This window comes from Lytechinus pictus, chromosome 2, assembly GCF_037042905.1.
Source record: "Lytechinus pictus isolate F3 Inbred chromosome 2, Lp3.0, whole genome shotgun sequence".
NCBI classification, from domain to species: Eukaryota; Metazoa; Echinodermata; class Echinoidea; order Temnopleuroida; family Toxopneustidae; genus Lytechinus; species Lytechinus pictus.
The window spans coordinates 63717258-63861436 of NC_087246.1; the positions used below are offsets into that span (position 1 = coordinate 63717258).

Genomic DNA, 144179 nt, shown 5'->3' on the forward strand with positions numbered 1-144179 from the left:
CCACATTGAATAAACCAATTTTGTCTACTATTTACTCATTTGATTCTGATCTTTCTTCATTTCATCCGGTTTTTTTTTTCTCGATTTGGCATTTTCTAACGGTGGTCCTTAAATTTGCCGCTGTTACTCATGTTAGTTGTGACATTCTTTTTAGATAAACGTTTAACAATACACCGGACTCAGATCTTGTATAGAAAGGGTATAAGCTCGCTTAATATAGGGGCGCCAAATTTTGCGGTTCTGGGAGGTGTAATGCGATGAGGCAAAGCGACTGAGCTGTACATAATTTTGATAAAATTATACTTATCCTCAAATAGGGGGGGGGGCATTTGGGTAAATAATGAGGATGTAGTTTGCTCAGCAAGATTCCCCTTGATTACTGCGACGATTTGCCATTACCATGGCGACGCAGTACCAGTCACAGTCAGAAAAAAACGAGTCTTATTGCACAATGTCATCTAACCTCATAATCGGAAAATAATCTCAAAAGCAGCAATGGTTTTAAGTTTTGTTCCGAAATATGCAAAAAGACCAGGCATATCAAATTTTGATTGTTCATTTTGATAACAGGAAAGATCCCGATAGGTATGCATACTTCCAGCACATAATTATGGTTATATAGCTATTTGACAAAAACATGTCGTTATACCAACACAAGCAACTATCGTACATTTTTGGTAAGTTGATCGCAAATTTTCTTATTTAACAGAGCGCAATATATGACAGACTCATGTCTTTTTATGTTTGCATCTAGTAAGAATACCAACATAACAATTATGGATGATTGCGAGCATTTATTTTGGGTCAGCTCGGTCCAGATTTTAAAAAATGTGCTCAGAAAGAGTGCTTTAGACATTTTGTGTTAATATATATAAATTGTTTTAAGTTAATTCAGGGGTGCTGAATCCAAAAGTGCTGTTTGCCAAACTTGATTCCGTCGTTTTCATCTTCAAATCGGCAAAAAACAAAATTTGCCGGGGTTTTTCTCGCCTGCATAGCAGAAGCAAGACATGGACGTTGCCGTTCCAACGGCGGTGATGACCGTGGCGGCGGAGATATGACGAAATTTCAATTTTGATGTTGATTCCCCAATATGGTCTAAGTTCATTGACCCTGAATTACCTTTGACCTGGGTCATGTGACCTGAAACTCAGGCAGGATATTCAGTAATACTTGATTAAACTTATGTCCACGTTTCATGAACTAGGTCCATATATACTTTATAAGTTATGCTGTTATTTAAATTTTATGTTGACGCCTCCGCCGCCGTCGGAAAAGCGGCGCCTATATAGTCTCACTCTGCTATGCATGCATGAGGCAAACAATCATCACAGAATATGTATATGTTCCGTAATGCATTGAGGTAAAATAAAATACACGTTAACTAATCATTATAGTGAAAAAGAAAAATGAAAAAACGTGTTCTAAAAATGATGAAAGACTTGTGAGGCACGCCTAAAAAGGCCTACAGTCCTGCAGGCAGCAGGCAAGGTAGCCTGAATAAGAAAAAAATAGCTATAAATAAAAGAGAAGAACACAGGGTTGGAGCAAGAGGCTGAAAAAAAGGGGTCAAGTAAAGAGAAGAGAGAAGAGTCAGGAGAAAAGGTACATGTAAAAGGAAATAAAAGGGAAAATGAAAGAAAGGAGAGAAGTGAAGAATAAAATGAGCTCCGCGCAAAAGTGGAAAAGAAGAGCAAGAGAGCCTGGATAAAAATATGCAAGTATATAATAAAAGGAGACATTCCTTAAGGCCAGACAAACCCAGCACAAAAACAACTAAATACACAAATGGATACCCTAATGTAATGTACTTTATGCTATTATTCAATGTGAGCTTGCAGAAAAGACTTGTCATATTTATCAAAATTTATTTAATGAAGGTGAGTTCTTTAAGTAGGATGGCTTATTATTCCAAAGCTTTGAACCATTCACTGTGATCAGCTTAAAGAAAGTATGTTTGATTTCAGGAATGGGGTGCGGAAATGTTTGTTATGTCTTGTGTAGTAAGAATGAAAGGAGTCTGCTGTAGAAAACATGTTGTCAAATATATGTGGTAGACTTTGTTTGTGGTATTTATACATGAATAAAGCCCCCGGATAGTCGTAAAACATTGAGCTGCTTATGTAGAGGGGTTATGTGAGTATGGAAATATGCACGCGTGAGAGTGCGAACGACCTTTTTTTGGAGGATCAGTGTTCGGTTCAAAGCTGTGGAAGATGCTCTGCGCGTGTTTCCATAATTTAAGTATGGCAAAAACAAAGTATTATACGGTACATGAAGTGTTTTTAAAGGTAATATATGCGACAGTTTATAGATTATACCACAATTTCCTGACAAGACTTTATTAAGACTGTCTATGTGATTTTTCCAATTTAAGCTCTGGTCAATAATCACACCAAGAAATGTAATACAATTAACTCAATAGTATTCGAATTAAGAGTTATATCATTATTTTTCATAAATCCTTGATAAAGGCCGAAATTCGTGAATTTTGTTTTTGAATATTAATAGAGTTTATTAGTTTGAAACCATTGTAATAAATTGGCAAGATTAATGTTAATATCCTCTGTGAGTTTTGCAGAATCTTTGTTACTAAATATTAAGTTTGTGTCATCAGCATATAAAACAGTGTCACAACATATAGAAGAAAAACAAACAATGGGCAAAGGATTGACCCTTGCGGAATTCCGCACTTAACAGATAACAGAGGGGAGGAATAAATATCAACACAAGTGACTTGTTTAAAATAACTTTCTATAAGCAGGGCGGTACCTCGAATACCATAGTAATACAATTTTTTAATCATGATATCGAAATCTAGGGTGTCGATGTCGAATACCTTAAAGAGATCAATAAAAATGCTTGTACACAGTTCTTTTTTATTCAAGGCATCCGACACCCTATTTATGAAATATAAAAGTGGCATGTTCAATGGAATGATTTTTAAGAAAACAAAATTTGCTCGGATGTAATAACTGATTTTTTTTTCAATAAAGATTATCTCATTTAGACCCATGATATTGGTGTCTCTAATTATGTTTTAAGGCTCATAAAAATAGATTTTACAAGAGTTAGTGCCATGGTTAGATGGTGGTACAAATTCCCTAAAAACAATCTTTAAAAATGGGGTACGCTTTTAAACCTAAAAAGTACCATAATTTCAAAACACGTAATTATAGTGCTTAGGACTATCCTATATGGTTTCATGATTAGAAGACAGCAGTCATTTTTACCCAATTTTAGAAGTTGCTTAGGTTTTTTTTTTACAACGAAAAGGAAAATTGACCATCCTTATTACTTGTCCTGATATTTCATTTGAGCCTTCAAAACACAATAGTATAGATTTGTTCACATAACTATGACTATTTTTAAGTGATTGGAGTCTTTTTAGACGCATTTTTGAAAGTCATCTTTGAATTTTTAGGCAAATTGGACAGATTCATACCAATGTAACTAATCCAAAATTATTATTCAACCCTTGAAACAATAGTGTAGACATACAATCATATCTACCAGTTGGATTCTAAATTGACTATCTCCATTTTTTAAGTAACAGCAGCCATTTTAGACTCATTTATAGGAAGCCATCTTGGATTTTTAGACATTCAAGATCATTGATTGTCCTTGTAACTTATCGTAATGTATTACTTGACCAAACAAAGGGTTAGACAACACAATCATATAACCAGGCGGATATTAAACAAACTATGTCAATTTTTAGGTATAACATCCATTTTATATAGACTCTCAATTTTGGAAGCCATCTTGGATTTTGGACATACTGGACCACTGACTGTCCTTGTAACTTGTCCTAATTTATTACTTGACCCTTTAAACCATGGGTTAAACACACAAATCATATACCCCAGGCAAATATTAAACAAACTATGTTAGTTTTTACGTAACAACGGCCATTTTAGACTCCATTTTTGAAGGCCATCTTGGATTTTTGAACATACAGGAACCACTGACTGTCCTTGTAACTTATCCCACTGTAATAGTTTACCCTTTAAACCATGGGTTATACACCACAATCAGTCATTAAACAAACTCTGTCGGTTTGCAAAAACAAGACATTAATTTAAACTCCATTTTTGCAAACCATCTTGGATTTTTGGACATAAAGGACAACAGACTGTCTTTGTTACTTATTGAAACATATTACTTGGCCCGTTAAAACCATGGGTTAGACACCAAAATCATATTCTCCAAGGCAGATATTAATTGATGGTTTTTAGATAACAGCCATGCATATTAGACTCCAATTTTGAAAGCCATCTTGGATTTTTTGACATAGTGGACCGCTGATTGTCCTTGTACATGTTGTAACTTGTCCCAATTTACTACTTGACCCTTAAAACCATCAATGGATAAAACCAAAATTAAAGACACTAAAATAGGTATTGTGAATTTTTAGGCTACGGCACCCATTTTTTTACGCCATCTTGGATTTTCAGGTACACTGGAGTGCTTATGTTCACTCTTTCCTGCGTCAGTAGACCGTTAACCCCCTATATACCATTGAATGCACCGAAAAAAGATATCTAGGGTGGATAAAGAGTCGGTTATGTTATTTTTCAGTACATGACGATTCTTAAGCGCCATGTTGAAAATAACCACTTTCCCGGATGCGATTTTGGTCGATTTTTAGCATGTTATTCTTGAGATCAAATAGTACCAAAAAAAGTTGACAAACATTTTTGTTGCAAGTTGTGGGGGTCACAATAAAGCAAAAAAGGTGTAGAATGGCGGCCATATTGTTTTGGTCAATTTAAGGATTTTAACCTCTAATTCACGGTTGGCAAACAGCATTTAGACTCAGCGCCCTCAAAATGATAAAACACTTCTTAATTCAACACACGATATGCCTTAGGCAGTCTACTTTTCTGAAATCGGAACCTGACTATACGGACAGGAGAGAGTTTTCGCTCCGTTCACGAACAGAGAAAATGTATAGGCCAAATGTCCTTCATGACAACACAACCAAGCAGTCTTTGGCGAAAATTGGTGAATTCAAACAGCAGTTTCGTCTTTGACTCTGCATGGACGAACGACACATTTGCAATTTTCCGCCAGCTCCGAAACTTAGGACGAAACCGCTTTTCTGGTTCGACAAAGACCTCACAGCTATTTTTGTCATTTGACGGGCATTTTCAATACATTTACTGTGTTCTTGAACCCTCCCTCCCTCGTGTTGAAAGGGAGTGCGGTGGTACAAATTTATTGAATTTTTGAAATGCAGAACGGAAGCCTTGCGTGGGTTTTATCGCCGAGAGCCAATAAAAAATGTGTCAAAATATGACACCCAACCCTATTAATCCACAGAAAACAATTTGATGTTCTTCAATAGCTCAGAAAGTTGATGGTAGGTTTTTTGACATACAACATTTTTTTTTAACCGAGCAACATTATCATGAATGGAGATAGGCCTTTTTTTATTCGGGCAACAAAATGCATAACGCAAAATTGTCTTTGGTGTAACCAGATGACCAGCAACTCAATACCGAAGAGACTTTCCAACGCTGTAATGACGTCCTGATCTATAGGTTCTTGCTCATCTCGAATATTCCCGATTGTCTTTTCTATGTAATAATACATTTTTCTTGTATGTCGTACGAATATTACTAATTTATGCAGACTACATAAAATTCTCTTTAAAAAATTCAATTTGATATGCCTTTTCTCCGTTTCGAATGTACCTCAATAGCTTTGAGAAAGACCGTCACACCAAGCTCACGAATAGAAATGGACATTTGGAATTCTCTCAGATTGAATGTATTCGGCGTATTTAAAATCAATTGAGGATAATGGATTCCCCCACCCCCTACCCCCCCCCCCAAAAAAAAAAATCACTCTATCCTCAATCCATTTTTATTGTGACTTATTAAAGTTATAAAAAAGACAAACCATCATGATATAGCAAAATTTAATATGATTCTAAATACCAATTGCTCATTTTGTGGAAGAGAAGTTGAGGATATTATGCATTTCTATTATACATGTAACGTGACCAGATTGATTTGGAATCGTCTGTTTGGCTAAATGTAGTAACTCGCTGTAGATTTGAGTTCTCTGTAGTACATGTTTTGTTTTGTTTTTAATGAAAAGAGAAACGATTTAAACTGTGTAATTATTTGTACTAAGCAACAGTTATATATATTTCTAATACAGAAATCTATTCCTTCTTTCAAGGTAATTAAGCAACAGATTAGGAAAAAATTACATAAATGAAAGGCAAGCCAGCATACTTGCCAATAAAACTGATAAATTTGATTAAAAAATTGCTCAATTTTGAGAGATAATAGATCGTTTAGTAGGCTTCTATTTCTTTTCCCAAACCCTTCGTATTTAGTATGCTTCATTTATTGTTTATTTTATCTATAATCTACGTTTTAATATACATATTATACTACAAGATTTTAATACCGCTGTGCACGATTTCTTTGTATGCCTTTCGTTGATGTTAATTGATTATTCATGTTATTTGTATTGATATGTTGTAACTACGTTGTATGCAACTATTTGTAAAAATATGTATATGGACTTGATTTTGTTGACAATTTAATGACTATTCGGGTTCAATAACAAGATCTTTGAAAAAATATATATATACATGTATTTGCCCCCACCCCAAATAATCTGATGTCAATTTTTTGCGATAATCAACTGATACCTACACCAACCTGCATTTTTTTCATTTAATGTCAGATATTAAAGCTCTCTGGGATGATGTTTTGTTTAAAAAGAGCATGGCTGATTTCATATTATAAAGGGTCGGCATATCTGGTTCTACAAAAAATTATTTATACCTCAGTCACATTCCCCTACGGCAGTTGAACGGCGAGTCGAAAACAGCCGTTTTGTTCATTTTCATTCAAACAATATGTAGCTGGTATGTTTAAACGGACGTTTTTTTACTCGCTTTACGGCCGCCGTAGAGCAAATGTGACTGAGGTATTAGTAAATGGCTGCATGTTAATAAAAAGGACTATTCACCATGTTCACCGGTAAATTAAATCGATCGTAATAATACTCCTTTATGTCAAAACAGGGGAGCGTTTCGTGAAAGGACTTGTCGGGCGTTTTATCTGACGAGTCCCATTTCATCCGACAGTTATCATAGGAACTGTACTTCTCAACCCAATAAAAATCAAGGAAAATTTCACGATACACATGTACCACCGTATGCCTTTGGACATACATCGCAGGCATGGTCTCCATTTACCCACGCGGCCTGTCCGCTTGTTCCTCTCAGGCAAGGTGAATAGCGAAACTCTATTATTGTTAACCTTTTGTAAATGGTCAATGCCTTCCATTTCGTTTAGAAAATATTGAATATGTAGTCCAAGAGGATATATTCTGTCAGAAAGAAAGTCTTTATACTTTCAACAAAATTAATTAATCCTTTTTACCCACTTGGCAACTTTTTTCTTAATTCAAGAGTACAGTATATCATAATATTGGAATCGTATTTGGGGGATAATGGATCTAGAAACTCTGGCAAGGTGTACTTATAGACCTTCAAACAATTATGACACTAACTGTAGACACGCGGTCATCACGGAGATTCTAAGGTGGAACTCATCATGAATATCTCCGAAATATTCGTACTTAGTACTATAGTAGTTAATTATTCTATTGTCCTATGTGGAAGATTCTCAGGTTATGGTGCATGTTACACCTTGGTAGCAGACGAGGCCGAACCCGACCACGTTAGTTTTTCTCTCTCCGCTTCTTTCGATCCTTCACTCGTCCTACCCATTCCCGTCGATTTTGTACCTGAGTTACTCGTACTTCCTCCTACCGCCTTGGTATCAAGGAATCTCTTTCTCCAGAGTTCCCTGACACGGCGATTGGCGGCGAAGAAGACAAAAACGAAAATTCCCTGCAGAGCGCTGGTTATGATGAAGATTGTCCAAACAGCAGCGACCTTTGCAAAGGCACCTATGAAACCAAATGACCATCCAAAGCCTAGCAGGCAAGATATCTGAAAGTTTAAAGAAAAATGACATCAGACTGAAAATTGATAGGGAGCTTAGATCTGGAGTTGAAGAAATAGAAAAGTGTAATGTAACCACGAAAATCTTAATTTTGTGTGTGAGAGTGGGTGCGTGAATCGGTGCATGTGTATATGGGTGTGGGTGTTTACAGGAATGTATGGTCATTCAAGAAAGTCATATAATCCTGTCTCTTCCATTGAAATGACATGGGTTTGTTACAGGAATTCTAAGCATCGTTACTTGCCTATTATCAAATATCGGCGAACTTTGATATATATTTTTTTATATCTACACTTTATTGCTTGAAATGAAATCTGAAATAGAAATGCTCCGAAAATTATGTTTGCCCATCAATTGATCGTGGGCCCGGCAGCCACTGTGCAGTGCCAAACATAAGCGTAGTAATCAATTAATCTTAGCGAAGATTTAAATCATCGCTGCTTGCTCTGTTTGGTGTGATTTTTTTAATAACTTCAGAATACATATACCAAAAATTATAATTCATTTTGGCAAGTTTAATGTTTGCAGCACACTCTCTGACCGCTGTTTCTCCCGGTGTAACGTTTTAAACGATTTTTTTTAAACGTTTGATAATTTGAAATGAATAATGTTATGAACAAACCTTGAAGTGGACTAAGAGTTCTTGGAAGAGTTGCATTCTTCGCTCTCGAGTACTTCTGTGGAGAACACTAGAATCACGTTTGCTCTTGTGAACACCGTAAGCAGTTAACAAGAAGAGAACGACGTTGAGAAGAAAGCTAACGGCAACCGGTACCAAGAAGGTCAACACGATACCCTTCGCTTGGTAGATCCAGCAAGATGATCCGATCTTGCCGTACCGGAACATCGATGAGTTCTGACTCTGGATGATCAGACATGGAACGATGATGATGAGGGGAAGACTCCAACCAATGGTAAGGTAGACAGTCATCCGTCTTGTCTCTCTGTGTCTCTTTGGTAAGAAGGACGAAGATGCAAAGTGACGAACAAGATCCCACGCCAAGATGTTCGTCCAAGTGAAAACCGCAAGAAGACAGTAATGTGTTACAATCGCTGCTCCTGAGCACACGGCGACTGAGAAGGCTATCATATTGGGAGCGACAAACTGAAGCATCACCTTGTGGTGAAAGACAAAATGGAATCAAAAGGTCACTTTTACAACTGACAAACTGTCACATTAAACAAAAGTGACAGTGAAATAGCTTTGTTGGTTTAAACAAAGATACTTTTTTTCCGTGAGTAGTTATTGATACCCACAATGTACAGAATTTTCTCGACCTGAGTTGTGTCCACATTTAATCTTATTTTGAAATGCAACTGGAAAACATGTATTTCAAATAATACCTTGAATATTATATATTTGTAAATTTCCCTTTGGTTCATATCACTTCTAGAGAAAATAAAATCAGTCAATTGTATGCATATTGTATGATATTCCGCAACAATTAAATCTTATCCTAAGATAAAAAGGAATATTCAGCTAATACTACATGATACAAATACAGGGAGGCACGTTCAGGTATCAAACACTAACCTGACCAACAAGAAGGGCCGAAACAAAGTTCATGATGGCAACACCTTGGAGGTTCCTCAGTTCCTTAAAGATTCCGTAGGTGATTAACGTTGCCAGGAGACAGATGGAGGACAGTGTGAATAATATGAGATTCAAAATATACTGGCCCTTGGTATACGTGAACATGCTGATGGGTTCTGGAGGGTCGGGTCCAGTCCAGCATAGGCGGACAGAGCCATTCCTGTAACGGACATAGCTCTCTGGTGGAAAGAAGGAATCCTGGTAGATCTGAAGAGTAACAAGAATATTGAGTGAGACAGGAACACATTGCTGCAAAATATCAATGAATTTCATTGGTTATATTATTTGGTGCAATGGAATAAGGTCGGTTTTCAGACTATTCGATTTTCCAACCATTACTTTAAATAAAAAAATATCGAATTCGTGATAGAGTAATTCCCATTTAACTCTTAAATGAAATGAGTGTAAACGTAAATTAGAGAAAATAACATACCACGTATGTAACATTGTCTTTCTCAGTTTCAGTGAGAAGAGAAGTTTGAACAATGATGTACGCGCAAGTGTCGACGTCAATAATCTGCCCGTAAAGTGTGAATAATTGTTCTTTCGAGAACTTCCACTCTTTTGAAAGACGCCTGTAAAAAGTGTCATTTTCCCATCTCAATGGCATCACAAACGTGGTCTCGTTATACAAAATATAAATTGTTCCATTGATAATCACAGGTTCAAAGAGGTTAATGTCGTCAGAAATCCAGGTTAAATTGGTATCATTGCGAGTAAATACATCCCGTTCAACGTCACACGTTTCAACAATTATGATGAGATTGTCCTGACAGCATTTATTCCACTTCTCATCAAGTTTGCTCTCTGTGAAGTTTTCCAGTTGGGTCTTCTGTGCCAGGTTCTTTGCCGAAAACTCCATGTAGCTTATTTTACCTAAGCCAGAATCTGATATTTCAAAGTTGTAGATAGTTTCATTGGGATTGTTTCTGTATGCCTGGATCTTTACAAGCTCGAAACCATCAAAGCACTGCAGGGACCCGTTAGTGATGATGCCGAGGTTTATTTGTCTGTTGATGCAATCAGGCCAAGACGTGACTTCCGGAACACATTCAGTACCAGACAACCGAAGACCATTCATGCATTGAAGTTGTGGGTAGAAGTACGATATTTCAAATGCAGGAGCGGTATAATCATATGATGTAACAATAAGTTGGCCTGAAGTAATATGTTCACAATTGCTAATAAGGCTGGAACGGTTTTTAACAGTCATTCCGTTACATTCTGCACATTCGACATTTTTGTAAATACTACCATTTATCATCACTCTTGCTGTTTCGTTCCCGCAGGCCACCCCTGTCCCTGTTTCTGATTCACAGTGAGATGTGATATCTGGTACACACCAACGAACAGATGGAGGGGAACTTCCATTGACTAAAAATGGTCTCTGTCCACAAAGATGGAACTCTTCTCTGTTGTCCAAACAAGGTGTAAACATGATGTAAGGGGTGAGTTCCGATGGGTCCGCACCGTGACAGAGGGCGCAATGCTTGTTGCGGTAGAAGATATCTTGATAGTCAAAGAAGACCGTGTCATTCGCCATCGGGTTCTCACATCTCTCTACCAAGTCTTGATCTATTCCAGCAGAAGATGGACACTTGTCTACCACAAGGAAATTGTTGAGGCAAGCCGACTTTCTTTCAATACCAAGCGCGAAAGCGGTACAACTCCAGTATTGCAGCTCTGGCTTCACCATGCCTTCTGTTGCCATGACAGATGCATTTTCATTCGTATAGCCATAACAGCAATCATCAAAATGTTCGCATTCGGTATCACAGTAGCAGTAAAATCCAGGAGAAAAACTTGAGTTTGTGTCACATTGTTCGATCAGTACTGAATACGAAAAGCAATTATCTGCATAGTGAAATAAAAATACAAACAAGATTATGAATGCATCTGTTATTGTTTCTGCAAAACCGATGCACATATATATAAAAATGTTCAGCTTCTAAACGATGCTGTTAATAACTATGACGTTGTAAAACAGGTTTGGTATTTCCAGTCTGAGAAAGTTATCTGTAAGTGAATTTAACGCCGACCAATGTTTCATCTTGTAACGATTGCACTATTTGCAATTTCATATTTATATCTTTCATCTTACATCAAAGAAATAAAAATTAAATGAAAAGCATTATTGATATCTTCCTGTGCAAGAGCTTTAAAAAGGTTATCCAGCTTTAGTTCGTCTAAACAACACCGCCATATACTATACTGCGTTCATTAGAGAGATATGTATCTGGAACTGTTTAGATACATGAAATCACACCCTTTGCATATCCTGCAATCTCTAACGCATTGGGCTTTATTTCAGCACCGGTGCGTGAGTGAGGGTGGGTGTGTGTGAAGGGGTTGTGTGTGTGTGTGTGTGTGTGTGTGTGTGTGTGTGTGTGTGTGTGTGTGTACGCGCATGAATGGGGGGGGGGGCTCTCTCTCAACACTTCAATGGCGCCCGTTGAGTCGATGACAAATCTACGGAGCCTTTAAAGTGCCATGGACGACTTGGCGAGATACTTTATCTTGCCATGTCGACATAATAACCTTATTATGTCGACGTGGTGAGATACGGTATCTCGCCAAGTCGACTTATAAAAAGCTATATGTCGACATGGCGAGATACGTTATCTCGCCAATTCGACTTTTTAAAAGGTATATGTCGACATGGCAAGATACGGTATCTCGCCAAGTTGACCTATAAAACATAGCGAGATATTTTATCTTGCCAAGTCGACTTATAAACATTTATGTCGACATGGCAAGATATGAAGTGTCGAAGGCCCGGTGAGAGTACAAATATCTCGCCAAGTTGACATATAACTTTTTATAAGTCAACTTGGCAAGATAACGTATCTCGCCATGTCGACATATCAAGGTCATTATGTCGACATGGCAAGATAAAGTATCTCGCCAAGTCGTCAAGTCGATGGCACTTTAAAGGCTCCGTACAAATCGATTAAGATGGGACGGTAAATCAATTTCCTTTAAAGTTAATTTCTTAATGTTTTATCTAGGTTTGAATGAATGCAATGAAATAATTATGTAGATAGCTAGGGCCTAGTCTGCTGGGCAAACCCTTCACTCGAGTTAAGGGTCTGAATGTGCAGCCTACTCATGCCTTGAGTACTGAAGGCTATTGGAACAGCAAGTTCTGTATGTGCTACTCTTTGCGTGGAGGCACACTTGTTGATCAAAGTTCCATTCAGGGTCAGCATCACTTACCGTCTGGACAAATTGTGATTTCCGAAGTGAATCCATCATTTGAATCTGGAAAAGTAGAACAGAAAAAATGAGCTGAATGTTCTTATCATCCTATATTATCCTTCTCCACCATGTAAAGGTTACATTTTCCAAGTAATTCTTGACAGATCAACATGTGCGCAGTCAAAATTTTGCTTAAAACATTTGAGTTTTTAGATTAAGACTCTAGATTCTACGAGCAACATAATATGAGTCAAACAGACACAGCGTATAACCAAGAAACAACATTAGTGGTCAAAGTAATTTTTTTTCTACTTCTACTTATCTTTGCCAGACGTATTGTCAGAAATTTAGTACATTAATCCCCCTTTTTGGTTTGTCTGTATTTTTAGGGGTTTATATGGTAATTTCTTTTCCTTGTAACTTCTATTATCAACTAGGCCCACTGGATTTTAAGGCCCTTAAAACATTCAGATTTCTAGTTATAGAATCAAGATTTAAATTAGATCTAAATTTAGTTGTTGTTTTTCTAACCTCATGAAAAATAACGATAAACATAATCATCTGCGTAAATAATAATGAAGAATTGATCCAATTATATCTAATAAAATGAACACTCTGTTCTCGTGATAATGAAAAAGTCCTAAAAAAATTCGTTAATTTTTCTATTCCGGTCCGAATTTTCAAGGAAACTCTAATTTCGACCTCTTCAAAGTTTGTGCAGAGGGAACAGATGTGCGAATCAAATGATCCATTGCCATTCTCAATCATTTGGACTACAATAATCATTTAGAATTTCACTAGTTGGTCTGAACTTTTGCCAGACTCCAAAAAAGTATTCTAAAAACATTGGGTAAAAGTGCTCCATGAGGGTAATTATGTGTCCAACCAACATTTGGCATTTCTTTTATTTACCCAGTGTGATGAAAATTTTGCCCATTCTAAAGTAATTATTGCTTTTTTTTTAAAGATCAAGTCCACCCCAGAAAAATGTTGATTTAAATCAATTGAGAAAGATCCAACTAGCATAACCCTGAAAATTTCATCAAAATTGGATGTAAAATAAGAAAGTTATGGCATTTTAAAGTTTCGCTTATTTTTCACAAAATAGATAGATGCACAAGTCAGCAACATGCAAATGAGAGAGTCGATGATGTCCATCACTCACTATTTCTTTTGTTTTTTATTGTTTGAATTATACAATTTTTCAAATTTTACAGATTTCACCAATTTGACATCAAGGACCAACTGAACCATAAAATATTAAAACTGGTAATTCCACATGTACAGAGAGAAACAAAACTTTCTTTCACAGGAAAATGAGGAGAAAATTTGGAATAATTCATATTTCATATAATAAAATACAAAAGAAATAGTGAGTGGATGACATCATTAGTTCCCTCATTTGCATAGAGACCAGGATGTGCATATAATAGTTTTCTAAAATTAAGCGAAATTTAAAAATGTTATAACTTTCTTATTTTACATCCGATTTTGATGAAATATTCAGCGTTGTGCTTGTTGGATTTTTCTCTTTCTATTCAAATCAACTTTTCGTTGGGGTGGACTTGTCCTTTAAGGCTTGGGTTTCTGAAGCAAGGTGCATGATAAAGGCCTAAATCTATAACACACATGGCTGGTTCAGGTGATTGTCGTCAGAAGAAAAATTGTCAAGCAAGGTGACTGCTCCCGAATCTCCGTCACTTTGGAGCAATAACCTAACCCGGGGCAAATATACGCATGCAGCACCCCTGAGAATCTTGGGAATGCTTCAGCACACCAATGCCAGCACTCCTCTCCCCAGGGGTGTGTATATATATTATACATGGACTCGTACTAGTTAGGTTATTATCAGCATGGACCTAGTATAGGTCCATGTTATCAGCACTTGGTCAAATGTGCGGGTAATATCGAATTACTATTGAAATACATTGGATTGTTTTGTTTTCTTTATTAAAAATGAGATCAGATCAAAAGAAATTAAATCGACTAAAATAAGGTAATGAGGTTGTCTGATGGATTGATATATTACTTATGACAACACTCTAGTGTCCTTGACCTGATATACGTATAAGAGTAACTTTTGGAATGCCATTTTCAAAACAATTGTGAGCTGCGATACACTGTCCTAAAAAAAAACACCACATGATCGAGATTCCAAGGTAATGTGATTTTATTTGTTCTTGTCTTTCATTTCATTTCAGGCCTACCCTGCAGTATAAAATAAATAAAACAAAATAAATAAATAAATAGTTTCCACAGGAAAATATGAAAGCTAGATTTTCTTTCGCTTTATATTGATACTTTATGACAACAAGCAGGATCTAAGGCTTTGGTTTCTGATGCAGGATGCATGAAATATGTCTAATTCTATAGCACACATGGTTGGTGAACATTAGTTTAGACTTTAAACTTTACATGCTTTAGGTAACTTCGAGACCTACAGTATATATAGTGAACACAGTAACATCGGTCAACAAGCCATCTTATATATTACGTAATAAATTATTCTGTCAACATGAAACAAGCTATAGAGATGCATTCTACGTGAAGTAAAAGAAAGTGAGAGAATGGCAGAGGATTCAAAAGAGTGTAGCCTTGCATGGTGTAGCCTTTAAAATAAAGTAAAGTAAAATACCCATGCACAGTTCAAAGAAAGAATTTCTTTTAATGGTCGCGGTTGCAAAGCGTGGAAACAATCTGTTGAATAGAGTAGGGGTGCATGAGGACTATATTCAGGCCCATCGGGGGGGGGGGGGGGTGCTGGCGCACCCCTTCAAATTTGCAAATATAATGGTGCACCCTGTAGATGCCTTTAATTGCGCGCCCCGTAAGTTGAGCGATGACCCTTTTTGCAATTTTTTTTTTTGGGGGGGGGATGATTGTCCTTTATTTTGCTGATGACCGGTTCTTTGTGTGTGTGCTTTGCCTGTCAAATTTTTCTGACAAATCTCCAAGTCCGACTCTGGATCCGCGCCTATAATAACCTTCGGTCAATTGCTTTCTAAAATGCATCATAACGGATCCCCTACAAATAAAAGGTAATTACTTTGAAGAATGATCTGAAATATTTAAGGCCTAAAGAAAAACGAGTTTGACGGTAAATTGTTTAAGTGAGAGTGAAGTCTTTCAAGGGGCAACTTAGATAATTAGCTTTATCTGCGTGATGAAGGATTTAACTTTACATCTAATATTATTATTTTGAATGACACAAATGTCTCTATACTTTCACTCTCTCATTATCTTTCTCTGCATTCCAATTTGTTCGCATATTCTGTCGATATCCCCCCCCCCCCCCCCGCTTTTCTAAAGGAAAGGAATCGAGAACTTGAAGACCCATAATTATTGCACTCACACTATTCTGGTGCATAAATAGAAACATGGTTAACTCACCGGCGACACTCGTGTCATCTGCTGCACTGCTCTCGTATGAATACTGGTTTCCACCTTCAAGGGCACAGTATGAATAAGAGAAACAATAGAATGGTAATGACCTCATCAAGAATAGAAACAGTATGACGCGAAAGGTAGCCATCATTCAGTCATGAAGAAAAACTTGTGTGTTAAGCAGTTAAGAGGCGCAACGTATAATATAGCGAGCTCTTGTAACACTGCTTTGCGAGCGGTGACCGTGAGCTGTGCGTTTTTAACTCATTCTCGATGTTAAAGGCCCTAGTATGATGCTGACAGCTGCTAATAAAAAGTCAAACGATAATAGTAATAACGATAATAATATAGTTAGCCACAGGACCTGAATCCAATGTAAACAAATAAGTTATAACACTTGTGACAGGAAAATACAATAATTATAGAGTGACTAAATTTACAACACCATAATGCTGTCGCGACAGCAACAACGAGGATTTTTACCAGGATAGGCACTATAGCTAGGCCCTACTGGTTTAGAATTAGAAGGAGAAGGTTACGCAAACAGACCGAAAGGCACGAAAATCAAGACGTTAGGGTAGTCAGCAAACTTATACTCAAATTTGACACGTAAACACTACCATGTCAAGAGTGCCGAGGAGACTCCAAATGCCTGTGTCAAATATCAAAGGTCAATTCCACCCCAGAAAAAATGTTGATTTGAATAAATAGAGACAAATCAAACTAGCATAACGGTGAAAATTTCATCAAAATCGGAAGTAAAATAAGAAAGTTATGACATTTTTGAATTTCGCTTATTTTTTCACAAAACAGTGATACGTGCAACTCAGTGACATGTAAATGAGACAGACCATGATGTCACTCACTCACTTTAGTTTTTTAGTGTTTGAATTCTACAATATTTTGGCAGATTTGACAATAAGGACCAACTTGACTGAACCATCAGTAAATAATGCTAATTCCACATGTTCAGGGAGGAATTAATCGTTGTTTCACTTGACAATGAGGAGAAAATTAGAATATTTCATATTTCATATAATGAAATACAAAAGAAATAGAGTGGATAATGTCATCAGTTTCCTCATTTGCATACCAACCAACCGACCAGGATGTGCATATAACTGTTTTGTGAAATTAAGCGAAATTTCAAAATGTCATAACTTTCTTATTTTACATCCGATTTTTATGAAATTTTCAGTGTTATGCTTGTTAGATTTTTCTCTTTTTATGTCAATCAACTTTTTGTTGAGGTGGACTTGTCCTTTAACATGTTTAATTTGTAAGAAACAGTCACAGTATCCAGTGAATCTATAGTCTCCAACTTTAAACTCTGTATTATGCACAAAGTGAAAGCTAAGGGTTTGTACGGGTAGACTAAACATAGGGCTTATTTCTCTCATTGAATTGAATTGAATTTATTTTCATACTTCACACATTATATAACAAAATACAATTACATAATACAAGAAATAAATGTGATTACATATAGAATACAGAATAGTATGACAATGGCAGTAAATAAAAGTGAAATATGAAGGAACCTGCATAAAAATGCAGAACTTGTAATGTCTGCAGGTTCCTAAAGGACAAGTCCACTCCAACAAAAAGCTGATTTGAATAGAAAGAGAAAAATAAACCAAGCATAACACTGAAAATTTCATTAAAATCGGATGTAAAATAAGAAAATTATAACATTTTAAAGTTTCGCCTAATTTCTCAAAACAGTTATATGCACATCCTGTTCGGTATGCAAATGAGGGGACTCATGACATCACCCACTCACTATTTCTTTTGTATTTTATTATATGAAATATGAAATATTTTGATTTTCTCGTCATTGTCATGTGAAACAAAGTTTCATTCCTCCCTGAACACGTGGAATTCCATTATTTTAACATTTTGCGGTTCAAGCAAGGGGGTCCTTATTGTCAAATTCATGAAATTTGGAATATTGTATAATTCAAACAATAAAAAACAAAAGAAATAGTGAGTGAGTGACATCATCAACTCTCTCATTTGCATATCACTGAGTTGAGCATAGAACTGTTTTGTGAAAAATAAGCGAAACTTTAAAATGTCATAACTTTCTTATTTTACATCCAATTTTGATGAAGTTTTCAGCGTTATTCATGTTTGATTTTTCTCAATAAATCAGCTTTTTTTTCTGGGGTGGACTTGACCTTTAAAATAATCATTAAATTAGCAATAAAGGAGACCGGACACTTACGAAAAAATTCAGACTACAAAGGAAAAGCCAAATAAGCGTATAATCGCGGGGTAAAATGAGAGGGAAAGTGGACAAATAATGAAAGAGGAGGGGGGGGGTTGAGCGAAGAATAAGAAAAATTCAAAACTAACATAGTATAACTATAAAAAGGTACAAGGCACATACATTATATTTGTTCAGCCAGTGCGTCTTAACCGAGTCCATAGCTGGACAAAAGAAAGGATTTTAAAGGAGAATGAAACTCTTGGAGCAAGTTAGCTTTTGTGAAAGCAGAAAAATCAAAGAATAAGATCAACAAAACTTTGAGTAAAATAGGACTAGCAATAAAAGAGTTATGAGCATTTGAATGTCGAGATCACTAATGCTATGGAGATCCTCCCATTGGCAATGCGACCAAGATCTGTGATGTCACACACGTACAACTCTCCCATTCGGACACTGAAAATATACCCCAAAACATCTCATTTTGCTCATTCTAATCATATGACAAACGATTCATCAATGATATAATGTTGTGAAACCTCTGTACTTGTCATCTCATAAAGAAAACACCTAACCTTGTGATAGACTCTATAAAAAATGAGAATATAAGTGAAATAAGTACTAAAGTAATGAGGGAGTTGTACGTGTGTGATATCACAGATCTTGGTCGCATTGCCGATGTGAGGATCTACATGGCACTAGTGATCTCAATATTCAAATGCTCATAACTTTCTTATTATTCATTCAATCTTCCTCAAACTTTCAACAATATGTTTCTTTGATTTTTCTCTTTTATATGGATTCAGCTAGTTTCAAGGGTTTCATTTTCCTTTAATGTACATTTAACAGCTTGTTATTTCGTTTGGAAGATGATTCCAAAAACAAATACAATTGTTCTTTGAGCAAATAACGTACGCGTGGAAGGTGGAATGAGTCCCTTAAGCTGTTAGGACAAGAATGGATGAGGTTGTTTCTTTGAAACAGTGATGAAAAAAATTCCGGTAGATCATCTTTTTTGAGAGTCGAAACATAGCCCCCTAAAATGTACCCAAACGAAATTTGTATAGGTCATGAATTTTCAGGATTTTTTCTTTAATTAGAAATAATGTATTTGCATAAATTTCTGATTGGTTGATTGTTATGATAATTTGTAATTGTAGTGGTTAATCTTCATTATGCATGGCTCATTGTCGCCCAAGGTCATTGCCATCCATGCCAATGATATAGATTTCACTAAATTACCAGCATTTCTCATTTACTGGGTCAATGACAAACATGAAAAATAACAAACGGGAATAGCAAATACAGTGTTCAACTCACTAAAAGTCTCTGGGAGGGTGAGGTCCGAGAGGAGAGGGGTTCAAATAAAAGGTGTTATCGTTTCGGGCACCAGTGCGCTGTCGACGTCTACTCAGTAGTAGAAAGAAGGTTGCTTTTTTTGCAATTTGCGGGCAACCGCCTCTTTTCTCGCTTTTCAAAATTTTCTCATGCCTGTTTATCTTGTCATCATGACAATTAATTTGGTGGCTATTTCATGAAGTTTATGCCATTTAGGGATGTATATTTAATTTGATTTACATTTGTTAAGAAAATTATTCATGAATTCATCATCATCATCATCATCATATTAGCCATGTTCAGCCCACTGCAAGGCGAAGGCCTCCTCAAGTTGAATTCATGAATTATCGAATGTTTTATTTGTATTTTTGGGTTGTGTATATTGTGCATTTATACGTTCTGAGATAAGAAGGGCACTTTGGTAGTTATCAAATCATATTTGCAACATACAAAATTTCATAATCATGACAAACGAATTGATCAATGTCAAATCAGAAAGCGACAACGTCATGTAAGAGTGGAACTTTTGGATGATAATGTAATATAATTTAACTGTAGAACAATCATAATTATTATTATACTGACGATTATCCTCTACGTTTAGTCACATAATCGTTGCATGAAATCTGAATTTACCGAAATTCTTTGAACGGATAACCAAAGCTTAAAAAAAATTCTTTTGTAATAATTTGTTGTTAGTAGCTTTAACTTTCATGGTAATACGATCTTCAACTTTCAGGTCAACATGAACTTCATTATCTGGAGCGTCTAGGATCTTACTTCACATCAATTCGAAATGTAGCTGTGGATCCGAATGGAGGCTTACTTGAAATATTCAAGCTCAACGCTGATAAATGGAGTTCTGAAAATAAAGCAAGGTGCGAATCTAATTGGTGGGTCGGGCAGCTCTCTGAATTTTTCGATGAAAGTCCTTTGGCGAAATGCAAGTACAACATGATCAGCGCTGTACATTCGATGTACCATACTGGTGACCTTGAGAAGACCTTCATCCGGCTAATGTCAATGCTAAAAGAGAATGGAATCCTGCTAATTGTCTTGTCAGGTAGATTTTTTTTTTTTCATTTCGTTTATGTTTTTTTCAACATTTTTCATAACAAAAATCTCGACAAGAAAATACATATCTAGAATTTGACATAAAGATAATGAACAAATAATTTTGTATATATCTCATCAAATATATCATACATAAACAATTTAAGCGGTAATTTGTGTTATACAATGAATAAGATGGTAGCAAGGGTCGTCACAAAAGCAAAGCTTGAAAGTGTGACAGCCCTGCAAAATAGCCAAAATAATTGTCTATTGTCATAAAACGTGCATGAAGGGACTGGGAACGAGGGGGGGGGGGTTTCAAGGGAGATGCTTGGTCCTCAGAATAAAATGTTAGAAACTAATAAGTTTTCATGCTGTTTTCTTTTTAAAAGCATACATCTTCTAGACAAAAGTCAATGTCTCATTGAATTGATAATAATAATAATAATATCTTTCAATTTGCAAGGTATTGGTTTAAGTGCGATTCTTTTATGGCTCGTTTGAATGAATAAAATGACCTTGACTGCTTGAGTGAATCTGGCAATGCGTTCCAAATATCAGGTCCATGATGTCTTAGTGTTTTCTATGCAAATAATGTCCTGTGGTTATTTAAGTAAATATAATTGCATGTTCTAGTTGGATATGAATGTAAATTACTATTATATGAAAATAAATCTGTGAATACTGGGGGAAGCATGTCATAATTATATTTATACATAAAAAGTGCCATTTGTAGAGTATTGGTATAATTTATCTTAAACATTTTCAGACGATAAAAAAGAGGGTCTGTATGTGAAAGATATGCAGAATTGGAACAAATGTAGATGAATAATGAATAAAACGACATTATATAGATCTGTATCCAAAGTTTCGTATAGTTTCAAGCTTACATATTTAAGCGCATCAGTGACTAGAAAATACAGTTTGACAAAATGTTAGGATGGAGTTCGGAAGCTAACTCAATGACGAGATAAGAAGATGGGTTAAATGAAAAGAAGGCGGGTTGTTGGATCTCGGCAGGTCGACTTTTTTTAAACGAGAAGACAAGATGACGAGTTGTTCGGAAACTCGAAACTTTGAGTTGTACATGTTGTATGAAGAATGCCAGAAACAAGGTTGTGTGGAACTCGGAAAGTAGACTTGTGTTGGACAAGAAGATTAGTTAATGTATTGAAACTCTGCAAGTCGACTTGCCGAGTTCCGCCTTTTCACCTTCTCGTTTATTCGGCAATGCAATCTCCTTATTCTTATCTTATCAATCTGGTTGGCACTTGTAGACGCATCCGTATTTGATCTGATTTGATCCATGATTTTTCTTTATGTCTCTATATCCCAAGTTGATTTGACAAAACTCAGAATATTGTCTTTTTATCTTCGTTACTCATTTTTTCGTCTTCTCGGTTTTTCTAAAGAATTCAGCTTTAACATTGTTCCGATAAGTAGCAAGAAAGGGAAAAGTGATTTCTTTTTAGTCCAGTTTAAGCGCGTAGTCCAAAATTAGAGTTAACGAGGAGTTTTCGCAACCACTACGTAGACGCTTTCTGAAACGTCGAGAATCTATTGTTAAACGCCCTTCAGGACAAAGCAGTCTTTGTCGAAAATCGGTCAATAGAAACTGTATTTTTCGACCGTGGCTCTGGACAAATATTTTTCGTCCGCTCCGAATCTTAGGACGATCTGCTGTCCCGGTTCACCAGTTTTCGACAAACACCTCCCAGCTGTTAATTGTGATATGACGGGCATTTTTAATGCATTTACTATGTTCTAAAATCCGTTACCGTTGCCACTGCAAAAATTCACTGAGTGGTCTTGGAATACCTTTTATTCGAATTGAAACAAATGGATCCCCTCCCATCCGGTATCCTTTATTCGCCCCTGAAACCGACTTTATCATTATCAAAGTGACAAGGCCATTTCATGAAAGCTGTCAGCATTTGCAAGTTGCCATCTTCTGAAAGTTACCATAACAACGGTCATACTCCCTTTACTTCTAAACTAAAGTTATAAAATTCCAAGGAAAGTTTTCATATCTGACATTTTGTCACAAGACTAGTTAATGAATCCCTTTACTTCTAAATATATGATGTATTTGGCCAATATATGATGTATTTGGCCGTTATAATTTGTAAATCGGTATACATCGCGCAGAACAAAAGAAGAACACTCTGTTTTTGTTCATTATTTTGAAAGAATAGCCTGTGCGTTCCTATGCATGATTCTGCTTTTGTAGAAATAGGGGAGGGGGGAACAATCGGGTTAACAAATGCAATTGCTGCCCTTCAACTTTATTTAGAAATTGTGTGTAAATTCTTGTCATTCAATTACACCCTTATGTTATTTTATTTTAATTATGCATCTAGGAAAGAATATGATACACCAAACTCATCGTAAAAAACAACGGTTGCCTGCTAGTTATCGATATTCTGACAAACCAAAATCTCTACAAATTTCTGAGTTGGCCAAGAAAAATGGATTTGAGATCACTACAGTGGAGCTGGATATCAAATGGGACGTCACCGATTTATTCGATGAGAAGTCAGAGCTCGGGGACAAACTGTCTGACTTTCTGACGATGGTAGCATACTTTCGGAAAACGGCATCGCCTGAAACCAAAGAGGATTTGTTGTCCTTTTGGCGGTCTTTATGCTCAGAGGACGAGGACGGGCGCATGCGTACACAGGCAGGAGAGATGATTTTTGTCGTTACAAAGTAGAATATATAGGGGATAACATTGGCCCGTATTCTGAAGTCGGGTCTAACTTAAACTCAGGTTTAAAGTTGTAGTTTAAGTATGGGAAGCCAAAAGTATCAAAAATTTTATCAAGTTGTATGTTTCTTATGTTTACTGTGCTCTTTCCTGATTCATCGATGGTGAAGACGATAATCTTTTTATACTTCCCAGACAATTATGAATGATTTGAGAGCCAAATTAGCTGAAGTATGTTATCTCTACTGTTAGTGATTTATGTAGCAATTGGCTGTCCATACTTAAACCACAACTTTAAACCTGAGTTTAAGTTAAACCCGACTTCAGAATACGGGCCATTGACTTTAATATGGTTCAAATAAGCTATACAGTAATCAAATATGGGATACGTTAATTTGGCGTTGAGGTTATATACGTGAAAAATCATTTATCTATGGGAATAAATTAGGTTGAAACAATTTTTGGCATTTATTGGGGGTTATTCGTTTTTAGTTTAATCAATATGGTATACACAGTTAATGACTTATCCTGTTTATGCATTAGTTAAATTGTTGAATTTGGTTTGCATAAGTTGGATATTTACTTTAGTGGAAGTAGTCGTATTTCTGATAGCAGATGGAGGAGGAAGAAAAGGTAGACGTGGAGAAGAAAAGGTAGACATGGAGAAGAAAAGGTAGACGTGGAGAAGAAATATGTCTGTTATAGAAATATTTGAAGAACTTAAGGAATAATAGATGTAGTAGTAGTAGTAGTATTATGCCCGTTCACTCAATAGCTGAGTAACGCCAGTGATGATTAATAAAAGTATTCAAGTCAAGTAAAATAATTATGCAGGACTTATTAATGTAATATTTCCCGTTAGTTTCCTATTTTACCTACGATTTTGATTGAATCAAATCTGATCACGAAATTTGCACTGACAGGGTTATCGTAATCCTCAATATTCATTCACCTCAACATTTGGTTGGGAATGACTTTAAATACCCCCCCCAAAAAAAAAAAAAAAAAAAAAAAAAAAAAAAAACTAATAACCTGGCTACCACTGTTATACAATGTTACTCACATAATGTACTGTCTTAAATACAGAATGCTTAGTATCATTTTGAATAAAATCTTGATTGAATTTTTAACTCTCAATGAATCCGAATTCAAATCTATTTCTAGAAACAAGAACAAAAATATCTTTATTTATAGTGAATTATGCGTGGAAAATATCCTTATTTGTAGAATTTGATCTTTATAATGCACATTCTCATGATCCAATGCAAGACAGACGATGTAACACAATTACATAACTAGCAACATAATTTTTTATTAACTATAGTTCTCTGCATAAAAACGCACTTCCTGATATTCCTTGATATTCCTGATTATACACCTCGTTACTTAATTATATAAAAAAAACGTATCTTTATATAATATACATTTGAGTCAATTGGTAAAAGATTGTACATATTTACAGGTAGCAAAATGGAATGAAAGCTTAAGCTAATTAATCATATGTTATATTTTAAAAAAAAATCAATTCTGCAGTAAAAAAAAATACCCCCCAAAAGTATTATTATTATTATCATCAATATTATTATTCGAAGTAGTAGTTGTAGTATCATATCAATACAATTATTATGATAATAATTATCATCATCATCATCATCATAAAAGAAAAAAGATTAAAAAAGTTATCAATATACAATGAATTAAAATCATTTCATAATATATCGTAGCTGCGTTGTCTTTTGATGACTAACATGACCAATGTGTAAGGAAAGTAAAACGTAGCATTTCATAGAAGTGTGGATATAAATTCTAGTTTCGTCTGAAGTTATCCCATAAAATGTTAGAATATCGTTAATATGTTAATATGTTAATAAAATCTAAATATCAACCGCCCACAGGTTCAGTAGTGATATCTTAGAATACATACACAAACTTAATTACCAGTGAATGCGCACTTACATATATTTCTATACAAATCCCACTCCTATCTTTCTACATGTATGAATCTAAAAAGAACGTTTGAAAGGACTCTTTTCAAACGTTCATTTTATATTCATACATGTAGAAGGAAAGGAGTGGGATTAAAGAGTAAAAATAAAGATAATAAAACATAGAAATTAAATGATCAAAAATGTTTGGCGATACAACCTTTTCAGAAAATGGTAAAAAGAATGTCTATATTTATAAACAAAATCCTATAACAGATGAGATGTAATATACGCCAACACCACAACCGCAACACTTAATTCGGATTCTAAGAAAGAAGGAAGCTTTAAAAATCAATCTAAAACGGTTTTTGTTGGGCTACTATTGGTTTTATGAAGGTCAAATATGTCAAAAAAAATGCGGAAAGTTGGAAAATGAAAACAAACATTGAAATCGCAGTTAAAAGAAAAATAATTCCAAGTAAAAGCAAAACCGTGTATCGGGTAACATAAAAGATAATCTCTGAATTGTTACATTTTCAAAACTTTTTTATCCAACATTTCAACATTATTCTTCAGCGCTTCGATGGTGTATATAATAATGGGATACAGATTCAAACAATGTAAATAAAAAATACTACATGTACCTCATGAAATGCAGTATGTCAACGTTAGCATACGGATATAAAAAGACTATGAAAATAAAAGCAAAAATATACACAAATCATACCACATATAAAACAAAACATTCAGGTATAACAAAACTCAGAAATTTTGAAAACCTTCAGTAGTTAAATGACAAAGAGAGAGAAAATAAGATGTTCATTGAAGTTGATAACCTGGTTAGTACTGTTATACAAACAACGCAACTCATGTACTGTCTTGAAATATAGCATTTGTTTAGTAATCATTTTGAATAAAAATCTTGATTGAATTTTTAACTATCAATAAATCTGAATTAAAATATATTTCTAGAAACAAGAAAATTCATTTGTCTTTATGAATTATGCGTGCCGAAAAGGATCTTTTTATTTACAGTGCTCGATCTTTGTCATGCCGATTCTCATGATCCCACACAAAACACAACCATATAACTTGCAAAATAAACCTTTATTGACTTTGTTTCCCTGCATAAAAACACATTTCCCTGACATTTCTGATTACACCACGTTGTTTGATTATATAAAAAAAACGCATCTCATCATAGGAGTAAATGTAAACATTATATACTCACAACGATGAATCAATGCAGATGGTTAATGATAATGATTCAGTGTCATAATTTTCAACATTAACAATCCTAGAGTCATACCATCACAAGATGTGAAATATTTCACTCAATACAATTAAAGTAAACATTTAATTTTTCCAATTAACATGTTCATATACAAATCAATAGTACAAAACATAATGAATTATACAGTATAGGCGTAATACCAAGAATGCAGGGGCTTTTGTAGAAATTAATAATAACTAAACAGAAAGAGGTGAATTAAAGAAAAGTGAGAAGAAAGCAAGTGGAAGAGCGGGTATGAATTAATTTATAATGTATGAACATGATGAAGTTATTTATATCATAAATCGATTCCTCACTATTTCAACAAAGAGTACATGGGTCAACTTATTCTAAAAGGTAAACAATACTCTATTTGGTTACACTTCGTAATTCCGAAGGTTCTTTATTCCGAAGGTTCGTAATTCCGAAACACGTAAATTGCCTATACCTCGATGTTCGTTAATCCGAAAACGTAAAAGGGTTCGTTAATCCGAACATTTGTGGCGTTATTCCGAAGGTTCGCTATTCCGAAGGTTCGATAATCCGAAAACGAAATAAGGTTCGATGTTCCGAAGGTTCGTTAATCCGAAAACGATATAAGGTTCGTTGTTCCGAAGGTTTGTTAGTCCGAAAACGAAATAAGGTTAGTTAATCATTTAGTTTTTGGACTAACGAACCTTCGGAATTACGAACCTCATTTCTTTTTCGGATTAACGAACCTCACTTCGTTTTCGGACTAACGAACCTTCGGAATTACGAACCTTCGGAACAACGAACCTTCGGAACAACGAACCTTCGGAATATCCGAACCTTCGGAATAACAAAGCTTCGGAATTACGAATGTATGCGACTCTATTTCACCTACTAGTTCACATAATTTCACATCAATTGAATAATGTACACTATTCCTGGGTTCACAATTACTTAAGAAGGAATATTTAAAGAACTATAACATTTTTTTTATCCATGCTGATGTGCTTTAGTGTTGGTGTGAAAATCTATTGATTTGGGGGCTTTATAATCTTTTATAATTTTTTGGTATATTTATTCTCGTTTCTTCATTTCTGTAATTCTACTACTTCAATCAATAAAATCAATGAACCATAAAATAAATGCCGCAAAACCAAAGGAAAGAAAAGAAACCAGTCAATATAACCGTAAGAAGATAACTAAAGAAATATTTCCATTTTAGAAACGTTTTATATGAAGCGGGGGAAATGGAATACACTAGGAAACTGAAAATCTCAGTGTTTTCTGTACATAGACTATGGTCATGCAAAGTGCTGTCTCCAATGATTTAGTCATTCTTTAAAAAAAAGTGGAAATAAGCAGTTTACTTTATTCCATCATCAATTATTGTGACACATGTAGATGAGGCCCAAACCATCATGTTTATCGAAAAATTCCATGGACAAACTCATCGACGGTAGGTTTTGTGAAAACTGACATCTTCTGGGATGTGCACATGACAAGACACGTTGGACTGAGAGAAGCTAATAAGACAGTGCCACCATCATCCATCATCAACTGTAGGTCACAAATCACAATCTCTTCTTTCGACAGATCACCCCCTACATACTTCCTTATCGTGATGAATTTATCATCTTGGGTATAGGCTACGAACAGGTTGCCTTCTTTGTCAACGGCATGACCAATGTTTCTACCGTGGATAGCAACCATCTCATGGAGGCTGGTTTCAGAGACAACGATCCTTTGACACTGTGCAAGCTCACAGTGGACACTCCTCACTGATTCTCTATTGGCAATCAAGATATCAAGGTAGGGCACATCAGAGCCACCGCTATTCCCATGGATCTGCATTCGAAGAGGCTTGTCACCAGCGCGAGATGGCAATTTAATGGTGTGATCAGGTACTCCTTCCATGGAGAAGCTCTTGACCCTATCCTCATACAACAGAGCAAATATACTGTCATCAGCAGCAATCAAGTATGGTTTATCTTCTCCAAGATCGTCTTCAAAGAGATCAATAGCTCCTTCAAAAAGAATCATAGATTCCTTTCGCGAGACATAAACACGACTGACATCACCATCTTCATCAAGAACTAGGAAATCATTGTCCATAATGCTGGACAGCTGGCTCATATCAGTGACAGCAGCTAATGGTCTGATATTTGGTATGCGCTGGTAAGATTTATCAAATATTTGAATGTCCTTCTGTGTGCTGAATCCTACAGCTAAATTCCCATTGGACAATTCAATGATGCTTGAAGGTTTGCAATTGGAGTCAACTCCGGAGTTGCGGTCGCAAAGAAATCTGACTTGTCCTATCATCCAGTTACCTGTATTTGACACGATTCTTCCAACCATGCCCTTCTGCAATTCCTGCTGGAATTTAATGCTTGAAATCAAATCTGATACGTGTTGCAGTGAATCAGAAAGGGTAGTTGGCACCGCATTTTGTTTCTGTGACTGATATCCACTGCTTATTTCATCATGCATTTCCATAAGAGCATTGACACCGCCTTCCAGGATGTCTTCAGTGAGGCTGTTCAGTTCTGTTACGGTCTTAGTCTCTTCTTCAGCATCACACTGCTTTTGTAGCGCTGTTTTGATAGAGCGTTTCATATCCCACAATTGTTGCTTTAGGCTGGTCTTTCTGTCATCTAGAAGTTTACTCTCCTCGGCAAAGGTGTGGTCAATAGCTGCCTCGACTGCTGAGAACCTGGTGGTCACTTTTTGCTGTTTCAGTTCGAGTAATTCTTTACGTTTGCCTTGCTCCTTTTCTTCATTTTTACCCCACTCGAGTAAATCTCGAAGATTATCTTCCATTTTGAGTACCTCATCTATTGGGAATGTTTGGTGCTTTGATTGTTCACGGTGGTACTTCATACCGCATGACCCGCAAACTACACTTTTGCACGATTTGCAAAAGAACTCCGCTCTCAGTCGTATATCATGTTCGGATTGGCATGCAATATTCCGCTTGTCTGCAAAACCAGTTTTCTTTACAAAATCCACCAGCATTTGAGCGAGGCTGTTCTTGGTAAGACCCATGGCCCCGTTGCTTGGCAAAGCCGTCTTCTTCCTGCAGAGAGGACATGCAATCGATCTGTTACCCTCCGTTAGTCTTTGTACACACTCAAAACAAAATGTATGGGCACATGATAAACCCCGCGGATCTTCAAACAACTCGTGGCAGATACTACATTCGACTTCTCTCTCAAATGGCGATGTAGTGGTAGCTGCAGCCATCCCGATAGTAAGTCTACTTTGACAAGCCTAGAATAAGTATAACCATGTGGGTAGAAACTAGAATATCATCCAATCTGTGCACCCGATAGTAATTTGGTAATTCCCCCCCCCCCCCCCCCGGTAATTCCCAACATGGCATGTGGGGATTCCCCAACATGTCCCTCTCACAGTGTATGATGGCGCTCTTCATTCTCTCCAGATAGTGTTCCTGGACCCAGGAACACTATCTCCAGATAATCGTGCCAGTCCCTTTCGTATCTTCGAAACAAAATTTTGACGACGATAAGATCAGAACTTGATAGGGTCCTCGATCCACGTTTCCATCACCAAGGAACACATTTCAAATATCAAATTACAATATTAACAGAGTAAATAACACGGGCGATACAGTTGTTCGAAGAAAAAGCAAGCCAACCAAAATCCCAAAATGGTTCACGTCTTCATGAACATAATCGGGGTCAGGTCAGTTCACAATTATTGCTTAAAGAAATGTGTGAGAAATATTGATATCCTGAGCTTTAACAGCATTGATTTTTTTTTAAAACTTCTTATACCCTTTCATTGAAGCATGGGGGCAAATAAATCCATCCATAGACATCAACAAATGAGATGCTTGGTTAATTTAAGACCAGGGGAGCGTTTCATGAAAGGACTTGTCGGACGTTTTATCCGACAAGTCCCATTCTATCCGACAGTTACTATAGTAATAGTGCCTCTCAGCCAATCAGAATCAAGGAAAGATGTCAGATCTGACAACTTGTCGGACAAAAATGTTGATGAAACGGTCCCCAGGTCGCTTTTATTTCACGCCAGCAAATTTGTAGTGAGCCAAAATCGGAGGGGGCCAGAAATTATGTGGCAAAATCGGGTTTATTAAAAAAATCTAATTTCGTAAAAGATTTTGACATAATATTAAGAAAATAACATCATAGTACCATTCCCTCTTTTCTTTTCATCCTTTTCTCTTTTTTTTCTTGATCGTGAATAGTTTTGTGGGGGAGGGGGTTGGGCAAGCGTCCCATGCCCCAATTTGTACACCATGCACTGTACGCCAGTGTGTTCGAAGCATTATTCAGGTTATTGATTTAAGATCAGTCGTTTAAATAATCACAATGTACCTTTTTCTCTCGTGATGCGGTGAATGCGCATCAAGGCCACTATTATTAAAATGTTTTAGTGGCAAAATAAGTTTAAAGATAAATTCCAGTTTTGGTAACGATCTAAAAATGACTTTTTACAGAATCTAATATAATGACCACCTAAATGTCTGTTTGTATGAATAAAAAATATGTGCCAAAGGATTCTGGAAGAAATTGTGTAATTGCTGAGAAATAAGCAAAATATGCGCGGATTCGGTCACTTCCGTCGGGTCTTTATTTTAGCAATAATAATACAGTGTCCCACGTGTGCCTATCTGTGTTGGTGATCTTCAGTGTGAACATTTTTCAGCGTAGATTTCAAGATTTCACAAAGTTCAGTTTATGTAACTGTACCAGATCTAGATCTTCAATGATATACTGACAATTAAGCCTTGTTTTACAGACTTTCTCATGAAATCAGTGTTTACTGCAAATACTGGAATTTCTCTTTAAAGGGTATATTGCCAATTCGTCTACTGCTAACTCGTCCACGGTCGTCCACTCACCACATTGTGTACTTTCATTAAGTCCAATGCCATTCCGTCCATCAACATTTCGTCTAACAACCATTTGGTCCAATCATCACTTCGTCTAATCACCATTTCGTCTATGACCATTTCGTCTCATAACCAGTTGGTCTAATTCCATTAATTTTCATTCATTTTGCACAATTAACACTTAGTCCAAATTATACCAAATGGTATATGGACTAAATGGCTATTGGACCAACTGGTTATTAGACGAAAATGGTGAGTGGACGAATTGGCAATTAGACCAGATGGTAGACCAAAATACGTACGAGTTGGCCATTAGACGAATTGGCATTAGACGAATTGGAAATAAACCTTGAGATAATTAAGCTGGGGAACATGGCAATTGAGTTTTTTTTGTGGGGAACAAATTTAAGCATTTTAATGGATGGATTCATACTATAAACGTACACAATAGCGGCCTGCCTTTGAACCCCTCCCTCCGGAGATAATATTTGTGGATGGGCAGTGGCGTACCCAGGATTTTCCAAAGGGGGGGGGGGCAAATTCGTTCGCCAAAAAATTTGACAAGCAAAAAAAAAAAAAGGTCTTCAACCGCAAATAAAGGATTTCGTACCAGAAAAAAAATTGACACGCAAAAAAAAAAAAAAATCTAAATAGGGGGCCACTAGATCAGCCTCTGCATTGGTGCAAGATACTGTGTGTATAAGTGGGGTGCGTGTGTACAGGTGTACAGTGGCGTAACTACGGGGGGGGCACGTGCCCCCCCCCCCCCATCGGCTGACAAAAAAAAAAAAAAAACGGGGAAAAGGAGAAAAAGAGGGAGAAAGGAAGAGAAACGAAGTGGGAAAGAAGACATTATTGTTCATTATAATGTTATATTATATCATAATTATGTTATGTTATATTACATAAGAAACATTTTTTTTCATAACTTTATGAAACGTAATTTGCTCAGGGCCTATGTCCTCATTGTTCCTGGTGCTCGCATTGTCTGTTTACCGAGATATATAATCCTGTTATACTAAAACCTCCCGTTTTCAAGTCAATATACACCAAACTGCCAAATATATTTCCTCGCACTTCGAGTTATTGTTTTATGTAAAAAGTATGCTTCTTTTTCATGACTACTTAAAGTGATTGCCCCATTTTAAGGTCTTGATATAAAACATTTCCTGTCCGTGCTTACGTTCGCAGTAGTGGATTGGTGAAATATGTCTGCTCTCCATGGATTCCTAGAATCAGTCCTTAAATGTCCCTCTTTCTAATCTTTAAGGTCTTGATATAAAACATTTCCTGTCCGTGCTTACGTTCGCAGTAGTGGATTGGTGAAATATGTCTGCTCTCCATGGATTCCTAGAATCAGTCCTTAAATGTCCCTCTTTCTAATCTGAATATCAAAAATTTTCAGCTCGCGCTTCGCGCTCGCATCATTTGGTTAGTGAACTACGTATGGTCTTCGTGAATTTCTACAAACAAGCCTTAAAATGCCCCTCTTCAGGTCTGAATTTCCTAAATTTTCAGCTCGCGCTTCGCGCTCGCAAGATTTGATTAGTGAGATGGGTATGTTAATCATGATTACAAGTGCTTTATGTGCATGTTTAGATGTAATTCTAACAAAATCAGCAAGCGCTTATTGGCACTCGCATTAGATGACTATGGTGAGATGTGTATACTCTTAATGCATTCCTAAAATATAGTCCTTAAAATCTTCCTGTTTTGGGGTCAATATTTACAAAAATTTCAGCTCGCGCTTCGCGCTCGCATTATTTAGCGAGACAGGTACATATCATGATTACAAGAGATTGATTATAATGTCCCTTTTTAGGTCTAAATATCAAAATTTTTAAGCTCGCGCTTCGCGCTCGCATTATTTGACCAGTGAGAGACATATCCGTTTAATGGCACTGTCCTTAAAATGTCTCTATTAGGTAAACCTGGCAGCTGGGCGCGCGTCGCGCGCTCACTTAGTGACTAAAAACTTTTGCTGGTGCCCCCCCCCCCCCCCAATGCCGTGACCCACGGTACGCCACTGCAGGTGTAGGCCCTATGTAATGGAGCCATATCCCATTTTTTACTCAATAGTTCTTCCGCCACGACTGAAAGTTTTAAGTTGAGGGGACGAGTTATAAGTAGAGGGAACAAGTTAATGAATGAGTAATATAAAAAAAAGAAATGTCATGTTACCTTTAAGGGCTGAGGGGGCTACCGCGGGGAGGGGCGGGTGGCTAGGGCTCCGAAGTCAGGGGCGTCGCTATAGGCCTCTTCCATGGGGGTGTGCATGGAGGCCTTGATTACCGACAAATAGTGGTAGCGATTACCGAGCGACGTCCGGCGACCATGAATCTTGGAAGTGTTTTTCATTCTCCTTAGCAGTGGTGTACCGTGGGTCACGGCTTTTTTTTTTGGGGGGGGGGGGCACCAGCAAAAAATTTGAGTCACTTCGTGAGGACGCGAAGCGCGCTAAATTGCCAAGTATGCTGACCTTAAATATAGACATCTTAAGCACTATGCCATTAAACGGATATATGTATCTCATCCATCAAATAATGCGAGCGCAAAGCGCGAGCTAATTTTTTTTATTTTTATATTCAGACCTATATCATGATAGTACCTGTCTCGGTATTATGCGAGCATGCCAAGCGCTTGCGGATTTTGTTAGAATTATATCTAAACACTAGTTGTAGTCATATAGTCATATATATATATCATATTAACACACGCATCTCACTAATCAAAATATTGTGAGCGCGATGTGCGAGCTCAAAATTTAGGAAATTCAGACCTGAAGAGGGGCATTCTAAAGCTTGTTTGTAGGAATTCACTAAAACTATACGTAATTCATTAATGATGCGAGCGCGAAGCACGAGCTGATTTTTTTTTAAATATTTACATCAGAAGAGGAGACATATCTCACCAATCCACTAATGCGAACGTAAGCACGGACAGGAAATGTTTTATATGCAGACCTCAAAATGGGGCAATCACTTTAGGTAGTCATGAAAAAGAAGCATATGTCACTATATAAAACAATAGTAACTCGAAGTGCGAGGAAATATATTTGGTGTATATTGACTTGAAAACAGGATGAGCAAATTATATTTCATAAAGTTATGAAAAAAAAATTGTTATGTAATATAACATAATTTTTCTCCCTTTTCTCCGTTTTTTTTTTGGCCCCCCATACCCCCCCCCCCCCCCGTAGTTACGCCACTGCTCCCTAGTGACAATTTCTTTCGTCATACCCAGGATCCGTTCTAGCTTTCATCAATGAGGGATGGGGAATATTTTCATCCAAATTTTCCAGTCGCGGCCCCCCAAATCTGATTTTCTTTTCTTTGTTCTAAGGGGTTTTCCTAACTGAATTTTAATTTTTAGAAGCAACATAAGGTATTTCATGTGGCCTGAATATAAATTATCATGCGAGCGCGAGCTCAAATTTTTGGTTATGTTATATATTTAGCCCTGAAAATTAAAGCAGCTTTTGTAATCATTATGGGGGTTATCTAATTAAACGATCCATGCGAGCGCAAAGCGCGAGGTGAAAATTTTAATATACTGGCCAGCAAAAAGACCTGTTAAAGACTGTTTGAAGTGATTAATGAAAAAATACATTTCTCTCCCATCCAAAAATGCGGGCTCGAAGCGCTAGCTAAATCATTTTATATTTCGACCTGAAAACTCGATTGTAACAATGAATAGGATGTATATAGGGCCTATCAACCAAACAATAACTGATGCGAGCGCGAAGCGCGAGATTATTATTTTTTATTTCTGATATTTAGTAACTTAAAGCACTTTTTGTATGAACAATATGCATAATTATGTAACTAATCAATTCCTGCTAGCGCAAGCTGAAATTTTTAATTAACTGTTCTGAAAAAGGACATTGATTATTGATTATCGGTTTGCAGTGAATCATTAATAAAATACATTTCTCACTAATCAAATATAGTGAGTGCAAAGCACGAGCTGAAAAAAAATATTCCGACCTGAAAACTGGACATTCTAAGCGCCCTTTTCAAGAATAATATGCGTATATAATAGTTCATGCGAGCGCGAGCTTTCTGAAAAAGGACATGTCAATCAATTGTTTGCAGTGACTCATGAATAGAATACATTTCTCATTAATCACATAGAGCGAGTGCAAAGCGCGAGCTGAAATTTTTGCGTTATTGGACCTGAAAACTGGACTGGTACAAGACATATTTAATAACGAACACAGTAAACAAGCGCGAAGCGCGAGCTGCAGTTTTCTTCAAATTTAGAACTAAAAAACAAAACAGTCGAAGCAATGTAACCATGAAGAATGTAGGCATAGAACTAAGCAACAGTTGCGAGCGCGAACTGATTATTTTTTTTATTTTACAACCTGAAAATTTGAAATTCTTAATTCTTTTTGCAATCATGAACATGATGAGTATTTAATAAAATTTTATCTTAAATCAGACATTCCATGCAGTTTTTGCAATCATGAAAAGGGAAGATATTACTGAATGATGCGAGCGCGAAGCGCGAGCTGAAAAATGTGGATATTTTGACTTGAAAATTAAAAATTTTCACATGTTTTTACGTTAAAACAAACTAAGTTTCTGCATCTGTCATTGAACAAGCTGTGTTTCTTAATATACATAATGCAAGCGCGATGCGCGAGCTGAAATTTTTGATTTACTGACCCAAAAGGAAACATATTTTTAAGCACTACTGTCCAACATGAAGGAAAATAGTTCACTGTCGGTACGCTGTCGATCGGTAGCCTCATTGTCGGTAGCCTACAGAGAGCTCCCCACGATCGCATTGTGAAACAAAAATCACATTTTAACGATGATAGTATGCAATTTGACATTATTATACCGACAAAGATAATGGAACTTGCCAAAGATATTTGATAATATGTTTACTCTTAACTCAACAGTATATGATTATAACACGCGTCAATGTAAATTATTTTATCAACCCAAGGTTTCCTCTTCCATGGTCTTAAATTCATTCCGTGTGCAGGTGTGCAATATATCAAATTGTGGAATAGCCTTGACCACATTACTCAACAAAGTTCAACACTTTCCAAATTCAAACTCTCTTTAAAAAGACTGTACTTTTCTAAAATGCATTCATGCTGAGTTACAATGTATTATCTATACGATGTTAAATTCTCATTTTCTTTTCTTTAATTGTGAATGGTATTTATCATGACTCTTTCCTTTCTACCTCTTCCATCTTCACTGTCTCCCCTCTCTTTCTGTTTCTCTCTCTCTAATTAATGTGTATACATATGTGTTTATTATTGCATATGTATTTTTAATGTATAATTTGTATTATAATTATAATGTATAATTTATAATGTTAACCTCAAATGTTTAGTGTATGTTGGGACCCTGCTTACAAGCACTGTGCTTATTACGGGTATCCCTCCATTTTTAAACAATATGTATTTGTATTTCATGTCAGATTTTTATGTACACTTCTTTTTAAAGATGGTAAATAAATTAAATTGAATTGAATTGAATTGTGAACTCAAAGACCGCACAAGAGTATTCGTAATAGGTCCATGATATAAACAATATATTTAGTTTGAGTTGAACAGTTCCATAGAATACGTTTCAACAATCCAAGTATATGTCCTGTTTGCTTTGTTTACGGTTGTATGATTAGTCCAAAAAAATTATTAGATAAAATGAACACCTATAGATAATCTTTGTATTTCTTTCTTTCTTTTTCTCTGTCTCTTCTTTCCCTAATTGTTGTTTCCTCTTTCACCCTTCTTTCTTTTTTTCTTCTCGCCCCTTTAAAAAAAATTTCCCCCCGACGGCAGCGCTGATTTACCGACGATATCCAAATTAGTGTGTGTGTGGGGGGGTTTCGCACCCCCCCCCTTACGATCCTGCATGTCCGCTCTGTGTATCCCTGTGCATCTCGCTCTTCTTTTTCTTCTTCTTCTTTCCTTGGTTGGCAACCAGTCAGGATTGACTATTTTTGCCACAGCTTTTGTTCATTTTCAGTAGCTTATTATAATTTTTTTTTCCTTCTCTCTTTTAATATTTTTTTTTCTTTTTCCTTCATTTTCTTTTCTGTTATTTTCTTCGTTTTTTTCTTCTTTTTCCTTTTCATGTTATTTTTTTTTCTTTTCTTTTTTGTCTTCTCTTTTCTTTTTTTCTTTTCTTTTTTTTCCTATTTGTTTCTTTTTCTTTTCTTCTTATTTTTCTTCTTTTGTCTCTTTTTTGTATTCTTTTTCTTTTTTTCTTTTCTTTTCTTTTCTCTTTTTTCTTTTTATTTCTTTTTCTTTTTTTCTTTTCTTTTCTTTTCTTTTTATTTCTTTTTCTTTCCCTTCCTTTTCTTTCTGTATTTATTTTTCTTTTGTATGCGTTCTTATTCTTGCAGCACGTTTTATATTCTTCTGCTACAGTAAGCTGCAACAGAGAAAACAAAAGAAAACTGGATTTGTGGCCTGATAAAACTTCAGGTTTCGGGAAACCGAAACTAAAGTATGAGATGAAAGTGCAAAAAACAAACAAAAACAAAACAAAGACAAAACCAAAAATTTGAAAAAAGAACTAAACAAACCAACAAATAAACAACGAAACTTCTCTCTTCATCCTTATCTCCTTTCTGTCCCCCTGACAAAACGCCAAATTAAAAAAAAAAACTCGGATAATTAGCAAAAGGAAAGAAAGGAGATTTTTTTTTTTTTTTTTTTTTTTTTTCCCCTCCTTCAGATTTATATAGTCGTTTCGTTCTGAGCACGAAACGGACTAGTGCAGATTGGGATTCTACCTTAGTACTCTTTAAGAGATCCATTATTTTTTTGGGGGTTGATAGATTTGTTTCTGTAAGTAGCATGGCTCTCTCTATTATATATTTGGAACATTCGATTAAGAAATGCTCAACTGTTTCAAATTTTTTAGGCTGACATGTATCACAAAGTCCCGTGGGGTGTATATTAAGTCTTTTTAAATCGTAGTTCAATCCTATTACGCCAAAACGGAGTCTGTGGATAATGGTTTCGTGGAATCTAATTAGGGAACAAAAAAATGGAGAATTAACAGTGGGATGGTATAATTTGAGTAGGCGGTGGGATTCATTCCATCTTTTTTGCCATTCTAGATTGTATCTTTTGAAAATGAGATGTTTTATTTCTGTTAAAGATAATTTGTTGTTGATTTCGATTTTTTTCTTCAATGCATTTTTTGCTTTCATGTCCGCCATCTCGTTCCCACTAATACCGCAGTGGCTGCATGGGGATCCATTCAAAGTTTATATCTATGCCTAAATATGTTAGATTTGTTAGTAGGGTAAGAATTTCTGAGACAAAAGGTACTTCTTTTTGTTCTGATATTGCTACGAGGGAGCTTAATGAGTCACTAAATATTACTACTCCTACGTATATATCAAGATTTTCTAACCAGTGGAGGGCTAAGATAATTGCTGCTAATTCAGCTCTATATGATGAAGTATAATCAGTGAGGCGTTTAGACTGGGAGTAATGGAAAGCTGGAGCGTAAAAGGAGGCAGCACAGGCTCCAGTGACGGGTTCTTTGGATCCATCTGTGTAAATATGGAGTTGATTTGACCATTTTGAGTTAATAAGATTGAGGCTTTTTTGTTTTTGGTATAATGGATGGTCATGTTTATTTAATTCCTTGTTCAGTTCTACTGAAACCTTCGGGCGTTGAAAAAGCCATGGAGGAAAAGCGTATATATATGATTCTACAGAATAGTTTATTTTTTCTGCTCTGATTCCAAAAGGTTTATTATTTTTTTGAGTTTTGGATAAATCGAATTGCCAGCATGGTTTTATATTAAGCAAAATTGGATGGTCTTCATGTGTTTCAATCTTTGTCCTGAACTTATCTGTGAGTGCTCTTCTTCTCAGGTCGAGGGGCATTTCCCCGAGTTCAGCCTGTAGGGCTTCTAGTGAAGTAAGAGGGAGCCCTCCAACACAAATCCTTAATGCTTGATATTGAATTGCATCTAATTTTGCTTTCATTGTTTGGGATGCACTATTATAAGCCTCGCACCCATAATCCATTAGCGATCTTATTATTGCCCTATAAACAATGAGGAGGGATTTGGAGGAGCTTCCAAATAATGTTCCAGTAAGGCTTCTGAGAATGTTCAGTTTCCTTTTACACCTTGTCACTATATCCTCGATATGGGCATGCCATGTAAGTCGGTGATCAAAAGTGACACCTAAAAACTTTTTAACAGTTGAAAGTTAGACGATTCTCTCCTAGTTTTATCTCAGGGCAATTATTTTGGGGAGCTTTTGTAAATAAAACCAGAGCGGTTTTATGAGAGGAGAGACGGAAACCCCATTTATTAAACCATTCGTGTAATTTATTAAGATATTCTTGAATTTTGTTTGAGGTTACATCTAATTGATTCCCGGACATCCAGACTGCTATATCATCTGCATATATAGATGTGGTGACTGGATTGATGATAGGGATGTCCCTCATCATGATATTATATAATATGGGACTAAGAGTACTTCCTTGTGGGAGTCCGTTTTGCATTACATATATTTTTGATTCACTCTTTCCAATTGTAACTTGAAATGTTCTATTTGAAAGGTAGTTGTAGAGAAAAGTTAGCATTTTACCCTTTATACCACACTGCAATAATTTGTAAATTAGACCTTTTATCCACAATCTATCGTACGCCTTTTCGACGTCTAAAAATAGAGCCAAAGTATGTTCTCCATTGTTAATAGTTTTTTTAATAGTGTTTTCCAAATCAACAATACTATCAGTGGTGTTGTGGTTTTTTCGGAAGCCGCTGATTATGGGAGGCAAAATATGATGTTTTTCAATGTACCATTCAAGTCTTCCTTTAACCATGCGTTCAAATATTTTGGAGAAGCACGAAGAAAGAGCTATAGGTCTATATGAAGAGACAAGTTTAGGATCTTTCTTTTCCTTAAGAATCGGAACGAGAGTAGAATGTTTCATTTCATGTGGTATATCTCCCGAGTCCCAAATTTTGTTCATTATTTTCAACATTACTTTTTTAGATTTAAGAGGAAGATTTTGATAAACGATATAAGGGATGTTGTCTTTACCTGGGGCTGAATTTTTGCAGGTTTTGAGAACCTTTTCTAGTTCCAAAATTGTGAAAGATTCATTTATTACATGATCTAAACCTTCAGATTGTGCCTGAAAAATCTCAAATTCAAGGTTGGGTAATTGTTTTTTTTTGTTGGAAAGGTAGATGATCCTATTTCCTGAAAATGATTACCTAATAATTCTGATTTGTCTGGATCTTTTGTTATTACCTTGTTATTTTCAATAAGTGCCGACATTCTGTTAGATTTCTTGCTAGTTATGCCGTTCATCCGTTTGATTGTTGCCCATATTTTGCCTTCGGGAACGAAACGGTTGAGTTTTTTGCAGAATAAATCCCAATATTCCTTTTTCGTTTTACGTAGAATTTTTTGTGCTTCTGCCTTTTTTTCCTTGAAAGGGGCAAGATTTTGTACAGATATATGTCTTGTTAGTTTATTTTTAGCTCTATTCCTCGCTTTTATGCTTTTGGTACATTCGGGAGTCCACCAAGGAATAGGGTTATGCTGTGTTTTTGTGTTAGAAGGAACTGTCTTAAGAATAACATCTATAAGACTTTTTATGAAAAAAGTATAAAATTCTTGAGGACTTTCAAAATTTATGAATTCATCCATCAATTCTTCACACTTCTTTGCGAAATCAGCCCATTTTGTATTTTTGAAAGACCAAAATTTCCTATGAGTAAAATTATCTTTTCGAGGTGCGGTGTCTTTAGAGATATCCATAAAAAGCTCTATCGATATAGGGAAATGATCACTGCCAAAAGAATTGTTGAGGACCTCCCAGGAGCATCGGTTCGATAAAGCTGGGGAAGTTAAACTAAGATCCAAATTGGACATTTTTCCAGAGAGAGGATCAAGCCTTGTTCCTGAAAGATCGTTTAATATAACTAAATGGTGTTTATTAATGAAATCTTCTATGATAAGTCCGTTATGATCATTTTTCACACTGCCCCAAAGGCTGTTATGGGAATTAAAATCTCCTAGTATGAGAAACCTATATCAGTACCACAGGCTACAGTTAGTAATTTATTTAAAATATTTTCATTTAATTTTTGACATGGATTGTAAAAATCGACTATGCCAATATGGGACTCGCCAAAATACACTTTAATATGTTGGATTTCATGCATGTTCCTTATCAAAATGAGGGGTTAAGTAGTCGACCGTGTTGTGGATGTAAAATGCACACCCTCCTCTATTTTGATTCATACGGTTCCTGGGTATACATGTATAATTGGGAATGTTAAAAATATGATCTTCCCCGAACCAACTTTCTTGTATGCAAATAATGTGATAGAATAAATTGTGAGGATTGCTTAGGTATCTAATAAGTTCACTGCCATGGCAGTGTAGGCCCTGTGTGTTCCACTGCAATATTGCTAGGGACGCCATGATAAGAAAAGAACTAGCTACCTCCTTCTGCCTGTGGGGTAGGGGTAGATCCACTTCTTAGCAATCGTCCAGTTACCGATTCCACCAGAGCTGAAACTTCATTCTTTGTTTTTCCTTCCACAAAAATGAATATAAGATAGGTAATAAAATTTATAATCTGTTCATTGTCTGCTGTTGTTAAAAAATTACCTTCCGTTTTAGGCTCGTATCTATGTTCTTCTTTTGTATGTTCATAATTAAGATCCATTGGTACTTCTGTTTGTGGTGCAGCCTTTTGGGGGAGGGGTTCTTTTGGACGGACCATCGGAGGGGCGGATTTAGTTTGAGCTACAAGGGGATCAATTTGGTGCTTGTTAGTAGAGTCTACATTATGAGGCGTGGTCAAGTTATTTTCTGCTGTTTTTTCTTCATTAGCGAGCATTTTTGCGGCGTTAGCATATATAAGTTATGTTCTTAGTTACTTTTATGTGTTGTATTTTCTGTGCCCTTTTAGCCACAGCGCAGCCATTTTATGCTGCAGAATGTCTGCCCCCGCAATTGATACATTTCCTATCTTCTTTCTTTTGACATTCCTCAAAAGTATGTGCTTCTCCGCACCTTACACAACGTATCTTTGCTCTGCATTGAGCTATGCCGTGGCCAAACCGTTGACATTTGAAGCATCTTGAAGCACGGGGTACAAAGATCTTAACTGGAAAATTTGAAAACATAAGTTTACTTGTTGGGGTAGATTTGTTTTATTGAATGTTAGGATCACACTTTTGAGGGGTACCTCTTCGATGGGGCCATTTTCATTTTGTTTTGTTTTCTTAGTAATTCTCATTTGCAAAAGAAACTCCTTGGGTCTTTAGCTCTTGCTTGATTTCCTCTTCTGAGATAGCTGTAGAGACCCCATGAATAACGCCCTTCACTCCGGCTCGCTTTTCTTCTATTTTTACTGGGATGTTGCCAATTTGGGTTATTTGTTGAAGAGCGGTCATTTGCTTTTGGTTTTTGCACTTGACAATAATGCAATGAGGGAGAGAGATAATATTGTCAATTGGATTGGGACAGGTGCATTTAATTGCTCTTGCTATTTCTATGGGATTAACGTTGTTGAAATTCTTGTTTTTTTCTATTGGGCTAATATACAGAGTAAAATTGACCCTTCTGTTTGTGGATGGGGTACTGTGTATCGTAAAAGTTGTGTTGCTTGTACTATCTGACGAAGATTTCGCCCTGGGCGTGATATTTTCCACGTCCAAGCTTCCTTCACGTCTTCGTTTGCCGCGAAATTTGATTTTAGGTGATCGTGCGTACGTGACAGTCCGGAATTCATCGTCAGTGGTATCTTGCAATGGCGGTTCCGTTTTCGCGTGACCCTCTGCCATGATTGGTCCGCCGCTACAGGGCGGGGTATTCAAAAGAATACGTGTTAGCCTATGCGTTAGTGTGTGCGGAATGGGAATTAGTTGAGGGCCAACAAATCCTGCTTACCTTTGCTTTCTCTTTGCAGAAGAAATCCAAATATTGGTCCGAAAAGATCCGTAAAAGATGCGGTTCGATGAAAAAATAGCAATTCTGATAAATGAACACCAAAAATTGGAAGGAAATGAAGAGCTCCGCGAGAACCCTTCCTCTTCCGCACGCGTCTACCTCTACCTACGTCTACCTCTAGCTCTCTCGTCAAGTCTATTAAGCTTCTCTCAGACCTTCAGTTAAATTATGTTGCATGTTCATTATGTTTAAATAATGTTCAATGGTGTATTTCTTTTTATATGAAAAATTAAAATGTTCTGTTGCTTTTACTATAAATATGATATATATATTTTTTTTTTTTTTTTGGAGAGAAATAAAACATTGTCATTACTTTAAAAAAATTTAGCATTGCAAGCTAAGTGACATTCTTTTTTTTTTTTCTATTCGAATTTTCGGGGACACCGTTGTGTTTTGTGGCTCGACGCGACCGGCCGTAAACGTCACTGAATAAAGTCAACAATTACAAAGAATAATGAGCTCTTTTACAGAAAAGGCGCTTTCTGATAAGTTAGCTACGCTGACAAATACACAGCAGAGCATCCAGACCATGTCCTTATGGCTGATTCATCATCGGAAGCATGCTAAGAAAATAGTAACTGTCTGGTACACACTGCTCGTGAAAGGTAGGACGAACACACTGACACTGACAGGGGCAGGCTCCCCAGGCTTTTGGTCGGGCAGGTCACGGCCCGGCGCCACGGGTTGGTTGCAAGATCTGCCGACCGACGCGACCCTCAGCGGCGGCGCACGGCGGGACTAGCCTGGGCTGGAGGCTTCTGGGGAGTAAAAGTCATCTACTATACGTAGGCTTACTCCTGCATGAAGCCTGGGCCTGGGGATCATTCCTCTCTGTAGAGGCTAGGATTTCCCACTCTAGGCGACACCCCAATACTTACCCGTGCTAATAAACTGGGACTCCACTCACGCGCATTTGGGCCGCCCTAGCTTAGAACTAAGCTTTGTATTAAGTTTGTTTTACTAAAAAATAAATCTTGTATTGATTCAATAAATGTTACTTAATAAATTAGTACTGTTAAATCGGTACTCACCGGTTCTTTTCTTGAATTTTCTGGCAATTTCCCACGCTTCTGGCTTCAATTCTGCGGCTGTTCCTGTCGCGGTAGACAGCTACATATGCAACTTTATTTATAAATAGAGCGCCCCTTACGATAGTTGTTAAGAACGCGGCCAAATTGTTAGGTTTTTTGCACTGTGTCCAAGGCGTTTTTATTTTGTTTGATTTTTTATTTTTAATAAATATTTTGTTAAATAGCGATTTTTACGTCAAATATTAAATTCATATAACAAAATATTTTTAATTGTAGAAATATATATAATATCATGCAATTATTCATTCTATATATATTTTATAATAAAATTTATAATTGTTGCGGTCTTTAAAAAAGGATAGTCGATTGATCAGGTGATGACCACACGTATCACGTGATCTGAAAATCAGCTTCATACCGCTTTGATCGCACTCGACGGTGACCGGACTGACTGCCAAAAAAAGATCGAAAAATGACTCAAATGTAAGTTTCCCTTTATTTTATTAAATTCAAATTAGGAATAGGAATATATTTAATGGGCAATCTTTTAATAAATGATAAACAAACGAGGACAAAACTCATATTTTGGGAGTAATATCATACTTGGGTGCAGGAAACAGTACGTTTAGAAGTTCTAACCTGTTTTTAACGCATTGTCGCCTATGAGGTCCATACATGTTAATGTTTGGACCTCATTGGTACTAGGAGTGGGATTTCCCACGGTTACAGTAGATCTAAATCACAGAATACAGATTGTATAATTTGTTTTGAGCCCAAACTTAATAAGTTAAGTTAACGTAAATGGGCCAAAACAATATTTCCCACCCGAATTTGATATTTTGGATTAATTTTTTTCTCAATAAATAGTATGAAATTTAAAGAACTCTAACTAGAGCACGAGAGTTCACTTACCCAGTCTGTTATGGTCGCCATCTTGAAGTCTATGTTATCGTACCTCGAGCGAAGTTCGTGCAGGCTCCACTCCACTTCACTACCGCTACACTACGCTTCACCTACCCGAACTTCGAGACCATGAACTCGATCGGATATTCCGAGTGACAAAAGGTGGGATTTTATGGGAAGAAAATACAAAATTCATGCAACATCACGATCTTTAAAATTAAACAAGTGCAACTAATATTCTTACTTTACACAAAGTTTCACTTCTTTTCCATGCTTCTATCAGTCTCAAAATTGATGATTTAGAGCCAACATGAAGTTCCTCACACGTATAAATATTAATGCGCTGCCGACTTCAAAACATCGCATGCGGGAGGTACCGGGTCTGGTCCGAGCTCGGACCCTCGCGCGCATGCGATGTTCTGAAATCGGCAGTGAATTATTACGTGTGAGGAACTTCATGTTGGCTCTAAATCATCAATTTTGAGACTGATAGAAGCATGGAAAAGAAGTGAAACTTTGTGTAAAGTAAGAATATTAGTTTTACTTGTTTTTAAAGATCGTGATGTTGCATGAATTTTGTATTTTCTCCCCATAAAATCCCACCTTTTGTCACTCGAAATATCTGATCGAGTTCATGGTCTCGAAGTTCGGGTAGGTGGAGCGTAGTGTAGAGGTAGTGAAGTGGAGTGGAGCCTGCACGAACTTCGCTCAAGGTAATGTTATCGATACCTAGATTATAGATACCACACGCGTGTATAGCCGCCAACTTAGATTTTAAAAATACTTGCATTGCCATTGGCCGAAAATATTATAAATCGTCAAATACTTGCATCGGTCGATAAATATCATAAACCAATGTTTATGATATTTATCGACCGATGCGGTAATTCGACAGCTAGCTGAGCTAGAGCGGGCGGCCGGTCGGCACAAAGCAATTCCGAAACCAACTGTGTTTTTTGCAAGAGCCGCGTCACACGCGGATAAATATGTCATAACACGTCTGCTACGTTATCGACTGGTGAGAAGATTTCGATCAAATTTCATATTATTCGCCTTGAAATTATTCCTTTAGGGTCTATGGTATCATTCTGAGGGAATTTACATATTTGGAATAATAGTACGGCCATAAATATACTTTTAATCATTTCCTCTTTACAAGTTCTCCAGCTCGCAGATACAACTACAGTTTATTCCATTATGACTTGTTTTGCCACGGACACAGTCCCGAACGAAAACAAGGCATTAAAATTGTCTAAAATCGCTATAAAAAAGAACAATTTTTAACAATGTGGGGATATATTATTGACTATATGTCTTTGAATAATTATTACTTCCTTTCAGTATCGTTCACACAAAAGTAAATATGAAGGCGTACGTGCATAGTACACAAAACGGCACTGCCTTGTTTACTACACCGGGACCGAATACCTCCCAATGACGTCACGGTCAAAGAACACCCGTCTCGGTAGGCATAGCAGGAGCGAACTCAGGGAAAATGGGTAGGGATAAATCGTTCAAATTCACTATTTTGAAAAAAGAAAATGGGGGGTCGAATCACCTCTTAGTGTTTGGGGGGTTGTAAGGTTGCTATTAATGTTAATATCTCAATATTTGGAATCGTCTTCTTAATTCAACTTTAATAATCTTTATTAGCATTATTGTCAAAGACATTGCTCAAAACTTACTAGAAAATTTCTCAAATAGTGAAAAATAAGGCTTAAATGCTCCGTAAATGTGTCTGGAGATGCATATAGCATTTTGGCCCATCCCCATACATGCCATAGGCTATACTATGTGGGCTAGTGGCTGAAAATAGGCATTTTTAAGTCTTTATCATAATGCTGACCTAGATTGTTTGAGCCTCTGTGAGCTGCCATGGAAACATGTCACATTGATAGATAATCAACTTGGCTACCAGAAAATATGAAGATGTTACTACATTTAACTACATTGTGCACTCAAAATATAGAATGAAAATTTGAGGCTAATTCACCCATTGACTTTTTTTACACATGTCTACTGCACAAATCTGGTGCCATTGCCCACCCTATTTTAGAGGGTGAAATCGGAAAGGGGAAAAAATAAATATGCACTTTCCTGGTGAGTTACCTCGTTTAAATATGGATGAAGGACTATCGTGAGACACAGAATCCTGACATCGAGGCACAAACTGGACCCTAAAAAAAAGGAAAAGTTAGACCTCTGTCGCGTTCGGTATCGATCGGCCATTTTGTTTTCAATTTTGACAGACATGACAGAAGGAGAACGAACGAGACAGAACTTTTTGAAAATTCATTAATCACTTTTTAACCCGAAATACCCATTTCCATTCAGTTGCAATTTATTTTTAATTGGTAACTGGGGGAATGCCTTCTGGGGGTCACTTTAGTATTCACCAGAGAGCTCAAAAATTTTATTTTTTGCATATTTTGTGTAGGCCTTCTAACCTCTATTGATGGAAAGTAAAATTGCAAGAAAAAGTCATTCAATAATCTCTATTTGTAATGTAGAAAAAATAATTAAAAGAAATCAATTTACGTAAGAGCCAAGTTATATGATGAATAGTTGTAATGAAAAGTGACAATGTAAAAAAAATCAAGCATTTGTCCACAAGAACAAGAGAAAATAAGCCAAACATTGCCACCCATGGAAGCATTACATGCGTTGCACTCAGAAAATCAGAGGCACCACGCATCCAACACTTCCATGGGATTGTGTGACATTCCGATGCCTAATCACTTTTTTAATGGATTTACACTATTGTATTAAACTTGCCGAACGATATGAAGTCACTTTTCTGCTGTTTTATCCCACTGTTGATTACTCCAAATCCTTTTTCTTGATGTTTACGAGTGCCGCCTTAACTTAAAGCAAGTAAGCAAGTATATCAGAAGTGATATAGAAATTATTCGTCTGAAAAGCTGAAGAGGGCGCGCGATTTATATTCATATCAACGACACTACATGGGAAAGACTTGGCACTCTAACTATTTTATACGCAAATCGATGCAAAGTGTTACGCGAGTCGGCGAAGTGTTCAGTCTTTTCATTGTATGAACTTTGGTATACCATTTGTTGACAAATGAACAATTCGTACTGCTGGTTTTGTTCAAGAGACAAAGAATTTTTCTATCAATCATGGGCTCAACCGACAGTTATCAAAACCACCTTTGTGCCCATCGTCTATTGTCCTTCATAACTAGAAATTCATGAGTATTCAGACTAGATCTGAATGCTGCTTCCATTTTATCTTACTTGCTATGAAATTCATCAGTGTATTGTGTGTTCTTCTTTGAGCAGCAAAGCCTTCTCGAAAACTGGGATTCATCTATCTTGCCAATGATGTAGTCCAAAATGGCAAGAAAAAGGGGCCGGACTTCAACAAGGAGTTTGCAGGCGTGATGCCTACAGCTTTTGGACATGTGTATGAGTGAGTAGTTATTCCTCTTCATCTGTGTGATTCCTGACCTTAAATTTCAATATACATGTATTTCAGTCAAGGCCCACATTTTTATGGGGCACTTTTTTATTGCAGCACAAATGGGGAAAAAAGGTTAAATGCCATATGTTTAAACCATGAACTGTTTTGTAATACTGTTTACAAGGTATACATCATTCATAGTTATGTTAAAGGACAAGTCCACCCCAACAAAAAGTTTATTTGAATAAAAAGAGAAAAATCCAACAAGCATAACAATGAAAATTTCATCAAAATCGGATGTAAAATAAGAAAGTTATGACATTTTAAAGTTTTGCTTAATTTCACAAAACAGTTATATGCACATCCTGTTGGGTATGCAAATGAGGAGACTGATGACGTCATCCACTCACTATTTCTTTTGTATTCTATTATATGAAATAGGGAATATCCTATTTTTCTCCTCCTTGTCAAGTGGAACAAGGATTAATTCCTCCCTGAACATGTGGAATGGGCATTGTTTAATACTATATGATTCAGTCAAGTTGGTCCTTATTGTCAAATCTATAAAAAATGAAATATTGTATAATTCAAACAATAAAAAACAAAATAGTGAGTGAGGGACATCAATAGACTGTCTCATTTGAGTTGTGCATATCACTGTTTTGTGAAAAATAAGCAAAACTTTAGAATGTCATAACTTTCTTATTTGACATCCGATTTTGATGAAATTTTCAGCATTTAGCTAGTTTGATTTTTGTCTATTTATTCAAATCAACATTTTTGTGGGGTGGACTTGACCTTTAAATTTCTTTATCCTTTTTTTCACTCAACGTCATGTAGTACCACTTCAGATGAAAAGACTTATGCAGCTTTACAAAAAGTACTCAAGGTCTGGCAAGACAGAAATGTCTTTGAAAAGGATGTCCTTAAGAAAATAGAACAAGAAAATAATGGTATGTATGGCAGGTCTCCACACCTGAGGGAAAGTTGCAGGCATTATAAATCAATTGTTTATTCCCTGTCAAAAGGGGCGTGTGGGAATCAGCATACAGGTGGCCTGTCATTTGGTTGGTCAGCCTATTGGCACGTATTCAAATCAAAGTACTTTCTCAGTTTTTACCCAATGCTTACAGGACTTGGCTCACACATTGGTCTTGGAGTGAAGAGTTGCAAAACTTACATGTAGGTTTTTTTTTTAATGTGCTGGTACTGTGTTGCCATGGTTATTGTATATTTAAGGGTGTTTTTTCAATTATGAAATAATTTCTCCTTCTCTGAAAACCTGTAAATATGTTTCAAACTTGATCTGGAATGGGAATTCTATTTTGTCATAGAATATTTACACATCAAAACATAAATTCTGTCTTTCCAAAGGTAAATCCTATGAATTCTAACATGAAAATTAAAGAACCAAAATGGAATATCACTGTCCCTACATATTATGTCAAATAAATCAGAAAATGTTGCAAAATCATACCTTCATGGTCACTTTTTTGGATAATGCTTAAACTCATTCTTAGAATGTCGGGCCTACCAAAACTAGCATTTATGTCTCATTAATTTAGATTCTTTAAAATAATTTGCTGATTATTACTCTGTATGATTGTAGAAGGTGAAGAGCTGCCGGAGCCGGATGTAGCAGAGGTTGGTGCTGATACTCCTCCGCAACAAGACGTCGAACAGGAAAGTAAAAGAGAGCAAGAAGACGAGGAGTCTGCTCCTGCTAAGAAACCAAAACTAGAAGACCTTCAACGTATTCTGCATGAAGAAGAAGAGGAATTGCAACAGATAGAAGACATGCCTGATGTAAGTCTTGTAAAAAAGAGACTTTGAATTGTATTACACATTGCATGTGCTGCAGATGATGGTGTTGATGATGATGACTATGTTAATAATACTAATGATAATAGTAATAATAATAATAATTACGGTATTAATAATGATAAAAAAAGTAATTGGAAACATGGCCCTCCTCCCCTCCCCTACTTTGATGTTGGTGATATCCTAAGTACTGCTTTATCAATTTCCTTTATATATTCCAGTAAAGAATTATCCAACATGCTTAAATTAGCTCTTTTGAAATATCATGTTACTATTTCCTATTTATTGCTAATTGTGAGATTTGACATTAAATGTGATGTGAACTTGAATTAATTATTTAATTAACATGTTTCATTATAGCCTGATGAAATGGCCCAAGTCTTGAGAGATCTAGAACACTCTGCTTCCAGTGATGCATCTGTTAGAGAAAAAATAGCCAACCTTCCACCGGAAGTACAAGATGTTAGCATGCTGGAGAAGATAAAAGGTAAAATAAAAACATATTGACCGCAAATAGAGTGATAGAAAGTATCCCAAATTACCCTTGTTCAGACGCAGTGACCTGGACCACCTCATGTATGTTAATAAACTTCAATCTTTTCTGTCAACTCCTCTTGATAGAAAAGATCATTATCCATATCCTTAAAAGGACAAGTCCACCCCAACTTTAACTTGATTTGAATAAAAGGAGAAAAATTCAACAAGCATAACACTTAAAATTTCATCAAAATCGGATATGAAATAAGAAAGTTAGGACATTTTAAAATTTCGCTCAATTTATCAAAATAGTTATACATGTTTGCACATCCTGGTCGGTATGCAAATGAGCAGACTGATGATGTCACCCAGTAACTATTTCTTTTGTATTTTATTGTAAGAAATATGAAAATTTCTCATTTTCTCCTCATTGTCATGTGAAAAAAAAATTCCTCCCCGAACTTGTGGAATTACCATTATTTTTAACAGTTTATGGTTAAGTTAAGTTTGGCGGTCTACTGCGTTCATGAGTTAATTTTTTTAATTATTAAAAGGTAAAGTATATGCTCACATCATTTTTTGTTGGTTCTTATTTTTTTTCCAAGCAAATATACTTTATTGGTTTGATGCCAGCATATTTACAATACATAACCTAGGATACTTTCTGTGTAAACAGAAAGGTACAAGGTATACAGATCATTAAAGAGATAAATGTGGAAATACAAGAGAAATACATAATTTAACGAAAGAACAAAACAGAAAAAGAGTAAAACTGATAAGGGGAGTACATGTACATGCAATTGAAGAGAGACTTTAAGTAAATAGTAATTAATAGGTTATAAAGCCTGGGAAGGGTAAACAGTCACAAGAGGCCAGGTATGTAAAGTTATATTTTAAATAATGGTATAATGAAATCATGTATAACGTAGATAATTTAGGAATAGATGGTGTTAAGAGAATGATAAGTATGGGCTTAATATGTGCCAGGTACCTCAAAATTAACAATTATAGAATTATACTATATATACATAATAGTTGAGATCATTAAACAGAGTAGTATTTCAATGCTAATGGATATTAATTTATAATGTCTGAATACTGTTAAAATGTATATGCATGCTTGTCATGTGAAACAGAATAGCATGGTTTAATTGTAGTATATATATATAACTTATAAAATTTTCCAAAAGCAAAATAAGATTATAAATTACATTTGAGTAGTTAATGAACTCTTTATTATGACATACCATACCCCTTATGGATTATCAGTATTATGGGCAGAGCAGCGCAGGTTTTACCCACGATGGTTCCGCTCTTCCGTTAAATATCGTGTAAGATGTTAGAATGGCTATCTTGGATATGGGTGTAAAATAATTGCGAGGTTTCACTGAACGGCAGACCGACTTAAATAGTGCAGTTATCTGGTATTTGTTGTCCTTAGTTATAAGTCCCCTTGATCCAACCTCAAAGCATATGAGACGGCAAGAAAAACTGTTTTCCTGAATATCTGAAATCAGAGGTGTGTGTTTGTTCCATTCCCGTCTCCTAGCGTTTTCGATATTGGGCTCGAAAGATACAATTAATTCCCCAATTACCATTGATTCCTGTTAGAATCTACAATTACAATATCTGGCCATTCTGTTGTTGTAATTACATCATTAGGTACAGTTCCCCCATTTATTGTGTGACCTGGGATATCAGCATATATCAATAGATCTGCTTTATTAATTTGCTTTAGTGATTGCACAACTGATGAATTAATAATACTATCATGTCTGTAGTAAAACGTTCATGACCCAAGGAGAGTAGTACAGATATTCAGTATGTGAGCAAGAGTTTCATGGTTTCCGCAAAGTTTACATCGGGTATTCATTTTCTTATTCCAAACGTTTGAGATTATCAGCTGTAGGGAGGGCATTTATTGCAGTATGTCTTATAAAGCTTAATACCTTCATTGGTAGATCAAATATGATCGATATCCATGAAAGATCACCCTGTTCCGATTCAATTAACTTCAAAAAGTCACCTTGAAATACTAATGGTTCTACCTTTTGTCGCCGAAATTGAGTTTGTTCTTCAAGCAATGGTTGTTTAATATTCACCTTCATTTTGGACCCACTTTCATCTCGTTGTGTTGAGTTACTTTTAGTAGTATTCTTCGCAATCAGCGGCGTTACAAACATACATTTTCAGGCTCCATTGCGATTCTCGGGACACCTTTGCATCCAGAGCACCTTGTACCTTCGGGTCAGCTCTCGTACGACGCATGAGCCAACACATGGGACTCTTTGTAGACCCTGGAAGGAAGATATAGCCGTAGTCTATCGACTCTGTCGTAGCTATACAAAATTGCTGAAGTTGCTCCTAGGGAAGGTATGTTAAGCCATGATTTTAGCTGTCTTGTAACGACACTGTCCAGATCATCCAGTTGAGTTTTGGTCAGATCATGAGCCGTAAGGACGTATCGCTTTAATGGAAGAGAATATCTGGAGAATACTGCTAACTTATACTCGTTACGAACATGGCTAGTGTTGATGTTGCTAAGTATTGACTTACGTTTCTCTTCAATGAAACGGTAGGCATCTGCAGACTTCATATTGAAAGTTACCAGTGATCTGAGGAATTTCTCAGTTTTCTCATTCACAGTTTGCAGCCAATTACTTTTAACTGCGAAGTTGATTTCTGTAGGTTTACCGCTACAGACAGAGAAACTGCAACACTTTGAAGGCTTTAAAGTCAGGTTCATACTATCTTTCATTGAAGTAATTCATTGATGATTCATTGATAGCTGCATTTGTTGGATGTTATAAGGATGAAGTCAATAAAAACATAAGAAATAGTGAGTGAGGGACATCATCGACTCTCCCATTTGCATATCACTGAGTTGTGCATATAATTGTTTCGTGAAAAATAAGCGAAACTTAAAAATTTCATAACTTTCTTATTTTACTCTGATTTTGATGAAATTTTCAGTGGGGCAGTTCCAAGCAAAAGTGGACATTTTCCAAAAATTTATATTGGCTCTATTTAAATCTGGATCAAATTTTTCTATCAAAACTCATATGGAATTTCATAAAGACAAAAGGGGAACATAAATAGCCACAATTTTTTTTTCTTACGCATCTCCTTATAGGAGAATCCAAACCATACAAGAAATTCTACACATGGGACTACATGTATTGTTTTTTACTTAATTTCAATTTAACAGAAAACTATTGCTTGTTTTGTAAAATTTTCTTTTGGATAATCTGAAGGTCATCATTTTACATCATATCAAACAAAAATTTTAAAATATAAGTTCATTTTACGTTGCCCATGAGTGGATATTTCTGATGTCACTCCGTAACCGGGTATTGGTTTACATTTTAAGTCGTAATTAATGAAATAATACACAAATTTTTTAATGTAATGCAGCATATTAAAGCTAGAACAACATAGAATCCAATCAATAAATCAAAATTATGATAGCAATTGAAAATTCACATAGTTTGAGCAATATGTTTTCTCCTCAAATATGCATGTCCATTTTGTGTCACTTCGTAACCATGTTTATGAATATTCATATCTCATTAATAATAATAAAATAACTATTCAAATATGGGTGATATCTTTGTTTGAATGCAAAAAAAATTGTTTCTGAATGTCACTCCGTAACCGTGGAACTGCCCAGTGTCATTCTTGTATGATTTTTCTCTATCGATTCATATCAACAATTTTCTGGTATGTACTTGACCTTTAAATTGTGTGGCCGGGGTATTGCAAATTGACTGTGAATGGTGCCAAACTACTTGGTGCATTGGTTCTGCAAACCGCTCAGTCAAAAAAAGCAGCTACTTTGTAATACAAAGTCCGTAATACTGCTTTTAGTAACTTGCTGGTCCGGACCAGGCCCAGGCTATTTTGGTGCTGCTTTTATCAGCACCAGGCCCGCTCCAGACTGGGTGATCGTAGAAGTAGCGCGGTTCTGCTATAGTTACTGGACGCAAATTTAATTGTGTGGTGCAGACTACTTTAGCGCGAGCCTGGTGCGGACCAGAAAAATCGAGTTACATTAGATCCCATCATAATAGAATCTACAGGGAAGGAAGTATAAAGAAATAAATATTGGAAAATTTTCATCATTCATTGGACAGGCAATCCAGATATTTTCTCAATGAATTAAGTGCTGTTAAAAAGCAGATTATTATTTATATGGACCAAGCTCCTTCAGCACATTATGTGGCATTGTTGCTTAATTTATAAATACTCTGTATTAGTTAAATTATTTTAATTGCTGTTTGTCCAGCTTTTTTTATTTGAGTATTCAGAATTATAATGATAGTTTTTACTATCAATATGAATTAATTTGATCCTTTTTCTCTTGGACATTACAGACAAAGATGATGCAGAGAGGCTATCGTCAGTGGTCAATGAAGCTGTATCGATGTTATCAGATTATAACAGCAGGCTATCCTCTGAGATGACCCAACGTGAAGAACTGATGAAAATGCTTACATCGTATAAGATAGGGCAGCAACATCATCTCAGGACATCTCTCAAGAAACTAGAGGTAAATGAATATTATGTTCATTTGTGGTCTAAGGTGCTAGACTAGACAGCTGGGTGTTAAGGCGTGCACCTGTAGGCCAAGTTACATGTGGAAGTTACAAATTGATGCAGAGGTTCAAGCCCTGGTCACATCTTTTGGATGGTGACGTGAATTGTCGAATCGAGACATAAATAATCATGTCTTATTAATTCAAGTCTGTAAAAAACTTGATTGCACAAACACACACAAGAGTCAGGGGTTCAAAATCTAGACATGGCACTTAATGTCATTGAGCAAGGCATCACTCTTCAACATCTTTTAAATGGCAATGTAAAACTTTTGTCACAGACTTTTGTGACTGAAGCCCGAGTTCCTATTTTTCATCATATATTTGGCTATTGTAAACATTTTTTTCTGTACAAAAAAGGGCCCACTTAAGTTAATTTTCTACGTTTAAAAAGCATAGATCCTAAATAACAGCTCTGCATACTGTACTTTCCTGTACATTCGTAATGAAATAGACAATAAGATGTGTAATAAGTCTGGCTTGGATGGTACCAGAGCATGGGTACAGGTTAAAATAACAAGTTTCTACACATACATGAGGCAAGCTACAACTTAGTTCTTTAATGTCCTGATTTCTTTTTAGGAAACTCTTTATGAAAATGATTTTTACAAATTCTTGAAAATCAAGTCAGGATTCAAAGTTGTATGTTATTGATCTCTTCATTGCTTATGTGCTATTAGATATTAGGGGGCACACAGAAATGCTACAGTTACTCCAACACAACTGATTCCTTACCAATGTATGTCATTGGTAATAACGTAATAGATTTGTCGTACTGAGTTGGTTTTGCCGGTGTGGCTGTTGCATAACTCAACAACGCATGCTATCCAACTCTGCTTACACTATACAGAGCTGCCAACTTAAGAAAAAGTAATATTTTTATGATTTTCATGTCAAATTACGCCATTACGCTTTTGAGGTAGAATGTCGGTAGGTCAGTATTTACATATCTAATACACACATAGTAATACATTGTGAAGTGGGAAATTTACTTGCCCGACTAGGCAAGCTAGTGCTTCACAAGAGCTATGTAGCACCCTTTGATAAATATTCCCGACAACCATCCTGTAGGGTTGGCAAACTTAGCATATTTATATAATACCGCATGGCAAAAATCAAAGTTCTCTTTTTATCTCAGAATTATGACTTTTGAGCTTCTGGATTACTATTTTTACTTTGAAAGATTGGCAGCTCTGCACTATATTGCTTGGCAGTATTAAGTTACAGTGCGCCATCTTGTGTCCAACAGCCTGTACTGAATAGGCTGATGATGCCATGGGCTACAATCACAATGTATTCCTTTCAATATTGTAACAAATTTTTGTTGAATAAGATTGAAGCTTGTATAAGGATAATCCTGGAAAGAATCACAGATATTGCATAAGATAACTTTCAGACTAAGATTTTTTAACAAATATATATATATATATATTTGTGTGTGTGTGTGTGTGTAGAATGTTGGGGGGGGGGGGAGTTGTGTGTGTACACAAGAGGAGAATTCAGTCATAGGCCTAAGAGCACATGACATTATCCTGCATATATAAATAAATCATTGTTATATTATATGACTGCAGTGTTTCAATATTAACAGAATTTCTATGCAAATGTATAGATTCTAGGATACATGCTGTTTTTAAATCATAAAAGAATACAGAAAAAAGTAAACGGACATAAAATCCTCAACTTTTTAACATAAAGATTGATATTTACTGTAATCAGTTGTAATAATATTATCACTGTCTTTTTTATGATTTCCTGCAGGAATATAAAGATCGTCTAACGCGAGTAACGACTGTGAGAAAGGAACTGAAATCGCACATCCAGAATCTTCCAGATCTATCTCTGTTACCAGACGTAACTGGAGGACTGGCCCCACTACCTTCAGCTGGGGATCTTTTCTCAATCGATTTGTGAACACACTGTCCTGCATGAGAACAATTTATATGTGAACACTCTCAGGTTGAGATTTCTACTCTGTTGACGTAAGCTGTAGATCCCTGCTAAATTAATATGTGAACGCAAAAACTTGCTGAAGAACAGTCATCATCTTTGTGTGGACACAGTACCTTCAGCTCTAGATCGCTTAATTATTGTGTGAACATAATTATTTGTGAACGTGTCACATTCATATGGACGTACGTTCAGTTGGAAGTCCTTCAGTTTGATGTCTTTTCTTGAATGATACCTGATTACACTACTTTCAGTGGGAGATTTATTCCCAGTTGATGTGTAAATTGCATCATGTTCTTTAAGACATCATATTTGACAATGAAAAGTGTGGTCTTTACGATGGGATCACACTCACTATAATGGCTTCACGTTGGTATACCCTTTATTGTTGCAATACTTTATTTCTTAAAAGTTAGTGACATGCAAATTACCATCATGCTGAATCGAACAGAAGACAAAATTCACTTTTTCACACTGCAATATTAGTGCTTCAAAGTGCAAGAAAGTAAACTGTATCTGTGGCAACTTGCCAAATATTGAACATCAATTCACACCCAAATGGAATGTGATCCTTAGACAAACTAGGCAATGTGAAATCTAAGATTCTGTTGGTTGTGTTGTGAATTTTCATTTTGCAGTTTATAAAAAACATACAAAAAAATTTGCAAATTAGAGGCAAAAGGTCAAAGTTTACAAGGTCATGGATTGATTAGTGATCCCAGAAAATATCTTTTTACAGTTAATGATTTAAAACTGAAGCAATTTGAGGCAATTGAAAAAGTGAAGATGTATATCTGGAAAGATGGAGGAATGAGATTAAATGATTTAGTATTTTGTTTCCATGCAACAATTGAACATACAGCATATAACATGTCATAGTATCATAACAGTCATTGCAAGAGAAGGGAATGGTTGAAAGCATGATGGCTTGACAAAGGACAACCCTCAAGAAAAGACTAAAAGATCATGAGATAGTGGATTGAAATGTGGGAGGACAGGGGTGAAAAGTCACTCTTCATAAAAATCTTGACATAGAAATATATGTTTCTGTTATAATCTGACAAAGAAAGAAGTAGTATAAATCACCCTAAACTTAAATATATTTATCGTATGAAAATGGTTTTCATGAATTCACATCCTTTATGTACTAGGATCACTGATAAATTAATATTTTGCAGAACTTCAGACATAACAAGGTACCATTTTTAGTTAATGATAATAATAGACAGTTCTTGTATAGTGCATAACACATTATGAATAACGTCTCTATGCGATTCCAAAGGATTTGGATATTATTACCCCAGCTGTAGCTCAAGCAGCCTTCCGGCACTCAGTGCATTTCAAGGAATAAATTCCTGCCAGGTACCCATTCACCTCATCTGGGTTGAGTGCAGCACAATGTGGATAAACTTCTTGCTGAAGGAAACTATGCCATGGCTGTGATTTGAACCCATGACCCTCTGTTTCAAAGTCCAGAGACTAATCCACTGGGCCACAATGCTCCACAACATGTTTATCAACATGCAGAAGTGTTGTGCATCAGGGGCTGACCCTAATACTAATACTAATATCTTTAACCTTGTCACCAAAGTGGTGGGGAATATTCTTGTTGCTTATTTGTCACAACTTTTGTATTTTTCTTTGTAATATTAATGCCATATAAAATAAATAAAGAGTTAAGACACTGGACTGTCCTTTAGAGTATGTAACTCTATTTGCCATTCATTTTTAACTGTGAATTTGATATGTAAGTATTTAAAGGAGGCAGTATTAACCCGTTTGGGACTGAGCCTGCATATATTCAGATTAAGGTCTATGGAACATGCTTATTACAGTATAACCAAGTCAGTCAGCAACAGGTTAAATGCCAAGTCGAACCCCAATTGGTTGATTTCTATAAAAAAGAGAAATCTTCTTAACCAAGTTAAATTGAAGTATCGCAGTAATCAAAACCTATCAAACTGGATGGGAAATTTTTTTTTTAAATCATGGCAGTTTTAATTTTTGATTTATTTTAAAGGAATACAAGGATTAATTCCATGTACACAATCTGCAAATAAGGACAGGGATACAATAGTGTGTCAGACAATCGCTGTTTGTTTGGAAATATTGATTATTTCATTTCTTTTATTTATGTAAAGCCTGGTCTGGTTCTACAAGTTAAGTCTTCACTATGATTATTTGTGATTGAAAAGAGAGCTTCTTGACAATGTTTGAATTAAAGATCATATGAATGTTTAAATTTATGAATATCAAAATACATGTATTTGATATTTCATGTCATAGAATGCAAAATAAATAATGTTTTGTTTTTATTCCAGTAGCTTCCTCTCTTGCATACATTTTGTATATCTCTGTTTCAAAAGAAGCGTAAATTTAAATTGTTACAAACTTTTTCACTTACCTGGTACACTTGATTTTGGTAATTTCTTTGTTATGATTTTTTTTATATATTTCTCTATTTATTCAAACTGAGTATCAACCAAAGAAAAAAAAAGATAAAATAGCAACTAGATGGTGATTGTGATTATGATAATGGTTGAAATGGATGATGGTAGCCAACATGATTGTGGTGGTATGGTAGTGGTGCTACTGGTTAGGGGGCACTACAGAGGAGGAGCATCCCACACCAAGTATGCGAATACAGATTTTAATTGACACTTAAAAAAATTTGCCACGTCTAGAGTGAAGACTAGATTCCAAATTCTCTGTCTGTGGTAGAGCAGCAACAGATCATGAGTGAATCTAGTCTCCTACTTCAGACCTTGCATTGTACACTATGTGAAAATATAAGGTCTGTGTGTCAGACTAACGCACTCCCCTATATGATTTTCCAAGTATTGGACAAAGAAAAGAAAAAAAGAGATGAGAAAGAAGAGTATTAAATGAAATAGGTTTTGAGGAGCGTATCTCTATATCATGCTCCAAACCTCTCCTATTTAAAAGGTAGTAATGAGCGAGGATGTACAGTGGGGCACCCCTTACATTTTTACAATAGTGGGGAAAAAAGAAGAGGAAAATGAAGTGGAAGAAAAAAAAAGATCTTGGAGAAGAATACCTCTGTAATCTAATTGTGGAAAAAAAATTAGTTGGTCTTACCCCTCCCCTTCCCCCCCCCCCAATCAAAATACCAAGGTGCTGCCTCTGCATGTCATCATAAAAGAAATGGAAGTTTTGTGTATATATTTAATGTTCTTGTATACTATCTGATGATGCAGTGTTTGCATACTTTTGATCCAATATGCATTGTAGGTCACGTATTCATGATTATCATTAGTAAATGTAATGAAAGGGTGGAAGCGCCAACGTGATATGTAATCATTAAATCACCGTTTCAACCGACCTATATTTCTTGTAATTGTAGATGGCGCTTTGGGGTTGACAGGAATGTGAACGGCTTTTTAAAGCCCCCCCCCCCACAAAAGACAGAGGGGGGAATAAGAAAAAAAATAAGGGAAAAGAAACTAACCAATGGGCAGGACAAGAGTAAGAAATAAAGAAAATAGATACAAACAAAATGGAAGAATTGGAAACTAAAATAATATGGAAGATAATGCTACACCCTATGTCTTACAGCGACAAATCCGGGATTCACCGGTAGGGGGGACACTTTTTTTTCACAAATATCGGACAATAAAAAAAGGGTTTGCACTCCAATCACACCTTTCCCCTTGACGCCTATGGGTAGCATGATTTTAGACACGCCGTCTTTAAAAAAGTACATCACATTATTCCCCATGGAGAGGGGGTCAGGTCCCCGCCCCTGGATTCGCTACCTGCCTGCTATTCAGTGTTGATTATTAACAGCTCCCGTTTGCAAAGCAGGTCATGGAACTCGAATGACCCAGCATGTTCCTTGCTTTATATTTATCTATATATTTTTTTTTTCAAATGAATATTATGAATACACAGTTCTTATTTTGAGTGAACCCGCGCTGTTTGATATCCTGAATCATGGTAAACATATACATTTTACTAATCGATCCATGTTTGTGTTCCAATATTTACTAAAGGGAACATGAAAATAATGAGTATATTATTGTTGGCTTATCACGTAAACTGAAGAGTTTGTATGGTGATTTAGTAGTTGATCCTCTTTCCTCCATTTCTCTTTTCTCGTTCTTACCCCCCCCCCCCCCCCCTCCCTCCAAGTCGGTAAAGCAACATTTTGCTCTTACGCCATTATTCCTCCGCTAATATCTCTTGATAATGAAAGGTGGGAGTTAGGTCTACGAGAAGGTGTTCGGTTTAGAATTACGTGAAAATTTAGGAATGAGGTTTAGGTGAGGTTTGAAGCTTGGGTTTATGTCTCTTTTGACGTTTGCATTTTCAGTAGGAGCAATTATCGCAGGAACAAACGTCATGGAACCCCCTTATACTCCTTTGATTCTAGGCTTATGTGAGAAATAGGGAGAGGGAGGGGGCCGGATGTTTCACTGTTTCCACTACTGAGTAGTCCTGTTTCACAGAAAAATAAATCATCCACGAACCCTACTGTGTAACGAAATTATAGGTTTGTCGTAGCTGCATGGCTATTGACTTAAATTGATTATATTTGCATGAAGGGCAGAAGTAAACAAAAACGAACCCTGACCGAACTTAATCACAATGCTTATCTCCATTAACATACAAGATGCAATAAAAATATAAAACTGCATTGAATAGGATACAGTAAGATGTAGTATTCACAATTGTATTTATATAATCGGGATATAGCCCTGTGAGTGGTGATAGGTTTGCCGCGTAATATTCAAAGTTACTCATAAAGTTGGCGAATATTTTTTTTTTTCAAATACTTTTCATCAATTACTATTACATCACCTAAATATTACTCAATTTACAGCTGTAAAGTTGTGAATACAGTAATTTACTAGTGTGTTCATCGGTTTTCATCTCGTAAAGCAAGAATTTCATTCACTGTTTTATAAATGATGGACATAAAATTACTACCTTTCAAAACAAACACGACTAGACGAAAATGTCTATTGATAAAAGATACATATTCTGGTCTTTTATGTCACCTTTTCGCCCCACCCTGCTAGAATAGAGAATAGTCGCATGTTTTGGTAGAATATTATATAATATCGCTTGCCCCTCATTTTTACACGTCTGACATCCTTTTAATATTTATGATTCGACTTTTGAGAGTAGAATAATTTGTTTTTATGTTTGTTTTATGCGGTTTATAGTTAGCCTTCATTTTTACGAGAATGGTTCTAAATTGAAATCCTAGAATAAAAGGACAAACATGTGCATTAACCCCCTCCCGAATTCATTTTTAAGAAATCGAATAATCAAGGGAAAGGTGTAATACATCAGTTTTTTGTCTCACCTGCATGGCAAAGTGAGACTATAGGGCCGCTTTTCTGGTGAATTATCGGATGGTCTAATACCACATGGTCTACTTATCAGTTCGTCCAACTTCACATAGTCTAAACTCATTTCGTCTACAACCAGTTCGTCTAATATCCAATTCGTCTAATTCCCACTTGGTCTAATATCCAATTCGTCTAATTTCCATTTGGGCTAATAACCAGTTGGGCTAATTTCCACTTGGTCTAATATCCAATTCGTCTAATTCCCACTTGGTCTAATATCCAATTGGTCTAATGAGCAGTTGGGCTAAAATCATTTAGTCTAATTTCCAGTTGGTCTAACACCACTTGGTCTAATTTCCACTTTGGCTAATTTCCACTTGGTCTAATTATCACTTTGTCTAATTGACACATGGTCTAATGACCGTTTGGTCTAATTTCCACTTGGTCTAATTTCCATTTAGTCTAATTTCCACTTGGTCTAATATCCAATTGGTCTAATGACCACTTGGTCTAATAGCCAAATGGTCTAATGACCACTTGGTCTAATGACCAGTTGGGCTAAACGTCACTTGGTCTAATTTTCATTTGGTCTAATTCACACTTGGTCTAATGTCCATTTATTCTAATATAGCATCATTCATTATTATTTATTTTATCTAGAATTAGCAAATATGGTACGTAATGGATAAATATGCATCAGTTAATACATATTGCCAGGATACGGAGGGGTAGAGCTGGTGGGCGCAAAACCTCACCGTGAAGGACTATCGATGACAAGATATAGTCGCTCATCAAATTAATTATTCTAATAAAATAATTCTCATAATTAGGCCTGTATATCGATTATGAGATGATGATAAAAATTATATCATACTCATAATCATTACATCACCGCATGCTACAGAGTCGGGGACCTTGTAGCTTATAATGGTCGAATGGCGGGGTTTCATCGGAATAAAATTATGATGAAGGATCGAACGAAAATATAATGTAATTGTGTGGATACGTATCTGGTAAACATGTTTATGCCTCTTTTAAATCATTGTTATGCACCATTACGGACGAAACTTGAATTGATGGCCTATAGTTATGCAGTTTGGGGGATTCCAAAACTTACAAAGCCATTAGATCATGCAATTTTGTTATGAATATTTGTTTAGTTATTTCAATAGTTAGTTTGGAGGCAAATAACAGACCAGTTAGATATAGTTTGATAACACTATAGGGCACTTACTATACAGGTTTATTGGGTTAGCTGCGACAACATCACTGCGACCATCTTGGTAGCAGCCACATCATTCTGACGTGTAATAACATATAGTATACATGTAGTCTACGCTTGCAGACCTTTATCAGTTATCACCACAGTAGTCATTCATGTTATATATCTTGTCATTCTGTTTTTGGTTCTACTTCTTCGCCTCTTCTTTAAAATGGATTGGCAAGGTTCCCACCCCATCAGGGAAATCAAGGAAATCATGGATTTTTTAAAACGTTTTTCCAGTCAGGGATTGCCTCAAATCCGGGGGAAATGCCTCAAATGAGGGCAAAATCAGGGAATTTTGATCGGCCCAAAGGTCGAAAGCATGATAGTCAGTGAGACTCTGTTTTATTTTGTTGTATATTAAAACAACATTCATTGAATGACATGTTATGGTGGTTTTTTTTTAGTGTAGCCTCTGCTACTACAATACAAGTATAGGCCTATACTGGTACATTATACATGCATAACTAAAATAATGATAATACATGTAATTCACTGCAACAAGTTAGAAAACATGAGAAACTGGGAATGGGTTTAAATAATTATCAAGGAATATTTTAACTTCATCAGAGAAAAATAAGGGATTTTTTTTTCTTGAAAAGTTGGGAACCATGATTGGGTTAAGCCAGCGTTAACTATCTACAGTAGATCGTATACATAGAGGTGGATAACTACAAATCATATTTTTTCACCCTCTATATAAGCGTTATTTTACAGAAAAATAGCAAATTTGATTGTTTTACACCAAAACCTTCAAAAATCCCCTGAAACAGACAAAAAATCCCCAAAGTTTGTTTAATCCCCATATATTTTTTTTCGTCCCCACAGGCTTTTGAAAATCCCCATATTTTCAAAATTCAGTTGGTGACGAAATATACGTCACTCTAACTGTACTCCAATATCGAGGGGCGCGCGTGTGAAGATTCGAAGCCAGCGCGCGGAAAGTAACTTTAAAAATTTCACCAGAAAATTGGAAACAAGTCACCATGCAGACTTTACAAATTAGACCAAATGGCATGTAGACGAAATAAATGTTAGACTATCTGGAAATTAGACCAAGTGGAAATTAGCCGAAGTGGAAATTAGACCAAGTGGAAATTAGCCGAAATGGAAATTAGACCAACTGCACATTAGACCAACTGCACATTAGACCAAATGAATAATGGACCAAGTGAGGATTAGACCAACTGGTATTTGACCAACTAGTATTAGACCAAGTGACAATAAAATACATTAGACAAAATGGCAATTAGACCAAACGAAAATTAGACCAAGTGACGATTAGCCCAACTGGGCATTAGACCAAGTGGCTATTAGACCAAGTGGCCATTAGACCAAGCGGATATTAGACCAAGTGGTCATTAACTAATTGGCTATTAGACCAAGTGGTCATTAGACCAAAAGAGAATTGGACTAAGTGGGTTTAGCTCGAATGCTGTTAGACCAAGTGATAATAGACCATCCGTCAGTAAACCGCTTTTCTGACGGCGCTGGCGGCGGTTAAGTTAACTTAAAAAAAATTAACCGAATGTTAAGTTTTTGAAATGACAGCATAACTTAGAAAGTATACGGACCTAGTTCATAAAACTTGGACATAAGATTAATCCAGTATTACTAAATATGCAGCCAGAGTTTCAGGTCACATGTTATAAGTCAAAGGTCATTTAAGGTCAACGAACTTTGGCCATCTGGGGGTACTTGCTGAATTACCATCATAACTCTGAAATTGTATTGGTCTAGTTCATAAAACTTGGACATAAGAGTAATCAAGTATCCCTGAACATCCTTTGCGAGTTTCAGGTCACATGACCAAGGTCAAAGGTCATTAAGGTCAATGAACTTTGGCCATGTTGGAGGTAATTATTAAATTGCTGTCATAACTTTCATAAGTTTATGGATATAGTTTATGAATTGTGGACATAGGGGGAATCAAGTATCACTGACAAGTCTTTAATAGGTCACATGATCAAGTTCAAATGTCATTTAAGGTCAATGAACGTAGTATTGAATCATTATGTGACATTTTTGTGAATAATTATTTTAAAGTAGTTTTCAAAGTCAGCACTGCTGCTATATTGAATCGCGTAATGCATGCAGGTGAGACTGCCAAATGTGCCCCACTTGTTTATTCTGGCGAGATATGTTTTTTTTTAAGTTTATTACCACGAGATAAGTCATTTTGACAATATGAATTGATGCTATTTCGACAGCGTTTTATCTGGTATTGAAGACAATTAATGAGAATAAAATTCTGAGAATTATATTTAATTATGGATTTGCAGATTTGAAATAAAAATCCAACTCCAAAAGCCTATTTTAATACATCAAAAGCTTGATTGAAATTAATCTCACCGTACGGATTGATCTCAATCCAGTGCTTCCTCAACCTAAAACTGAAATTCCCTTTTTTGAGCTTCAAAATATCCTTAGATTTCCTTGAATTGAACTTTTGACGGGTGATGAGACATAGCGTGTGAGGCAAAATTTTAAATGGCTGCGAGCGAGCGAGCGAAGCGAGCAAGCAAAAATTATTACCTTTTCGTTACAAAATTAATTTTGTTATAGATTTTAATATAATATTTCAGTCAGGATCGTTCCCGCCACTTGACCCCCAGAAATTTTGAAAACTGAATAAATATATGTACATTTATAGTAAATGCTGTCATAAGCATCCTATTCAAGCTGTAAAAAATGCCCAGGCAAAACTGCATTTTCTCACCCATTCACATAAGGTTACATAATCATAATTTCTTTTTTCTCCCCTTAATCTTGGTGGTGATTTTTTTTGTCCATATGCCTCCAAGCCCCCCCCCCCCAACTGTACTCGAGTGTTGTGACATGATTTTTTATTTCTTTATTCGGACCTGAAAAGTTACTTTTAACATAATAATAAATAATAAGTTTTTTTTTTAATAATCGATATGTCAATGTGAAGCGCGAGATGAAATTTGCTCCACTGCCGACCTGAAAAGGGAAAATGCAGAAAATACATCATTATTATAATTTTGTTATAGATTTTAATATAATATTTCAGTCAGGATCGTTCCCCCCACTTGCCCCCCCCCCCCCCCCATCATAGAGGAAGCATAATCATGATGAGTATTATACGCATACAATTTTGCTAGTCTGAAATCTAGTATTTTATATGAAAATTGCAATTATTTAAAGATTGTCTTATTATCCCTTATTACATTTTTTTTATTTTCCTTGAATTTTACTCAGATTTCCTTGGATTTCCTTAAATATTCCTAAATATTCCTTGACTAATTTCATGTTTCCTTGTAATTCCTTGAATTTTGAAAATTCCTTCTGACTTAAAAAATTTCGTTAAAATTCCCCAAAACATGGAAAATTCCTTGCAAATGGAAGCACTGCCCACATCTCTATGTAACCGAAGATTTTCACATTTTCAACTGACCTCAATTAAGTTAAGTGTCTCCTTTAGGATTTTTTATGTATTCTAAATGCAAACTTTTATTATTTTTCTATACAAAGGCTCTCCCGGTTGACTCTGTTAATTCTGATCATTTATAGCATGTACAAGTCTATGACTTCACATCTCAATTTGCATATTCTTTACAGGAAAATATTTAAAAAATACAAGACCATTCAGCTTCAATTATATATTAATCAAAGGGGAAGAGAGTAGGGTCTATCATTTTCGCATCATATCCAATTCCCTCGTCGTAGTTAGAATTTCACACTCAATTTCGAAGTTTAATATAAATATATTTTATCATAAAATTAATATCCTATATAGCTAGCAGATTGTAAAGATGTAATGCCATATGTATATTTCCTGTGGGCCAAGACACATACAAATTTCCGAAGAAACCAGAGAGAGCGAAACGATCGAGGTTCTCATGGGACACTTACATTTTCTTAATAAAAATGAAATATTTGTGCTCACTTTTAGTGAATTTTGTGAAAAATTTCAGTACAAAAATATGGAAGAGATATTTTGATTCAAAACACTGCTAGTGTTTAATAATTGAATCCTTGGATAAATTATTTAGCAAATAAGTCACCCTGATACTTCCACGATACGATTAACACCACTGAATGTACTGTACAAGTTCAGCGACCGATCGAAGGACGTGCAATATCACGCGGCTCATTCGTGCAGAGGAATGACTTAAAAGGAATTTAATTTACCATCGCCAACTTGTGAAAGTTTTCTGTATTAAATAAATATGTAGTTCACCTTTTTAGTTAACCTGGCTCCCAATCTTCGGGTTGTGTAGGTTCGCGAGTTTCGTATCTCAGCTTGACCCTATCAATTCTTCTTAAGATCCCGTTTGAAATGATCTAGCCACCGCTATGAAAATAATATCTTGATAACAATTTCATCAAGGTCTTGTGGTCGTGGATAAGTTGATAAGTCACGAGACTGATCCGCGAGGTCTGAGGTTCGAATCCCGAGGAAAAACTATGTGGCAAGATCGACAACTCTCGACTCGAATAGAAATACCCAAACAGCTGGTAGGATGCTTATTTAGTGTAATTGTTGTGGGTGTCTGATATTAAATGGGGAATGGTTGGAATACTCCCCAGGAAGTGGAGGATGCACAAAAGAATTCCGTGTTCAAATAATTTCAGTGTTTATCTTTAACGTTGAAGTTAGGTTAACGAATATCATTTGGTATTATGACTATAGGCCTTTAGACCCTACAATATATTTTGGTTGTAGATCGTGGTGCAAAATGATTACTGTATTTACAACTCTGCCTGGTCATGGGCTTCAGATCGAATAAGCCACCTTTTATTTTACTTATTAAGTTTTATTAGTTATCCTGTTACTTATCTTAAAGTCCAACTGTCTCATACGTGAACCTTATGCCACTGGTGTATTTAATCAGTGATGTGGCCTAGATCTTGCTTCTCATGAAAATATAGTCCAAAGTTCATCCAATACGCCCATCGGTGACCAACTCATTTGTTTGCAAACATTATTACTTCACACCAAACCAGCAATGATTGTGGACTAGAAGTAGACATATCGGGAACTTAAGGAAAGTTAGTAGCCTATATTGTGTAGGATCATGCAGGAAATATTTTCGTAAGTATAGTTCCCTTTACCTGTTTCAACCATCTACATCATTTATCATCTCATCTGCTTAGCTTTTCATTTTAATTACTATAGATTATTCCTTTACCTTGTACTCAACGGAGACTCGGGAAATAGTTCTATCATCAATCCGAAAAATTGCCATAATTATCATGATTATGCGTACGGGTTCTTCGACATGGTTCTTTTTATGTGCTGCATTGACGAATATATTCTGAAAATGTTGTTTGCCATCATGATATAGAATTAAAATTATTAAAATCACCCATACTTCCTCCCAGATGATCGACTCTCTCATTTACGAATTTTGCTCGCTACGCTTTGCAGAATAATCGAACTATGTGAAACTACTGTGAAATAGTATTAGCAATGTTTTATAATGAACGGTGTTATTTTGTAACGAAATGACCTTTTTACCACCCAAAATATTCCCCTTCCCAATTCTTGTTGAACGCTGTAAACTTTATTTAGGGCCATTATGGAAACTTTGACAACTTAAACAGGTACAAGTATGTAAACTGGTCAAAGATGAATAGGTATAGAATCTACACTCAAAATCTAATTAAAGAAACAAGGCTGTCAGCTGTGTACGTAAAAATACCTTTTCATTCATTCCTATATAAATATTTTTTTCGAGTTGCATTTGACCAGCACATATAGTAAGATATGTGGCAATATATTCATTCACAAATCACATGATGGAATTATACTTGTATCATTTGCAAGTAAAGTAAGAGATGTCATTTTTTTTCTTGTTTGCGCTTGCTCATAATATGGTGTGTGATGTTTTGAAAAGCAAACGAATACGGAAAAAACAACGGTTAAATAAGATTTTGGGGTCCTTTATCGTTCATTAATCGCAAGGTGTAGAATGTTTTTAGAAATCAAGTATATTAGTCGGCGAGTGGGAACTGAATATACATTCTTGGTCCGATTCTTCGTTTCTAAACATGTTAAAAGTCTTATTTTGTATTAAAGGGGCACTCCAGTCTGAAAATGTTTATTCATAAAGTAAAATTCACAAAGCAAAGTGCTGAAGATTTCATCAAAATCGGATAACAAATAACAAAGTTATTGAATTTTAAAGTTTAGCAATATTTTGTGAAAATAGTTATATGCACGTCATCATGAATATTCATTGGATCGGCTGATGATGTCACATGCCTATTTTCCTTTTTCTTATTTTATTACATGAAATCATAATTATTTCATTTTTTCACACATGTGTGAATAATATGTCCACTTTAAATAAGTTGCAGCAATGAATATCTAATGCACTTAATCAGTTGTCAATCAATTTTTTTCAGTTCTTGGTAGAAAAACTTTGAATAAAGCTAATTTCATATAATAAAATACAAAATGGGATATGACATCATTAATTTACTCATTGAATATTCATGAGGACATGCCTAGAACTGTTTCAAAGGAATAATGCAAATCTTTAAAATGCCATAACTTTGCTATTCCTTGTCCGATTTGAATAAAGTTTTCAGTGTTCTGTTTGTCTGATTTTTCTTTATTTGTTTAAATCATATTATTTTTGCAACCCGGAGTATCCCTTTAACGATGAAAAAAAGTTACCATTGTATGCATGCCTTGCATGCTCTCTCGAAATACCTCAATAAAAAAACACATAAGGGAGTTCTGAAATTTTGGACCAGTCAGAAATCAAAGCAAAACCATTTGTACAATAAATTATGAGATGAGTGTAATGCGGATAAATAATTATCGTTAAGCTATCATAATTGAAATATTTTTTAAATAAAATCTGTCCCCAACACTTATTTGTTTTAATTTATTTATTCATTTATCTATTTTTTTTGTGGGGGGGGGGGCTAATTATTTCCCATGTCCCCTGCATTAATTATCTGCATTATTTCTTTTGTATTGGGTCCAAAAGTGAATAGAAATTAAGACAATATGATAATGCAATTAAACTACCATTTTGTATAAACGTATGATTAGTTCGTATACTGCATGGAAAAGAGAATAGCAAGCAAAACAAAATTGAAAACAAGCGGTGGAGCAATGGGATGTCAAGTGTTTAAAATGTTCAGGAGGCGGTGTGTGTGTGTGTGTGTATTTGAGTTTTGCCAGACGTGTATCAATCAGATATGATTATTTACGTCTGGGACCGACATTTAACATCACCATCCGAAAGACGTGACCTGGGCCCTGTTGCAAAAAAATTTATGTCATTATGACATAAATTTCGATCATGACATAAAATCATGCATAGCTTATGCCGTTGACATAAATTCCGTTGCATAAAAATATTTATGTATTGTTTTAGCTTATGACGCGATATAATCATCATTACATAAACTGAATAGTCATGAACGAGCCTGTTGACATAAACTTGGCATAAGTTGTCATTTTTCAGCCGCAACAAGTTCTTGCGAAAAAGGGTCATCGGCTTCCCATTTTGACGGGATAGAGGCATATTTTGGTATGTATCCCATTTTCATTGTTATATATCATAGATAATAGATCTATCTCACGTTCTGACTAAAAATTAAAGTTTCTAAGTATAAAGAGATATTTTAAATTAATTATTATCGCCGTCAATTTTATGCAATGATTGCTTGTAAACTCTCCGGCTGCTTTTAGCCGTACAACGCCGGCAGTGCTAGCCGGAGGTTCCGGCGTCTGACACAGACAAATAATGCATAGAATCAACACCGTCAGAAAACAGTTTAAATAATCTTCACGACATTGGACATTGTTTTTAAGGTTCCTGTGTCGGATGAACATGAATAATGCGTGGAATGAACCCGACAGAAAATAGTTTTAATTCATCTTCACGACATATTGGACATTGATTTTTAAGCCTAAGGTTTTTTTAGTTTACTGTTTAGACTTGTCTTAGTCTTAGAGCACCCCCGCCCTTTCTGGAAAATTCTAAATCTAGTCAGTATATTGGTAGTCTTTCTACTTTTTCTAGAGTCTAAATTCTAACGTTAACAAGTTAGATCTAGTCTAGGCCTAACGTTAGATTCGACTAGACTAGTCTAGACCCTCTAGTTAGGGCCTAGGGCTAGAGTCTATCCAGCTCTGTCAGTCACTCACTGACCGTCGCGTCAGAGCCAGGCCCTAGTCGAAATTCTAGCCCTCAGTAAAGTCTAAGACAAACTAAGTATTTATTAAGAATAAGTTAGGGCCTAGCCCAGGCCAGACCTATATAAGTTATAAGTGATTATAACAGAGCCTATGTTAGTAGATAAAAAAAAATTAGGCTAGAGAGTAGAGCCTACCTCAAGCGAGGGTTCGTACATGTATATATACATGTACCGCTACCGTCCGCTCCACTATCAGATACAAATGAGATAGGTGGAGCGGAGGGTAGCGGTAGTGAAGTGTATTGGAGCCTATAGTATACGAGCCCTTGCCTGAGGTAGGCAGGGCCAGGCCCAAAGCCTATATTAGCTTGGCCCCTTTTAAGTTCTAGTCTAGATCTGCAGTAGTCAGTAGATCTATTCTGATCTAGTTTTCTATCTAGGGTCTTAGTTAGACTTAGACTAGTCACTAGACCTCCCAGGTCTAGATCTAGATCTAAGAAATTTAAATTTGTCTTGGTCGGCTGAGCTGGCTCTACCAATACCATTGTATTACTGCTTTACTAGATCTACATGTAGGCCTACCCCGGTTTGGGCCTTGGTTCTGGCCAGGGAATGAGGTGGTGCAGCCCTGCCCCTGGACCGGGTCTGGCTTGGGTTCCTTCCATTCTTGCTTTTATTATAGATCAAAATCGAGACCTAATTCGGGACCCAATCTAGTTTAGCAATACAATAGATCTGAAATAGATGTAGCTCAGGCAGAACGAGCGATCGCTTGTAATTTATTTGTATATTCTAGGGCCCAAAATTGAAACTGTCTTTGCATCATTAGTAAGCTAATCATTTGTAGGGCCTATCTATCATAGATTTTCTAACACTATGGATCTACTAGAACTACAAATGTTACTCTAGATCCATTCTATGTCTAATCTTTAGCCTGGCTTCTTAACTCTGACATTGCAATTCAAATTGAGTCTAGTACTGTAGGTTCTAACTTAGACCTTTGGAAGGCGGGGCCTCTGCTGCCTACGCTACGGTGGTGGAGCCCCCTGGGTTTATGATAGAGCTATGGAATAGGGTAGTCTAGCTCTAATATTGTTTTCTAATGACAGGGGTAGAGGCCTAGATCTAGTCAAGATTCATCAGTTGGAAGATGTGCACTACAATAACATGTAGAGTTCAGGGGCCGCAGAACGGTTTTCAAAGTGGGGGGGGGGGGGGCTGACCATGCTAAAAATCACAATCATATGGTCATTTTTACGTTTTTGTACACGATGTTGGAAAAAAGTGAAGCCCCCCCCAGCCCCCCCGCTTCCGCGGCCCCTGGAGTTGGGGGGGGGGTCCCTCTCTGTTAAACAAAAAAAACCTGAAATGATTGGTATGTATTGTGATAAAATAATCTAGAAAACCCTGGGACACCCTCTGTGTTAACAAAGACTGGAGACTACTGAACAGGATGGGAAAGAAAGGGGGGGGGGGGGAGAAGAATTACGCACTGAACTAATTAAGTTAAATACTGAACTGAAAAGACATGTAATTTCACAAAAAACTTGTCTGATGAGACTGATGACTACATTGTATGTTGATATCTAATTTAGATATTAATGTACATCTTCGATTTATATTTTAGACTCTTCCAATTTTTAACAAAAGCAATGAGTTGAACATGCAGTCAAAAAAAATAGATCTACATGTATTTATCCTCTGTGTTTTCTGATTTGAATATATTCTCTGCGAGCTGGCTGCTGGCCTGTAGACAAGCTACCTGTTTGATAAGTTTAATACACTTCTGAGGATATAGTGCACATTTTAGTTCTTTGCTTTGTTTAACAGGTTAAAAACCTTATCAAATGCCTTTTCTATTAATTTTAAACCAATGCACAAGTAATATGCTTGGAGAAAAGGCATTTCCATTACCGGTAACTACAAGATTTTGTTTCTCATCTGTGGATAAAAATAACCATGATAATTGAAATTCTCTTGGTGACTGATATCAAGAATTTTTTATACTATATTCTATTTCTTTTACCTATTTACTCTAAAGGATTTTTCAGATAAATTATTAAAGGGGTGCTTTTTTTAGAAAAAAAAAAAAAAACTTTGGCAATTTGAATTTTTAAAAATCACAAATTTTTGTATAAATAATAGAATTATAAGGCCTACAATTTTCTTACCTATCAAAACCTATCTTCATTAGAAGTATTCATATATTGCGTGTGTAAATAATTTTTCGAACATATTTTTCTAACAGAAAAAAGGAATTTGAAGCCTTAATGAAACACTTGTACTCTCCTTGCAATATTGCATCCTAAGTGATAAAAGGTGCAAAAATTGACCTTGTCATTATTGTTTGCACCCAGAAATGTTCGTTTGCACAATAAAAGGGGCAACATTTTACCTTTTAAGGTGCATAATAGTATTACTTAAACATTAAAATTGTTCAAATCTTTTAACCTTTATTACATGGTTCAAATCTGCTACACCCATAAAGGTGCACAAATTAGCATAATTGCTCTCATTGGCACTCCTTATTGTACCAACCCCTAAGGTTCAAATTTGAACCTTCTTAGTGTTTTCATCAAACCATTTCAAGGTTGAATGACTAGACCTTATTTGCCTTTGATTAGTATTCTCAATGCACTCATGGATAGAATTCATTTTTACACAGTTCTGAAAATAGCCAGTGAAACTGTCCCAACACCCCTGTCAAATATATTTGACAAAATCTGTAATGATTAAAATATTTTTTTTTCAAGAAGGAACTTCAGTTGTTTATTCAAAATGTAAATATGAATTCATTCTCATCTGTTACTATTAAAAATTTTGTATTCACTTTCCTAACAGTTGAACCACACAAACGGTGAGAAGAGGTAGAAATAAAGAGGGGGATTGCAACTGGAAGGAGATGGAAGTCCAGACACTCTGCCACTGTGTGCCATTGAACAAGAAATCTCTTTTAGTATGAAGGTGAGTTTTTATATAAAGTTGTGTTTACTGAATATTCTACTTGTAAATACAAGTATACTGTACGGTAATATTTATTCTAATTTATTTTATTGTTTTTAAGAGCAGTTGTAAATGTGATGTACTGTTATATATCATTCATTTTCAAATATGAATCTCTTTTACAATTCATCTCATACAATTCATCTCAACAAAGAGACTAACAATGTGAGCTTACAAGCATAAACACAATATAAGTGCATTTAAGAATAAAATAGTGGTCGGAGTAGAAGGGAGAGGTCGCAAGTTGATAACATAAACATGACCTTGACCTCAATTTTGTGTTGTTGTATTTTTTCGCCACATATGAACATTTTCTCCAATGACTTGATTGAAATGAAATATATTCTTACAACCATATAAGGGTATAAAAATAATATTCGGAGACTATTAACCCATTTTTTATTTTACATTATATACATTTTTTTATTTAAGCCTGTGATTGCAATCTCAAAAGGCTCTTTCATAATCTTGAAGAGATACATCATACATGCACATGTATGTGAACACTCTACTATTATAAAGTTGAGTTGCTAAAGTTGTTTTCACTGATTATTCTTATAATTTCAGATTGTTCAAGAGTCAAGACTGTTGAAGACGTGACGTCATGGACCTGGTTGTACATGGCAAGGGAACTATCTGGCTGTACCCTGAAGTATTCTCTTTAAGATTTGAAAATTAACAAAAGTACTCATTTTCATTTTTTTCAGAGATAATAATCGTTATATTGACATTGTGGATATCTTTTTATGATTGTTATCATAAAATTATTATAATGTTAATGATGATAGGTCATAATAATACAAATGAATTATAAGTAGAAAAGAAGACAACCAAAAAGGAGGAGGAAAAGAAGAAGATGAAGAAGAAAAAGAAGAGGAGGGGTGGAAGAAGAATAAATAACATCACTGTGAGTTCCTCTTCATGATATTACATAAATATTTGTTTCTTTTAAGTGAAAATATTTATTAAGCATAAAAATAGGATTTAGTTATTCTTGTTTTTTAAGATGTATTATTATGTATCATGTTTGTAGTTGTACACTTGATTGAGGTACATGTATTGTATTCATTTAGGATATAAATAATATGTTTTATTTGAATCCATGTACCTCTTTAAAGGACAAGTCCACCCAAAAAAAGTTGATTTGAATAAAAAGAGAAAAATCCAACAAGCATAACACTGAAAATTTCATCAAAATCGGATGTAAAATAAGAAAGTAATGACATTTTAAAGTTTTGCTTAATTTCACAAAACAGTTATATGCACATTCTGGTGGGTATGCAAATGAGGTGACTGATGACGTCATCCACTCACTATTTCTTTGGTATTTTATAATATGAAATATGGAATATTCAATTTTTCTCCTCATTGTCAAGTGAAAGAACGATTAATTCCTCCCTGAACATGTGGAATGAGCATTGTTTAATACTATATGATCAGTCAAGTTGTTCCTTATTGTCAAATCTATAAAAAAAAAATATATATTATAATTCAAACAATGAAAAACAAAAGAAATAGTGAGTGAGGGACATCATCGACTGTCTCGTTTGAGTTGTGCATACAATGTTTTGTGAAAAATAAGCAAAACTTTAAAATGTCATAACTTTCTTATTTTACATCCGATTTTGATGAAATTTTCAGCGTTTTGCTAGTTTGATTTTTCTCTTTTTATTCAAATCAACATTTTCTGGGGTGGATTTGACCTTTAAATCATATTTATACAGTCATGATTAAAGGACATGGGACAGGTAACAAGATTACATTGTTTTACAAATTTTAGTGTGAATTTATTTTAAAAGTAATAAATTTACATAAAATGTCATTCTTTTTGCTTCATCTCTTTGTTCGTTTTTTTTATTGAATCGGGAGGGGGTGGGGTGTGGTTAAAATATGATTTTCCCATCAGAACACACTTGTTTCCCTACTAAAAATAGTAATTAATATTTGTAGAAAATTGTATGATTGTTTTTTTTATGAACTCTGAATATTGTCCCATAATTAGGAAAATAATTGATTGAGATGAAGATTTGAAGTAGGAAGGGCGAGAAATCAAAAGGAAATTTCATATAAAAGTGAGAAAGATCCCGAGATGCAAAGTTTACACTGTATAGGGAATAATGAGAGAGAGAGAGGGGGGGGGCGAGGTGAAGTAGAATGGGAAAAGGAAAAGAAAAAGTACGATAAATGTGAAGGAGTCATTAACAGAGATAGATGTATTGAGAATTGGAGAGATAAGTTCCGAGAATGATAGTGGACCAATCTCGGAGGGAGGATGATGAAAGGGGAAAAGAGGATAAAGCATTTTTTTTTTTGGGGGGGGGTTACATTTGATGAGAGAGAGATAGAAAGAAAATGGCCAGGTGCTCAAAGATGAAAAAATATAAATGATGGGTGACAGAGGTATTGACATATTATATAATGTTACCATGGCAACACGATTTCCGACACATGCAAAAAAATGTCCTGTATTTGTCTTTACCTCGAGACCAATGTGTGAGCCAAATTTCATGAGAATTGGTTGAAAACTAATCAAGTAGTTGGAACCAATATATTTTTACCCAATTTGGGGCTTATAATTTGTTGTAACCATGGCAACACAACTTCCAACACACACAAAATATGTGTCTCTCACACCTTTACCTCTCACTCAATGTGTGAACCAAATTCCAAGAGAATTGGTTGAAAATTGATGAAGAAATTAAAACTGAAAGTATTTTGCCAATTTTTTGTCATATAATATGCCGTTACCATGGCAACATGATTTCTAACACACAAAATAGGTTTTGGAGCTAGGGGAAGCAATTGCAATTCCAACTCCAACGCCAGCACCGGACTTGAAGTCATCCAATGTGTGTACCAAATTTCTTGTTTAATCACATCTGAATTAAGCACAAAAGGGGCGATTCTAGACTGAAAGTCAAAGTTATTATCATTATTTCGGGAGGGAGGGGTGGTGCTTGAAAAACATGTGACGTCGATATATTAAATTATACTATTATTCTAAGGAAAATGTCCTATCCTCACAAATTAAGCACAATAACTTTTATGCTTAGGCCTAGCTTTGCTTATAAAAATAAGGGAAATATTTACGATAATTATTTTTTTTATTTTGAAAGAATACATCTTAGGCTATCCAATGACACAAAAATTATTTCGAAACTCCAAGTAAAACTCAAAATATCATCAAATTACAAAGGGCATAATTATAAAAAATAATCCTAAAATTACCCTTAAGTCACTTATTGCAGAAAGCCGCAGTTTATGTCTTGATTTTAATCACTACATAAATTTATGTCATTCAAATGGATTTATGTCGTGATGTTATGTCGTGATTTATGACATAAAGCTTTATGCAACGGATTTATGTCAATATTTGTGTTTATGTCATGATTTATGCTGTATGACATAAATCGTGACATAAATCATGACATAAATCAATACATAAACCTTTTTGCAACAGGGCCCAGAGCTCAAACCTCGAACCTCTGCATCAACAATTTGTAACTTACCAATAAAAAACTTATCGATCCTAGTACTATGTTTGCTTAAATAGACATCGATGTTTCTGTAACAGGATACGACATTCAAAATACGGAAAAAAAGAATATCGTTTGTAAAATTAATGACCTCATAATGTATAATTAGGCCATGTCCGTCTATCAATCATGGCTCGCATAAATATATACTTTTAGAAATGATCGAATTAAAGCCTATAAAGTCGTCTAATTAATATCAATAAATTGGATGATAATTCCAATAGTCTTATTTACTCATAAGTTATCAGTGACTGTGATTTATTTCACTTTTTAGATTTAGCGACCTCTCTCTTGGACATTTTATTTTTCCTTCGGACAAGTCCATCCCAACAGAGAGTTAATTTGAATAAAAGGAGAAAAAATCCAACAAGCATAACATTGAAAATTTCAACAAAATCGGATGTAAAATAAGAAATTTATGACATTTTAAAGTTTCGCTTAATTTGACAGTTTTATGCACATCCTGGTCGGTATGCAAATGAGCAGACTGATGACGTCACCCACTCATTATTTTTTGTATTTCAATACATGAAATATGAAAAATTCTCATTTTCTCATTATCATGTGAAACAAAATTTTATTTCTCCCTGAACATGAGGAATTATCATTATTTCAACAGTTTATTGTTAAGTTAAGTTGGTCCTTATTGTCAAATCTGTAAAAATTGAAATATTGTATATTTCAAACAATAAAAAACAAAAGAAATAGTGAGTGAAGGACATCATCGACTCTCTCATTTGCATATCATTGAGTTGTGCATATAAATGTTTTGTGAAAAATAATCGAAACTTAAAAATGCCATAACTTTCTTATTTTACATATATACATGTATATATATATATATATATATATATATATATATTTATATGCATATGTATATTGAGCAACATATCATAAAATTCCATGCAGGTATATAATAATATATATATATATTTATATATATGCTATCATTTCAGAACTGGAGATCAGTTAAACAATCAATAATTGGCAGTTTATGATCTTTAGATGACATGCGTGCCTATTTTCGTCGCGATCACGCGGTTTTACGTCCGAGGCATGAAGGTTGCTGAATCTCGTACCCCCCCCCCCTTCATCCATTTTCTTGTTTTTAGTCGTAAAAATAGCATAGTCTTTTGATAAGTCACGAGACTGATCCGCGAGGTCTGAGGTTCGAATCCCGAGGAAAAACTATGTGGCAAGATCGACAACTCTCGACTCATTATTCTTAATGATGTTAAAATGTATATCTACACTGTTAAAAAAACTGGTTTTACAGAAAAATAACATAAGATTTTGCAGAAAGCACTAACAGAATTATTCTGTGAATTCATAAAACAGGAATTTTTCTGCAATTTAACAGAACAGGTCTGTTTAAAAAGGGGAAAGTTTACAAAGTTCCATACGCCAAATACAAATTTCCTGTAATTTTACATGATATAATGTAAGATTACGCAATGTGGTGAGATTACAGGTGTTCTCGAGACTCTGCTGCAGGAACTTCTTTTATTTTAAGGATAAATTTTCTAACAGTGCATGTATCCCCAAAAATTGATATTCAATGCGCCAGCAATTCTCGGCAGTGGGCGTATATACATTTGAATCATATTGTATAAGAGCTGATTTGTATACAGTCACATATTTTACTGTATGCATACACTTGGATATTTTCCTTACCTATTTGAGTCCTATCCCTTACACTTTTCTCTTTTTATTTTCTTGTCTGTCCCTCTTTCTTTCTTTACATCCTTTCTTTAGCTTTCTATCGGTTTTTTGTAGGTTAGGCTTACGTACATGGAAAATTTGAAATGATTACAGTTATTGTCTTGCTAAAATGTATTATACTACTTGTTCTTATGTTGAATCTATTTATATATATAAATCATTTTGTATCTCATAAAGGATATTCATATCTTTATGTAGTGTCAATCATAATTGACAGTACTTTGGCTTCTATGTTCTCCATGTCACTCTCCACTTTTTCACCACTTTCTGTTTTTCTCTCTACCTCACTCAATGTTCTCTTTCTATTTGGAGGACATACTCCCTCTCTTTCTTTCCATTACTCTCATTTCTCTCTCTCTCTCTTCTTCTTCTCTCTCCCTCCTCCCCTTTGCTTATTTCTCTCTTTCTCAAACTTTTATTTATGAGATACATCTTTTAACTGGAGATAAGTTTTGACGTAGAATACTGTAATTACGTTTTTATTCATTTGCTTTGTTATATTTGTATATTCTACTTCATGAAATTTTGTAAATTGACCCTTTCAGCTTGTGCTGCTGGTCAATTTTTATGTGCATATATACCAATAAATAAATAAAAAAAATAGATATTTTCCAAATCATATATATTTCAATAATCATGTCAATAGTGGGTTATCGCGTTGTGTCCTAATGATCACCTCTTAACATGCATCATTGTTTATACCGCTATACCCCTCGCACTTGCCCCGGGCACTTGTATAACCCGTGACTGATAAGATTAATCATTCAAGCCAGATGTATAATATCTCATTAAGGGTGTATCTAGTATTATACTGGAACCAAGCCGAGAGTATTGACCTCATATTATACATCCCAAGAACAACACCCCTCACTCTTAACTTTACACCTTTTTATGTAGTGTCAGTGTCACACTTGTAACACTTTAAGGGTAGAGTTAGCACCTTAAAGTTTAAAATTCTATCCAAGGTCCTGAGTAGTCATGTCCCGTACCTTTAATAATACTCCTCTTGACAGTATTCATTAAGGTGTAAAGTTGAACTTTCATTTACTTTATTCTTCCTTTTATACTTTGCAGATGATTTAATATCGCATCATCAAAAAAAATAATAGCACCCATCCGTAGTCATGGAGGCGAGGGAGAGAAAAATAAATAAAACGAGTGAAAACTCGGAGAATCATGAGGAGAAAATGGGAAACGGAGACGTGGCAGAACAAGAAGAAATAAAGGGCAAGGTGAGAATGTGTATAACTTTTGATATTTTCAGTAAGCATTGCAGAGTTCTAACAATAATATGGATTAATAAATTTAACTAAAAGGCATATATGGAAATTTTGTTTTAATTTGGCGGCCTTTAATATTTGTATGCAACGCTGAAAATAATGTTAATATTGCAACAGGGAGCTGAATATCAAATTATAAATTTCTGATCCACATGAACATATTTTTGTGAAATAAATTGTAGATGCATTTTGCTGATGATTAAATAGGCCTTTTTGAGAAACGTTCGGCACCTCTACGTGCCTGATCGTTAAACTTTCGGTGTATGCGCAGTAGTATAAAAGAGAAGGAAAGGAAGAGGAGGAGGAAGAAAAAGAAGAATATGGCGATAAAGACGACAAATTTATGAATGATGAATGAATGAAGGAATGAACAAAGGAATGAATGAATGAATGAATGAATGAATGAATGAATGAATGAATGAATGAATGAATGAATGAATGAATGAATGAATGAATGAATGAATGAATGAATGAATGAATGAATGAATGAATGAATGAATGAATGGAATGAGGGGGGGGGGGTGGAGAAAAGACGAATAAGAAGTATATTAAAAGAATCTTAGGGTAGTTCCCCTTGCTGACCCCTGTGACACTGCACCTGATTATTATTATCAAAAGTAACCACACTGGTAGTAGAGATAAACGAATTCTAATTATTTTTTCGGGAAAAAAAATCAAACTAGACGATGATGATGACTGCAAAGAGCATCAACATTAATTGAATACAACATTCTCTTATACCAAACAGTTTTATTTTAAGTGTATGCTTCCTTTCTCTAGGATTCTATCTTTTGTTCAAGTGCCAAGAAAATACTTATAAATTTATAAACCTTTTTAATTTTCTTTATCGATATTGAGATATTTGTATATTTGTGTTTAAAGGTGACCATGAAGAGGCAAGTGAGCCTACTAAGTGGTATCGCCCTCATTGTTGGAACTATGATAGGCTCGGGTATCTTCGTTTCGCCGAAAGGAGTTTTAAGTCAAACCGAGAGCGTCGGTATGAGTCTGGTTATATGGTTCCTCTGTGGCGTTCTCTCTACTATAGGTAAGATTTCTTTTTTCACTTTCCAAATTAAAATGTTATCATCATCCCCCATTAGACCTTTAAGTACATGCCTAACGCAGGGGCAGCTTCAGGGTATAGGCTTACCTTACCTTACTTTATGAACATCGTTGTCTTTTGTTGTTGTGTTTGTTTATATTCGTCCGTAGGCGAATTACAAGACGAAGAAAAATTCATATTTGACATTTCACTCAAATCAGAAAGTTGAATTATTATTATTATTTTTTTTCTAAGACATCTATCGAACTCAAGAATCATTGTGACATCTGTTGAGATGCTGTTCCCGTAGGACCAACCCCTATATGATGTTAGTAGTTAACTGAATTCCCTTCTTATTCTTTCATCAAGGTGCGCTATGCTATGCCGAGTTGGGTACGCTCATACCCAAATCTGGCGGTGAATACTCGTACATATTGGACACATTTGGGTCCCCCCTGGCCTTCCTGTTTGCATGGGTTTCTACACTTCTGATCAGACCGTCCTCGGTTGCCATCATCAGTCTCAGCTTTGCAGAATACGTAGCGGCTCCGTTCTTTGGAGGGGAGTGTGGCGCCCCTGAGGGCGTCATCAAAATGCTCGCTGCAGTGTGTGTCAGTAAGTCCTACACCGGCCTACATTCTCTACCAATTTGTAGTCTGCTAAGCAAACCCTTCACTCGAGTTAGGGGTCTGAATGTGCAGCCTACTCATTCCTTGTGTACCGAAGGCCCTCTCGATAAACAGCAAGTTTTGTATGTGCTAGTCTTCGCGTGGAGACACACTAACCTTGTTGATCAAAGTTTCAATCAGGGTCTGTACCTGCAGACTAACCAAATTGCGGAGGGTCCACGAGGCCGATCCTGCCATATTGCATTTTCTTTTATCAAGGTGTTTGTCTCCATCAACTCCTATTCGCCTATTCTTCAATGTGAACTAGAATATACCATAATATGCCTGATTTATAAACAATGTGACTTATTATGAGAACGTGTGGTCCCGTGGAAAGATCCCGCCTAATTAGCCAGTTCGGAGAAATGTGCAGATGCAGATCATTTGCAACTAAATTCCAAAGCACACTGACAACTCCTAGATCAATACCCGACATGGCAACATTCAAATCATGCAAACTGGTATTCCAAATGATGAAAAACAAGTTCATGTAATTACTTGTTTGTCGGTATACTCCTACCTGAAAGGTGCATGCAAAAATTGTGATTTATTGTTCACTCATGGTGCCTCCCATATTCAGGTGGAGACATCCATTTGTCCAATTCATGAGGCATCTTAATACCTGATAAAATACCCCCCCCCCCCAAAAAAAAAAAAAAAAAAAAAAAAAAAAATCAATCCTCCGTGATATAAAATATCTGTGGATATTCGAGGTCATTTGAGACATGGTCTAACTACGAACTTGTCTATCGTGACATCCGAGCTCCCTCTCTCGGCGATGGTTTTGTTATTATTAAAAATAGCAATTTTAGCACTGACTTTACGATTCTAGTAATTGGATATTACAAAGCTATTGTCAAGTATTATATCCTGGAAATTTCAGCCTAAATCCGTGCTTGTAAATGGGTTTTATATAAACATGAAATAAATACGCATATAGCTTATTATCGTGCACCGAATCAAATTGAATTTTGATATAAAATCGGTAAGTCATCCATTAAAACACATTTCAGTTTGTATCCTTCATACCATAAAAGTTTATGATCTAGAAATGAATTGGAAAGTGACAAAATAAAGATGGGCTTTAATATTTAGGCCTACATGTACACACAAAAAAAAAGTCTTAATACCAAACCAAGCAGGTTTGTGAAATACTTTTTCCTTTTGTAAGATATCGAAAAGAAACGGCATACACGTTTTTGTGTGACTGATTACAAGTTTGTTTGTTTATTCATTTATCATTTTTGTTGTCTTTTGTTTTAGTTTTAATCGTTACTATCAATTGTGCCAGTGTCAGATTGGCGACGGGTGTTCAGAATGTTTTTACAGCAGCTAAGCTTCTAGCTTTAGTTATCATCATTGTTGTTGGATTTATTCAGCTGATACAAGGTAAGGAAAACTATTTTATGATATCAAATTCTTCAATCGGGATTCAAAAATTTGTAACAATAGCAGATTTTCTCCAGCTGGGTAAATAACTAATTTGAATATGGGGCAGTCGAGATTTTTACAATTTTTTTTTGTTGTTGTAATGTTGAGTAGTTATTAGACATATTGTTATAAACTTTTGTTATCTTTTATACTGAGTTTTGAATATTTTCGAACACTAACAATGCAGAAACATGTCCCCCTCCAAATACCACCCCCATGCACACACACCAGGACATCAGTGAAAACTCAAAACATTATTTTGTTCATTTTATTCCAAGCAATAATACCAGCAGACATTTATTACTATTATTATAATTATCATTATTATTGTTGTTGTTATTTTATTATTATTATATAATGACAAATATAATGACAAATATACTTTGTATATTTTGTTCATTTTTTATCCGATCTGTTTTATCATATTCCACGTTTTTGCAATGACAGGCAATGCCAATAACAGTCTTTAGCAATAACAGTCTTTAGCAATCACTTTAAACTATTTTTTGTTCAGATATACAAAAGAAGCAAGCATAATATGTATTATGCAAAATGCGTTAGTAGCTCCATGAACATGATGTATACAAAATCTATAAATGACAATTCCTGGAATATGTAAACCTCGAACTGCAATTCGTTATTGTGTCAAGAAGTAGTACAGGGGCGTCGATCCATTTTTCAGATTGGGGGGGCAAAATCATGAATCAACTTTCCAAAGGCGCTCGATCACACAAAACAAACAGACTCAAACACACACACACATATGCCTATATGTATATATATATATAGATTATATATATATATATATATATATATATATATACACACACACACACACACACACATCTCACCAACAAATTAAATTTGAAAAAATTTGAAAAATAATAGATGCGAGCGCGAAGCGCGAGCTGAAAATTTTGATATTTTGATCTTAAAAAAAAAAGAGTTTAATTGACGTTTTTAATAAAGAACAAGATATATATCCAACAAAAGATTATTGCAAATCGAAGTGGGAGTTCTTTTGAGGTATAGAAATGAAAACGGGACACTCTATTCACCTATTCAATCATGAAAAGTATGGGTTTTTGCTACAGAAATGATGCGAGCGCGAAGCGCGAGCTGAAATTTTTTTATATTCTAATCTGAAAACCGGACATTTTGAGCACGATTTTAGATGAAGAACGAGTTGTGTATCTCAATCTCGCTTGCTGATTTCTGTGTAACATTACAATCTTATTTTATTTTTTGCACATGCGGAATTATTGGGGGGGCAAAACGATATGTTTGCCCCCCCAATATTTTCATTGGTGGGGCGGTTGCCCCCCCTGCCCCCCCCCCCCCCATGATCGACGCCTCTGAAGTAGTATATAGGCTAGACCCATGCACGATGACCATCGACCTATCAATTAAGTGACCATCAAACCTTTAATGATGGTGATCTTAAGTAAATAGCTCTGTTTACTTTTTATTTGATAAGTAGGATGACCTTTGCTATGTCCTGCATTGTTTGGTGGAGACGTAACTAGATTAAACCGGTTTAAAATGACCTTTTAATTACCAAAAGAACGCTTGGCAGAATAAATACACCTGAAATACAATAGCCGTATGTCAAACTGTCACACCATGCAATACATTAAGCGTAAAATACCATCGATTTTCTTTTATTTCTGGAATTATACGTATAACTTCTTCAGAATATTGACTGGTGATCAATTAAGCAGTTGAAGTTTGGCAAACATTTAATGAACCTTTAAGTATATTGGACGAAAATTCCAACGAACGAATCATTTAAGAGTGTAGTAAATGTTCTATAATTATTCATTGTTGAATATTGAGAAAATTGAAATTTGCCATTGAGTCAGATTAACCGCACACTCTTGGTAAACCTTTTTTCTCTTATAGTAGTGGCAGTTTGAACAATTATTTCATAAATTCAACTTTTGTATTTATAAACAAAAGCAATGGAAAATGATAGTATCCTGATATTATGGTTGATTGCAAATGCAAGGAGAGTGAATAATAGCATGTGCTCTTTCGAAGAGCCCATGGTATATGAATAAATACACGTACATAAACAAATCAATTAAGTTCTGTACAAGATATTACTTAGTAACTGATGAGGGATTTCAGATTTTATAGAAGGGATAAACAAATTTGATCTTGGTTAAATTAGTAAAACGTAGAACAATCCATTGTAATAAATAGGATATAAAGATTTTAAAAAAAATCGCCACTCCAGTTCGGAAACTGCACTAGCGGGCCCTGCATAATAATGTTATCATTACCTTCTCCAATCTAAATGCTGAGTGCTTCGCGAGAAGGCAGTAGGTCCCATTTTATAAGTCTTTGGTATGACTCGACCGGGGATCGAACCCACGACCTCCTTGAGGCGGACGCTCTATCACCGAGCATGATGTGGTTCTGTCATTTGTCCTTCGTTTAATCAGTGAAACGCAATAGAACAATTAAATGTAGTTAATAGGCCAAAGTTTCGAGAATCGACCTCTTAAATACTCATAAAACAATATAAAAAGAGTGGGGAGTTTTATTCTGATAAAGACTGTTGTAACTTCTGTGCAAAATATAAGACATTACATCGCCACTGATAAGCGATTTCATGCAGAAGAAAAAATATACATTAAAAATGTGACCTTAGTTGAATCAGTAGACATAATAGGTCAATAAATGCAGTGAACATTCCCAAACTTTAAGCCTTACGGTTGGAAGTTTGACCATCATCCGATTAAGTTTGATAAGCCCGGACCTGTATAGTGAATAGTATTATCGCTTGTATTTGTATTTGTCTTTTTTTTTTTTTTTTGAGGGGGGGGGGTCATATGCAAAAAGAATCAAAATGTATTTCCATTACATTTTCTATGCTTGGAATGGATGTATTTGCAAGGTGTTGAGCAAGATATATACGAACATAAAACAGTGATACAGTCAATGTTATTCACAACCCTTACCTTCTTTTCTTTAGGGTTTTTAATAATGCGAACCATAATACTGGAATATAAAATTAGTTGCCTGCATGCCAGCCTCTTCACTACAATTTGCACATCATAATCGGGTACTTTTTTCATTGCGTAATAATCTCATAAACGTTATAACCAACCTATCAGGTGGGTGTTTCATAAATCTGATCGTAAGTTAAGAGCGACTTTAAGAACGACTGGTGGTAAATTGTATATTCATTGGTGATTGTTAAGTGCATAAGAAAGGTTCACCAGTCGTTCTTAAATTTGCTCTTAACTTACGAACAGCTTTATGGAACGGCCCCCAGATTGGTTAACAAGTGAACCTACCTCATGGGTGTCGATCCCGCTGGGGGGGGGGGGTGGGGGAATATATATATCCCCCACACATTTCAGGTGGGGGATGGCCTGTGCAACCACCTCCAATATTTCGTGGGCATGAAAAAAAAACAGTATATCTCCAGAAAAATAATCGATATACATTCATCAAAATACATAAAATCAATAAAAATTGACATCACAGAAATACAATAAAAAAAATCCGTTCCCCAAATCAGTTAATCCTAATATTTTTTTCTGAAGTTGACAAGTAGCGATCTCCAGCATTTTTTACAACTTATAATATTGCAAACTAATACTATCTATATACATTTTTGCCAATGAATTATTATTCGTATTTATTTTTTTAAAAGAAATGTATCACTATTATTTTTTATGTTGTACTTAGTTATGTTTGTTAATAATTTCGGTTGGAAAAATGCTGAAATAAAATAAAATCAAAGTCTTCTTTGAAAACAGTTAACGCACTCATCTGTATGTGATAAGTGAAATTGCCGATATAGTTTAATTTCATGAGCCATGAATAAATGCATGTTTAGGCCCTCTCTCATTTCGATGGTGCATAAAATCAAAGAAAGTGAAAGTGATTGAAGTATGCTCTAAAATGCGATTTTCGCGTGTCAATTTCTTAAAAATTCCCTACCGTGGGAGGGGGATACCTTCCTCCCATACCCTCCCCCACTCGGTCGCTTCACTCCCTCGCCGGGACACCAATCATCACAATGAATCGACACCTATGACCTACTTGTTGGTTAACACCTGCCTACCTACCGTTGGTTAAAACAATCCTAATTCGTTATGTACTCAACTTTCTTAAACCAAAGATAAATTGTTCATGCTCGACTGTGAGAATACATGGTAGCTCGGCACGTGTACAGCGCAGACTCTGCCAAAAAAGACACAATGTTGTAATGATTGTTCTTTGTCATAATTATGCTCGATATTATTATCATCATTTCTTTAGGTAACACTCAATATTTGGATCCTAAGATCTCTTTTCAAGGTTCAACTGCTAATGTAGCTGCATATGGGATTGCCTTTTATCAAGGATTATGGGCCTATGATGGCTGGTAAGACAGACCAAACTTTTGCCTTTTTTGCGCCCCCGGAAGTAACGACCGGGGCACGCGTCCCACTTGCTCCTTCCTAGATACGCCACTATTATCATGCTCACATTTTAAAGAACCATGTATGCTTAATTGTTTTGTTACTATGTATTTCTCTGATATTGTATCTTGTATTTTTTTATTGAATGGAATTTGAATAAATTGAATTGAATTGAATTGAATATATACTTACCCTTTATTTGGTAAAGACTACGGGCCCGTTTCATAATAAAGACTTATAACCATGATGATAACTTTGCCATTACTTTAAACTACTACAAAACCTTGATTGCTGCTGAGTTATGTTACCATGGTAGATGCCATAATGACAATTAGGTATCATAGTTCTAACTCCGAGATTCGAGATGAGATTTATTATGTGAATCTGTCAAAATGATATGACATAACATATTTGAATGGGAGTTATGTGTTCATGATAAGGTGTGTTTTTAAAAGTAGTTATCGATTCATATTTTTCGTTTTAAGGATCATTAACGTCAAACGTCATAGTTTTCAGCACTTTTTAGAATCTTTTTCGTAAATATTTCACAAAGTTCCGTGCAAACTAGATATGGGCCTTCAGTATGGCATGGATTTTTTAAAATCGAATTGAAGTCATCGAGTTTATATTTTGTGAAGAGTAATTAACAAGTTTACCAAAGTATATCTTTGATTTTACGAAATTTATAGTTGTTTTCTCAATAATTGTTTTAACTTAAAAACTTAAAAACAGGAATCAGCTAAACTACGTCACAGAAGAGCTTGTTAATCCATACAGGTAAGCATTCGAATCGTTTCAAAAGTATGCCTTACCCTATTTGATATTTTGTATTAATAAAAAAAAACACATTTCTACAAATCCTCTGGAATGGTGAACCTGAATTAGATTTTTTTATAATAAGTGAAGCTGTATTTAGAAAAAAACTATATATCTATATAAGATATGTGAAGGTCCCTACTGTCTATCTTTGTATCTGGGAACCAAACGACAATGCAATTATGTAAAACAAGATGACATTACAAGGTGGGATTTACACTAATATGCACAGATGTATACATGATATTAAGAATATAATGTATCGATTTATTACGCAATTGTTTTTATGCAATCACTCCGATCATCGCAATGATAGCATATTGAATTTCCTCGACAAATTAATGGTTTGTAGAATTCTCGGGCCTTTGGGAGTATCTGTTAATTTCTCTACTTTCTTTCAGATTTCCCATCTTAAAAGTTGGATCTTTAAGAGTATTATCTAACTTATTATTTCTCTACCTCTCCTTCAGAAATCTTCCTCTTGCCATTATCATCGGGATACCTCTTGTTACAATTCTGTATCTCTTGGTTAATATTTCATACTTCACCGTCATGTCGCCGGAAGAACTAATGCAATCCAGTGCAGTAGCAGTGGTAAGGTTTTTTTTCAAATAATTTTTTTATTCAATATTTATTAAAAACGATTATACAGGACACAAATCTCAAATGTGAATGTACATAACGACTTATAATACATACAGAAAATAGAGAAGTGCCAACTATCTTTCATTACAATCATTCAACAATACTCATTACAATCATACAAGAATCTTTCATAAGCTCTAATCAACGGTAAACCAACACTTACCATTGTTAGATTTATTCTTTCAGCTGTAACATAGAGAGTAGCTCATCAATTATTAAAATCTTTCCCCATAACACCAACTACTTCAAAGGCATGATTGAATTGATTAAAGCGGGTTTTTTTCTATTTAATTCGTATTTACTGAAGTTATTTTCCCTACCAAAATATTTGCATTAATTGTATCTATATTGACACTTTATTTCAATTCATCTGAAGTCGATTCAGATCAATTTCAAGACTAATTTGATAAGCACACAATTACTGTTAAATTAAATCTTTAATGATATTGATGATGATGATGATGATGATGATGATTGATGATGATGATAATGATGATGATGATGATGATGAAGTTGATGATCATGATCATGCTGATGATGGTGATGATGATGACGGTGGTGGTGATGATGATGGTGGTGGTGATGATGATAATGATGATGACGATGATGATAATGATGATGATGGTGGTGATTATGATGATGATGGATCGGTGATGACGATGATGTGATGAGGATGATGATGATGATGATGATCGATAGATGATGACGATGATGATGATGATGATGACGATAATGACGATGAAGATGATGATGATAATGATGATGATGATGATGATGATGAAATTTGTTGGGTATACGAGTAGCCTTCACCAGAGCCTTTTCGCCTATTGATTCTACTCATGAATATATATCTTTCTTTTCGTAAATCTCTATAAATGTTATCATGCATGGACAGACGTTTGGCCAGCGAACATTGGGTGTTATGGCATGGATAATGCCATTCTCAGTAGCATGTTCTACATTTGGTGCTGCAAACGGAACACTTTTTACGGCTGGAAGGTAGACTACTTGTGACAATCGTTACCAAAATGGAATCGTTCTCTTGTTCAATTACCGCGTCTACTGTCATTCATATTAGATCTTATTGTTACGTCATCTGTCTCTATATATTACGATGTTTCATCATATTTTGTCCCTTGTTTTTGCTTCTTAAGGACGTTCCACAGTTAAAGTGAAATCCATGTCATTTTCACCAAACTTTGCACATAGATACTTTAGAACCTTAATATTCGAAATATGCAAAAATTAACATAGGTCCATGTGCTTGATTTTTTGCTATAGAGCTTCAAAGTTCACCCAAATTGATGTTCTTAAGAATTGCGCATTCAAAAGAATTTGGCATTTTTAGACCGCCCAAGATTACTACAATGAGTTTAAACCTCCATTACTCATTCAAAATACATGAAAAAGTCATCAAATTTCGCAAGAGAGTTAATAATTGTATCGTTAGAATGGAGAATCTATTAATAGTGCTATTTGTTTGCAATTTTAAGTTTAACAGCACTGTCAGTTCTTAAAAATGGCGTAAAAGATAACAAAATCCCAATCTGAAAAATGTAAAATTTCAGTAACACAATACAAACGTACAATAAATGCTGCACTTTATTCAAAATCCATGTCATTTTCACCAAAATTTGCAGAGTTGTAGAGGAAGGTATACCTAAGAGGTAGAAATATTAAAAAATAGGGGTTCATGTGCTTGTTTTTAAACTATCAGCATTTTTATTAGAGCAAATGTGCTTTTTAAAACACCAAAAATGGGCCGAATGCTTAGTATCTACGTGAAGAAAAAAATCAAAACCACTCTACCATTTATTCAAACTCTGGCTAATATTCGTGATTCTTGGCAGCACTGCAGAGTAAAGTATTTTGAAATTGTAGAGAATATTTTTTTGAATGGTCTATGGAATAATTCAATTTTTTAGCTTCATGAAATAACGCATCGGATCTGCAGTTAAAGTGCAGAAGACGAGAAAAATCAGCTCATACCCGCAGCTAATTAATACCTGTTCATCCATTGTGACGTCAGAGTGTAAACTATGCGCAGATCATAATGCGCACAAATATAACTGTGGAACGTCCTTAACGAAATGTGTTTTAGAATGACACTACATCTTAATCGAATATCACACTGTCTGACCATAATTATTTAGGTCCACTTCTCGTGAAAGCCATGGTTTCATTCGGCCATTTCCAATTCCATTCTATATTTTTGCATCCTTCGTTTGGTCTACACAGTTATATTGTTTTGACATCACATACATCAGTCTTGTTTGCTGCTAGTTTTCATAGAAGGCCTCTAGGTTGTCAATGTAGACTTTTTTTTCGTTTATCGTTAAATCTGTATGGGTTAAACGGGTTCTCTTTTGAATTTCATTTGCATTTTCACATAAAATTTATTTTTAACAATATTTTAGTCATCTCATTAATCGTTTATGTCATTTTTTTTTTACATTTGAATGAAAGTACCCCCTCCCTTTTCTTTGAAGTTTCATTTCCTAAGTACCCTCAGATAATCATTTTTATAAATTAATTGTTTATTTTTATTTATTATCTAGTTTAATTTTGAATAAACGTTCGATGGTCTCATTTTGGAGTCGTTTTCTTGGACCATACATGCCTGTATTTGTGGCTCCATACATTTATAGCCCTTCATAACTGTATGTGCATTTTTCACGATCGAGTTTATAACGGTTCTAGAACGAATGACCGAAACCCTTTTTTCGATTGATTAAAAGAATCATTCTTCTATAAATTTCTGTAAATTATCATTGACAGACGTTTGGCCAGCGAACATTGGGTGTTATGGCATGGATAATGCCACTTTCAGTAGCATGTTCTACATTTGGTGCTGCAAACGGAACACTTTTTACAGGAGGAAGGTAGACTGTTTTATCATGCCTGCAGTGTTGTGAAAATTGTTGCCAAAATAAAGTTGTCGTTTATCATTTATTTTGTTGCTTGTCGCATGGGGCGTCGCTGAAAGGGTTCATGGGTCCGACGCCCGGAGGGGCCACTTCCATTGACGAGTGGATACCATGCGCGACCACGGGGTCTTGAAAAGCACCCTAAACACGTATTTTACATATTCTGAAAATGCACCCCTTAACAAGTATTGGCGTGTGAAACCCTACCCTTAACAAGTATTGGAAACAAATACTATTGGCAAGTATTCCCAGAATTGAGTGATTTTTTAAGTAGTTAAAAAATATAAAGGGAACAAGAGGAAGATAAGAGAAGGGTATATTTAAAAAATATCTTGGTCGTGTTAATCTAATTATTACCCTGCTAATCAGCTGAGGAAAGTTTGTATTGCCCATCCCCCTGCACCGCGCCTGTAAAATAGCCTTGTGCTCTGGGCTTTTCTTTTGTGACATCGTCTGTCTTTATATTACGTTGTTTTAATTTTTTGTTGTGCTTCTGCTTCTTCACATCAAAGGTAAATAAGGGCTGCAAAAGGATCATACAGTAATGATTCATAGTTCATTAAAGTTATATCACAATGTCTGTGTAGCTACAGTCCACTTCCCGTGATGTGGTTTTGACATCTCATCTCATGTTTACGTCAGCATACTCAGTCGAGTTGTCCTAAGTTTACATATAAGCTGAATTTAAAATATGCTACCTCTATATAGTCCCAATGTGAATTTCGCTGTCAAGGACTGCACCATAACAGAGACCATTTCATTTCTCGTTACATATCTGTCAATCAGTTTGAGTTAACAATTCGATTTTCGATTGAATTTCATTTTGTCGCATAATAAGTACAATGTTTCAGTCATCTCATTAATCGTGTATGTCTACATTTATTTTTCATCTTCACTACAGCAGGCAATTGGTAAGGCCTACTGCGGATACGATGTACAACGATCACCATGATGTTTTCTATGACATCGCATTTGTTAGTCATCCCGACACTTATTGAAAAGCACACATTTTTTTTTAATTACCACCATGCCTGTTGTTGTTGTTGATTTTTGTATAGACGTTCGGTGATCGTACCCTTGGAGTAATGTCTTGGATCATGCCCGTATAATTTGTGGCAATGTCTACATTTGGCGCTCTCAACGGCTCAACATTTGCAGCGGGAAGGTATTAGATGACCACGCCCATGCACCCCGCCCAATCACCCATGCTTCCCTTCAGATTGTTCGCATTACCTGATTGGGGCGAGGTTGCATGGCCTTGCCCGACCTTGATGGCTTGTAAAGTCCTTGTTTTGGGGATAATTCTTTATCCGGCCGCGGCCTTGTCCTAAGACCCATATACCTGATCATCTTTGCGCATTTCCGTAATCTGCCAGTCATAGCAACAGATACCTCTTTGCCCCTCTCCCACCCATGCACCAACACCTCCGCCAGTGACTCTTTCAATGTTAAAATTTACTCTTGTTTCTATGGTCCCAATCACATAAAATTTTATCTAAATGTATCATATTTTGTAATTATCATAGTTTTACTCTGTATGATTCCGTGTTCTGGCTTCGTGTTGGTATTAATTTGTTTTATTCGTTTATATCGTGGCATCATCACATTTTGTCGGTTTAAATTATAATATGGCTGTTCCTTTTGCTTCATTTCTTTTCAAATTGGAGTTCTTTTTAAAAACTATTTAAGATGTTTAACAAGTCAATGTACGCTGACATCATTTGTAGTGAAAATTGCTCACTTTTTAAATGAATTAAGGAAGAAATATTTATTTTTCAAAGTTTCTGCTAAAAATGTATAATTTAATTTGGTCAATTTAAACATACATTTTACTGCCCCCCCCCCCCCCCACGAAACGGGGGGTGGGGGGTATTATGCAACTTTGACATTTTACGATTAACATTCGTTTTCTAATTATGACACATATCCCCCCAATACTTTCATAAATGCTAATACGCAATTATCAATATTGTAAAATGCAGACGTACGCAAACCGTACGCTTGGTCCCTTGGCTTGGATTATGCCAATATTTGTTGCTATGTCGACGTTTGGGGCGGCAAACGGGACTATTTTTTCAGCAGGAAGGTAATATTTCTATCAAAATATGCGCTCATATATCATAAAATAAAGGATGATCTTAAAAAGAAATGCAAAATAAGAAAATATCATCGCTTCCCTCTTTCATGAATATCGGTATCAAGCAATTGGATGTGCATATACATACGTATTTGCAACAAATATTTAAAACAAAGGTCTTTGAATATTGTTCTTTTTATTTTGCACCTCTTTGTTCTCTCTTCTCAAATGAAAAGGACTGTATTTGTTCAAAATAATATTTCCAATAGTTGAATATAAATCATGCAATCGTATACGTGAATAATAACATGACCTAAATCTTACTATGAGTATTCATGTTTTAATACTATACTACAACCATTCATCGTGTGATCGCAAGCTCATTGGATGTTTGTTCATATACTTCAGACTTCCCCTTTAGACATATCTATATGAATATCACACTCATCACATCTTGTTGAAACTCAAACGTAAATTTCACCCATTACGAATTCGCAAGGCATGTAACATTAATTGATTAAGTTAAATAAGGGCACATTTTTTTAACCATAATGTTTACATCCTACTGTGACGGGTTTTTTTTTATCTACTAGTATCCTGAAAATAGTTTGGAAATAAAGCAACTCATATTTCAACGGACCCGTTGCAAAAAAGAGTGTATAAATTTTGCCATAAAGGAACTTTGTACACAATCTTTGTACTGAATAAATGAGAAGAAACATAAGCCTATTCCCTTTGAAGTGTCGATACTCTGAAGAGGGATTGGTCAAATAGCCAGTGCGGTGTTGATGATTGTGTCCGACCGATAAATAATGTTAAAATCAATCGAAGTAATGGTTAGAATCTACCAGAATGTGGGTGATATTGACCTTTTTTTAATCGATCGGACACATTAACCATCAGATTGGTTACTTTGACCAATTGTGTATTAAAACTATTTGTTTAATCACAGAGACTGGAGTTATGAAACACTTTAACGCTCAAAGTATATTATGTCCATAATGTGTTAAAGGGCGGCACACCCTCGTATTAGAAATATTCAATCACTCCTCGTTGTATCTCACATGGTGTTAATCAAACGAATTATTTCTTAATTATTTCTGTTTGAGATTGTAAATACACAGACCACTACATTTTCAGCACAATGCAATCAGAAATCATTTTTATGAATTTATCATACGCTATGTAACTAAAAATCATTCAATGCCGATCCTTTTTCATTTTTTTTTCATGACGATATTTCATGCATGCATGCACATATAATATGCTCGGATGTGCATATATTACGAATCATGCAATTGATTCTTATTTGTGTTATTTTCACAATTTTTAGTCTTTATGGCAAACAAATAATTTCATAACAAAGTTGATGGATGATAAGGCCTACATTCTTAAGACCAGTCCCCCTAACATTCCCGAGGAGCCCCTCTAACATAACATTTTATTTTTTTTTATATGTTTGTTTTTTTATCTCTTAACCAACTAAAATAACCATCCCTGTCCCCTGTCCCCCTCTCACCTCAGCTATGCTAGTTATTAAATGAAAGCAAAAACAAAATGTGTGATTTCTAATCACACATTATCATTTTTATAATTGATCTCACTATCCGAAGACGTTAGGAAATCGAACTCTCGGTGTGATGACTTGGATTATACCTGTATCAGTTGCCCTGTCAACATTTGGCTCAGCTAACGGTACTTTGTTTACCGCGGGAAGGTATTATTGTGTCTAAATAAAGTAGATATAAAGCAAAGCTTAGATCGGGAAATTTGACTTTCTAAACTTCCCTCTCCTTTCAAACGTAGCCATTATTACAGTTGTCTTCACTTTTGTTGCGTGCCCCCTCTCTATTTCTATACAGCCACCTAAACTCAGCTCTTAATGATCTAATTGAATCACTTTCTTTTCGAAATTGAACGGTAGAATTAAAAAAAATGATTACGAAGATTTTCTATGATGTTGAAGAACAAAAAGTCTTACTATGCTGATAATCTCTTGTTCATTAATTCTTATTTACATTGCTTCCTATTTTATTGCATCATTTAATCCTTTAATATACCTTCTAAAATACTGCAATTATGTGCACGGGTCTGTCAAGTTGCTTAACGTTCATACTATAACAATGCGTAAGGGTGTTTCAAAATGTGTGTGATGTATTTCTTGTTGGTGCTGTATCAGCTTTTGTTGTAAAATATTACATGCAATCGTCTCTTTCATGTAATGTCTCCATACAGTCTAATATTCATTTATTCACTCATTTATCTCTCTCATATTACTTTATTGCTGTGTTATTTTTTTCATACAAAGAAGAAAGCTTGATATATGTTTTCCATAGCAATGCTCCATCTTTTATTTTTCAAAGTAGCAGAATTTGACGTAAGTTAAAGCTTGTCGTATAGGCACATAAACTGAAGTCACATTCACCAGTATGAATAAAATTGATCATGTATATGTCTATTGGCCCTATTATTTGTTTCATTAACTTGCCCTGTCAGCTTTTTTATGAGTCAAACTTTCCATAATTATTTTTTTGGTGTAGGGAGGAATCTATTGTCTAACTAATTAACATAAAATGATATACATCATGCAAATTAAGCAACCAGCTTTCATTGTTTGAAATTCATTAAAGGAATTGCCATGATGCTGATATAAGATTGAACATGTATAATCTAACAACCATATAGAAGTGGTCTCCACTTACATGCCATAGGATAAACAATTTATCTATTTTCCTTTATTATTTACATTTATCTGACCAGCAGTAAAATACCAGAGACTGTATAGATTGCATGTAGAAGAAAATGAAGTCGAGTCAGAGCTGTAACACAATTAACGATTAGGAAATTAATCCTCATTGTTGATTTCAATAAAATGTACGAGTTATAAACTTGAAATGATGTTTTAGACTGGCACATGCATGTAGCGATATGATTACTAACCCTTCTTTCGCCTCAGCACTTCAACCTATTGTAACGTGGTAATCGATAACAAAGTCGGTTTTAGTAAGCAAAATGTTATACTTTCGAAAGTTCATTTATTATGTAGTGTTCTATTATAGCTGTGCTTAGTTCATATCTTCTTTAGATTATGTAGATTTCCTTTACCAGGATACACTGGTTTTAATCACAATGCGTAACCTATTTCAGCGACATGAATTTAGTATATAATTCCTGACTGGATTAATATTAAGGCAAATGGCATATAATCTTATTTAAATAAAGAGGGGTAAGAGATATATACAGGCCAATGCAATAATACTTGCTGGCATAGTGTTTATATTAAATTAGCATCCAAAATAATTTCGCTCGACATATTTGCAAAATGTGATAACAAATAACTACCAAAAAGAACAATGAGATATTTGCTCTTATCGGATTTTCGTTTTGGATCCAATTCCCATCAAAAAGAACAGACACATCCTTGCCCTTTGTTTTGATGGAAGTTTGATCTCATACCAAAAAGTGAAAAAAGGGCGACGTATCTAGTCCCTCTGAATGTTTATTTCATTTAAAAATAAAATTGCTCAGACATTTCCAACATGAAAAAGCAAACAAAAAACAACAACAACAACTTGCTCCTCAGGTTTGCAGCATTTGAAACTGGAAACAGATTATTTTTCATGGAAAATTTTGATTTCACGATATCAAAACAGGAAATCGTGAATTTTCTATCATTATTTTTTTTCAGAATTTCCCAAAAGTTTAGGAAACCCAAGCAGCTTCTACCTATATTTTTTTCAAGAAAATATGCCTTAGTCTATTTTCCAAATTTATATAGATTTATACTCTGAGGATTTATTTAATTGCTTGATTTCCAGACTTACTTACGTAGCAGCAAGAGAAGGTCATATGGTGGAGCTATTGTCCATGGTTCATGTTAAGAGATTAACTCCCTTACCTGCTATGATTTTCACGGTAAGATAATGATAATTAGGCTACTCTTGATATCTTAACTTTGATATACTGTATACCGTCCCATCGCCATTTATACGCTCTAGAAAAAAAATGAGTAGAACGTGACCCATTATTGGATAAAACGGGTACATACATGTGTGTTAAGGGAGATTTTGTCCCATGCAAAGTACATGTTTTCTGGGTAAAATTGAAAGCAACATTGGCATAATTGCATGGGTAAAAAATTACATAGTATTCGGTATCATTATAGCCAACCCCGAAAATGTTCCCCTTTTATCCAATGTTGGGTTGTTGTTTTTTAGAGCATATATACCCCCTGGCTGCGCATCTCCACAGCAGGGGGTTGACGTTACACAAGACGGAAAAGTGCACAAGAATGCTCAATACAATAAAGTCAAGCATGCACTTCATGAAGTATAAAATACAGATTTTCCCGCTTGCAAGGTGGACGAGGGTTGCATTACTTCGTTTTACAAGCTATTTTTTTTCTGAATAACGCCTTAAAAATGCAATTCTAACACAGGAAAAAAATGTCAGCCCATGTCACTGTTTTTACAATTCGCCAACAGTCCAATATTTTGTTTTTATCGTTGTACTTTACTTGAATTAATTTTTTGTTCTTGATACCTTTCAGACGATTCTATCCATAGCGATGTTGATACCCAGTGACTTTGATACGTTGGTGAACTACTTCAGTTTCGCAGCTTGGATGTTCTACGGTATTACAGTAACAACACTGCTTTACCTCAGATATAAATGGCCTGATGCAAAGAGGCCAATAAAGGTATTGTAAATAAAGTTCTTTTGATGATGTTGACGACGACGACGAATAATAATGATAATAATAATGATGATGATGATGATGATGATAATAATGATAATAATAATAATTATCAATAATAGTAATAATGATAATAATGATAATAATGATAATAATAACAATAATAATGGCATTACTGTTTGAATTGATAATCATCAAAATAAAGTGTAATCAGAGATGTTATATTGAATAATGCTGAATCCATGTGACTCTCCATCATGTTGCTCTTTTCGTCCTTCAATATGTTATGTTACACAAATTAAGACAGAAAACTGAAAACTAGGCCTATATGAACAAGGATGTATTAATATTTTTCTTTCTTTTTAATGACAGGTTCCGATTGTATTACCTATCATTGTATTGATAGCGGCAGTATATCTTGTGATAGCACCTATCATTGATGAACCTGCTCTCCAATATCTGTATGCATTCCTCTTCATTCTGTCTGGTCTCATCCTATATCTCCCGTTCGTTTACTACAAGAAGGAATTAGGCTGCATGAGTAAGTTGAAGTTGAGTCTGCTGTGTTAGGAGAAGAGAGAATGGAGAGTGAGAGTGTGGGAGAGACTATAGGGAGGGGTGCAGATTTCCTTTGTGGGAAAGGGGGCACATGCATGTACTGTTACGTACCATTGTTACAGTTGTCTATATGCCAAAGCTCACTTCGAATAAGGCGAGGATTCAAGCTGAGGCAATATGATGAACCTCTTAGTCGATTTGATTTCTTTGAAGTCGAAGCTGAATTTGTAGCAAATATTGCAAATATTAGTTTATCCACGTGGAAGTTTCATGTCATAAGTTTAATACATTTTGATAAAATGATCTTGATATTACTTTAATATATCTATCACTACCTACATTATTCACACAACTTCCTTTCTTATTTTCACTCTTTATTCCAGAATACCTTACAATGTTCTTTCAGTTGCTCTTTGAAGTAGCCCCCTCTAGGTTTGTGGCTCCTGAGGAAGATGTCAGTCAGGAGGAAGATGAACAAGCCATAGTTGTGGAATCATGATTGTCTGGATATAACACCATTTTAACCATTAAACCAGCAATACCATAAATCGGCACGGTTGATGTTTGGTAAATGAACTTTTATGTTAATGTGGCCTTTTAATCTGAATCATTCAAATGTGGCCACAATTGTTGTATAAAAAGAGAAATGGACACTACCTACCCCGGCTACCAACTATCTTAAATCATGTACCTTTAAATCAATAAAAACTTTTTGTGTCATAAATTATGTTAATGGGACTGTATATGGCAAGTGAGAGTACTAAAAAAACACGTGAAGATGATCCTTGAAACTCATACCAAAATATATCAACATAACTGATATTCACTAGATGAAATACTCCTCTATTTTTGTTAATGATCGCTAGAAAACTTATCATTTGGAAATTTTTGGTTATTGATTTCTGTATTATCTTAAGACGATGGGCTAACTTGGAATGTTTGTTATAAAGTCGTGACATGGCTTCATGCAATCACTAGACGATTCGAAGGATAGTGTAAGAATGTATCCAATAACACTAGTAAAAGGGACATTCTTCAGTGTTTGTTATGTAAAATGACGCCTTATAATCTAATATTGTGTGAAAATGTACTCATGAAAGAAGATTTTTACATGATATTTCACCCAATAAACATATATGATCCCTTTCTTTTACTAAATTATGTTTGTTTAAACTTTTACTCAGCCATTTAAAATGTAAACTACAAAATTATTCCGATAGAAACAAGCATCATTATTACGAAGAGAATGGTAAAATTTACAATCAAACCAACTTGTGCTTTCCGACTTTATTTTAGGATTTTATCATTATTTTGATCGAAGAGTGTGATGTCTGCATTGCGATTGTTTGAATGTTCAGCAATCATATCAATCAACAATTCTTATAAAGACGCTTTTCAGTAATTCATCTGGATAACGTTTCCAAAAAAAAAAACTAAACACAAATTGGTAAACTTAAAGAATCAGAAAAAAAATTGTTGTATCAATTCTGTTAAAGCATTTTAGACTATGTAAAGGCTGACAGTGAGAATTAGATAGATCAATGGTCACAATGCGAAATACTGAATTCCTTTAGATTTCGGAACCTTTATCATAAGTCAATGGCACAAAAGAAAAGCATGAAGTCATTTATTTTTTTACTTATGATCTGTTTACTTTTTTTCTCATCTAGCTGTCAGTAAGATATTTTCGTTTGTTTTATTGTTCTCTCGACAACCTTATTCCGTATAAAAGTACGGATTGTGTCATTTTGATGCGAAGCTTTTGAGAATGAACAAGGATATTTGCCTTTATGTTCGATGATGTGATATATAAGATCGGTTTATTTTCACTTGGTCTACGAGCAGCTGGTTCTCTTCCCAGATAGTCTGATAGCATATAGACTAACCCATTTGGCCTATACGACACACTACACTTAGATTAATTGTCATTCAGTCTAATGCACCGATGGTCGAATTTCTACTTCGACTACTTATCATTGTACACCTTGTCTAACGAAATTCGGTTCATAAACGATTGAAGTGGTGTTAGATCAAGTGGATATTAGACAAAATGGGTATATACCCTAATTAGAAATTGTACATTGTAAATACTGATTATTAAGACGCAAGTATGTTTAAAACCAGTATTGTTGTTTAAACAAATATTGCTGTCGATAATTGGTGTATGTAATGTAATTTTCATCAATCGCTATATAGGCAGCGAACGGTTCTCGCGTGTTTACTATTTCTGATCAATTTTCTATCATTGCATTGGGTTAAAAAAATTATAAATGTATTCAAGTTATTTTCCCTGTATATATTATATGTCAATGTAAATTTTGCCATTTATCTCTTATGTTTGTTTTTATAAAAGTTAATTGTTATGCTTGCCTAAAAATATCGCACCGGGAGTTTCAGTCATATGGCAGTTTTTATCCAATATGCCTTCCACTGCCAGTAAAAAATAAGAAAGAAGAAGAGAGACTGATCTAACCAGTAAAATATGACTACTTTTCTAATTCAACAAGAAACAAACGATTCTAAGACTATAAAATAATGTTAGCATTACTAAAAATCATTTTGTACATAGAAAATTTATATTATCAATTTTATCAATAACAAGAATTATCTGAGAATATCAGTGTTAAAACGAAAAATATAAAAGTCTTGATACCATGCATACGTCAGAATTTGTGTCTGTTTCCCGCGTCATGTTGCATGAGAGAAAGGGGTGAGAGAGAGAGGGAGAGAGATAGAGAGAGGGGTAAGGCAGAGGGGGGAGAAGAAAAGGAAAGGAAGAGAGAGATAAATATAAGTAAAAGGGATAAAGGGATAGGAGAAATAAATGGAAGGGAAAAGGGAGAGAAAAAGAACGGGCAGACGAATGAGAAAGAAAATGAAATGGGAAAAGAAAGAAAGAGATGCAACAGAATAGAGAGTGAGAGGGTAAATAAATGAAGGGATGGAAAAAAGAGAGAGAAAGAGAAACAAAAGCGAGGGGGAGTTTTTAAGGAAAAGTCAGGGACAGTTGTTATTTTACCCCCATAAAATTTTGAATCTAGGAGCCTAAAAGCTCTTGCCTCCTCTTAATTGTGTCAAATAAAAAGATCAGGAATTGATACGGGACGATATAGGTGGATCCGAGGGCTGGAGCGGCTGCAATACTACTTTATTGGCGCAAAACAAAGAAGGAACGGGGGAGAGAGAAGAGAAAGAGAAGAACAAGGTGCAAAGGGGAAAATGATAACAAGTAGAAGAGAAAGAACAATAAAGATAGAAGAAAAGTGAATTAGCAAATAGCAAACCTCTCAGTCCCCTTTATGAAAATACTTGTAAAATTCCACTAGTGCTCTTCGATTGTCCGTTTAATTATCCTATTCAAAAGGATTTCATGGAGCTTAAAATATCTCGTTTTAAGTCAATATAGAAAAAAGCAATTCAGTTCGCTCTCTGCATATTCATTACTTTATTTTACATGCACTATATATTCATTATTACAGAAGGTGTTTTAAATGTCCCGTTTACAGTCCTGAATATAAATAAAAATGGCTGGCGCTTCGCATTCACAAATTTTATGTATTGAGATACGCATCCTGTTTATTAATTTGTACAGATAGTTCTTAAAAAAACCCTCTTAGGTTGGTCTATTCCTTTAGTGGCATACTTATCGCATTCATGATTGCAAAAAGTGTTTAAAACTTTCGGCTACATGCATCAACTTGCACTCCAACCCTTTATTATTTGCACAGTGAGATACTATCATATCCATGCTTACATTTGTTTTTTTCATCAAGCCAATATATATGTTACCTTCCACCCTAAAGCCAACAATAAGTCGTTGATGAAGGTCTGTAAATAGCCAGAATAATATTCTGGTTTTCACAAAGTAATAGACAAATATCTCATTATGTAAAAGAGTGATTGTTCTTCTTTATAATGGCAACATAACATTTGAAGTTATGAAGTTGAATAAAAAAAAAAACAATGCTTAGCAATCATCTTACTCTTTTATGATTGATTGCATTATCTAAGTTCATCGTGAAAATCACTGATGCGTTTAATTAATGGCTAACCTTTTTTACGGGTGTATTATCGTACTCGGTATAGAACAATCGACTCTTACATGAGATGTGGACTCCAAACAAACAAATCTGTCTGCAAAATTTCTGAAAATTATGATTTTTGTATAGATTACTGAATTGAGTAATCAAGAAATTAGTACTAACCAAAATTATGATTTATAAGTGTAATTGTATTTTGCATGCCGTTGCTTTACTTTAATTGTTAATTTATTGATAAATGTATGAATTATATTTTTTGTTGGAAATGAGACCAAATAAAAACTGAAACTGAAAAACTGAAAGATATTCCAGGAAATTAAAAATGGGCCTGAAATACCATCTTATATTAATTGCTTGCAAATTACATTGTCGCTCAGAATCAGTGACATTTTTATTTAGCAAATGAAATCATACTTCATGAATTAAAAGTGCTTCTAAAAAGTAAATTCAAGAAAATATATATGCATGTTTCAGGATCAGGTAGGAGGGAGCAGTGACGTAGCTACGGGGGGGGGGGGGCTGGGGGGCACGTGCCCCCCCCCCCTGAAAAAAAATGGCAGGGCAAAAAAAAAGGGAGAAAGAAGAAAAGAAAAAAGGAAAAGAAGAAGAAAGACAGAATTAAAAAAAAGAAGAGGAAAATAAGAGGATAAAGACGAGTGAATGAAATAATGTGAGGGCAAGACTTGCAAAAAAAAACAAATCCTTCATGCTGTTACTATATAAAATTTTTGCTTGCGCTTCGCGCCAGAATTGCCTGTTCGATGAGATTCATATCTTGCACAATAGGCTGATAAGTGATATGGAGCAAGTTTTGAAGTCAATATACAAAACATATTTTAGCTCGGACATCGAGCTTTCATTATTTTTTTTCATTTACAAATTTAAGTGCTCTGTAAAATGTCCGTTTTATGGTCTACATATCAGCATTTTAAGCTCACGCTGCGTGGTCACATTGTTTGATTTGCCAAGTTCATATTGTCTACGTGTCCCGGCTACGTGTATTCCATTACATGTTCCATTAAACAAATGTATTCAGAATGCCCAGATTCTAGGTCTAAATCTAAAACATGCGCGATAAATTATCCAGTTTCACTTCAAAATATCAATAGTTGTCTGCTCACGCTTCACGATCGCATTATTAATGATACCCAATTAACTATATCCTATTTATGATTTACAAAATATGAATAGAGTGTCCCGCTTTTAGGTCTAAAATCTCAATTTTCTTCCTCTCGCGCTTCGCGCTCGCATCAATTGTTTAGTTACATACCTATCCCATTTATTAATACAAAAAGTGCTTAGAATTAACATTTTTTTTAGGTCGGAATGTCAAAAAAAATTGCTCGCGCTTCGCGCTCGCATTATTGAAATATATACCGTCTTCCTTAACAGGTCCCTTTTCGATAATGCTAGAACAGTTAATAAAAAATTCTGCTCACGTTTGGCGTTCGCAGTAACCATCTAGTTACATACGAATCTTGTTCAGGATCACACATAACATTGCCCAGAATATTAAATTTTCAGGACAAAATACATGAGAGTGAAAAAAAAATCGCTCGCGCTTCGCACTCGCACTTTTTATAAGGCTTATGAGATTATTTCATGTTTATGTTGTTTTATAAGAATAAAACTGATAAGTGACTGATCGGGGAAAATATAGGTGAAGATAATTTCGGGCCCCGTCTCCTATTGGCGAAAGTCGGATCCGCCCTTGTGACACATACACACACACACCGGAAAAAATGGTGCCCCCCTGAAAAAACAAGGACCCTCCAGTGCCCCCCCCCCCCCCCAGGAAAAAAATCCTAGCTACACCACTGGGAGGGAGGCATTAATGGAAACACACTCCTGCAGCAATTTTGCTTGCTGCGTGTATATGTGCTGACATTTTCAAAAAAATTTCCCCCATGACAGACACCATTGCATGCTTGCATGATTGTCATAATTTTGAAAAACTATCGCCACGAAAATGGCTTGTTTTGTTTCATGCATGCAGAGGACTGCGTATTTGAATAGAGGTTTGATTTCTGTCAGAACGGTCGTAACATCACACAACTTCCTTTCACAAAATGGTAGGTGGAAATGTGTGAATGAGCACTTATATTTTGCTCTTTTTTTTTCCAGTTTCATCAGGCATCACGCAACGGCAGCTGCAGTGCCCTTTCGCCAGACGCGGCGGCCGAGAGCGGATCATGCGGTCGGCAATGCAGTACCGTCCAACTCACACTTATTGCACTCGTTCAATGAACAAACAAGGTCAAGGTACCTTGTTCTCAGTTACATCTCCATGTGTGGCAAAATAAGGGTGGCGATTTTGGCTTATTTTCTCCTTTTCTATGCCTATGGGACAAATGCCACCTCGTATCACCCAAGGGTTCATTACATGCCGTCGCGCACAGAAAAATCAAGCCATAGTTTAGCCTAGACAGCTGGCAGCCGTCTGTTTCGAGGAGTTTTTTAACCTTTTTTTTTTTTAATTCTCCTCGTACACAGACGGCTCGCTAGCGTGCAGCCACCATTAGGGGACTTGCAATGCGAAATCCCCCCGTCGGGGCTCTTCAATTTTTGTCTTTAATGAATAAAAATTTTGAAAATTAACGCGACCAAAATGCAAATTAATATTCCCTCTTGGCATTAATTGCCCAAAAACTGAGAAAAATCAAGTTAAAAGGAACAAAAACAGTGACTTACCTCGGCTGTCGCGCAAATTTACTTCCCCGTTTTATCCGATCTTAAGTACATAAACATATGGCCATTGAGTCCCCTGTACAGATCGCGCTAGAACTTCGGTCTCTGTATTTGGTGAGTGAAGCCAACGGAGTTCAGCTGAACAACCAACATAACAGAGACCGAAGCTTTTGGTCTAAGTTTAGCCTACCTCGAGCGAAGTTCGTGCAGGCTCCACTCCACTTCACTACCGCTACACTACGCTCCACCTACCCGAACTTCGAGACCATGAACTCGATCGGATATTCCGAGTGACAAAAGGTGGGATTTTATAGGGAGAAAATACAAAATTCATGCAACATCACGATCTTTAATTAAAAACAAGTACAAGTTACAACTAATATTCTTACTTTACACAAAGTTTCACTTCTTTTCCATGCTTCTATCAGTGTCAAAATTGATGATTTAGAGCCAACGTGAAGTTCCTCACACGTAATAATTCGCTGCCGATTTCAGAACATCGCATGCGCGCGAGGGTCCGAGCTCAGACCAGACCCGGTACCTCCCGCATGCGATGTTTTGAAGTCTGCAGCGCATTAATATTTATACGTGTGAGGAACTTCATGTTGGCTCTAAATCATCAATTTTGACACTGATAGAAGCATGGAAAAGAAGTGAAACTTTGTGTAAAGTAAGAATATTAGTTGTACTTGTTTTTAAAGATCGTGATGTTGCATGAATTTTGTATTTTCTCCCCATAAAATCCCACCTTTTGTCACTCGGAATATCCGATCGAGTTCATGGTCTCGAAGTTCGGGTAGGTGGAGCGTAGTGTAGCGGTAGTGAAGTGGAGTGGAGCCTGCACGAACTTCGCTCGAGGTAGCCATAGCCATACCCATAGGCATAGAAGTCGTGTGTTGTGGACCCAAGAAGTGAGATCCCAGCACGCGCGGCCCACTAGTTAGAAATCCATTGCCAAACGCGGTTCGTGGTGCGAGGTTAGTAATAGTATACTAATACTAACCTCGCAATACGTGTGAGTGACCTCGTATTAGTGTGAGTGGACAAATGCTTGATTTTCTTACTCTGTCAGTTTCCAATACAGGCATCACATATTACATAACTTGGCTCTTAGACTTAGACTTAGTCTTAACTCTTATGTAAATTTGATTCTTTAAATTATTTTTTCTTAATTAAAAATAGAGATTAAATTCAAAAATTGAAAATTTTCTTGCCATATTAATTACTTTCCACCAATAGAGGGCGTACACAAAAATATGCCCAAAATTCAAGTTTTTGAGCGCTCTGGTGAATACAAAAATTATTCCCAAGTTACTAATGAAAAATTCATTGCAACTGTATGGAAATTAGTAATTTTAGTCACAAAAGTGATATTTTATTTTGTTAATGATTTTTTAAGTGTGTGCTTTGTACAGCATTGGCATACCATAGTCTAGACCAAAAGCTTCAGTCTCTGTATTTTGGTTGTTCCGCTGAACTACGTTGGCTCCACTCACCATACATAGACTGAAGGGGATGGGGCCTTGTACCTACAGCCAACGTATAGTGAACTAGCGTTTATAGATCGCGATTTAAAACTGTTTTTTAAGCAAAATTGAAAGTTTCATGGTTTCCATTATCAGGGAAATATAAATAACTTAAGTAATTGCATACCTTGGGCCGGAGTTATTGAAAAAAATCCTCTGGATGATTGAGAAATCTGTCATCTAAGACATTTTCACCTGACCTGACGGTTTTTCTTGCAAGTTGCCATCTTGAATGACGTCATTATCGTTATTAACTTAATGTCTCGAATCGATATATCGCGATTATAACTAGTACTAGTACTAGTATAACTAGTATCGTTTATCTTCGGTTTCGTTCGCATATGGAGCAGATCGTATAATATCGAAAGCAATATCGATATCACATTCGTGATTGTTGACGTTCGTTTGTAAATATTTTATAGTTTGGCTGCCATTTTGACCATTTTTATCGTGTTCAACCCAATTAAACATCGGTAAAGTATATTTTTCATGCCTTTTTCATCTATATCGTTTAAAGTATTTAAATGTTGGAATATAAATAATTAAAAGTTTGTTGTTTATACATCCTTAGATTGTAAATTCGATGTGTAAAATTACATCAAACTTTGGACTGTGAATTGACAAAAGGGAGGGAATGAGAACACATGCGAGCCCACACGTACACCCTACCGTCGGTAAATGGGGATTACAGTAAAATGTCAGAAATTGTTGAATAAATCCCCAGAAACGACGGTTATTCCTGTCTAACCATAGTCCTACCTGTAGATTCCCCACAGGCAGGATGGTTGCAGTGAGCAAGTGACGTATTGCTAGGTTAGTATTAGTATACTAACCGTCCGCATGGTGCGGGTACTTAACTTGAATGAAGCATTGTTTTTACATTTGTCAGTAAACTAGATAATGAGAGCGCGATTTTTAAAGATTAGGGCGAGAAAATGTAACATTTTTAGCACTTATTTAATTCATGAACAAAATCATGAACATGGTTATCTCACTGCCACTCCAACATGACCACAGATCTAAAGTTAAACATGCCAAAAAGTCAAGGTTTCATTACATGACGCCGCGTACAGAAAAATCGAGCCATACATGTAGAAGTCATATGTTGTGGACGCCAGAAGTCCTTCTGATAAAGTACAGTCCATGGACTGGTGTATTGTACTAGTGGCGTTGCAGCACGCGCGACCCACTAGCACTAGTTAGAAATCCACTGCCAAACGCGGTTCTGTGTGCGAGATTATTATACTAATAGTAATAGTTCTAACCTTGCACTAGTCAGTGTGAGTGTGCTAGACCCTCCATTCTAAAAAAGTCTTAATTTAAAAAAAATACTGGTACATGAAAATTAAAATAATGACAATGTCAATGAAAGAAAGCTCAAATTAATTTTTTTAAGTGCAAGAAGAAAAATGTGTTTTGTTTTCATACATGTCGTATGCGAGCTCGAAATACATGTACACAAGCAGCATTGTGAATGTTTTTCCCCCACCCCTTTATAGTTTATTCAGTTTACTTTGCTTCTTTATTGCTCCTTTCCTAATCTTCAAGTTTTTCCTTTCCATTTAAATTGCATTATTTTAAACAACTTGTTTGTGCCGTTAATAGGGATACTGCAGGCTTTTTGGTCACTTTTTTAATCCATGAACAGAATGCAAATTGCCCAAAAGTAGATCTGAGCGATTTAGTAAAGTGCGAACTGCAGTTTTTTATTTCATTCATGCGAGCAGGAAGAGGTAGCTGAATATTTTCCAATATTTTAAAAATAAGACGGGGGAAAAGTTACTTTTTGTAATCATGAACTTGATGTGTATCTCACTGATAAAAATTACGAAAGCTTTTCTTTTCTTCTGCTATGACAAATCATGATGGGACATTTGATATGATGTCCCCAAAAACAAAAATCCTGACTACAATCTATGATCTTAAGAGTACCTGGTAATGTTGGTTTATTTTTAATCTTAGACAAAGTTACAAATAATGATGATAATTGTTGATAATTTGTGGATGTTTTCAGCTTCCCATGGTGTAGATATTGGATTAGCTGCACCTCACAGACAGAGGAGGATTATCAGGCGGAGTAGAGCCTCGGCTATCAGGGACTGCAGAAGCCAAGCCCAGTTAGAAGCTGAGGCAAGACATAGAACATGTAAGTTCAAGTTGAAGATCAATTCATATATTTTCGTTTTCAAATTCGAACAACACAATAATAAACATACTATATACATGTGCACAACAGTATTTCATCTAGAAATATCGTAAGAAGATGAGCTCTTCTTAAATAAAATGTTTCCACCATACTAATTACTCAACAAGTTACAGTTGACAAATCACATGTGAAAATGAAAAAGAGGGCTAAATATAGTTATATTCTACAATTAAATGCTTTGACTCTATTTGAGGTGATATTACGTGACACTGTTCTCTTAAAAAACTGCTCATTGTTATTATTTTATAAACCCTTTAATTTAAATTTTTTTAAAGGTGTATTAGATAGTTTTGTATTCAACTTTGAATTCTTGGAAACTAGTGCCAGCCACACAGAAACATTGTTAGCCTAACAGAGCACTAACATTAGGCCTAGTCACATCTTGTGAATTGTCAAGCATTTAACGCATTGCTGTGACATAAGGCATCCCCACAACATTACCAGTTGTTACAGGGCTTCCGTTAGCACATTGTCAGTGCTGACAACATTTCAGTGCGGCTGGTACAGGCCAATACAAGTAGCATAGCATTATTTAAATGTTAGATCAATTTTGAATGGTTTGAATTTTTGTTTTTTTAAGAATAAAGTAATACACCTGTAAGTAATCTCATGTATCACTTGTTTGCATAAAATCATTTTTCACCTATGCTTGAGCAAACACTTATCTATTGTTGGTGAGATAAGAACCAGTAACATTCTATAAGAAATTCACGATGAAAGTGATAGGGTGATTTGAGGATGATTATGATGAACCTGCATAATCATGATCACGATGTAATCAGTGAATTTGATTGTGATTAATGAAGATAGTGGTGTTGATGATGTTGATGATAGTCTTTAGAACATGCAGCTAATGACAGGCTTCTGTTATCTTTTAATTACTGTGTTGTAATTGATTGATTTCTAATGAATGCAGTGAAGATTCCTCTTGATCAAGTCAAAGAAGTCTGGGAAGAAACTAGCGGACCATATCACATACGAGATGTAGCCAGTCATTATGGTATCTTCAAAGATTTATTTGATGGAGCCAGCTTTGTGCCCTACGTACCCCTCTCGATATCGTACAGTCAAACGTCTGGGGAACATGTACCGGTTTTCAGGGGGAACATTGTCACCCCATCAGAGGTAGGTTCTTTAAAAAATTTCTGTTAAGTTCAAAGTAGTAGCAGACTTATAACATAATCAATGAAAGATTAATGTTGATATTATTGATATGAAATGATACAAGAAAAAGTAATAAGTAATGGCTATCTCATCTCATTTTTTTACTGGCCAATGGCACATACAACATTTACAATATTATTGAAGATATCGTATTCAGATGTCCCGAGTGTCGCGCCAAAATCTTTGATTTCCATTTGATGTGTATTTTTCAAATGCATATGTTTCTATGGCTGCATTTATTTTGAGGAATCCCTCCTGTATACACTACCTCAAACACAGAATGTGGGAAGCAGTAATGGGAAGCCTGCACACAATCTTGACTGTATGGTGATGCCACGTCGTCCAGCTTGATCAGGCAAAAACCAAAACCAAAAAACAACTGACCAACCTATTTTTCCCCCTCTGTTACGGCAAACAAACTTATTGTATTCTTATTTTAGGACTCATTATCAATTGAACATGCAGCAAAAATTTGAATTAGACTTGAAACACAAATTCATTATTTTTCACAATTACAGTCTGCTCGAGCACCTGATGTTAATTATTCCGCTTCTGATGATAGTTTATGGACACTACTTTTGACTAATCCTGGTAAGTTAATCCAATCTTGTTAATCACTGGATTAGGCAACCTACTTAGAGGGGAAGTTCACCATGGTGATAAGTTTATTTTAGTAAATGCAGAAACACATAAAAGAAATATATTGCTTAAGAATAGGAGAGTATACAAGCAGCTCTCACATATTATCAATCTAATATAAATTCCATAAATTTCTTCTTTTTTATCAAATATATTGAGAAAAAAAAATTACAGTATGGGTTATGAAATGACTTATCTGATGATATATTCCCTGCACAAATAAAATCACTTTCAATTTTTTAGAAAGTGTAATTTGTAAAAATTTGTTTCACAATTATGGATGATGTCACAAAATCAAATAAAAAAAACCAACTCTTGTTATTATTGAACAGATCTTCATCCAATATTTTTCTCAAATTTTTCATTTTTTATTAAAACAAACTTCTCATCAGTGACCTTTCCCTTCAGTACTTATCTGATATAAAATTTAACGCATATTTTCCTTGCAAAAGCAAAGCACGACACACACTGATCTGTATGTTTGGGCCGGGTAATATAGGAGCGCCTTGAGCACCTAACAAGGTGGATATGAGTGCAATACAAATACCCTATATTATTATATATTAAAAAACAAAGTTGATCACTTCTCTAAGACTTATAGAGGATGGACATTTTTTAATATAAATAATTGTCAACAGAATAGATGCAATTTCAGTAATACTTGGATCTAAATCGACAAGGTGTCTTTTATGAACATTTGTGCTTTTCCTAATTAAACAGGATTTCATAGTTTCGTTGAGATTAAAATTAATTCATTGAATTGATTGGTAGCCCTGCAGGATAACAGATTAAAACTGTGGAAAAGTAAATATCAAAAGCTTGATCAAATTGCTGTACTGCCTGCATCCCCATTGATTTTAATGGGGGAAAAGGGCTCTTTAGAAGCAGGAATCCAGTGAAAATGACAGTTTTGACTTTGTGAAAAGCCTAATTTTTTCTATTTTCACGTAATTTCAGATGGACATCTACAAGACAATAATGCTGAATATGTGCATTGGCTAATGTAAGTAGTCATTATGTATGATTGTTTTAAATATGCCTGGCCAGGGTGGTGTTTCATAAGCAGTAGTGTAATGAGCCACAGATATTGAGGGAGCCAGACATGGCATATGGGGCAAAATTTCTAAAAGCTTTGAGTGAACAAAAATTGTTGCTGTTTTAATACAAATATTTAGTGATATTTTGTGATAGAGTTTGGCATCATATTCAGAGGATAATATATTTCATCCATTTTTTGCTTGGTGGTAGAAATTTTGGGAGCCATGCCCCCCCCCCCCCCCAAGTCCCCATCTGTACACTACACCAGTGTTCATAAGACTGTTCATAAGTTGGTGCACATCTGGTGACCCTTTCTTAGATGCTTTATTGAATACTGATTCATTTTGACTTCCATCAGCTACACTTAAAATCTGATCCAGTTCATATCTTGCTTTCTTTAATATGGAGTAAAATACTAGAAGTTGCATGAAATATATTTTTGTAGAAATAAGTTGTTTGTCTTGTTCAGTGTATGTTTGACTAAATTATTCAGTATTTATTCCTAAAAAGACTTTGAGCCAGCATATACATTTATGTTTTAAGTAATTGGAAACAAGATGATTTCAAAGATTTGAGGGAAGCCGAGAAGTTGATGATTTGCAATCAATGTTAGGTTTCAAACAACAAATTTATTTAAATTCAACTCAGTTAATTTTTACCAAGTCAAATCTTGGGGACCACAGAAACCTGTTCGATCTAGGAAAAATACAACTTAGGAGAGGTATATTATATATATACATGTTTTGAATAATCTGGTCCAAAAAGATTGCTCCAATTGGAGCGAATATTGGACTTGTGGAAGATCAAAGCTAGTGTATACCAGTAATTTGATTTTATATTTTAAAAATTATTTTCATGTTTATCGCAGGGACCATTCCTGATGAAATAATAAAGCAAGGAGAAACAGTAGAATAGCCCCCTACCCTGCCATATTGATTTAAACAAGACAATATGTTGATCTGATTTGATTTGATTTGATTTTAACAGAGGTAACATTCCTGGAAATAGGATAGGTGAAGGGGAAACATTAGTTGACTATCTAACCCCCTTCCCTGTTAGAGGTACAGGATATCATCGTCTTATCTTCATCTTATTCAAACAACAATCAAGGATATCATTTGATGAGGAACAACAACAGATGCCATGGTAAGATTTTGGCCAAAGGTCACTTCATTTCAAATTTTTGGAAATGAATCAAAGGAGATACAAACCAGAAGTCTTAGAAGCACCACCTCAACTCATCAAATCTGGCCTGGTTCCTGATCCATTAAGCAACACTTATAATTATTTTTCATATTTTCAATCTTTGATTTTCAGCTATCTTGTTTTATCTAAACATACTTTAGCAATAATGGATATTACATGTAGGTGACTATGTAAAATCAATGAAGTTCTACTTCAAACAAAACTCCATTCTTAGGTGCATTTAACAACTTTCTTCTCAATCACTTTTAAACAGTTTATTACAAAGTCTAAACCGGAACTGAACTGTATCATTAAATAAAATAAATCTTGTTTATTTCATTCTCTGTTTTCATCTTTGATAGCCATAGTTTATCTGGCAGGACATTCAAGACCTTGGATTTTTACGTAAAACACCAAGACGTGATCACACCTGCTGGATTAGGGTTCTTCCAGAGTCGATGGGATCAGTCAGTTCAACAAACCTTTCACCAAACCCTTCGTAAGTCAAAGTCTTATTTCTTAAAGGGATACTTGAGGCTGAAAATAATGACTTTTACATATAAAGAAAAAAAATAAAACAAATAAAACACTGAAAATTTGATCAAATCGGCCAAGGAATAACAACCTTATGACATTTTAAAAAACTGCATTATTTGGTGAAACAGTTCTATGAATGTCTTCATGAATATTCAATTAGCAAGCTATTGATGTCATATCCCCACTTTTATATTTTATCACATGAAATTTTTGTTTATTTAAGTTTTTTCCTCAATGAAATAATTAAAAATGGATTGACAACTGATGTAATGCATTAAATATTCAATGCTGCATCTTAATTTATTGTGAAAAGGGAGAAAGAAAAAATAAGGGAAAAAAAGGAAGAAGAGAGTATAAAAAGGCTGGATCTTTGTAGCTCTATGATATTATATCAATATTTTTATTTTAATATTTTGTTACTCTTCTTGATATATGCAGGTATGAGAGAGCCTGTGTTTGAATACGATGCGCCCAAGCAGTACATCGCTCCACAACAGAAGTGGCCACATCGAAAACCAATCCATTATCTCAAAAAATTCTTACCAAAAGATTGACACATCTTTGCCCAACCTCTGCTCATATCGGACATTTCTTTTGCTACTTCATAATAATGTGATGATATTTTGATGGTGTGCATGACATTACAGGGGTCCTATTGTATATAATATTGTTATAATAACACATTTGCAATAACAGTATAAAACTACTTGACATCATTCAATTTGATTAACTGATCATGAACTTGTTGTACTAACAAGTCTTTATGAATATCATAGAAGAGGCTTACGGTTCACCTTGTGATTAGTCCTGAAGAGGTCCGTTGGATGGAGGAGTGATAGAGATGAAAATTGAAAGGTGGGGAAGTGATAGATGAGAGTAGGTGTGATGATCATCACATGAGCGTCGCTTCTTCTCTCCTCTGGTCATCTACTCATTGCTCCCAAGACTTGACTCGTCTACTCTTCTGCTCCAAGTCATCACTTCTCATCTCCTGAAAGATACTTCTTACTACCATTCATCTTTTTCCTTATCTCTTAATTTTATCCAATTTCATTTCTCCATTTAGTAGAGCGGATTAGCTCCAAAAATCACAACAATTGTGCAAATTTTGACTAAAGCATGAAACTTTCACAAGTATTAGTATATGCCGTAAGATTTATTTTAAAGGTGGGAGGTAAATTTCAAAATGCCATTTTCGGCCGTTGCCATGGCAACGGATTAATTTCTCAAAAATGACATACATTCCCATGTAAATGGTAAATAAACATGACATAGATGACCAAAATGATAATTTTCAAGTTCCCAATTGATTATATATAAAATTTAGAAACATTCAAAATTAACAAGATAGTTCCAATTGGTCCGTTGCCATGGCAACGGCTTGTTTTTTCCCCAGAAAAATAAAAAAACTGATTAAAAAAACGTTGTACAATAGGATTTATCTTTAATTTCCCCTAATTTTACAGTGTAAAACAACGATATTTTGGTTGCTCAATGTATAAACTACATCTCAAGCCATTGCCATGGCAACCAAATAACATCTAATTTACAAAAATAACATGGTAAACTAGACAATGGACAGGTGGAAAATACAACTGGAAATGACTTAATATGTATGCTTAAGTTTTGACCCCCTCATTTGAACAAAAAATACAGAATGTGTTCTGCAGGAGTTCTTTATAAAGATAAAACATTATGTTGCCTTGGTAATGCTTGAATTAAATAAAAAAAAACGAATGTTGCAAAGATCCCGTTGCCATGGCAACAGTTTATTTCCCTCTAGAAAGGTAAAAATATTGATAAAAATATAGAATACATGTATGATCATCATTCCATTTTCAATATTTTTAAGGAACTAATCAAAATATGATTGTGACTACATTTATAAATATAACATCTTAAGCCATTGCCATGGCAACCAGATAACATCTAATTTAAAAAACAACAGCAGGGATGACAAGGTTATGGATAGGTGAAAAGTACAATGAAAATTAACTTATGTATATGCATAAGGTTTGACCTACTCAATTAATTTAGGGGAAATAATACAGTGAGTGTTCTGCATGAACTAATTGGAATGATACAGATTGATGTTGCCTTGGTAATACTTGAATTCAACGATAAATATCAATGTTGCAAATTGCCTGTTGCCATAGCAACGGATCATTTAGTACCAGTTTTTATTAAAAAAGGACTATAGAATCTGGTTTTTCTTGCATTTCCCCCAATCTTAGTGTGTTAAACATAGATATGTTTGATGCAAATTGTTTTAAAAAAATCTAATGCTATTGCCATGGCAACCAAATAATATCTAATTCACAAAAAAATAATAATTTGGATGACAAGATCATGGACAGGTGGAAAATACAAATATAAATCAATATGCGAAAGGTTTGGCTAGTCATTTAATTTTAAACAAAAAATTCACTAAGTATTCTGCATGAGTTCATTAGAATAATGAATTGATGTTGCCTTGGTAATTCTTGAATTAAATGATAAATATTAATAATTCAAATGTTCTGTTGCCATGGCAACAGCTCATTTCCCCCAGAAAAGTATCAGCAGCTTTGATAAATAAAAACATGATAAAATCTGATTTTTCTTTCATTTCCCTTAAGTTAAGGGTGTTAGAAAATATATGTTTGCGGTTAATATGTAGATAACATCTTCAGCCATTGCCTTGGCAACCAATCAATCAAGATAATTTATAAATACAAAAAAAAATTACTGTTGAAATGATAATGGTCAGGTGGGATGTAAAATAAAGGTTTACTTTTAAAAGCTCCATAATGTTTGACCAGTCATTAAAGGGGAATGAAACCTTTGGAACAAGAAGGCTTGTGTCGAAACAGAAAAATCAAAGAATAAGAACAAAGAAAGTTTGAGAAAAATCAGACAAATAATAAGAAAGTTATGAGCATTTGAATATTGCAATCTCTAATGCTATGGAGATCCTCCCGTTGGCAACGCTACAAGGATGTGTGATGTCACACATGAACAACTTTCCCTTTGATGGACCCTGAAAATGTGTCTTTTTGCTTTTTCGTATGGTGATACAAAGTCTTTATCCATGATGTATTCTTTAAAAATCTGTATTACATGCCCTCCTATAGAAAGAATACATGTTCTACTGATAGATGTAATAAAAGAGGCAATTTAAGAGAAATATATACTAAAGTAATGGGGAGAGTTGTTCAAGAGTGACATCACACATCTTTGTCGCATTGCCAATGTGAGGATCTCCATAGCATTAGTGATCGCAATATTCAAAAGCTCATAACTTTCTCATTATTTGTCCGATTTTTCTCAAACTTTCATTGATCTGTTTCTTAGATTTTTCTGTTTTCACACTAGCTATCTTGTTCCAAAGGTTTCATTCTCCTTTAAGTTTTGAACAAAAATTACAGTAAGTGTTCTGCATGAGTACAATAGCATGATAAAAACTGATGCTGCCTTGGTAATGGTTGAATTTAATATCATTTTTTTGCAAATGTGTAACGGATCGTTTTTCCCCCAGAAAATACCATATTTGATTAAAAAAATACCTAGTAGAATCTTATTTTTCATTCATTTCCAGTAAGGTTAGGGTGTCAAACATACACGTACATGTTTGTTGTTAAATGTATAAATAACATTTTAAGGCGTTGAAATGGCAATAACATAACATTTCATTTACAAAAAAAACATAGCTGACAAGATAATGGACCGAAGGAAAATACAATAAAATTAACTGAATATGCGTAAGGTTTGACCTACTCTTTTAATTTTGAACAAAAGTTACATTAAGTGTTATGCATGATTTCATTAGGATGACAAAAATTACTTTTGTTTTGGTAATACTTGAACATAATGATGAATATCAATGTTACAAATGGCTCCAGAAAAGTACAAATTTTGATAAAAATATGTTTATTTATTTCCTTTTCCCTTATAGGAGGTTGCTGAACATAAATATGCTACATGATAAGCACCATCTTATTTCATTATACATGGCATCGAAATAAGACCTACAAAAATCACATCAGACTTTTTTGGGCTCAAATAAATTCCCGAAACTCTAATTTTGATGCTGGACAATTACGTTCAAAGTATTCGCAGGCGGCCATTTTGAAGAGAGCGTTTTGGGGTGATTTGTGTTTTAAAGCTGTTCATCATATCAATATCTAAGGGGATTATAGGGGTTGATGAATCAAAATCTTAAGTCTATTTGAGGAGTAGACATGGTCTTGATATCCTAATCAAGGTAAATACAGTAAATCAACTTTTACATGGAGATCATGAAATCATGAAATCCTTCCTTGTTCGACTGTTTTAGCATACTTGGCTTGAAATATGATAGCAAAGCACTATTGGGCATCATCTGCCAGGATACACCTTTTAATTCCTGCATACAAATGTCAGAAAATCGTTACTTTGTGAAAATTCCCATAATTTCTTTAAAAATTCATGAAAATTGCCGAAAATTAAAAAAAAATTCCCACAAAAGTCACGTTTATTCCCATGGAAAGTTTCCATCAAGAAAATTCCCGGGAATTTGCAACCCGTCCCCCCCCCCCCCTCACAAAAAAGAAAAAAAATCATTATCAAGAAAGAATACAGAGAAAGTGAAAGAGAGATGGATAAAATATGATTATTTTACGAATAATATACCAAAAAGGAAAAATTTGGAAATTTTTGCTCTGTCGCTGGCTCGGTGAGAACATTTTAAAGTAAATTTTGCTTGATATGTCATATCTGGCCCCCTCAAAATTGCACTGCTGATTTTGAAGAAGAAAATTTTGTAATACTGTGATAATTTTTAAAGTAACATATGAATCTATTCAACGCCAAGTGTAATCTATTCACTGGTTATTTTACATGAAAAGTAGACTCGTCAAATAAAAAAAAAAATACCTTTACTGGTTGAAAGGTTAAAAATAATTTAAGCAAGGGTATTCCAAGATGGTGCCCTCAGTGGGTGCCATAGGCTAAAAATCCACAATTCATCCATTACTTGATAAAATGGCTTTAATTTGGTTTCTATTCATTGGTTTTAAGGATCAAGTAGTACATTGGACCAAGTTACAGGGAAAGCCAGTGGTCTGGAATGTCCAAAAATCCAAGATGGCTTCAAAAAATTTAATCTAAAATGGTTGCTTATACCTAAAGCGGACATAGCTCATTTCATATTGGCCTGGAGGATAATATTTTGGTGTCTAAATCATTGGTTTCAAGAGTAAATCATTGGTTTCAAGAGTCTAACAATATTAGTACAAGTTACAATGACAGTCGGGTGTATTCGAAAATCCAATATGGCTTCCAAAAACTATTCTAAAATGGCTGCTGATACTTAAAAGTGGAATAACTCCTTTTATATTTACCTGTGAGATATGATTTTGGTGTCTAAACCATAGTTTCAAAAGTGAAATAATAAATTAGGACATAGTTTGTTCAATATCTGTCTGGGGAATATGATTTTGATGTCTAAACCATCATCATAAAACCATGGTTTAATGCATTAGAACAAGTTACAAGGACAACCAATGGACTGGTATGTTAAAAAAATCCAAGATGGCCTCCAAAATGGGGTCTAAATTGACTGTTGTTACTTCGAAATGGACATATAATTCATTAATAATGCACATTGGGGGTATGATTTTGGTGTCTACACTAGTGTTTCAGGGGTCAACTAATACTGTACATTGTGTCAAGTTGAATGGACAGTCAGGTGTCAATATTGTGTCCAAAAATTCAAAGATTGTTTGAAAAATGGGGGTTTTAATGTTACTTAAAAGTGGACATAGTACATCAAAAAATACTCCTGGGGATGTTATTTTGGTGTCTACATTAGAATTTCAAGGATCAAATGATACGTTGGGACTGGTTACAATGATGTATAGATGTCCATTTTGCCTGAAAATCCAAGATGGCATCAATGAATGGGTTAAAAAATGACGACTGTTACGTTGAAGTGGATATGATATCCACTTGTGAGAATCTACCTTGGATTTTGGACAAAATTGAAAATTAACCATCCTTGTTACTTGTCCTAATGTAATAGTGGACCCTTCATACCACAGTGTAGACACCAAAGATGTTTCTCACAGGTTGTATGAACTCTGATAATTTTTGAGTGATAGAAGTCATTTTAGATTCCATTTTGGTCACCCTCTTGGATTTTTAGGCAATTTGGACAACTGGATATCATTGTAACAAGTCTAAACGTATTTTTCGAAACTTTAAACCAAAGTTTGAACACCAAAATCATTTTTCCTTGGTTGACTTTCAATGAACTATGTCAATTTTTAAGCAACAGACTCCAATTAAACCCCGATTGTTTGAAGCCATCTTAGATGTTTAGACATATTGGATTACTCACTGTCCTTGTAACTTGTTCCATGTCATGATGTATTTACTGACTTTTAAAACCATGGTTTAGATATCAAAATAATATGCCCTTGGCAGATATTACACGAAATATGTCAATTCTTTAGTAACAGGGCTATTCTATAATCCATTTTTTGAAGCCACCTTGGATTTTTGACATACTTGACCACTGAGTGTTCTTGTAACTTGTCCTAATGTATAGTTTGACACATTTCACCATGGCATAAACTTATTCCAGGCTATTAAACAATCTACGTTTTTTTAATGCAGCAACAACAATTTTAGACTCTATTTTCAAAGCCATCTTGGATTTTTTAAATATACTGGACAACTGACTGTCCGTGTAACTTGTCATAGTGTATTACTTGACCATTGAAACCATGGTCTAGACACCAAATCATATATCCCAGACGGATATGAAATAAGCTATGTCCATTTATATATCATCAGCCATTTCAAACTCCATTTTTGGAAGCTGTCTCAGGGTCTTGGACACATCAGACCACTGGCTGTCCTTGTAACTAGTCACAATATACTACTTCACCCTTAAAACCATTGCATATAAACCACATTAAGCCACTGGAATTAGATGTAATTTGGTTGTCATGGCAATGGCATAAGTTATTTGTATATCAACAGCAAACATAATGCTTTGCACTCTAAAATTAGGGGAAATTTATGACAAAATGCAGATTCTAAACTGTTTTTCGATCAAATTTGGTACTTTATTCGGAAAAAAGGAGTCATTGCCATGGCAACGGGCTATATGTAACAGTGATATTTATCATTAAATTCAAGCATTACCAAGGCAACCTCAAATTTTATCATTCTAATTAACTAATGCGAACCACTGTAATCTTTGTTCAAAATTAATTGACTGGGTCAAACCTTGAGTTAATGGATTGCATTTTCCACCTGTCCATTATCATGTCAACCATGTTATTTTTTTCAAATTAGATGTTATTTGGTTGCCATGACAATGGCTTAAGCTATAATTTGAATGTTAACAGGAAACATATCAATTCTTACCATTAAATTAGGGGAAATGAAAGAAAAATCAGAGTCCAAAGTCCTTTTTCTAATCAAAACTAGAACTTTTTTGCGTAAATGAGCCGTTGCTATGGCAACAGGTCATTTGCAACATTGATATTTATCGTTGAATTCAAGTGTTACTAAGGTAACATCAATGTTTATCATTCTAATTAGTTCATGAAGAACACTCACTGTATACTGTTTCCCCTAAATTAATTGAGTAGGTCAAAACTTATGCATAAAAGTTATTTTCATTGGATTTTTCACCTATCCATAACCCTGTCATCCCTGTCATTGATTTTTTTTAATTAGATGTTATTTGGTTGCCATGGCAATGGCTTAAGATGTTATATTTATAAATGCAGTCACAAACATATATTTTTAATAGTTCCTTAAAAATATTGAAAATGGAATGATGATCGTATTCTACATTTTTATCAATATTTTTACCTTTCTAGAGGGAAATATGCTGTTGCCATGGCAACGGGATCTTTGCAACATTTGTTTTTTAAATTTAATTCAAGCATTACCAAGGCAACATAATGTTTTATCTTTATAAAGAACTCCTGCAGAACACTTTCTGTATTTTTTGTTCAAATGAGGGGGTCAAAACTTAAGCATACAGATTAAGTCATTTCCAGTTGTATTTTCCACCTGTCCATTGTCTTGTTAACCATTTAATTTTTGTAAATTGATGTTATTTGGTTGCCATGGCAACGGCTTGAGATGTAGTTTATACATTGAGCAACCAAAATATCATTGTTCAACACTGTAAAATTCGGGAAAATTAAAGATAAATCCTATTCTACAACGTTTTTTTAATCAGTTTTTTTATTTTTCTGGGGAAAAACAAGTCGTTGCCATGGCAACGGACCAATTGGAACTATCTTGTTAATTTTTAATGTTTCTAAATTTTATATATATTCATTTGGGAGCTTAAAAATTATCATTTTGGTCATCTATATCATGTTTATTTAGCATTTACATGGGAATGTATGTCATTTTTGAGAAATTAATCCGTTGCCATGGCAACGGCCGAAAATGGCATTTTAAAATTTACCTCCCATCTTTAAAATAAATCTTAGGGCATATACTTATACTTGTGAAAGTTTCATGCTTTAGTCAAAATTTGCACAATTGTTCGGCTAATCCGCTCTACTAATTCAACATTTCTTATCAGGACTAAGCACATGGTGAACAGTAAGCCTATTCATGGTCATATTGATGTATTTGTCAGAGTGGATCAGAATGTTTTTGACAGGATTCAAGGGCTATTCCCTTTTGAATGACAACTTTCCAGTGACCTTCAAGTTGTCATTGACAGGATTATAGGTAGTGGGTGCTAGAGAATAGTTGCCTTAGGCACATTCTGGTCTCATATTGTCGAAACTCCATATAAACATCAGTGCAAAACTTTATTTGACGTTCAACTTTCATAATCTGTTGACTTTTTAGTAGAATAATTCAAATTTCACATTTAAACTATCAGAGTCTATGCAATGCCCAATGAATTTTAAAAGGATCTTCCCACATATGATCTGCACACGGATCACAGACATATTCACAGAAAAATTAAATAATGTAATTGGTTCTTTGTACAAACATGATTGGCTTTGTACAAACCCATGTACAAGATTTGATGTCCGTAATTTACAAATTTTAGCCATTAAATTTTATAAACAAATTTTGCTAAAAACAAATGCTACTTGTGTTGGTGATTTATGATCCTAGCATCCATGGATATAGTTGAACCTGAACAATTAGTTCAATATCAAAAGTGCCAGCTCTCCCACTACTAAACAACACTTAACTTTCTTATCCATTCATTTCTACTAAAAAATAGTTGAGGATTAGGGGAGCACTTCATGAAACGGGGATATTCACGATATACACCTGTTACAAGCTACTGAAATCCTCTCATCTGATTGGCTCCTTATAAATTAGTGAGTGAATAGCCCTGACAAAATGCTTCATGAAATGCTTACCTTGGGGCAATTTGTGGTTGGCAGTGACTAATTGTCTTGCTCCAACTGTTACCATAGTAACAGATATGTGTGATGCTCAGCCAATCAACACAAAGGATAGTTGTTGACAAGTGCTAATGAAACGGACCTCAGGAAAGGCAATTTCAAACCCTGCATGCAGTCAATGTAGTTCAACTTTCATCATAAGGAAATAGTCTGTTTTTGTGGAAAGAAGTTTTGTTTTGTTAGGATAATAGACCTACTTGTATTAAATCAAGATTATTTTAGATTCAGATTCTTCGGCATCTAGTTATTTCAAAGAGCAAAAATAAGGGGGAAGGAAGAAGTCTATAGGAGAGAGAGTGGGTTAATTGATGGGAGGGGGATAGAAGAGGAAGGTGGAGGTTGAAAAGTGAGCTGGTGGGGTGGAGAGAAAGTGAAAGAGAGGGGAAAGTGAAAGAGATGGAGAAAATGAGCGATAGCGGAAAAGTGAAAGAGAGGGGGGAGTAAAAGGGGGAAAATTTTTGTGTGGGAGAGGGGGATGGGAAATGAAAGGAAAGGGAACAATTGATCAGGAGAAAGATGGAGGGGGAAAGGGCGAACAGTATGGGGAAGAGACCCGAGGAAGGGCGGTCGAAAGGGGGTATGAAACTGAGGACAAGAGAGAAAGTGGGTATGAAAGGGAGGGAAAGAGAAACACCAAGACCTGAAAACGGGACTGCAATTTTGTATTTAAAAGAAAAACATGATGAAGACAAGATAAAGGCAGGGGCACCTCGCCTCTTACGTTCATGGCGGTTATGTGAAAACGCACCACACAAATCAAAATGACACACGGCGGTTATATCTAGGCAGAATATAAAAGATAACTTAATATTTCTAAATTTAAAGGACAAATCCACCCCAACAAATAGTTGATTTGAATAAGAGAAAAATCCAACAAGCATAACACTGAAAATTTCATTAAAATCGGATGTGAAATAAGAAAGTTATGACATTTTAAAGTTTCAGTCGATTGATTTTACAAAACAGTTATATGCACATACTGGCTGGTATGCAAATGAGACGGATGACGTCATCCACTCACTATTTTATTATATGAATTATGAAATATTCTAATTTTCTCCTCATTGTCAAGTGAAACAACAATGATTCCTCCCTGAACATGTGGAATTAGCATTGTTTGATACCATATGGTTCAGTCAAGTTGGTCCTTATTGTTAAATCTATAAAAAATGAAATAATGTATAATTTAAACAATAAAAAGCAAAAGAAATAGTGAGTGATGGACATCATCGACTGACTCATTCGCATGTCACTGAGTGGTGCATATCACTGTTTTGTGAAAAATAAGCGAAACTTTAAAATGTCATAACTTTCTTATTTCACATCCGATTTTGATGAAATTTTCAGCAATATGCTGGTTTGATTTTTCTCTATTTATTCAAATCAACATTTTCCTGGGGTGGACTCGACCTTTAACATTTTTTTTTGGGGGGGGGGCAGAGTTTAAAAAAAACTTATGACTTCTATTGTATATATTATCTCATTAATTAATCTCTCTGCTCCTTAGAAGGATAAATTACCAATTCGTCCACTCATCACATGGTCTACCTTCATTCAGTATATTAAATACCATTCCATCCATCAGTATTTCGTCTAACAATCATTTGGTACAATACCCATTTGGCCCAATAATCACTTCGCCTGATCGACAGTTCATCTATGACCATTTCGTTTCATTCATTTCGCCCAATTAGACCAAATGGACTAAATGGTTATTGGACCAACCAGTTATTTGACAATATTGTGAGTGGATGCGATGGCAATCCAGACCATGTGGATAGTGTACGTACTGATGGTAGACCAAATAATAATATACGAGTTGGTAATTGGACGAATTGGCATTAGACTAATTGGAAATAAACCCTTTTAAAGATACGCCATTGATAAAGCATTGTACCAATGGGACAAAATACTTCAACAAATCATGATTGTCATGTATTGATAAGAGGTATTTAATAAATCTTCACAAGTCAAAATATGATTACACTATATACACATTTTATTTGACATCTTATATACTACAATGTTTCAGTTGCATTCAGGCATAGAGGATCAATGGCAAAGATTATACCGTCTATTTGATTTTGTTATTGATATGAGAAAGAAAACAATCAGTTTTTTTTTTAACTTTTGCAGGGCAGTGGAATACAAATGCAGTGTTTAACTTCTTAACTATTTATCCAACAATAAAACAATCAAGTCAACAACGATGGGAAGTTAAAGAAGAGGGGGGGAAATGACCATGGGTGTTTATTGCTACTTACTTAGACGGAAAGGCAACATCTCATATACTCACGAAGATATTTATTGCACGTACTTCAGTTAAGGTATTACAGATAAATGAAAAGTATTAACGATCTAAAGAGAGAGGAAATGGATAGAAAAAGGGTTGAGAGAAAGTGATGATTAGCAAAGAAAGAAACTCGGATAGAAGAGAAGTCGAAGAAAGATAGGGAGAAAGAAGTCTATACAATTCTAATTTCCGTTTACTACTAAAAAAATATATATTTCACTCATATCCTTTTAGGTAAATGATGTCCGAAGCTATCAAAAAGCTTTCCAGATAGCAACAAGTATATACCGGTATCCACATTCGATTTTGATTAATTAATCTTTTGTTGATAATTGGGTCATGTAATAGCTTGTTATTAACACGATTAGGCAACCAGGGATGTTTCATTCAGCTATTTGTAACTTACATACGACTCTATAGTGGAATAGTCTCCGGACTTAATTGAAACCGAGGGTCGTGGGTTCGAATCTCAGCCACGGCGTAATTTTGTTCAGCAAGAAATCTATCCACAATGCACTGTACTCATCCCAGTTGAGATAACCGGCAGGAAGCAATTTCTCAAAAAACTGTTCGCACCGGAATCATGTAGCCGAGTTTAGCCGGGTAATATAAGAGCGCCTTGAGCAATTACTCTTAATAGGGGCGCTTTACAAATTCCTTATTACTATTACATTTATTATCAGGGGACAAGAAGGCATTATCTTGTTAAATCTGACAGACCCCAAGCAGCTAAAGTCGAAATCATCCAATCTTTGAAGCTTCTAAGTGTATTTTGTCAAATTTTGGTTAGGATAAGGTCTAAAGGTAATTGACTTCCACCTTGATGAACCACCAGTAATTTGTGTATTTCATTTGGCACAAGAACCGGGGTCCGTTCCATAAAAACCTTCAACTATTGTAAATTTGTCATTATTCTAACTTCCATGAAAACCTTGATTGTAATTGATTACTGTGTCATGTTACCATGGTAGTTACCATACTGACAGTTACAATAGTTGTATCTCTTTATGAAACGGGGAATAGGTCACCTGAGAGCATGGTTAGTGTGGTCATGCGTACTATATAGATACGAACAACTTTATGAAACACCCGCCGGGAAGAAGCAGAATATATCTATATGAAAAACCAAAACAGGTCCGTTGAAATTCAACATACATAAATTTGGAATGTAATAGAAGAGTGACTAGCAAATGTAATGTTTAAAATACAATATATACACTTATTCATAATATGGAATGCATTGATGACATGTTTTAGACATAAGGTTTGTTTTCACAAGTTTCCCAAGTTCCACATTTTTCAAGATAATTATGATTTTGTAAAATTTCTTTGATGGGGACTGATCAGAGCAATCTGTTTCATGCCCTTATTTTTAACTCCTCATCGAAAGCTGTCATTTAACTCCGGATAACCATGCGAGACAAATCTCTAACAGTAGATATTACATAAAAAAAATTATATGAACACAATTTCGAATCATAAATAATTGTCTGGCCCGGGAATATTAACTAGATATATATAAATATACAGTGTATACAAGTTTTGTTGACTTTTTTCTGGGGTCTCGTATAATTTTAGCACAATCCATGATGGTGACACATTTTCGGAATGGCCAATTCTAACTTGACCACCAAGAGTTAATTTCAAGCTAAGTTTAAGACTTTCACATCAACAGCTATCATTTTATGCAGGAATGTTTATCAAATTCTGGTCCATACAAAGATTAATCTATCACAAATTAACATTATGTAATCTGTCCATCACTCGTGGTCTGTATAGCAATGAGCAGTGGGGTCAATTGCCACTCAAGCTAACTGGCATTCGTCCGAGGACCACTTCGCCTAATTATTGATGGGCCTGTGTCAATATGACAAATATTTTCAGTATCGATATGAACCGATAGACCCTTCTCTATTATAAGGACTCCATCCGTTCTATTTGGCTATATGAACCGTGTTATCATTAGTATAATACATTATTCTGAGCTGGCTCCATCTTCATTAAACGCGGTGCCGTCGTTCTTGGTCGACTGATCCTTCAATTCCGTGTTGTATGTCGGAATAAGTTCGAAAAACAGCTGACAGTAGGTTGTGAAATGTTCTGCAATGTATGAAAGTAATGTCATTTGACTTTAGCAACCATCGTAAAATATGAAAGTACCAACTCATCAATCCCGTGGATTGAATTATATTAGTACCAATCCATTAACGTATCTGCAATTGATGAAACAAAATCACAACCCATTTACTGAACTAAAAATGTTGGCTAATAAATATCCACAACAGAGGCGTCCCCACCCCATGAAAATACAGGGAGGGGAAAACATATCGATTGCTCTCAAATAACTTTGAAAAATTGAAAGTAAAATAATATGCAACGCAAATATATTTTGAAAAAACTGTGAAACCGTTGTCATAAAAGACTAATAACCATACAAAATTGTCAATTTTTCGGCACACTTATAGCGTGCCTTGAAAATTCTAATTTGTCCATCTTTTGCCCCCCCCCCCCCCATCAGAGAATATGGCTCTAGGCCCTCGATCCACATTATGAAAAATAAATCTGCTTTGGCTGGTATCTGTTAAAGGAACTCATTAACAAACAATGCTTTGTGATTATCAAAGACCTTCAATGGGAGTTCTAGAACATTTCAAGTAATAAGTGACGTCGTATCTAGCCTTAATAGGAAGTTTTCGTTGCCACGGATTCGGGAACATAGAGAATATATTGTCAAATGCCCTTCATGACAATGAGATCTTTGTCGAAATTTGGTCAATCAAAAAGCAGTTTCGTCCTGATGAACTCTGGACAACGACATATTTACAATTGTTGAGACTAACAATGATCTGCTGTTCCGGTTCACCAATTTTCGACAAAGACCTCTCAGCTGTTCATTGCGATTTAACGGGCAATGTGTTCTAGAATTTGTTCATCGTGGCGGTGCGAAAACTCGTTATTCCTTGGTTGACATTTGAAGTCAACCTTGAACTATAACTTGCTTGATAGTTTTGACTGAAAAGTAGCTACCTGAATTTCAGTTTATAAAATCGTGTGGTGAATCTACCTACCCATGAATTTTGGTTGATATCCGTAGTGAATGAAAGGTATCCAGAAAATCAATCCACCAACCATGAAGATAGCAGCGAAGAGAAACTCGAGGGCGGGGTCGCTGATGATAGGTGCGATGATGAAATATAGAGAAGCGATTAGGAGGAAAACTGCTACTAACCAATGTACCTGGAAAGCACAAGGAAAGAAACGATGTGTAACTAATAAAACAACTTAGAACGTTCTTCTGTTTTACTTGATTGTTAAAAGTCATACGATTGGGTAATGTACTTTAAACTACTATTTCTGTGTTCAAAATGTTAAAAAGGTGATATTCGAATCCTGGTACATCAAGGTGTTTTCTAGAATCTTTCACAGAATTTGATTACTGTTTTACTTGGAAACGGGAATACCACTTTTTAAGTGTTGATACTGTCATGGATTATTATTTTAGTACAATAAAGTGGTAACAAAATGATTCAATTGTAAAACAGAATTCATTATGCAATGAACGCTGCATTTTCATTGATCTTTTCTACTGTAAATTCATATCTTATTGTTGTGCTTATACGAAAATAAATAAAAACGGAATCGGCAGCATCAGCAGCAGCAGCAGCAGTAGTAGTAGTAGTAGTAATAGTAGAGTAGTAGGAGTAGTAGTAATAGTAGTAGTAGTAGTAGTAGTAGTAGTATGAGTAGTATGAGTAGTAGGAGTAGTAGGAGTAGTAGTAGTAGTAGTATAGTAGTAGTATAATTAGTAGTAGTAGTAGTAGTAGTAGTAATAGTAGAGTAGTAGGAGTAGTAGTAATAGAAGTAGTAGTAGTAGTAGTAGTAGTAGTAGTAGTAGTAGTAGAAGTAGTAGTAGTAGTAATTGTATAGTAGTAGTAGTAATAGTAGTAGTAGTAGAAGTAGTAGTAGTAGTAGTAGTAGAAGTAGTAGTAGTAGTAATTGTATAGTAGTAGTAGTAATAGTAGTAGTAGTAGTAGTAGGAGTAGTAGGAGTAGTAGGAGTAGTAGGAGTAGTAGGAGTAGTAGGAGTAGTAGTAGTAGAAGTAGTAGTAGTAGTAGTTGTTGTAGTAGTAGTAGTAGTAGTAGTAGTATAAGTAGTAGTAATAGTAGTAGTAGTAGTAGTAGTAGTAGTAGTAGTAGTAGTAGTAGTAGTGGTAGTAGTAGTAGTAGTAGTAGTAGTAGTACTATGAGTAGTAGGAGTAGTAGGAGTAGTAGGAGTAGTAGTAGTAGTAGTATAGTAGTAGTATAATTAGTAGTAGTAGTAGTAGTAGTAGTAGTAATAGTAGAGTAGTAGGAGTAGTAGTAATAGAAGAAGTAGTAGTAGTAGTAGTAGTAGTAGTAGTAGTAGTAGAAGTAGTAGTAGTAGTAATTGTATAGTAGTAGTAGTAATAGTAGTAGTAGTAGTAGTAGTAGTAGTAGTAGTAGTAGAAGTAGTAGTAGTAGTAATTGTATAGTAGTAGTAGTAATAGTAGTAGTAGTAGTAGTAGGAGTAGTAGGAGTAGTAGGAGTAGTAGGAGTAGTAGTAGTAGAAGTAGTAGTAGTAGTAGTTGTTGTAGTAGTAGTAGAAGTAGTAGTAGTATAAGTAGTAGTAATAGTAGTAGTAGTAGTAGTAGTAGTAGTAGTAGTAGTAGTAGTAGTAGTAGTAGTGGTAGTAGTAGTAGTAGTAGTAGTAGTAGTACTATGAGTAGTAGGAGTAGTAGGAGTAGTAGTAGGAGTAGTAGTAGTAGTATAGTAGAAGTAGAAGTAGTAGTAGTAGTAGTAGTAGTAGTAGTAGTAGTAATAGTAGAGTAGTAGGAGTAGTAGTAATAGTAGTAGTAGTAGTACTAGTAGTAGTAGTATAGTAGTAGAAATTGTATAGTAGGAGTAGTAGTAATAGTAGTAGTAGTAGTAGTAGTAGTAGTAGTAGTAGTAGTAGTAGAAGTAGTAGTAGTAGGAGTAGTAGGAGTAGTAGTAGTAGTAGTAGTAGTAGTAGAAGTAGTAGTAGTAGTAGTAGTAGTAGTAGTAGTAGTAGTAGTAGTAGTAGTAGTAGGAGAAGTAGTAGTAATAGTAGTAGTAGTAGTAGTAGTAGTAGTGGTAGTAGTGGTAGTAGTGGTAGTAGTAGTAGTAGTAGTAGTAGTAGTAGTAGTAGTAGTAGTAGTAGTAGTAGTAGTAGTAGTAGTAGTAGTAGTAGTAGTAGTAGTAATAGGAGGAGGAGGAGGAGGACGACGACGACGAGGAGTAGTTGTATGATTAGTATATATATAAAAATTATAAATGCGCTTTCCCATTCGGCACATAGCGCTTAAATCCAATCAACTTGAGTAAAATTATATGTGACGAAAAATGGTTAATATGGTGTGCGGCGCCTGTAATCCAAGCTATATGGGGAAATTACAAATTGACGCAGGGGTTCGAGAGTCGAACCCTTGAGAGTGTCATTAACATTTTTGTCCATCAATTTGTCAGACCCGACAACTTTCTTTTATTGTGATTGGCTGAGAAGCACTGTTACTATGGTAAATGTCGGATAAAATGGGACTTGTCGGATATAACGTTGTGATATAACTTTTTAAAACATTTACAATTTACAAAAGTATTTTTACAATCTTACCCTGTATGGCCTCTTCCAATCGGGATGTTTATATCTGAGATAGAGGAAGGTGAATGCGGTGATACCATAGAAAAACCACGAAGCAAAGCTGAAATAATTTAACAAACTATCCAAATTGTTCGACACAAACAGGAGAATCAGTGCGATCACAGACTGAATAGGAAGACAAATTAATTGAAATTGACATTGAAATCGGAAGAGAAGAAAAGTAGATCACGAAAGTAAATCGATAATGGCATAGGCCCTTCAAAATAGGAATATCATCTGAGGGGCTCTTCCCCACACTCAATATAACAAATGTGTTGGACAGATGTCATCTCGTTCAACAAACTTATTCTGAAAATCTGAGTCCGTTTTTTTTTTAAACCACTCAACTCATTCCTCATGATACGTTATTGTATGCGATATTTAGAGGAGAAGAAAAAAGCAAATATTTCGGATGTGACCAAAAGACAATTATAGCAATTCTAGTGAATGAAATGAATGAAAAAAAAATAAAAAGCTATAAAATCATCTTATTCCTCTTAAAATTTTGAAATAACCTTTGCTCTCATTTATACCAACTAAAGTGCAATTCAATTAATAATGGTGCACGATTTATGATACTGTAATATTGCAGATTAAAATTCTTGTTACTATATTCACTTAACTTTTATACTTTTTCTTTCTTTTATCATTATTGTCTGGTTTACTATGTATCGACTGTAACGTTTTCTAATGTTTATGTACGATATTCTTGCTGTGTTTTGTGTTTAAGTAGATGTGAATAAAGTAGTTTCCCATATGACTGTGATTAAATAAAAGCTGCATGATGATTAATAAATGCTATTTGACTCACCACAACAATCAAGGAAACAACAGGCGTTACCCTCTTGTGCTGTGCCATTGATAATACCTGGGGAAAATGACCTTCTTGTGCCACCGAGTAGGCTAACCTATTGTATCAAAATTTGAATGAAAAATATTCAAAGTTCTTGAGATATTTTTCACCATGTCCACATTCACTGGCGGATCCAGGGGGGGGGGCAAAGCCGGCCCGTGCCCCCCCCCCCCTTTGAGAGGCACAAGTAAAATATGTAATGTAAAAATGCCGTTAAAACAAACGTGTGCCCCCACCCCCTTTGAATGTGCAGACTTGATGGGGTGGCCATATAGGGTGACATAATATTCAGAAAATCTCCGCTCTGCCTCCTTGTGGAATATTCAAGCAATGAGCGGTCCTGTCTCTCAGATTGCTAAGCCAACAATATCAATGTTCTCATCCTTACAGGTTACCATTTATTCCCCGTGTGGAGAGTAGCAAAGTGAAGTTTTTTTTTATTTAAAAAACGTTATTGCGTCGAATGTCGAGCACATGGCCCACTGATTAAACAAAGCGACAATAACCATTACATCACGACCATTCGACACAACAGCCAAAAATAAGAATCAATTTAAAAAATCTCAGTTAATGGATACTTTATGTAAAAACGCGATTATTACTGAATAAAGACAAACTGCATAGTGCTTTGATGCTATGGTGGTTGTTTCCTTTACGATTTGTATTTCTGTTTTGGTTTATGTGGGTTTTTTTTTTTCATTTTATGTCATGATTATGAAGTATACCGAAAATTGCCCCACCTTGAAGCGATAAAAGATACGCCATTAGCCGCTCCAAACGTTGACATAGCAACAGCTATTGGGATTAACCAATAGGCAGGACCCATAGTCTGGAGAGCAAATGTCTGTCAGAATAAAATTAACAAAACTGAAATTAATTTAATATTATTTGCAGATCATGTGTATGAATCTAAATAACTCGACATGGTTATCATCAAATAATACACATTACAAGTATATCATACCGAAAATTTAGCTGAGCTATTTCCCCCCTCCAAAAAAAAACAGAAAAAAAAACAGAATACGACAGTTTCATAATAACGTGGAACCTTCTTATAAATGATTTTTGCCCTAGTTGACAATTATGAAATGATGTAATGCTCTCAATGTGCCATTGCTCAGTTCTTTAAATGAAGAGAGACCGGAGACAAATGGGAGTACGAAAGAAGTACAAAAAAAGGTTGGTTATAAATCACCCCATTTAGTGTAAGCATGACAATCCCTGTCTGAAAGTTCCACGGAGTCCCACAGTATGATCACAGTATGGAACACAATGTGAAATCATCTTTGAAACCATAAATTTGAAATTTCAACAGTGTGAATCACATATTCACATATAGTTCACTCTAGGCAAACACTGTGAATAGTATATACACACACTCTAGAGGTGTCCACAGTGAGAAATTGTCTTCACACTCTTAAATTTGAAAATATGAACCACATCCTCCACTATGTGAACACACTGTAGAGGTGTCTATAGTGTCGAATTTTCTTCACATTTTGATTTTTTTTACCAATTTAACAGTGTAAATCACATCTTTTTAGCATAGTCGACAACGTGAACACACCGTGAATAGCACATACAGTAGAGGTGTTAGTGTGGAATTGTCTTCACATTATTAAATTTCAACAGTGTGAATCACATGGTACACTATGTGAACACACTGTAGATGTGTCCATAGGGTGAAATTGTCTTCATATTGTTAAATGTGTGCATTTGACAGTGTGAATCACACCAATGTCCAATGTGTGCACACACTGTGAATAGTATACACACGGCTGGAATAGTCCATAGAGTGGAATGTTCTTCTAGTGGGGAATTTTCTTCACATTGTAAAATTTGAGCATTTTTACATCGATGGTCCACTAATATGAACCCACTTGAACAGATTGGTCATGAGTCTTGTTTGTCCCGGAATTCCATCCGAAAATACAAAAAAAATAATGGCAACTTGACCAAAATTTTCTTAGACATTCAAAAATCCTTTTTTTTTTTTCTTGCTTTACTAAAATGGAGTTTTATGTCATGAACGTGGATTATTCTTATATTCAATAAACGAACTAAAAACGTCCATTCTTCAGATGAGTGGAATAACTTCTTACCACGGCGACTGCATCTGACTGTAGAAGTTGTTCTGGACTGAGGACTGTGAAGTAGGCAATGTTGGTCAGAAGGTAGACTACTGTAGTCACTGGTAGACCCAGTAAAATAGCACGGGGTAATGTTCTAGTAAATACAACAATTTAAATAACAAATTATATGATTACGTACACAAACTTTATTGAATTATACATGTAGTTTTTCTGTCAAGGAATACACTCCGAAACTTCCTCCTGTCAACCGAACATACAGTACGGTTTGGGACTTTTTCTTGCTACATGATTCATCTGTCTCAATTTTTTTTGGGTCATATTCTTCAAAGACATGAACTACGAGAGTGACATCCATTTTTTTATTGTGTATCGATAATTATTGCTTTTAGGTATTCGTTATAATCCTGTTGTTAGGCAGTTCGCGACTGAATTTCTGTGACTCGTATTATAATCATTTTTGTCAAAATATTGTTTGGTAAAAAAAAGTTTTGCGCATGCTCATAACAACATCTTTTTTTAAACATTGCATTTTTTTTCGAAACGCGTTTCAGAAAAGTTGCGTCACAAATTCAAAGCTGTCTAATATTCACTTGAATATAATTAATTATCGCTTATAGTATGCTTATCTGATATCCTTACCATCTCATACCGAAATATACACGACGAATAACACTTTATCTTTTCTTTTTTTAATGTAAACTGTAGAGAAGCAAAGTTCAAGATCTGTACGGATCCTACTTGACAAATTAACTATAATACGTGATGCAGATAGGCTTAAAATATGATAAACGGAGGGGCGTACTCACACACATGGAGCTGATTCAACAGATAGACAGTCAAATATCACTATTTCAACATGCTAACGCCCAAGTCTATATTTTGTAGCTGATAAAGTTGATAATATTTCATATACAAAAAAAAATAGCGGAACTACATGCACAGTAATACGGTATGAAATGACAATAAAAAATACTTACTTTTCTGGACTTTTCATTTCTTCTACGGCAAAATTCAACGTGTTCCTGCAAATAAAACATCAAAACGGAAAATTAGAGTACTTCAAACTGAGCTATGATTGAAAAAGAAAACAAAACTATCATATTATAAGTCTGACATGGTTTTGTCGTGACATCAATATTTCGAAATATGAAATACGAGACTCATTTAGGCATTTTAAATGAATATTGATTTCATCATTTTGTGTCACGTGTTTTGCAAGATTCATGCACATTTCTTTTATTTTAACATCACAAAGCTGATAATGTTGTGGAGAATTTGAATCTGAATGACAGATTTACTCGATATAAAACATATAATTAATATAGTTAGAGGAAAATATGAAAATATTTTTTCCCATTTTTGATTTATTTCATATTATTCATTTATTTACTACTAGTGGGATGGAACTTTCTATCAGCAAATGTTGTTCTCCCAAGGATTATGCATTATGTGCTGTTTAGATATTTATTCTTTTTACTATAATTGTAAAAAAAAGAAGAAAAAGAATGTGGATAGCCGAATGATAGATAAATGAACAAAATAATGTATTTAAGCCCATTGGTTTAGGAACCTTTCTACAGATGAGAGGGTTGAGGGTTCGATCCTCACTTATCTCATGCTCTTTGACATGCAATACTATTGATCTATAAAGACCAAGGAACAAATCAATTAGTTTTACATTAGGCATAGAATATAGAAGTAATAAATGAAGAAAACAAAGCATTGGGGGAGGGGAGGGGGAGATCGGAAGAGGGACTAGAGATAAACAAATGACGAGCTAACGAGGGTGATCCAAGGCTAAGTAATGTACAGTTCTTAGAAAATAATGAATGTCATCATTGTAATCAAGGGTGTTCAAGCATGCTCCTTCTTTATAAACGGGCACATCATTTTGCTAGGCGTAACCAAATTTATGTATTTAATGGTCAACCTTTGGGATAATTCATGAACACTGTTTGGCTACAGCCTTAAAAAGTTACGTGCGAGAATTTCACATTTTGTCACAATTTATAACTCTTTTAACTTGACAGTTTGCGATTCATCAAAATTCGCACTATACATACAATATAATGAGGAATTGCAAGTTTCATGCATATTCTGGTCCTTATAAAACGTGTTTTTTTTTTTAAATGTCATGTTTCTAAAAGGATAAGAATAAAGGGCCATAGATTTGGTAAGATTCTTGTATTTACCATCCGTCGTAGGACCATAACCCAGCATAGAAGGCGAGTCCATAAGCAGCAACATTAGAGGCCGAACCTTTGAAGGATTCCTTTGGGTCCAGATATTCGGTGTTCCCTGTTGGTAGGGGTACAATTTTGTTGTTGTTTTTTATACGACTTCGTCATATTTATAGAGTACCTAGGATTGACGTCATCAATATTTTATCTTTGTGCATTTCTGTATTTTCATGACTATTTCGGCAGAGCATGACGAAAAACCTCCACATACCAAATTGCCATGACTTGTCCTATGTTCCCCCAAGGTGTATGGCTAAATAAATATCTCGTATCCTGGGACAGCTGAATAATTAGTGTAAATTAGCCTTAGCCCATACAACTGTTTGCAAACAAACAGCATCAATGAATTAAATGGGCTAAGTATATAATAGGTATTTATACGGCCTCCTCATCTTGGGCCCCAATGGACCAATTCCCACCAAATCAGGGTCGTATTTTTTAATCATGATCCGCCGAAACGCTTTAATACAAAAACAATTGTGACGTCATCTCTTCGTTACCCTATTCGACATAACAGGAGAACGTCGTGGACAATAGTAAAAAGGAGGGGCATTAATCGTTAAAAGGATATTGATGCTTGCTTGTTTTAATGAGCAGAATAAGATAATTTTAATGGGTAAAATAAGATTTGTTGCTTTCAACTGTTGGTCTACGATTCAATCAACAGGTGAACCTGGATTGCCAAAATAATCGGCCCACTACCATGACTGCGATTTAGATAATTAATATATATAAAAAACTCTTATTTGTGAATAGACTGTTCATTTCGAATGTATAGACTAATTTTAATGTTATGCAAATCCAGTGGTTAAAGGCATAAATATTATTTTAAAAAACTTTGTATATAAAATACGATCAAAAGGAGGGACCATTTTGATAATGATGAAAATATTTGCTTTAACTTGGGCGTAACAGGTGTGTATCTATATTCTACTTCATAAAAGATTAGGTTTTCTTTCCAAGCATTGTAAATACAATGTAGAAAACCATGTTCAAAACTTATGTAAACAGTGTCAAATGAACGGCTCATTGTTTATTGCAAATAATCTGTTAAATATAAAACTGGTTTTAGGAGTTCCTACAACCCTTTATATTTTTCAAAAATTTTTGATTAAGTTGCATTTGTGTTTAAGTGTAAATACACTGGCGTTTTGATGGTCATATTCACCATTCCTACATGTGCATATTAATATGGGACAAGTTAACTGAACTTTGAAAATAAATAACAAAATTTACTTCGGTATTGCATAAACTCACTACTGGCCCGTATTCTAAGCTCGGGTTTAAATCAAACCTTGGTTTAAAGTTGTGGTTTAACTATGGAGAGCCAATTCGAGCACAAATCCATTACAGTATACATTCAATTTATTAACTCATATGGCACCCGAATCGTTCATAATTGTCTGGGAATGAGAACTGAATTAGTATTTTTCTTTGTTATGAAAGCAAAATGAATCAAAATAGTAAACATTAGAAATATAACAATATAAACATAATTTTTTCCATTTTTTGCATGGCTCCCCATTTTAGCTCAGAGTCAGACCGTGGTCTAAGTTAAACTGGCCTCCTTGTCTTCTTTCCGTTTAGTCTCATCCCACATGGTCTAATCCTTATCCGCCTACAGCCATTTCGTCTACTAACCTACTGATCTTTAATATATAGCTCTTCTTCTTCGTGTTTGATTTTGGTTGGCAACCAGTTTTTGGTTAGCTGCCCATCTAACTCTTTGCCTATTTCCAGTTCGGCTACAGCCATTTCGAATGATATCCACTTGGTTCCTACATTACTTTGTCTATTTGGTTAGATGAACTGACTATGAACCAAATCTTCAGATTTGTCAAAGTGAAAAATAATTAGTAGAAGCAGTGGAATTAGAACTATGTGTTAGGCTAAATTAGAAATAGACAGTGGCGGATCCAGGAAGGGGCACCTCCGGCCCGTACCCCCCCCCCCCCTCATTGAGAGCTATAACAAATATTCGATAGGGGAATATGTCGCAAGTGACTGAAGTGAGGACCCCCCTCTCCTTTTTTTGCTTGTCAAATTTCCCCTGACATAAATCACCATCAATTGGGAATGAAGACCTGTTTTGGGGGATTGTTATTTTTTGGAAAAAAATTGCCCCCTTTTGGAAAATCCTGGATCCGCCCCTGGAATTAGACCATGGATTGTGTCCGTGATAAGTGTAGTGTGCACAATGGCAATCAGACCGATAGATAGTAGACTAAATGGATTTAACCAATGGGAAGTAGACCAGTGACTTGTAAGCCTTTTATGTCATACCTTGACCAATCTCCACAAAACCAAGGATTATAATGACTACAAGAGCCAGAAGTTTAGCCACTGTGAATATGATTTGAACTCGAGCAGCGACCTTCAGACTGTAACAATTGATTATTGCCAGCAAGACTGAGAAGAAACGAGAGAAAAAAAAATTAAAACGTATATCAAACTAATGAAAATGATCAGATGTAGCATGGGCAGACGAATTATAATTATGGGAATATTTATAAATGACAAAGCAGAGAAATTTGCAAGAGCACGGGGAAATACATGAACACACGAATGATCAATAACAAACGTCAATGAGTCATATTATTATCTACTTAGTGGACAGAATGGAAGAGGGTGGGGTAAGCACATAGTACATTCACCGGCAGGTGGTAAATTGCAAATAATTATTTTATGTTGTTTTTCCAGAGTTCAGGACGACAATGCTGTTTTGATTCACCGATTTTCGGCAAAGGCTATACTTTGTCATTGAAGGGCTTTTGACAAGACTGTCTGCGTTATAAAAAGCGCCTGCGTACTTATATTTGTAGGATGTAACCAAATGATGTAGCACATACTCGTGTTGACGTATTGAAAAGGTATCACGTGATCGAAATTCTATTGCCATTTGTCGTTCAGCGCAACGCCAAGAACAGTCGTGAAACTATAGGACCGATCCTGACGAAATCGCAGAGTTGACGCATGCGCACGGCAGGTTTCGGTCGTCAATTTTATCGTCGTGGAAGCACCCGTCGTCCAGTACGGGAGCTCCTTTATTATATTGGGGGAGATATTTGCTTATAGGTTATTGGATACTCTATATACTGAAAAATTGCTACAGACTACTTAGAGTCACTTTGGGGTGAACACAATGCTTAATTTATATTTGCTATTTTCTCTGTTTTACCTGTGAGATTAATATATAAAAAACTTTCAACACTTTAATGGAAGCAAACATATTACTCACCAATGCAACATGCGGCTAAAAGCTTCGCAATCATATCAGGTGGACCGCATTCTTCACCAATGTAGAAGGGCGCCACCATATACTGACCAAAGGTTAATGAGATGATAGCGATGCCTGCGGGACGAATAACGGTGATACTAACCCATGCGTACACAAAGGCTATGGATGATCCAAAGGTCGTGTTCAAGTACGTGTGCTCAGCACCAGATTTGGGCAGCATCAGACCCAATTCGGTATACACCAAAGCGCCTGTGGGTAGAGAGGGAAGCGTCAAGGGAACATAGGTGTGAATATAATAATAATAATAATAATAATAATAATAATAATGATAATAATAATAACAATAATAATAATGATAATAATTATAAGAATAATAATAATAATGGTATTTTACCCAGGGTAGCCACTTCAGTTCAGAAAACTGTTCTCCCAGCGGGCCCTGCTATCATTATTACCCGGCTAAGCTAGGCTACCTATTTAGGTGCACACAGCTTAGGTGTGAATTGTGATCATTATGAAGATGGAGGGACGAGAAAGCAATCTGAATTTAAAAAAAGTGGAACAATAAAAAGAAGAACAGATAAATAAACAAACTTAGATGATGAATAATGCTACAAAACATAAATAAGCACCCGGCCCCTTTGGAAATAAGAAAAAAAAGTACAAGATGATTTTCAACATTTTATTTGATTTGATATCTGTATTTTCTAACTTTTCAACTTCCTTCCTTGACATTCCAACTTTTATGTATGTTAATATTTAATTTTCGGACAGATGACGGTGACCTTGGGATAAGGTTTGTTTTCATCTACTTGTTTGGATAGAATTATGACAATGTGTGACTAGCAAATAAAATGAATTCAATGAATAAACATAGTCGGTAACAACATAAAGACATAACTCATTCTCGCCAACATAAAAGATGGCATGCAAACAAAATTGTTTGTTGGCTTTTGTATATAAAGATTTCCAATTCAGTCTTTAAAAGTAGAGTATTTAAACTCTCCAAATTCCTTAGATTAAAATAGATAGCGATCAGGGACCAATCCAAAGTCGGGTCGACGTTTTCGATCTGATAGATTTAGAATTCAATCCTATTTCATTGAAACTTTCGATCCAATTTGGGATTGGTCACGGACCAAAATCTATCAGATTGATTTTTCAGTCTCCGGAATATAGAGAGAAACTTCATGTATTTAAAATGTCCCTTAATTGTAAATGATTCAAATGATTCTACACAGCAAAAATTGTGGTGTTAACCGGTGTACAGAGAGGACCACACCAGTTATTTTACTCCGGTGTTAAATTGGCAGTGTTATTTTAACACATATGTGTTATTACAACACATTTGGTTGTTACATTTACACTATTTGGTGTTATGTTCAATCTTTAGGGTGTAATTTTAACATCTCATGGTGTGGTCCTCCAGACACCAACTGCATGGTGTCAGTTTTGACACCACAGTTTTTACAGTGTAATAGCCTGTTGATTATGATCATTTAAAATATTAATTTTGAGTACTGAATTTGATGATACTCATAAGGTGCATACTGTCATGACTATAGCAATATCTATTCTAATTACAAAGTTACTGTTCCAGAAAACATTTGTGAATACATTCAACTAATTGCATGCGTTTCATATATCGCCATGATTAGTTAACATCATCAAAGAGTTATGACATATAAAGGTTTGCTTATATTTTACAAAACAGTTATAAGCACAACTCAGTGATCTGCAAATGAGAGAGTCAATGATGTCCCGCAATCACCATGATGACTATTTTTTTGTTTTTTTATTGATTGAATTGCAAAATACTTCAATTTTTACAAATTTGACAATATGCCATCTGGACTGAAAAACAAATTGTTAAAACAATGGTAGTGCTATTTGTCAGGGAGGAATAAATTTGTGCTTTACATGACAATGAGGAGGAAGTTAAACTTTTTCATATTTCATAAAATAAACTTGCATACCAACCATAATTATATCATGTTATATATCATGATAGCCTATATTTTGCGAAATTATGCGAAATTTTAAAATGTCTTCACTTTCTCATTTTACATCCAATTTTGAAGAAAATTTCAGTGT

General features: G+C 35.2%; 7 protein-coding genes across 8 annotated transcripts in view; 4 read left to right on the forward strand and 3 right to left on the reverse strand.

Annotated features, from left to right (window-relative positions):
- Nucleotides 1-5909: 5909 nt before the first annotated feature.
- LOC135153173 (uncharacterized) lies at nucleotides 5910-16461 on the reverse strand. The gene is made up of 6 exons (XM_064095375.1): nucleotides 16183-16461; nucleotides 12811-12855; nucleotides 10028-11448; nucleotides 9535-9801; nucleotides 8623-9117; nucleotides 5910-7987 (listed from the first exon to the last, which is right to left on the reverse strand). The coding sequence occupies exons 1-6, from the start codon at nucleotides 16325-16327 to the stop codon at nucleotides 7676-7678; spliced, it is 2685 nt and encodes an 894-aa protein (XP_063951445.1). The 5' UTR covers nucleotides 16328-16461; the 3' UTR covers nucleotides 5910-7675.
- Nucleotides 16462-20206: 3745 nt separating this feature from the next.
- LOC129268953 (histamine N-methyltransferase-like) lies at nucleotides 20207-24604 on the forward strand. Its single transcript, XM_054906408.2, has 3 exons — nucleotides 20207-20234; nucleotides 20463-20786; nucleotides 23137-24604. Exons 1-3 carry the CDS (start codon nucleotides 20207-20209, stop codon nucleotides 23487-23489), a joined length of 705 nt encoding a protein of 234 aa, XP_054762383.2. The 3' UTR covers nucleotides 23490-24604.
- A 171-nt stretch (nucleotides 24605-24775) lies between these two features.
- Nucleotides 24776-30029, reverse strand: LOC129269856 (uncharacterized). The gene has a single exon (XM_054907321.2). It carries the CDS (start codon nucleotides 29892-29894, stop codon nucleotides 28074-28076), a length of 1821 nt encoding a protein of 606 aa, XP_054763296.2. The 5' UTR covers nucleotides 29895-30029; the 3' UTR covers nucleotides 24776-28073.
- Nucleotides 30030-43795: 13766 nt separating this feature from the next.
- Nucleotides 43796-59687, forward strand: LOC129253812 (regulation of nuclear pre-mRNA domain-containing protein 1B-like). Its single transcript, XM_054892239.2, has 7 exons — nucleotides 43796-44118; nucleotides 48747-48876; nucleotides 49708-49820; nucleotides 50477-50673; nucleotides 51049-51175; nucleotides 55539-55714; nucleotides 57522-59687. Exons 1-7 carry the CDS (start codon nucleotides 43968-43970, stop codon nucleotides 57672-57674), a joined length of 1047 nt encoding a protein of 348 aa, XP_054748214.2. The 5' UTR covers nucleotides 43796-43967; the 3' UTR covers nucleotides 57675-59687.
- A 9441-nt stretch (nucleotides 59688-69128) lies between these two features.
- Nucleotides 69129-103901, forward strand: LOC129253811 (b(0,+)-type amino acid transporter 1-like). Of its 2 annotated transcripts, none has more exons than XM_064095376.1 (13): nucleotides 69129-69351; nucleotides 81755-81912; nucleotides 82843-83008; nucleotides 83375-83620; nucleotides 84937-85062; nucleotides 89383-89488; nucleotides 90258-90302; nucleotides 90812-90935; nucleotides 91882-91985; nucleotides 99809-99905; nucleotides 100540-100689; nucleotides 101059-101227; nucleotides 101628-103901. In XM_064095376.1, the coding sequence occupies exons 2-13, from the start codon at nucleotides 81805-81807 to the stop codon at nucleotides 101741-101743; spliced, it is 1557 nt and encodes a 518-aa protein (XP_063951446.1). In that variant the 5' UTR covers nucleotides 69129-69351; nucleotides 81755-81804; the 3' UTR covers nucleotides 101744-103901. The 2 variants fall into 2 exon arrangements, with proteins under 2 accessions (XP_063951446.1, XP_063951447.1); XM_064095377.1 differs by lacking the exon at nucleotides 91882-91985 and adding an exon at nucleotides 95896-95999 and having other exon boundaries at nucleotides 69146-69351.
- Nucleotides 103902-107198: 3297 nt separating this feature from the next.
- LOC129253810 (large ribosomal subunit protein mL38-like) lies at nucleotides 107199-119053 on the forward strand. The gene is made up of 8 exons (XM_054892236.2): nucleotides 107199-107356; nucleotides 111513-111644; nucleotides 112621-112829; nucleotides 113387-113459; nucleotides 114465-114510; nucleotides 115533-115691; nucleotides 116093-116229; nucleotides 116706-119053. The coding sequence occupies exons 1-8, from the start codon at nucleotides 107254-107256 to the stop codon at nucleotides 116819-116821; spliced, it is 975 nt and encodes a 324-aa protein (XP_054748211.2). The 5' UTR covers nucleotides 107199-107253; the 3' UTR covers nucleotides 116822-119053.
- An 8570-nt stretch (nucleotides 119054-127623) lies between these two features.
- LOC129268943 (b(0,+)-type amino acid transporter 1-like) overlaps nucleotides 127624-144179 on the reverse strand; it is a 17152-nt gene continuing 596 nt past the window's right edge. Inside the window, exons 2-11 of the mRNA XM_064095378.1 lie at nucleotides 142086-142334; nucleotides 141131-141256; nucleotides 138800-138905; nucleotides 137585-137629; nucleotides 136617-136740; nucleotides 135255-135358; nucleotides 134473-134569; nucleotides 133635-133787; nucleotides 131057-131225; nucleotides 127624-130088 (exon numbers count right to left, since the gene is read on the reverse strand). Of these exons, the coding sequence (XP_063951448.1) occupies nucleotides 129964-130088; nucleotides 131057-131225; nucleotides 133635-133787; nucleotides 134473-134569; nucleotides 135255-135358; nucleotides 136617-136740; nucleotides 137585-137629; nucleotides 138800-138905; nucleotides 141131-141256; nucleotides 142086-142334 (1298 nt within the window). The 3' untranslated portion in view covers nucleotides 127624-129963. The remainder of the gene's footprint in view (nucleotides 130089-131056; nucleotides 131226-133634; nucleotides 133788-134472; nucleotides 134570-135254; nucleotides 135359-136616; nucleotides 136741-137584; nucleotides 137630-138799; nucleotides 138906-141130; nucleotides 141257-142085; nucleotides 142335-144179) is intronic.

Bases quoted from the DNA above. Each gene is read 5' to 3' on its own strand.
- LOC129269856 (XM_054907321.2), bottom strand. From the start codon at position 29,894: ATGGCTGCAGCTACCACTACATCGCCATTTGAGAGAGAAGTCGAATGT.
- LOC135153173 (XM_064095375.1), bottom strand. From the start codon at position 16,327: ATGATGGCTACCTTTCGCGTCATACTGTTTCTATTCTTGATGAGGTCA. The intron at 11,449-12,810 runs GTAAGTGATGCT...TTCACTATGCAG, and splicing joins AATCACAATTTGTCCAGACG to ATAATTGCTTTTCGTATTCA. The intron at 7,988-8,622 runs GTTTGTTCATAA...TTAAACTTTCAG, and splicing joins AACTCTTAGTCCACTTCAAG to ATATCTTGCCTGCTAGGCTT.
- LOC129253812 (XM_054892239.2), top strand. From the start codon at position 43,968: ATGAGCTCTTTTACAGAAAAGGCGCTTTCTGATAAGTTAGCTACGCTG. The intron at 50,674-51,048 runs GTAAGTCTTGTA...GTTTCATTATAG, and splicing joins AGATAGAAGACATGCCTGAT to CCTGATGAAATGGCCCAAGT. The intron at 55,715-57,521 runs GTAAATGAATAT...GATTTCCTGCAG, and splicing joins CATCTCTCAAGAAACTAGAG to GAATATAAAGATCGTCTAAC.
- LOC129253811 (XM_064095376.1), top strand. From the start codon at position 81,805: ATGGAGGCGAGGGAGAGAAAAATAAATAAAACGAGTGAAAACTCGGAG. The intron at 85,063-89,382 runs GTAAGGAAAACT...TCATTTCTTTAG, and splicing joins ATTTATTCAGCTGATACAAG to GTAACACTCAATATTTGGAT. The intron at 99,906-100,539 runs GTAAGATAATGA...GATACCTTTCAG, and splicing joins TACCTGCTATGATTTTCACG to ACGATTCTATCCATAGCGAT.
- LOC129253810 (XM_054892236.2), top strand. From the start codon at position 107,254: ATGGCTTGTTTTGTTTCATGCATGCAGAGGACTGCGTATTTGAATAGA. The intron at 111,645-112,620 runs GTAAGTTCAAGT...TAATGAATGCAG, and splicing joins TGAGGCAAGACATAGAACAT to TGAAGATTCCTCTTGATCAA. The intron at 113,460-114,464 runs GTAAGTTAATCC...ACGTAATTTCAG, and splicing joins ACTACTTTTGACTAATCCTG to ATGGACATCTACAAGACAAT.
- LOC129268953 (XM_054906408.2), top strand. From the start codon at position 20,207: ATGTCAAATCAGAAAGCGACAACGTCAT. The intron at 20,235-20,462 runs GTAAGAGTGGAA...TTCAACTTTCAG, and splicing joins TCAGAAAGCGACAACGTCAT to GTCAACATGAACTTCATTAT. The intron at 20,787-23,136 runs GTAGATTTTTTT...TTATGCATCTAG, and splicing joins CCTGCTAATTGTCTTGTCAG to GAAAGAATATGATACACCAA.